This window comes from Adiantum capillus-veneris, chromosome 10 (genome assembly GCF_014529385.1).
Source record: "Adiantum capillus-veneris isolate H3 chromosome 10, ASM1452938v2, whole genome shotgun sequence".
NCBI lineage: Eukaryota > Viridiplantae > Streptophyta > Polypodiopsida > Polypodiales > Pteridaceae > Adiantum > Adiantum capillus-veneris.
The window spans coordinates 143271248-143415426 of record NC_140940.1 but is presented as its reverse complement, the minus strand read 5'-3'; the positions used below and the strand labels follow the sequence as shown (position 1 = coordinate 143415426).

Sequence of the window (144179 nt, the reverse complement as noted above, 5' to 3'; positions counted from 1 at the left end):
GATTTAGCACTATGGGCATTCAGGACATCATATAAAGTAAGTATGGGGATGAAACCATTCAAGATGGTGTATGGTTTGGAAGCAATTGTTCCAGTGGAATTTGTTGTTCCTAGTTTGAGAATTGCAATTCAATATAACTTGTTAAGATAAATCATCAGTTTGTAGGCAGGAGCAACTATTGGAACTGGAAGAAAGCAAGATTCAAGTTTCTTATGTAACTAAAGCTAACCAAAGGAGAAGACAAGCTTGGGTAGATAGGAATATCAAATACAAATCATTTTCAAAGGGTCTTGATGTACAATAGCAAACTTGGCAAGAGGCTAGGAAAACTCAAACTGAGGTATTTGGATCCTTTTCAAATTGCAAAAGAGATAGGGGACTCAACATTTTTACTAGCAGACTTTGAAGGCAGAATATTCCCTAAAGCAGTCAATGGCTTTAGACTGAAACCTTTCATGGGTGGGAACCCTCATTTCAAGAGTAAGATTAATGAGGATTTAAAGCATGTGGCAAATTTTGTGGGGATTTACATGATTAGTGGTGAAGATTCATGTCGGGTGATTTCAAAGTTTGAATTTAAGATTTACCCCGAGATCATTTTACCACATTACTTTACAATCACCCTGCGTGCGTTTTCCCGTATGCATTTTGCTTCTCTGTGTAGTCATGTCTAAAAAGCCTCTCACCATTGATGTCTCTTCTGCTTCACCTTTTGAAAAGACTGATGAGCATGGTACTATGGGGACAAGAAGGTCAGTAATAAGGAAAGCTTTTCATACTGCTCATGCCATTATTGTTGCGGATATAATTATTGATGAAGAGTTGTCTACACCTTGTGAAGAGTCACCACTCACCATGGAAGTTGAACCTGTCGATTACACATTCCTTTACATGCGTCAAGATTTGGATTTTAAGGTAGTATCACACGGAATGGCTCAAGAAGATTGGTCTCCTTCAGTATTCTATGTTGCCTTGGAAGCATTGGAGGAAAAATCATTCTCTAATGACCTTGTTAAGCCATGTTCAAGACACTAAGGGTAACATATTTGGAATTTTTTGGTTAAGCTTAGAGTAAGTGTTTCAGTTACATTTGGAGGAAGATAACTCTGTTGGGAGGTCTTCAAATGCTATGATGAAATCAGAGTTTCGACAGGCTCAAGGTGACAAAGGCTACTACCCAGTGAGCAAACTACAGAACCCTTTCAGATTTCAGCAAATCAAGTGGTATTTGGAGAAGGTATGTGTTTTGGTCAAACTTGAGTATATCTCTAAGGAAAATTATGCTCTTCTTCATGCTGCTGAAGGTGGAAGAAAGATAGGTTGGGCCAACCTACTCTTTCAAAGGATTAGTTCAAAAGTTTTTTAGAAAAAAAAGAGAAAGGACAAACCTACAAAGATTGAAGCTTTTATCATTGCTCTACAAATTCATGCAATAAGCATGACAACTTTGGGGGGAACAACCTTAAGTTCTATAGAATGTGGAGGTTTATCCAAAAAATATTCTTTTGGTTATGGGGATCAGGTTGAGAGCAGCAGGGATATAGAAGTGGGTAATAGTCAGGCAGAGAAAAAAAGGAAAAAGCTGCGGGATCCTCAAAGCCAAAACAAGGAGCCATCAAAAATTGAGCAGGAAGAAGAGGACATGTGGAAAATCTTGGGGGATCAGTTTAATACTGATCTAGACACTTTAATGGAGACCCCAAAACTGGCTACCAATGTTGAAGTAGGTAGCTTTTTCTCTCCTAAACCATCCTTGAAATTAAAGAGGAAGAAAATGGATAGTCCTACTGTCATGCCAAGGGTAGGACTATAGGAGGGCATGGCCCTAGCCAAGGGCAGACGGATACACATGCGGTACAAGGGCTATATATAGCTATGAGCTAGAGGTTCAAGGGCCGATATATAGGTATGGTTGGGTGGTTATTGGCATGTCTATCTCCCTATGCCCTTTCACTGGTATCAGAGCTCGGTGGGTGAGGGATCCATGGAGGAGGGGGGAAGGTTGCATGAAGCATGCATGGTCTCTCTCTCTCTCTCTCTCTCTCTCTCTCTCTCTCTCTCTCTCTCTCTCTCTCTCTGTGTGTGTGTGTGTGTGTGTGTGTGTGTGTGTGTGTGTGTGTGTGTGTGTGTGTGTGTGTGTGTGTGTGTGTGTGTGTGTGTGTGTGTGTGTGTGTGTGTGTGTGTGTGTGTGTGTGTGTGTGTGTGTGTGTGTGTGTGTGTGTGTGTGTGTGTGTGTCTTGGGCCGTGAAGGAAGCTAAGCAAGCGGAGCAGTGGAGGAACAGGCAACCACTTGCAAATGTAGCAAGGGGACATGATGTAGCAAGGGGAAGTTCCCAAAAACATTTGTGTGCTCCTATCCCCTTGCTACATCTTGTCCCCTTGATGCATCCCATGGTGGATGTGCTATGCAAGCACGCAAATGTAGCACTCCGTGGACAGGATGCAACAATGGTTACGAAGGCCATGGCATCCAGCCATGTCATCCACAGCTCTGCAAGGCAGGGGTAGTTGCTATGGCATGGTAAGACCAATGCGACACACAATCCATGCATGGGAATAAAGCCTAGGCATTGGCAAACCGCATTCATATTGCGACAGTAATATGGATGTTCGGCACACAAATACTGCCAAAATCCTATGAATTTGCAGATCAGAGTGAGTGGGTTGAGCAAGCTGAGCAAGGCTTGAGCTTTAGCGTATGAGAAGCTAGAGAAGGCGATAACCTTCTAACAGCCTAGCAGAGGATTCATAACGTACTATTTTAATGTCAGGGTTTTTGGCACTCGAGCACGGCTTGAGACTCAGCAAGGGTATCATCAAGGGTGAGCTGCAACCGCTTGATAGGTGCTGAAAGGCTTCTCCATAAGCTCGGTTGTGGTTTGAGGACCATGGACACATTGACTAATAGGTCAAATCACATGATTAACCAAGTATGCATTAGCTTTTGTTTTGGGTTTGATGACGTTTTCCAACATGCTATGTAGCTCTTGCATGCAGGCACAAGCACGGCTTGTGACAGTTCCGTACGCATTCACCTTTTGTTGACTTTTTTGTTTGCAAAGAACCACTGTTTGGTTGAGGGATCCACATCAAGCATGGCTTGAGTACACAATACTTCGACAACCCACGTTTGTCGGAGGTTGAAGGTTGATACAAAGGCAACTCAGGCAAGGCCTGTGCCATTTCCGATTACGGTATTCGGCAAGGCCGATTGGTAAGTATAATTTCAAGTAATTGTCTCCCATCAAAAACATTTCAGGAGCAAGGCTCCCTATAGCGACACTCCAATAAACCAATTTGTGTCTTACGTTGATTGTTAATTTTTTATCTCTCCTTGTTGTGCTATCTCAAGTCAGAGGAAAGCAAGATTTTTGGGAGCACGGCTCCATGCATTGGATGCATACTCATTTCCAAGCCATTGCAGCTTGCTAGGGAGCAGGCAATATAGGTACATGAAGCATCGTGGAAAAAATATTGACATCCAGAGCTAGGAGCTGAATGCAATGATGACCACCATATGAATTTTCACAATGCCAACTTGTGAAGCAAAGGTTGCTTTGAACAAGCAGTATTGGACAATCGCTGACATTTGATAGCTCAGTTGTAGATGATATCTTTCTCACTATCGGGCAATGTTATGATTCTCAATCAGTAGAAAAATTTGGCAAGGTCGTTTCCCCATGAAATTTTGACAAGGTCAATCTTTTTCTGCTTGAACATCTGTGTGTCACCAAGAGCATTTGTTAGCTATGAGCACTCAAGCTACATTTTTGTCTCATCCATTTGATGAACTTATGTGAAGCAAGGCTTCTATTATGCATCTTGCATTGCAACTCCCAACATTCAGCCTATGCTATGAGCATACAAACTTGGGACGGACTTGGCAATATGCTTGCAAGTTATTTCATTACATGACAGAAGGGCGTATCTGATACAAGGATCGTATATGTACATACGACAGCTCCCACTCATGCAACAGATATGGCCAACCGTTACATCAACGACCAGGTTAGCCAATTTTACGTTCTTCTTATTTTTCCATGTTTACATCTTTGCTTGGAAACTATTGCTTTTGTGCAAAGCAAAGTGTTTTGACAATTTTACATGAAGCAAGGCTTCTCCCTTGTGCCAAGGTACTGCCCAATGATTTGGCATCAAGGGCAACGGCACACATGTTTCACAAAACTGGAGAAATAGGGAATACCATCTCACATAATCCCTACCAGTTTAGACTGTGCAAGGCACTGATGGTTTTGGTTCTCACGTTTGAGGCCATCACTTTTGCCAAGGGCTTAAAATTTTGTATGCAAGGCATGCTGGCTAGGTGGATTCAATTCTACCACCTGAGGAAACACGCTTCTGCTATACCACTAGACACTTTGTTAAGGATAAGATAAATTCTCAATTGTTTAACATGTTTGTTGGTTGTTGTCAACACACAACAACACTAAAAGGAACCTAAATTTGGACTTCATTCACAGGCCAAGTCCCAATGTTAAGTCATTCTCATGCAATCACGACCCTTGGAAGGTAAGTAGGTCAAGATATGTTTGTGTTTTTCTCGTTCTCTCTTTTGCAGAATACTGCAAAACTTTCTTAGAAGCTTTTTCTACGTGTTTCACATTAGCACTATGAGTACCTATATGAGTCACCTTTCGGGTACGACCCAGTGCGTGATTACTAAATCACTTAGTATGGGTTGATGGTCAATTTTTGGAACATTAACACTTGAATTTTCAAGGAAAGAAGTCCCCAAACTACCAAGGGGTAGTGGAAATATTTCAACTTCAAAAGTAATGAAATGCCACGGGCAAACCCAAGGGGGTCACGAACAAGGCCAAGGGTTGTGGCTTCTTGTTGAGCCGTTTTCATGCAATGTTTAACCACGAGGTTTGAAAATGTTGCTTTAAACCAAGGGGTCTTGATTGCAAAGGCAACACCCAAGGTTATATGTGCAATACTTCTTGCATTTCACTAATTTTCAATTAGTGTTCCTAGGCCTTTGCAGGCGAGAAATTTGGGCAGATGCTATTCACTCCGCTACAGATACGCATCTGTTTTGTTTTGATTTTTGTACGTAGGATGCATAAACAATGTTTGCTCTTTAGCTAAATGACAAGGTCATGTAAGAGCCACGCAATTTGGGTTGTGGTGCCTGAAATAAGTTTCTGCATTATGTAGCTATAGACCCACTTGTAGGGTTTATTTGGCACATGTTGTCACATGGGATGCAACATGATCTAGGAACTCAAGGATTTAGGTTTAGCCAGTGTGAAACATGGATAATGAGGGTCTCTCTCATGCATGTCACATGCGTGTTTACAGTTACCTCCACACCCAAGTACATCTCGTACTTGAAGGACGTTTTTTTAGACATCCTTACCTGAGACATATTCCACATGTGGAGCATATGACTCTTTGGGAATGACACTGGCGCCGCTATTTCAATTATGCATCGTGACGATGCCCCTAGGTGCTCGTCCCATCTGTTTTCTAGACCATTTTTAGCACGATGTATCAGAAGCAATTTTTGAGAAGGAAGACATATCTAAGCTCAAGTTGGGATAATTTTCTAGCAACTATTCAATAGTATTCTCCCATGGCCCCCTTGCTTGACACTCTCTTTAGTTGATTGACACTCTTCTCTTATATTTTCTAGTCAGTCTGCAATTTACTAGTAAACAATATAATAGATAAAATGAAAAAAACTCAATTCGCACTTTGGAACTTGTGAATTTTATAATGAAAATTACTATCATTTTTGCAAGTTGAAAAAAAGGTCTTCAATGGGGAAGATGTATGTTGGTGGATTCACTAAACGGGCACCCATCTGGCCAAACACCTAGCCGAACACCACAATTACATCAACTACTTGAGTAGTAATTTAGTCATGATATCTGTAAAGGCCCATGTGAGCCAGCCACTAGCCATTTATACATCCCTAGTTATATTATTGCCCTAGTTATAAAATTCAATAACCTTAATGTGAAAGGAAGGTTTATCTTTGGTAAAACAAAGATTTCTATTGTATGTACGCTCAAGCACCTTCTCAACTCCAACTTGTAATCAACTTTTCTAATGATTGGATACTTTGATTTTGATTTCAAAACTAGAAATTTTTTTTCTTTGCCCTTTCAATTAAGTGTAAGCATTTGTGCAACTATGCACTAGTGAGCTTAATCTTCATATTTGAGTGCTTAAATCATTGTTTTTTGACATTTGACCATAGGAGAGTGTTCCTGGACCATAGGAGAGTGTTCCTAGACCATAGGGAGACCTTTTTGTTTCTATGACTTGGGTCATGATGGATCATGATCCGTGTACCTTGTTATAATGTGGCCATACTTTGTAAAGTTGTCACTTTAGGCTTAGTGAAGCTTCCCTTAAATTTTTGTGACAATCCAAGTCCGTTTGGTTGACAAAATGGCATGACAACCTAGAGCAGTGAGGAAGAACATAGGCAGATTTTTCTATCATTGAGTGGTGGTTTGCTTGCTGAGTTGATGTGTTTGCTTGTTAGGCTCACGTTTTGAGGACTAGCAACCTCAAATAATTTCCGTTCCCTATCCGATTCATTTTCCTAAGTATTGACATATTATGTTAGTGCCAGATAGCTATGCTATAGATGTCCATCGTGGTGGTGACCTGCTAACATTGGCAACATTTTTTGAGAAATAATCCTTATATGGTGAGTGACCCAGTGCGTATTTAAAGCGTTCTTTTCCATATATTTATCTTTCCATTCCATTTACACCTTAGCACTGAAGCAGCTAGACATGGGGTTTAGTGCTTGATAGAGTCTAGAAGTTGAGGACTTGCTAGATCTATTCTCAAGAGTAAAGAGAGTTGTGAGTGAGATAGCCAAAAGCATTTCATTCTTTGATTTTCTCATTACTTTCAGGTCTTGTAATGTTTTCCATTTTTATTTCATTCGCACCGTTTTTTTTTTCCAATTACTTTTCATCACATAAGAGTAGGGTAAGTAGAAACCAACACCATCAAATTGGGCTACAAAAATCAAGGGGAAAAGGGCTGAAAATTATATTCTGACCAAAATAGCCATAACTCTGAAATTATAAACATTTGATGGTAGAACCTAAAAATTGATCAAAACCCTCATATTTGTTGATCAAGGGCCTTAGCATACTCTTCAAAAGAAATCTAGATAGTTTCATCAAAATCTATTACAGAAAAGTGATCAATGACATTGTGTATCAATAGGACATTGCTCTGATAAAGTTCTTTTGAAAGAAAATTCAAAAATCTCATCAAACTTGGCTGAAAGAACAAAAACAATAGAAATAAGGGTTTCAAACAAAAAAAAAGGGCATATCTTGAGATTTTGTGATCCAAATTCAAAAAAAAAAAGTTAAACATTAGCCTTTGCAGGTCATAGGCAACCACATGACCAAATTTCATGCTGAAATATTGTTAAACATGGATCACGATCCATGTACTTTTTCATCATTTGGGACTCAAATTTGACCAGCAAGTAGCTGATACCATTTGAAAACAACTTTCTCAAAAGGCACAATAGCAAAAAACCACAAAAAGTTGGTCAAAATAGCCAAACATAAAAAATTAGTCAAAAATCGCAAAGTAGTCACCAAAATCCACATGATTTGCAAAAAGTAATCCAAATCCCAAAAAACGTAGAAAAATAGCTTAAAATAGCAAGGACTACAAGCTGACCAAGTTTCATGTCAAAAGAAGGTTAAACATGGATCGCGATCCATCTAACTCATCATGGATACATGTACCTCATCATGATTTAGGGTTGAGATTTGAGCAGTAGGTATATGAGACCTAGACAAACACTTTTTCCAAAAGACTCATTCGCAAAAAAGTTATAAAAAGTGATCAAAAGAGCCAAAAACAAAACATTGTCAAAAACCGCCCAACAGATTGAAGATTTCACTTTTGATTGAGCAAAACTTATCCAAATTCAAAAATATTTTGGGGGATAGGTTACAAACATCACAGTCTATCATCACACCAAAGCTCAAATCCAAAAGTGATGGAACATGGATCATGATCCATATATCTCATTTGAGTTTTGGGATAGAAACTATACCAACCTGTAGCAGAGACCATTGTGAGCAAAAATTCCCACTGGAGGTTTGTCAAAAAAGTCCAAAAAACTCATCAAAAGTGCCAAAAATAGTTCAAGGTGAAAAACAATTAAATCAAACCTGGGGATTGACTTTTGATTGACCTAATCGAGTCCAAACCACACGAAAACCATATAGCTAGCATCAAGGGACCAAGGGCAAGTTGTGTGTCAAGTTTCATCACATTCTGCCACAAAGGTATATGGATCATAATCCATTTTCCTTTGTCAAAGACTGAGACCATATTGCACCATAGCTAGAGCAGGTCACAAGGAGTCTAGTGGTCTTTTTAAAAAAATTGGACATTAAAACCCAAATCAAAATCCCAAAATTACCCAAGTATTTTGGCAAAGTACAAGAATTGACCTAATTTCCACACCAGAGGTCCAAACCCAAAAAGTTTGATACCATAGCATCTATCAGTCATGTTGATCATGATGGTAGCAAGATGTCAATTTGGCCTCCAAACATGGATCGCAATCCATGTACCGATAGTGATAGCTCGACATGAAATTTTCCCGATCAATAGTGGACACATAAGGAAACATATCCCTAAGTCTAGTTTTGGAAAAAATTAAGCAAATTGTGCCAAAAGACATCAAAAAAGGTGACATACTAAAAATCACATAGCAGAACTAGTGTTGGATATTTGACATATTAAAACAACTCCAAAGTTTAAAATTTTTGAGATTTATCTTTTGGGCATAGAGTGTAACAAGTTGCCTAGAGATCAAGTCCAGATATGGTTGAACATGGATCGTAATCCATGTACCTCCACCTCAGAATTTGATGAAAATTGGTACAGAGCCTGTGCATAACCTTGTCAAAATTTGTAGTGAAAATTTGACATAGGAACATGGATCGCGATCCATGTACCTCTTTATAGTGGAGATATTTGACGATGAGCTTGTAAATATACTTTAGTACATCTCAAAGATCAATTTTGAGCTAAAAATACCTTCTGAAGACCAAGATACAAGCCAAAGTCCTTGTGTCCTGGTCCTAAGACTGTTTTGAGTGATGTTTCAAGTATAATTGACCAAAATTGCTCTAACTTTTGCTAAACAACTCCAAATTGAGTCACGTTTAGTTAGGAAGAAATCTTGTGGCCAATTTTTTCTAGGTTTTCAAAATCCAAACTTTTAGGTACTCAAAACCAGTTTCCAGAGACCAAGGGGTGACAAAGACCTGATTTTTGAAAGACCTGACCAGGGGAAAAAAGGGATAAGTTGCACTAAGCCAAGGTGGCCTTGTCTAAGACTATCTTGAGAGTATGGAGTGAGCCTTAACTATGACAAATCATCCACCACTAGGAGTTTCTACTCAACTCAGAGACATGCAAACCGCAACAAATGTCGCAACTCCTTTGAGAGTGAAAATCAACAAAGACCTAGAGAAGAGGCATCCGCTGATCAACAAACAGAGTGTGAGATTCATCAAAACCAATGATGCCATGAGAGTTCTCACTAATTATGCTCATGAGGGCTTGTATAGGTTCACATGGGGATCAAAATACCTTCTACAAGTGTGTAGAACCCAACGTTGGAGAGTTGATAGACCTTAAGAGCCTCTATACATTCACATATACAAATGCCAAAGGAGTGCAAGTTTGATGGTAGATAAGTATGGACGACAGTAAAAACTTGTTGATCTAATTGAACTAGAAAGGTATACATATATGGGTACTCCAACCTCTACTTACTTTAAGCAAAAAACAATGTCAGACCATACATCAGAGAGGATTCCACCAGGATTTTCTCCAGGACGAGAAGAGAGAGCGAGATGTGTCTTTGTAAGAGACCCCAAAGTGGCTAGAGTGGTGACTGAATCAAGATAAATGAGACCATCACAAGTGGCCCAATGTGTCAAGACAAAGTACAGTGGGTTAGGGGATCCATATGCTCATGTTTCACTCTTCAAATAATTTTTGAGAGATGAACAGATTGCGGATTTCCACACCCAGTACAAAGGATTTGGGCTGACATTGGAAGGACCAGCTTTGACATGGTTCATGACGTTACACAAAGATGATTTTCCACACATAGAGCAACTTTTGAATTGTAGCCTAAACCTATTGAACTTCTGAATTGTAGCCTAAACCTATTCACAGCCAAATGGACAACCAATCAGGCATGTACGGGTGATAAAGTCAATCATAGCAGACAAACCACAGCAGATATGTTACCAAATCCAACAACCACACAGAAGTTTTCCATCTCAAAGAAACAACAAGCACCAACATCTATGGACCAACTTTGCACCCATCCAGCCCAAGTATAAATGAGTTTCCAGGTGCAAATCAGTAAATAAGCCCCAAAATCTAGAAACAAATTGGCAATGGAAACCAAAGAAACCAATGTGACAAACACATTTTTTGTCTCCCCAACCAAAGTACATGTGGTGGGTACCAAATCAAAAACAAAGCACCACAAACATTCAGTCAAGGGTACTCACTAGACCCAACGAAGGACCGCACACACCATCTTCAAAAGATTTTATTTGGAAATCATTCTCTAGATGGAGCCTTTCCAGTGAAAGCCACTGAAAAGTTGGTTCAACACCCACATCTTACACAACATATTGTTACCCCATGTGTAGGAGAATTGCCTTCTTCAAGCGGATTTGAGGTAGAACCCACGGTTCTTATAAATGTGATGACTCAAGCTCAAGCTCAAGAAGCTGCCAAAAACAAACCTATCTGGGAGCCCATATTGCCTATTCAAATAGAAATTGAGATCATATCAGTGTGGATTGGAAGAAAATTGTGGAAGGTCAAACAAGACAAAATGAAAGCAAAAAGGCTGAAGGAGAAAATCGCCCTAGAAATCAAGCTGCAACAAACTAGGAAGAAGTTAAAACAAGAAAAGGAATACATGAAACAAATGAAGAAAGAAAAATAATCCAAAATATCATCGCGAGGTTTGGTCTTGGTAGAAAAAGTTAAAGAGCATTTAGACGCTCTATTTCAAGCTTATGAGGCAAGACTAAAACCAAATCAGACACTGGAACAGAGATGGATGACATATCCACATCCTGAATTTGAAACAAAGAGATTGGGAAATGTGAAGACAACTCATAAAGATATCCCAAGCTTTATTGTAGCTAGAAATATTGAATATTCCCAAACAAGTAGTTCCAATATCGAAAAAGAAGGACAAAAGTGTGCACAAAGAAACTAAAACCAGTGAACGAATGAAACACCATTGGATACAAGGGTAGTATCTAACATGGATGAGGCCAAGCCTCAAGAGACACAACCTATTCAAGAAGTGGAAGAACCATGGCCACAATCCTTGTGGGAAACAGCAGAAACGGCAAAGATGGTAGTGCTACTGTACATTTTTAAAATTTATCATGGCTTTTATCTGTTGTCGACTCTCAATAGAGACAGAGAAGAGAGAGGTTAAGGCTAACAAGCCTTACAAAGTGCCATAATTCGGAAAATGGTAGAGGCTAATGAGAGCGCTACACAGAACGTAAAATCATCTAGGTTGTAGTCGTGGAGTGTGATAGTGTGGGTGTGTGAATGTGATTGGCGAGCACAGCATGTAGTTGGTTGAGTCGCTCAAGAGTGTGGGAGGCCCAAAATTTGCACCGAGCACCCAATGGGTGAGTACTGAGGGCGGAAACTTGCAAGAGAGACTCGTGCATGGCGGACAGGATTTCGAGAGCAGCTGGTGGGAACCATGGGTCACTCAAGGTCCTGGGAGGGTTTGTGCATTAAATGGCAAGGCAAGTAGCGATAGCAAGGATCGGGGCCCAAAGTTAATGGCAAAAACTTTGCAACCGAGGCTACCACATCCATTGGTGGTTGCCTAATGGGTTTGGTTGCATATTGGAGCAAGTAGTATGCCAAGCAGCCATAGGGTCAACTGCAAGTGTGTGTGTGGTTCCGTGGAGTATTACTAGCATGTCATAATAAGCGGCCACTAATCATTTTTACATAGGTGAGATTGGCATGGCAGTGAGGATCCGGGATGCGGGAAATCAAGACAGCTTTTCTTGAGCATGCATGCACGTGTGAGCGAGAGTGTGTTTCTTCGCCTTTTCAGCACATCCTAAGAAAATGAGGCATGGCATGAAATTGAGAGGGACTAAATATACATTGATGGCGGATAGCAGTCACTACAACAAAAAAAGGTGCCTTTGACGTAGATTTCGACGCCATACGTCAAAAAGTGCGTCAAAATATTCATCCTTGTAAAACCGTCGAAATACGTGTCGATATGCGTGTCGAAAGGTATTATTTTTGACGCGTATTTTGACGTCCCTATCATGAAAAAAAAATCTTGGGTAGAGGACAGGCAGCCTGGCCTGTGCCCAATGAAAAGATGGACACAGCCACAGCCAGACTGCCTGTCCTCTGCCCAAGAAAGCGAGCAGCACCAAAATCAACCGTGCTCCCGCATAAATTTCGGCAGAGTTCCCTTCGTTTTAACATAAACTTTTCAAAAAAAACCATATGTATACGCCTCCTACATGATATCCATGTAGGATCTCACATGAGATTTAAGGCAAATGAAAGAAATGAAACGAACTTTGTGCAAAACCATAACCATAACGAACTTCATATATTACGAACTTTGTGCAATACCATAACCATATTGATCAAAACCATAATGATAACCATAACCATAAACAAAACAAGAACCATAACCATAACCATAAAGTTAAACATAACCATAAACAAAAGAATAACCATAACCATAAACAAAAAAATAACCATGTCTATACAAGAACAATAACCATAACCATAAACAAAACAATAACCATAACCATGTCTAAACAATAACCATAACCATGTCTATACAAAAAAGAGACACAGAGATGTGTCTGTGTCTCACAAAACATATATAGAAATCCATTGATGACTCCGCGTCACAACCTGCACATAAAAGGACATGTCACAAAATTAGTATTGATATTACTTCACATATACTTATTTAATGAAATCAACTCACACATATTAACGTCTCACCTCAATCGATCAGCGAGACTCTAAGGCCTCCTAGTCTACAGGCTCTCCTACGGCAGCAAGATCATTCAATACTTCATAAATGCCTCTCCGATATCCATCTGTCTCCTCCTGCCGTGTCGGGGCTCGATGCATTGCAAGATTCTGCGTTTATACAAACACCAAAGAAATTAAGAATACGTGATTCATTGCGTTTTAAAAAAAACGCCATAGCTAGGATTGGATTGGAAACTCACAAACTCATAGCGGAAGGTGTCGAAGCCTCCGCTGCCAAGATGAGATGTGCCCCTTGTCATCTGTCGTACCTCCACGGCCTGACGTTGCTGTCTGAATTGCGTGTCCACTGTCTACTCATCCTCCCTGATCTGCTGCCACGTCTCGTGTGAGATGCTCGAAGGCTTCGGCGAGCCAGTCCTGAAAGCCCGACGAGCTGCATCTCGACGATGTTTCATGGTGTCTCGTGCAACACCCCTAATCCACCTCCTCGGAAGCTCCACTGAACTCGGAGCAGGCTGCTACTCTCTCATGATGGTCTCCACTATATAATTGATTTTGTTGCGATCTTGATCAGGCCAAGGCGTCATAATGCTGGTCGAAAACTGCAGCTCTACGAGCTGAAGAACCCGCTGTCTCATCTGAGTCCCGACTCTATCCATGTCAACGGAACCATCTGCCCGTACAGTATAGACCTTGGAGGCACTAGGATCGTGTGCCCCCCAAGGTGTCTGAGGTGTGCTAAGAGGTGTGTCGAGAGGTGTGCCTGGGTAGGATGGGGGTCGTGAGAGAGGAGGGATCGAAGCATCTGTGGACCCTCTTCCACAGCAACCACCACCTCCACCTGACAATCACCGAGATCGGCGAGTGCGCCTGTGTTGTGGAGACAAGGACGTACCCGCCTTTGCTATACCCCTAGGTGTGAAACCGGCCGTGATGGGAGACCTCGCAGGCATCGTATCCATAGGCATCCCCCCCCCCATAGACGTCCCCCCCATAGGTGTCCCCCCCATAGGTGTCCCCCCCATAAGCGTCGGACCCTCAGGTGTGAATCCCTGAGGCATGGTACCCGTGCCTCTGGCTACCCAATACTGAGACGCACCTGCCATCTGACTGGGTGTCATCCGTGTGACGAAGCCCATAAATGCATCCGCACTCATAGAAGCGGGATCTGGATACTGGTCTGCCATACTAAAGTCCTGCACAAAGAAAGTAAAAGAAAGCGTCAGAACACCTTTGTTTAAATTAAGAAAGAGCTTAATTTTAAATCAACATCTTCACACAGACACTTACAGGCCTCGACTAGTGAGGCATCATCGATAAGATCTTGCACCGTATCATCGTCTATCTCTAACTGCAGACATAACTCTGTCCCAACTCGTTTTGGCAGATTGTCTTCATCCATTGCATCTTCATCCACTGCCATACCTTCGTCCATCTCATCTAATGTCACAGTAGTATCTGCGTCGTCTGGCCGACTTTCCTCCAGGAGCTCTTGCCCTTCAAATACTTGTTTATTTCTTGGAGCAACCTGAACCACAAACCACCATTGTCGCTCTCGAGGGTCCGGTACAAAGACCACTTGCTTGCAATGTTCAGGGAGAGCAAACGTGTCGCTCGCATCTGTCAGTGGATCTATTCGTAGAATGCCATCGCATCAATTTTGCAATGGAACCACAACAAAACATGATTTTTATCCTCGGAATAATAGAGAAATGCCGCAACACTTTAGCTGGCATTGACTTGCCAACTGCATCTTGTTTGTAGGGCATTGCTCCGCACTTAGGACACGACAAACAATTTGCGAATTCATTGCAAAAAACAATGCAATCATTTGGACATGCATGAATCTTGTTGTAGTCCAAGCCAACTGAGGTCAATAGTTGCTTTGCGTCTGGCCTGGAGGGGGGCATTTCATTGCCAGCCGGGAGAAGTTGCTCCCGCAACAACCTGTTTAAGCCACATTAAATTAAAAGCTCCCCAAGCACGTCACCATTGCAATCGGAAAATCTCTTTTGTAAGTTACGTACCTAAACAAAGCAGTGACGCTTGCATCTGACCACCCGTACACTAACTACAGATTCAAAAACGCCAGACAAGTATGAAGCACAGATATTTTGGCGCCTTCATAGATTGGTTGACGTGCCAACTTTCTCAACATGTCTTCAGAAGATAGACGCACGGCTTCTGGTGCTACTTCGTTAGCGTTCTCCTCGCTTGTCTGGAAGAAGGCATCCAGCATCTCCTCCATGCCGTCGTCGTCTGTCTGTAAGCCCTTTTCTGCTTCCATCCTTGGCTCTAGATTGGTCGGACCTTTACGCATAATCCTTTTTCGCTCTCTCTGAGATGTAGGTGTTATGTCGCGAAAATCAATGCCCGTTCCGTAGGAGTCGTATCGTAGATTCTGTACGATTTCTCTAGCAAACTCTCCGTACTTGTGCACATGCTCATTACAAATCCTACGCTTGCACAGGATTTGATACTTGCAGAGCATGCACGAGCATGCAATCTTTTCCTCCATGTTAGTTGATGACGTGGCCAGATTCAAAAACGTCAGACAAGTACGAAGCACAGATATTTTGGTGCCTTCATAGATTGGTTGACGTGCCAACTTTCTCAACATGTCTTCAGGAGATAGGCACACGGCTTCTGGTGCTGCTTCGTTAGCGTTCTCCTCGCTTGTCTGGAAGAAGGCATCCAGCATCTCCTCCATGTCGTCGTCTTCTGTCTGTAAGCCCTTTTCTTCTTCCATCCTTGGCTCTAGATTGGTCGAACCTTCACGCATAATCCTTTTCCTCTCTCTCTCTCTCTCAGATGGAGGTGTTATGTCGCAAAAATCAATGCCCGTTCCGTAGGAGTCGTACCGTAGATTCTGTACGATTTCTCTAGCAAACTCTCCGTACTTGTGCACATGCTCATTACAAATCCTACGCTTGCATAGGATTTGATACTTGCATAGCGTGCACGAGCATGCAATCTTTTCCTCCATGTTAGTTGATGACGTTGCCATCTACAATGATTATGAATGTTTTTTTAATATATATACTCCTCACAATGTAAACTACCTCGCATTCTCTAGCCTTGCCCGATCTCGGCACACCTTGGTCCAGAGGTGTACGGAGATCAGGACCACCATGTCAAAATCTCGTCTTTATTGGTCAAATCCTATATGGGTAGACACATACGTGCTCTCCCAGGTGTGCATGACAATGCATGTAGCGGGCAAAACCCCTTTGCCTCTTTTAGTTCCATAGTTTCTTCTAGAGGGAGAGAGAGAAAGAGAGAGAGTTTCTGTCCTTTTCACACAATTGGTCAGCCAAGCTAACTCTTTCACGCCGACTTTCTCTATCTACTACTCTCTCTCTCTCTCTCTCTCTCTCTCTCTCTCTCTCTCTCTCTCTCTCTATATATATATATATATATATATATATATATATATATATATATATATATATATATATATATATATATATATATATATATATATATAATTATTTATTATTATTATTATTATTATTTTTCCCTCTCTCTCTCTCTTTTCCTCTCTTTCTCTCTCTATTTCTCTATTTCCCTCTCTCTCTCTCTCTCTCTCTCTCTCTCTCTCTCTCTCTCTCTCTCTCTATATATATATATATATATATATATATATATATATATATATATATATATATATATATATATCTTTAATTTCTACACACACATCTCTCTCTCTCTTTCTCTCTCTTTTTAATTTCCTACGCATACATTTCTCTCTCTCTCTCTCTTTAACTTCCTACACACACACACACATCTCTCTCTCTCTCTCTCTCTCTCTCTCTCTCTCTCTCTCTCTCTATAATTTCTTACACACACACACACACATTTCTCTCTCTCTCTCTTTCTCTCTTTAATTTCCTACACACACACACACACATTTTCCTCTCTCTCTCTCTCTCTCTCTCTCTCTCTCTCTCTCTCTCTCTCTCTCTCTCTCTCTCTCTCTCTCTCTCTCTCTATCTCTATCTCTATCTCTCTCTAGTTTCTTACACACACACACACGTTTCTCTCTCTCTCTCTTTGATTTCCTACACACACACACATTTTCTCTCTCTCTCTCTCTCTCTCTCTCTCTCTTTCCTACACACACATACACTTCTCTCTCTCTCTCTCTCTCTCTCTCTCTCTCTCTCTCTCTCTCTCTCTTCTATACGCACACACACACACACGATGTAGCTTGTGTGTGTGTGTGTGTGTGTGTGTGTGTGTGTGTGTGTGTGTGTGTGTGTGTGAGAGAGAGAGAGAGAGAGGAGGGGGGGGGAGGGGAGAGGGATCAATAATACCTGCGCTGCAGGTTTCCAAGGGCAGATCTGTGCGCGCTTCACAGGCAAAAATGGTCGCATGCGCACGCGAATTTGGTTTTTTTCCCCCAAAGTTTTACAGTCGAAATACGCGTGGAAGTACGTGTGTAAATACACGTGGAAACAGTTACCTTTCGACAGGCATTGCCACGGGCATTTCCATGAGTCTATCGACGTGTATATCGACGAGCAGCATGCCCGTCAAAAGGCGCATGGAAAGGTACGGTGCGTCGAATGTGGTGCGTCGAAAGCTGGGTATTATGTTGTAGTGAGTGAAGGGGATAATTTTGGATGAGTTATAACCAACAAAGATATTTTCATAGTGTGTTAGTTGACATTTCCCTTATGGAGCATGACTTCTAATTGCAAGCCACTTCAAATGTGTATATGTTATGCAATGCAACATACATATGCATGATTGGATTAGTAATTCATTAAGAGTTTTGTGAACAATTCCTTAATATCATGCATGGTAGCCTTTGGAACATTCATGATTAATTGATTTGGCATGCACATAAAAAGTTTGGTGAAATTTCTCTTTGATTAAGATGCCATTCTTGAACAATTTGGTGGATAATTTCAATGACAGAGTACAAATCACCCTCTCTTTGGTGTCAACGAACCATTCCCAAAAACAGAACAAAAAATGATTCATCGGGCGTGTATAAATACATTCTTTAATTAAGCCAAAAATGATGCTTGATGCTACTCACACACTACTGTCAACTTGAAAGATTTTGCTTTTCCATACAAAAATGACTTTGAATCAAGCATTATTTGTACACAATGTAGAAAAATCATGCCTCTTATTTAGAAAAGCACAGTTCAAACATCAATCATTGCAACTTTGATTACTCATATCCCATCACATTTGATTATGGCATTTGCAAATGCACAAATCATCAAAAGTCTTACCATATCCAATCAAATTGGCATACATGAAAATGGTAATACATAACATAATTTTCAATTTGGTATCACAATTGGCAACCAAGACCAATCATTCATCCCCAATTTGCATATCAAATGCCATTGAGTAGGTATACACACCCGAATGTAGACCAAATTTATATCCAAAAAATACATCAATTTTTCACTACATAGCTTAAATTGCATACTTGATCAAGCATAGATGAATGAATGCACACTTAATTTCTCAAAAATCAACCCTAATTTGACATAATCAAGCAATGTGCACACTCCAAAATCAAGCACACAAGTTCAAATTTGGCTTAGTTGGCAATGTGACTAGTCTATCCCTAATGCTTGCATGCACATTTAATGAATATTCAACAATCAAAAAGCCTTTAGGTGTCCTAATTGACTGTTAATCATTGACTCAATTGATCTCCAAATGGGCGCACACACTCAATTCCTGTCCATTTTTTTGACAATTAAGCATAGCCAAATAAAAAACTTAGAATCTATTTAAAGCATGGTATGCGTGATAGTTTCTATATTGAGAAACTTGCATTCCATCTCCCATTAGTGCCACACTATTTGGAGAAAATTCCTGGGTGAGAGCATTGAAGACACTCAAACAAGTGAACAAGAAACCCAAGTGGGGACGGGAATGAAACATGCCCTTGAAGGTAAAGAAAAGGAACTCGCTCTTGTCATCATTAACTCGAGTTCAAAAATAATAGTAGACAATCATAAGTAGGGATTATAGAGCCAGCACCAAAGAAACTGAAATCGTCCAACTTGATCGACCAAAAAACTCAAGGCACTTTTGCAGATAAAGCTATTGAATTGGCTAGTACTCCACCAGAGACCACTTTGGACAGAGAGACTACTACTGACAAAGGAAAAGATAAAGTATGAGCTAGTACTTCTCATACAGCTCTAGCAGTCCACACTCCTGTTCACTAACTTCTGGTTGATTGGCTGCAAAAACTTCAAAAGAAGCCTATGGTGGGAAATCTAGTGATCAAGACTCCATAGAAACTTCTACTGGCCTACTAGACTTCTCTTATGGTGTATAAACCTAATCAGAGTGACCGCGATACTACAATGGATGGATGTGTAACAACAATTCAAGCATGCTGGGACACCATAGTGAATGTCATCGGTCAGATGATGGAGGCCCAAAGTTCTCCTATCACTTATGAAATGGTTACTCTCAATAGGCTAAAGGATATAAAATTAAAATGATGCGCCTCAAGGATCTAATTTTGAAACATCGGATTGACCAAGAGAATGATGCACGAGACATTACATACTTTTTGGCATCAAACACTTATGCTTGCCCATATTTGAATCATGTGGCAAACCTTGAGTAGAGAAGGAGAACTCACTGGATGAAGACAGTGAATCGAAGCACGAGCACTTGGGGATTTCTGGTTGAGCAGGCCGTACAGCATAAGGAGATGGAGTAGGTGATGGCAAGGCATGCTCAATAGGTTGTATAGATGGTGAGGATGCAAGCGTTGGCATAGGGGGCTATGTACGTCAAGGAGCTAAATGCACTAGTATCTGAGTTGGGTCGCCCACTCTTCACACACTTATATGAGTACACCCCATGAATGCACCACACTCATGTTGCCTCGGGTTTATGTCCATCGATTATGACATGGCACGCATGCATTGGTTGGTCCTTCTAATGCTTACTAGCAAGATTCTCCCAGTGATTTTTCATGAATGTTATGTGAGTGACCGTTATGCACTTTAGACTCAGTTGATGGCTCTTTAGTTTTATTTTGGTTTACAGATCTATTGGTTTTTTAATATCCTCTGCTTTTCCCAGAATTGGTCTAATATTGAATAGATTCAAAGGGTCATCGATCTGCCAATTTGAAAGAACTGGTGGTGATGGGGTGTGATTGATATGGCATAGTACAACTTGATTTTGGCTCCATTGTAGACCCCTAGCTACATTAATCGTCATAAATTCTTAAGCCTAATTATGCCATTTGAGAAAACCTAATCAACTTCATAAGGTCCTGACCATGCAACTTTCACATTAGGTTTCTTTGCTCCTAACTTTGACTGATAAAGCAACACCAAATCCCCCTCTTTAAACTCTCTGACTTTTATTTTGTTATCATGCCAATGCTTCCTCCTCTATTGAACCACCTCTTGTTCTAACATAGCCTTCTGTCTGATTTCATCCACTTTCAGCAATTTGTCCAATCTTTGCTTTAAGTTCGTATTAAAACCCATACCATGTTCAACAGCCAATCTGAAACTGGGAATTGCAAATTCCATAGGCACCACTACTTCCGTTCCATAAACCATTTTGAAAGGTGTCGTTGCAATGGTAATCTTGAGAGAAATTATATATGTCCATAATGCAGTTTTAAGTTTCTCATCCCAACGTGGGGCACTTTCTAAACATTTTTGGCCAATATAGTCTTGATTGTCTTATTGCTGCTTTCAACTTGGCCATTGCATCTAGGATAATACAGTGTTGATTTTTTATGCTTGATTGAGAAGATTTCAGTTAGTACATGAATTGTCTTATTGATGAAATGGGTTCCTTGATGTGAAAGAATCCAATTGGACAGTTGAATTTGCAAATAACATGCTCATACAAGAACCATGCTATTGACTTGGCAGTGTTGTTAGGTAATGCTTTAGCCTCCACCCATTTGTTGACATAGCATGTTGCCATCACAATGTAGTTTGTTCTTCCTAGAGGTCACCTTCTTGAATGGACCCAAGAAGTCCATTCCCCATTTCATAAATACCCCTAGTGGCTAAATGGGTGTCATAGGTGTGATGTCTATTGTTGTTGGCCTTACCATTCTCTGACAAATATTACAACTTTTACAAAAATCCCTAACATCAGCCATCATAGTCTATCACCATGGCCCTCCTTGTAGAATCTTCTTGTGAGTGATATCAATGGAAAATTTTCTTCTAGAGCTCCCCGACTGTGAGCCTCTGGAATCACTTGCATGCTCCCTTGCATAGGCACACACCTTCAAAACACCTCATCAATTCCCAATCTGTACAAAGCTCCTCCTATGATGGTGAACTTTGAACTTTTCAATACCAATGCCTTCTTATTTGCTTAGGACCAGTCTTTTGGAAATCCCCCATACTGAAGGAAATCGTACACATCTTGCCATTCTGGATCTGTCCCATCCACTATTAATAGATGCTGAAATAATTCAGCATCTATTGGTTCATCTCTCATCGATATGTCCAAAATCCTTCTATACTCTTTGATAGGAAACCAACACCACAGTGAGTCTTGCCTAGCTTATAAAAACTTCTATAGACTCAAAATCCATCAATAACATCATCCATCTGATCAAACTACCTTAGATAGTTACTTTGTTGATCAAAAACAGAAGAGTCTGATGATCGGCATAAAAATGAAATAACTTTCCCAATAGATAATTTTTGAAATTCGTCGCACTAAAAACCATTCTCGGTGTTTTCCTCTCTGTTGTGGAATATTCTTGTTTAGCTATACTGAATAAGAGACTAGCAAAGTAGACTGGGTAATCCATCTTCCCATCAGGTTGGGTAATCCATCTCTCCCATCACCATTCTAGACACATCCACATGCACATGGAAAATAATATCTGAGTCAGGTTGATGAAGAATAGGATCAGCTGATTTCCTCTTTCAAATGTTGGAAACTTACTTCACATTTTGGGGTCCACATGAACTTCTTTCTTTATGGGTTAACTCATACAGAGGGAGTGCCTTTGCTTCAAACATGTGAATGAATCATCTATAGAAATTGACTTACCCCAAGAATGAACTCAATTCAGCGAATACATTCTTTGGTGCTTTGGCCTCCTAAATACATGTGATATTATCATCAATCATTTCAATACCATTTCTACAAACAATGTGTCCTAGAAGTTGGCCTTTCCATACCATGAATATTGACTTAAATGTGTTCAAACATATTCTCTTCTCTTTGCATCTTTCAAATACCATCTCTAGAAGGAACAAATGCATTTCTTTAGTTGAGAATATTGTGAAATCATTTATAAAAATAGCCAAGATCTTATGCAAGAACTCATTGAAGGTGTCCATCATACATCTCTTAAAAGTTGTTGGAGCATTACATAACCCAAATGGCATTACGAGATACATGAATGTTCCCCATTCAATAATAAAAATAATCTTTTCTCAATCTTTTGGTGCTTTTTCAGCTATTTCAGCCATTATAGCGATCCATGAAACGATATTTTTTTGTGGCTAGAAATATCATCTAGCAGCATTTCTATGAATGGAAGTGGGAATAAATATTTGATGGTATGAGCATTGAGCTTTTTGTAATCCACACATACCCTCAAATTCCCATTCTTATTTGGTACCACTATAATTCAAAGTGACCATTCATTGCTTGCTACTTCAATTATGAACCCAGTTTTCAAAAGATTATCGGTCTCCTCTTTTACCTTCTTAGCATCGTTGGGATTCATGCTATATTGTTGAAACGTTATTGGTCTAGCAATTTGTTTTAATGGTATCCGATGTTGACACACTTTGAGATCTACACCCTTCAGATCAGTGCGTTCCCATGAAAATATGTATTTGTACTTTTGAAACAATGCTTCGGCTTTCTCTTTAATCTCTAGGTTCAAGTGTTGATCTTGACCATTCTAGGGGTTTCCTTTAAGTCAAGATTCCATTCCTTGATCTCTTGGTCATCTAGAAATAGCCACTTCAAATCACCTTCTTTTCTTTTGGCCAATGACTTTGCTTCCTTTTTAGTTCAAATACCAGCTGCATACTTATTGAATGGATCTCCGAGCTCTACGAGCCCAAGTTCCATTTCTATTCTTTCAGTAGCCTAGTCTAGATTCTCCATGTTAGTTTGGCCATACCGTGCTTTTGATCTAAACTCCAGCTTCTCCTAGTCCAATTGATTTGGTGTTCGTCCATCAAGCTAAATTGTCCTCTCACTAGGATTTGATTCAATAAACTACTCAAGGTATTACCTTCTTCTTCTGTTAGCTTGTTCTTTTTCAAAATAGCATTCAGATCAATCTTTGCAATTGGAAAAATATTCATGGATATGAGCATACGCTCGATCTTCTTCATGCCATAGTTCTTATAGAGTTCTTCTGGCCTCATTGCCTTTTCCTAGCTTTTTGTATTATCAAATTTTATCTGAATTCTTCTATTGGGCCCCTGAATAGTCAATGTCTCACTTGCACACTCATGTATGGCTCCAGCAGTCCTTAGCCAAGGTCTACCTAACAGCATTCCATATGCTCCTTGTACATCCATTACTAAGAAGCTGTTCTAGAATTTCTCTTTCCCAACTTTGATTTGCATGTTCTCAATCATGCCAATAGCTTGAACCACTCTCTAATGAGCCATTCTGATTTTGAAAGGTACTGGCTTGAGATCTTGGATCCCTGTTTCTATCTCAAATGTTCTCCTAAGATGTTCACTCCTACCCTACCATCTAGTATAACTCTTGACAATAGTTCCCATTTCTTTATGATTTTGTAGTCGACTTGAATAACAATAACCTCGTCATCTCTTATGGCTGATAAGTCTACTTCCATGGCTTCTGTTGTTGTTTACCTCTTCTTTCTTATGAGTTTTGCAGCTTCTTGTAAGATTCTTTTTATATTATCCAGCTTCACTATAATTTTTTGGATCCTTTCACACACTTTAACATTCTTTCATCCTCCTTGTTACCAAAATTGTTGTCTGAAATTGGAAGACCTCTCTTCCAATGACTATCGAAGTTGGCCTTTTGCTCCGATGTCTTGTTGGCCATTTGATGGATATTTGGATTGGTCTCCAGCTGTTACGTCCCTAGGTTATTATTATGAGCTCCGACCAAGTTTGTTTAGACTTGCCTCATTTCTTCAGTCAGACTTTCAATTGCAGCAATTACATACTCATCCAATCCATTTCCTACATTTTTCCCAGCAGATTCCTTGATAGGTTTCTCCTTCTAAGCCACTAAAGATTGATGTGGAAACTTGTTAACTGAGTCAACATCAGTTAACAGAAGCTGCTAAAGACCGAAGACATACAAATGCACATCGAAGACCAACATAAAGAAGCAGTAAAGATTGGAGTTACACATTTTTAACATTTTTCCAAAATGGTCATGTATTGTAATTTCCCAATTTATTTAGCCATTGTGATAATTGTAACGTCTTACGGGTTCAATAAGAGTTCAAGATGTAAAGCATAGGTCACTTAGTGTACCTAGGTTGCAGATACAATAAGTGTGGAGCTTCAAAGGTCTTGGGTGCCGGACATTACACATTTTAGGTCTTGGCTAAGGTATAAAAGCCAACTTTGTAAAGTTTATGATTAAGTTTTGAATAATAGAAACACACTGTGACCTAACGACTCTCACTTCTCTCCTTCTTGCACTTCCTACTCCCTCCTAGTGGTCACATTATAGTCGCGTCTGTTGCGTTGCAACCGCAGGTAAGAGCTCTATGCATTGGTGTAAGCATTTCACGGTATTTCGTAGCTTTTGGCATCGCCAACCCGCGGCTTAATCTCATCATAAATAGGAATTTAAGCTTTAAAATAAAAAACTAAGTATATGCGGGATATTGAGGCATCATTGTTGCTAAGCATTTAGATGCATTCTGGGTCAAAAATGACTAGGTCAAAAACTCACTCTGCTGTTAATAATCGTGATTTTTGCACTTGACCTAAAGTGAGATTTGAGACCATAAACATGTGTGCTTAGGTCTTATAAACATGTCTTAGAAGTTTCGTGACGTTTGGATGTCGTTTGATGCTGTAACGGATGTGATTTGTTTGTCGATGAGTGATTAGCTTTTGGTGATTCCAGTCATTTGAGTTGAGCTTGAGTTAGATGCAAGTTGTTTGTTGTTTTCCAAGAGATAGACAACCTCTTGTAGCCTCTATGCACTAGTGGAGTCAGCTTCGTCCCATGGATTGACAATTATATTTGCGGTTCTCACTATGTCTGCAATAAGATAGGCGTGAGGTTAGACACCTGTCCCACATTTGGCACCGCTGTCGAGGACGAATAGACCTAAACTAGGAAAAACACGAGCGTCTTGTGTTTTTGTCCATTAATTTCCTCTAGGTTCACCTAGAGTTAAACTTTCTCTTTAAAACCGCATAGCTTAAGAGTGTCGTCTTTTGCTGTGTAGAGGTAGCTTGGAAGTAGATTGTACTTGCTAAGTACCTTGTAGGATTGTAGAATTAGATTAGGATTTTGAGAATGATTGGTGGACAAAACAAGTCTTAAGATCAAGGCTCAGAAAACCATAAAAAACAAGAAAATGAGTGTTTGTGGACACTTTCTACAATCCCATTGCAGTAGAACCTAGGAGTAGGGTAAGTAGAATCCGAGGTGAGATCTCAAATCATTGCTCACTTCAAAAGAATCGTCTATGAGTTGTTTATGTGAAGTTGCAGAATTTCAGGTCTACGGCTTGAAACAGCACCAAAAGACTATCAACCACTGAATCCCGCTAGAGATTATGCTCATAAAAGTTGTATGAACCACTAGGTAAGCTTAAGGATGCATTTGAGGTAAATTTTCAAGAGTTTGCAAAAACTCAGATTATTTCCTTTTTCTTGAGATTTTTTACCAAATTAAGTTTTGACTTGACTCAAAGGCTTAAAACAGTCATAAAAAGACTAACCATTGAAAAATTTACAAAAAGTGTTCATTTTAGGTCAAAAGTAGATAATCGCATTTTTGCATTTGGCTCAAAATTGATCAAGGTTGATAACACATACTCTATGCATGATTACAAACATCTTTTGTGAAGGCTCATAGAGTTTGGATCACAAAACAGACCAAAAACTTGGCAAAAACTGAAATCCGTACTAATTGTCGAGAAATTGTGTCTAACTTGATGAATCTTGTTCAAATTCTGTGAGACTTGACTCAGGCTTAAAACAGGTCATAAAAAGATTGTCCAATAAAAAATTTTCAAAAAGAGTTCATTTTAGATCAAAAGTAAATAATCGCATTTTTTGCATTTGGCTCAGAATGGATCAAGGTTGATACTAAAGACTCTATGCATGATTACAAACATCTTTTGTGAAGGCTCATAGGTTTGGATCACAAAACAGGCCACAAACTTGGTAAAAATTGAAATCTGCACTGATTGCCTAGAACTTGAGTGTGACTTGGTAAATCTTGCTCAGATTTAGTGAAACTTGACTCAGAGGCTTAGATTGAAGTGTTAAACGTGTGTATATGCTCAGCTGAGTCAAAAACATGCAAAAATTTGCCAAAAGAAAATAATCGTGATTATTTACTTTTGTCATATTTTTCAACTTTTTTGATCAACTATAGTACCACTAGTTTTATCATGTTATATTGAGCACTCATATTAAATTTGGTAAGATTTGGATCTCTTAAGTGAAAATTGTGGCCAGATTTATAAAGTCAATCTACGGACAAAAAACTGTTGACAAATTGAGCAGTAATTATCCAAACTTGGTGAAACTTGGCTAGAGAGCTTAAGTTTAGTTGCTTAACCATTTGGTATCAACATTTTGGCCAAAAAAATAAAATAAAATCCCAATAGTTAATAATCACGATTGTTTACATTTACACCAAAATTAAGAAATTTTGCACAATTTAGTATACCACAGGGTCAAGTATATCAAGTAGAGTCCACAAGTCAAATTTGGTGAAATTTGGATCACAAATTTGAGACTTAAGCCAGATTCTTAGAATGAGAGTCTGTGAACACTAAACAATTGATAACTTGGACAAATCTTGTTCAAACTCAACCAAACTTGTCCAGAGACCACAACAAGGTGATTACTTGGCAAAACAAGCCTAAAAAGTGTAAAAACTAAGAAAAGTAAATAATCACGATTATTTACTTTTGAGCCCCAGAAACAAGATTTTGGAGTTTTGAGCTTGTACATTGTTAGAGCAACATAATACAAAGTCACTGGTCAAGTTTGGATTCTATCGGATCAAAATTAATACATAATAACTCAGTTTCCAGGTTGCAGATTATTCCTTTAGCTCTTTGTAAGAATAGAATTTGAAATTCTCATTTACTGACTCACTTAGCTCAGATTAAAGAACCGGGATGCAGGCAAAGAATTGGGATCTTGATAGGAGCTCAATTCAAGGCAAGTGGAAAAATGGATAACTATCCAATCCGTCAGTAAGTACTCTATCCAGGGCTTCATAAGTCTATATGAACCTTACATCTGGTCGTATACTAGTAGAGCAAGGCATATTTGGAGAGATCGTTGGTAGCAGGGTATCCACTAAAGAGAGTGTGAATCAAGGTGATCAATTGGGCACTATCTTTGAAGAAGTCCTTGACACTTATTCCGACTCAACATATCTAATGTCTTCCTATTCGACTCAGCCAGATGAACCGGGGAAAAAATTACATTGGATTACAGATTAGGCTAATCAGAGCCCAGATTTTCATCGAATCAATTCTAACACTTTCGAGCTAGAGTTAATCAACTCTTGTGAGTCTAAGAGCAATCAACTACCAAAAGTACTTTGGCAAAAGGACTCTTATTAAACCCTAGCAAGAAAAAATTTTGCTAATCAATACCAAAATATGCTAGGAGATAATTTTTCCAGAACCAGTTAACATGGACTCAAATTGAGCCGAGAGTTCAAGTACAACCGAGCAAGCCAGTAGCAGTGGCAACACATGCACAACTGCACAACAGAGCAAATTTTATAGCTATATGGCTACAATGGGGATAAATTTTTGTACACAGATTCAGAAGGTCATAGGTATTTTATGAGCAGCAAAAGCAGCACAGGAGCCAAGATTCTATTGATCAGAGTAAAGCTAAATCTAGAGAACTCCCAAATGTTCATAGACTTCAGTGGAGCCAGGTATTGCAAGCTCAAAGATGAAGTGCAGATAGAAGTGCAAAAATTTGACCCAAGTCTTTATCCAAAAATCTGCACAAGCCAGCAAAACATACAGTTGGTGCATATGCAATCAGGGTCATTGTACATGGATTACAGTGGTCAAATCTATAGTCGAGAACCAGAATTGCAAGATCCAACAGATCAACCAATAGAATCTAGTCTAATTGGGAAACCAAACCAAAGACAGTACAAAGGTCAAGATGGAGAAATCTACATGCTTAGTGTTCTGAAAGAAGATGCGACAATTTGGTCAACATAGAAGCAGCAACTTCTCAGTAAGAGGTTGACGTGACAGAACCAAATGAAATACCACCTGTCATGGTGTATTGCTCAAATTGTGGATGAAAAGGTGGACATTTTTTTTAAGATTGTCCAAGAAACCCAGACAACAGGGACACATCAACTGCCAAGCAAGGTACAAAGAAAATTAAAAATGTGATCTCAATGTAAGTGCATCTAACTTGTCACTTTTAATGCAATCGCATGATTTTGCATTACCATTAGAAGCACCAATAAAAGAACTGCAAGTTCAAAATCAGCATATAGATGTGCCTTCACCTAAAAAGCTTAAAATTGATTCTTTGAACAACAAATTCTTGCATGAATTTGGTCAAGGTGTCCAGATATCACCAAATGTTGAAAAGACTGTTAGATTTGCAAATGATTTTATATCCAATGTCACAAGTGTGCAATCATTCACAAGTCTAAGGGACACATCAAACAGAATGTTGTTAGCATTGTATGGCACACATAATTCATATGCACACTATGTAGACAAAAAAGGGAAACTATACAAAAAGGATCACCAGTGTTTGAACATCCCACATACCAGCTCATAGAAGTGCGTCCAGTGATAAATCAAAAAGAATGATTCATTTAAGAGGAAAGAATCTATTATAGCCCATCCTCTCTAGAGCAGAAGGATATTACCCGAGTGAACCCAGAAATCTGTTCAAAGCCAAACTCTCCTCCATCAAAAATCAAGCTTCGATGTTGTAACCCAACGAGCATATACTTTGACCAAAATAGTTGTAGATATAGATGAGAGTCTAGCATCTATGATGCCTTGGGTCCTGAAATCACAGAAGCTCATATCATAGGAGACCCATGGGATAGACAATATCAGGCAAAGATAATGCTATCTACAGCTTGACTTGGGGAATAATTTGCCATGTTTCAAGGAGATACATAGGAAACTATACAGAAGGTTTACAGATACCAAACATCAATAGTGCTACCCAAAGTGTACCTTCACAATCCCAAAGGTGAGACTAAACCAGAGCCAAACAATTTTGAACTCTTATAATGAAGCAAGCTATAGTGATCACCCTAGGAAGGGGGGAGCTTCAAATCCATCAAGCTCAGCTCTTGTACTAGGAATCCCAATGTCAGTTAGAAGCCCTAGAGCTTCTAACCAACATACCTCTTCAAAGCAAAAACCATTGAAAGATCATATGGTTGTTGGAAGTTTCCAATTGACCCAGGTTCCCTCAGAATGTGCAGACAAATGCTTATATGAAGATCATCAGGGACAAAAGTTTTAGCTGATCTCCACAAGTCAGAGTCAAAAACCATCAAATCCCATAGTGTTCAAACAGTTGCATGAGACCAAGCTCGCATATGCATATCAAGATGCACATGGTAACCAATATCAGCAAGATCATGACCTTGTACAAACCCCTATGGATGGTACGACTAAAGTCAAAGACTATCTAAAGTTGATGCAAAGCCTCAAGCTTCCAGAACAAGTGGTAGAAAATTCAAAGTCAATAGAAGCAAAAGCCCAGAAAGCTACACAAAGGTACCACCAAAATCTCCTCCAAAGAGAGAAATTCTACCAGAAAGTACAGTGGATCTATTAAGATCAAGGGTTACCCAAATGCAGAGAGATAATTCTCAAAAATTGCAAAAAAGTGCAATATTACAGCCAATGGAGTCAACATCAATTGAAGCAAGTGATCAAAGAAAAGAAGTTGAAGAAAAAGTTCACTTCAAGGACACTACCACAACAGAACCAATCAATACAGAAAGAGATCCTAAGACGATCAAGTGCAACATTGTTGGTGAAAACGAAGAAAAACTGTCAAGAGAAGTAAAGTTAGATTTTCAGCTAGATAAGAACCTCATGTCTTTTCACACTTGGAAAAGATGTGGCCAACCACAGCTGGAAGATGCTCCTGCATTTGTGAGCATATCAGGAGACAAACGAACAGAATTCTGGGGAATCATCTCCACCACCATTGAAGTAAGTTCAAAGATCATCATAGTTCAATTCCACGTGATTATAGCAAAGGATATGCCATACAACATCATAATGGGAATGCCAATGGCTCAGAAGATGTCAGAGATACAGAATTCAAACATGATGGAGTCATTAGAGACAGCAAAGAATGAAGACCAACAATGGTCACTTGCGGACAACAACACAAGGTCCTCAAGCACAGTTAAACTGGAGACTAATATCAAAGTAGTTCTCATTGAAGATGATTCATCTCCATCAAATAAAACTTTAGAAGAGCTTAAATCAAATCAAGCAATAGCAAGTGCATATCAAACAGAACAAAGAACAACCACAAAAGCTATTGAGCCAAGAATGCCACCAAAGCCAGAAGTTAAGAAGAACAAGGTTGCAGGCAACCAAGAAGCAGTAGGAAGTTCAAAGATCCAGACATTGCCAACCAAATCAGCTGATGAAAGCCAGATTGGAAAACAGAGTCTCAAGCCACCCTCCATAGAGACACAGCTAGATCAAGATGAGAGCATGACAAAAGCACGACAAAGGTTTTTAATAGAACCAACAACAAGAATAGCTATAGTTCTCATCAGTACAACAAGTGCAAGTGTCAGATGCAATGCTCTACTCAATGAAGAAGAAAATTGCAATACGGTTGCAGACAACATCAAGAGCATTCTAAAGATTACTAAGGTCAAGCCAGATAATAGAGAAATCATGGGTAAGGCTACATGTCAAGAAGAGATGGTTGCTACCCTTAGCATCCAAAATCATGAAGAGCAAATACAGTTTCAAGTGAAGCCGTCAAAAGAAATGCTTGCAGATGTCATCCTTCAACATCAGTGGCTAGATCAACACAAGGCCTACAAAGAAGATACAATGGTAATACTCTCTTCTACAAGAGGTAGCCAGCAACATTTACAGGTACCGTTAATGCTAAATTCAGAGTTGCAAAATTCACAAGAATCAAAGACAAACCTTGGAGACAAAGGTAAAGCTAAAGTGGAACTTCTACCGATTAGCACAAAAGGAGTGACACCATATGCCTCTACATCAAATAACCCTCATGGATCAGCTTCTCCAAGCAAGTTAGGATTTTAAAACTTCAAGTCAATTGTTGACACAACTAAAACCTCTAAGGAGCCACCCAACAAATCAAAGATATTTCAGTCAAAGTTCTCAAGAAAGCAAAAGATAGTCAAGCAAGTGTTTGTTCCGAGCAGTTTAGTCAAAGTCAATTATCCGGTTTGGATTAAAGACAGGAAATCAACACAGAAAGACAAACACATGGTATGGATAGCATCACAATGGAGCTTAAAAGAACAAGAGTACTATGGAGATAATAGACACATATGGGTACCAAAACCGTAAGTTAGAGCATATGAAGTAATCTCAAGTCTCTCCCAAGAAGGATGGCCCACTAGGTATCAACCTCGACAATATTACAGGATACCTAAGAAGCAAGTATAAAATAGAACAACATCAAAAGATGCTAAAGTCAACCACAATTGTCAAGAGGATACAGAACAAAGACGGATCTCAAAGAATGTTCCTCTTCGACAAGGATTTTACACAGAGTATACAAAGATTTGGCTACCAGTCAAACACAAGCCAAGTGCAACTACACCAAACCTACATGAAGATCTCAAGAGCTCAACAAGACCTAGAGTTCAACAAAGTCAACAAAGGAATTACAAAGGTCATCAAGAAATTTGGATTCCTAAGTCGTCAAAAGCTAGTGCTCTTAGTCAAATGCTCTTAGTCAAAAGCCAAATGTCGACAGTCAACAAAGGCCTACAAACATCAAAGACTCCTATCAACAGACCCAATTGGAGAGTCAAATAGATAATGGAGACTTCACAGTCAAAGAAGGACAACCCAACCAACAAGAATGCTGATTCAAAGATGATAAAACATGTATGGCAAAAGAAACCTTCAATGCCAACTTGGTCCTTCACTAATCCTCTTTTTGAGGGTTGAAGCTTACTTTTACCTGAAGAAATGTTTGTAGTAAGCACAAGAATGTAAAAAGTCAAGTCGCCAGGGTGCAAAAAAAACTCTTTGGTATAGTCAGAGTCAAGCTGTTGAGCCATAAAATAAGCAAAGCATTAGTCTTAAAGTCATAATAAACTCTGTGCCAAGAGTCATAGTTATTAGGCTTACGCTCAAGCTGGAAGAGGTGGACATATCAAAGTCATGTCGCTCATGCTAGATGAGATGAGCATTAAGAGTCAAATCTATTAACTTAATCATGGTGGAGTGTCGTAGAGTCCAACACTCACGCACAGTGCACAGTAAGATGAGAGCACATATCCTCGACAACGAAAACCATTCCTAAAGGGGTGCCAACTTGCAAAGCCATGTCATATGCTTTTATAGCTACACCATCTTTCTGAAGAACCCCTCAAAATCCTTCTGGCGCAGCACATTGTTTTCCATGCATTTCTATCTATGCATCTATAGGATGTCCACCATTGGACATATGCATTAGACACTCTTTTTTGCTTCCACCTATGCACCTTGAGTGGACTACAACAAGCAAACCAATGTTCCATCATGATACCCTCTCATATTTGCTACCTTTTTAATTCCATATCTATCAGCATATAATCCCTTTATTAATATTTCTCATGCTAATAAGTACTCCAATAATGCGCGTATCCCAAAGGTACTTTTTTACCACTGGGTTTTTCCCTTTGGTCATCCAGGTATTAGACCCTAATTTAGAACCTCATCATTCTACTTCTCTTGTACATACTTTTCATAAATAAACATAAGCCCCATCATTATGCTATTACAACGGACAAATGCAACATCATCTCTCACATCAGACTATTCAGACCAATGAAGATGCTGCTACAAATTGAACCTCCTCAACAAATTCAATGACAAATGAAAACAATCAACCCATCAACAACCAATCAAAACCTTCCACAGCCTCCACGGACACTTTTCAACAAAGTTCGAGGACGGGCACTAAAATCGAAAGGGGGGAATGTTATCTGAGTCAACGTCAGTTAACAGAAGCTTCTAAAGATCCGAAGACCAACATAAAGAAGCAGTAAAGATTGGAGTTACACATTTTTAACATTTTCCCAAAATGGTCATGTACTGTAATTTCCCGATTTATTTAGCCATTGTGATAATTGTAACGTGTTACGGGCTCAATAAGAGTTCCAAGATGTAAAGCATAGGTCACTTAGTGTACCTGGGTTGCAGATACAATAAGTGTGGAGCCTCAAAGGTCTTGGGCACCGGACATTACACATTTTAGACCTTGGCTAAGGTATAAAAGCCAACTTTGTAAAGTTTATGATTAAGTTTTGGATAATAGAAACACAGCGTGAGCTAACGATGATCACTTCTCTCCTTCTCACGCTTCCTACTCCCTCCTCGGTTGTCACATTGCAGTCGCGTCGATTGCGTTGCAACCGCAGGTAAGAGCTCTACGCATTGACGTAAGCATTTCACGGTACTTTCTAGCTTTTGGCATCGTCGACCCGCGGCTTAATCTCATCATAAGTAGAAATTTAAGCTTTAAAATCAAAAACTAAGTGTCAGTATTGGGGCATCATTGCTAATCATTTAGATGCATTCTGGGTCGAAAACAACTAGGTCAAAAACTCACTCTGCTGTTAATAATTGTGATTTTTGCACTTGACCTAAAGTGAGATTTAAGACCATAAGCATGTGTGCTTAGGTCTTATAAACATGTCCTAGAGTTTTGATGCTCTTTTAACTAGATCATTGAGCTTCTTGATTGGGGTTGGAATCTCATGTCCCCTCAGTTTCTTGATTTTGAATCCACTCAAGAACCAAGCCCTCATTCTCTTTTCTCACGGGAGTCCATGCATCGTCACCCCTATTATGAGAATACTCAAGGGAAAAACGGTTTGATCGATTTGCTGTAATTTTTGATCTAGCATGTTCGGTAATGATAACACCACGTGGCTGTGGAAATTATTCCCCCCACTCATCTTTATCTATATCTTTTAGCTTCTCATACTACTCAAATGTTTGAATATGCTGGTAACACCACGTGTCTGTGGAAATTATTCCCCCCACTCATCTTTATCAATATCTTTTAGCTTGGCATACTACTCAAATGTTTGAATATGCACATCTAGATCATACTTTTTATTCATTTTGAAAATTGAAAATGCAACTTCAAGTCGATGGAATGTTTGTGATGTTTGGATCCGTCTTTTGAAACCAATTTCCTCTCTTTGGTTTGTCCTTTACTATATTCTTGTTGCCATCATTGTCCTAAGTGTGCTTTTGACTCTTTTCCTTATCCTTTTTCTGGAGAACCAATAGAGCAAGCACACATCTCTACTCTCTTTGAATGCCCTGGCCTGGACTAGTGAGAATGTTGGGAATACTACATCTCCTCAATTTTTCATTGGTCCAAGTTCACATCTGTCTCATTTATAGGTTCAGTGTCAGTTTCAAAGTCTTACGCTAACTCTTCTAGCATGGTACTAACATAATCTGGTTCCTCCATGAATGTAGTTGTCGACCTTCGACCACGTCACTCTTCTGGGCGACATGACTAAATTTTAGCTAACTCCAAAACCCATTTGGGAGATAGATTCTCTGTCAAGAGCTATCCATCTCACCACCATGATTGCCAAAATGGAATGTGATGGTCATTGTTGATAGATATTCCATGTTGGATTATTAGAGTTAGCCAGATCAGATCAGGCAAGTAGACTTCCAAATACAAGATCAAACAAATATTGAACTGAAATGGAATCAAGAGATTGAGATTGGAATTGGAATATATATTCAAATAAGAGTACAAATGGTATTAAGTACAACATTGAGATCCAATTAATGCTTAAAGCCAATGCCAAAAGAGTACAAGAGTAGACTAAACTCTAGAGTAATCATAGCAATGATAGCCGTAACAACACTAGCCCACAAAATGAGTGATGGGCCCTTTTTATAGGTGTCAGAGTGGGCCTCCACTTGAATGTTCCATGTAAACTTATAGTGGTCATTGGGCTTGGCATTTACCAGTTCCTATTGCTAATCTAATTCTTGACTAGAGTCTTTTCCCACTGTCTACATCTGTACACCCTATGCAGAAATCTACTCATCTGTGAGACTACATCATAAAAATTTGGGCTCATCATGCGTACATAAATCACACAACCAAGAGTCTACTAATAGATAGTGACATCAAAGGAGTCTCTAGCGCATCATTAAGGCTAAGCTTGAAATCCATTTCCACAGGGGCATGAATAGGCTTGCAGTATTCAAGGGTGAATCTATGCAACAATGTCTCAATCTACTTTGTCTAAGACAAATCAATATCTCTATCAGCCTACTTAAATTGTATACCCAAATAATGTTGCAAAAGCCCTAAAGCTGACGTCTCAAGAGAGGTACACAAATCATCTGAAAATTTACTTACAATTTCAGGTGTAGTGTAAGTGTGATCATAGTTCATATCTCTAGCTATACCTATCCAAAATTGGTTGACCATCCCATCATAGTGGACTTGCAACATGTCAATCAAGGCTTCATCAACATTGATAATAAAGATAGACTTTACCATAGGTAATTTGATGACCCAAACCCTAACCAAGACCTAATTCGGCAATGGCATAGAAAGCACTAAAGCATGAGAGAACAGAGGGAGCCCTATATTTGCTCACATGGACCATGATGTGAAAATCTTTGCTTCCCTTAGCAATGTGTCCCTCATTTGGTCTAATGAGAAACATGTCATCAACATACAAAACAATGATTAAAATACATCATCCGCACACTTAACATAGCAAGTGCTTTTAGTTGAGATAATCTAAAATTGTATGCAGCCAAGTATGCACCTTTTCATACCGAGTATATAATGCTTCAATTAATACAATGAAAGCCTTCTTAAATTGGCATATTTTGTTTTATTACCCATTTACAAAACTGTGTTACATACACATCCTCGTGAAATTCCTCAGTAAAAAATGTAGCATTCGTACATGTCCAACTAGCATACATTCTGAGCTACCAATTCACAAATTCTATGAATGGTAGTCATATTAAAGTGGAAGAAAAATTATCATCAAAAGCCCTTCTCTTGAGAATGCCCTTTTGTCACAAGTCTAGCCTTATAGAAATCAACACCAACATCAAGCATTTTAACTTTAAAACTCACTTAGTACCAATGATATTTCTTCCAAGAGGCAAGTCAAGCAAAGACCATGTGTAATACTCATTTGTTGCATTGCAGTCAACAATTTTTTTCAATGTTGTGATTCGTGAAATAAAAAAGGCTCTTCCTCATTGTATGCTTGATAGAGATTGCAGTCAATGCATTATCCTACACATCCTTAGCTTCTCAACATGTATGCTTAGTAGTAGGTAAAACAACTCTAGCAACATCACTACTGGAACTGGCACCATCATCCACACAACTTGGTCTTACATCATAACCCCTTGCAATATTCCAAACACCCTTTGTAGCAATATTGTATTGTGTATGCCTAAAGTGAGTATTTTTTTGCATCTAGTTTTTCCTCAAAAAACAGGAGCGTAAAACATTATTATTGTTAGCCATGGCCAACAATTTCACTTGAGACATGTATAAAGGAAAAAATATACAAAACCAACATGTGCTATATAGCATGAACCCATAGTATACTAAAAAGTGTTTGCTTTTTAAGAATATGCACTATTGGAAAACTTACTTCTGCGGTTGCTATGTTGATGGCTTTGAAACAAAATGCAATGGTTGAGGGTGGATTATATGTGAATCCCATGATAACTATGGGCACATGAGCTCACCCAAGGTTGAAAGAATCTTGGCTACTGAGAGGGGCCCATTAACACTAGATTTGTATTCGGGGACTCAAGTGTCTTGAGACACTAAAGTGTCATGTTTCTCCACCAACTTGTCATAATTATTTGGTGAAGCTAGAAAAAATGATTAAAGGTCACATTCATACCTTAGGTCAGTTATGAGGTGAAGAACATAGCCAGATTTTAATTTGTCAAAATGAATACCCGATTAAGATTATGGTGATAAGTTTTAAGATGAAAAAGTCATAAACATTTAGTGCAGTTTTAATAAAATTTCCATAAATTGAATACAACTTCTCATAAAGATAGGAATTTGCACCGATTTCAAGGTGTATGGATAGGAAAAAACTTATTATGGCAAGAAATCAAGCTTCATATCGTAGTTATGAAATTAGATTTTGTTATTATTAAAAATCCAAATCTTGAAAACACTCACAAAGAGGAAAATGTTGGTCTTTCAAGGCCTCTTTCATCAACATGATGATGTTACGGGGCAAAAGTTAAGGTCTATACTATTTCTATAGTCCACTACCCATCAACTAAGCATTTTCTAAGGTTTCAATCTCAGAGGTATGTTGTACTTTAAGGTCATTTTAAAAAAAAATAGTGTATAATTTCTTGCAAAAAGAACATTGCTATGAAAAATTAATGGAAGTGTGTATATAAATTTCCCAATTGTATCCATATGATGTATTTGTATAAAAGAAGTGATATGAATGGAAAAATCCAAAAGTGGACTTATTTTTAAGGCTAATCTTTGATAAATAAAATTAAGAATTACAATATGGGCAATTTTTGGGAATGACATAAATCACCAAATGTGGCTTGCATAACCATCAAATGGTATCACCTTAAGTAATGGAGTCATCAATCTAGTATATGTATCATAAGACATTGCAAATTTAGATGAACTAAATGTTTTATGTGGTCGTTACTTGAATTTGTAAATGTTGTGTACTTGATCCACACAACTTTCTATATCTAATTCTAGTCACAAAGAGCTTTTGTTTCACATGACAATTACAAAAATGTCAAACACATATATAAGTAGTTACCATGGATTATTGCATACACCGTCATCATTTTTTTCTTAGACTAGAGTACGAGTTTTAGTGAAACATCAATTATTGTTTTGCATAGGTGAGTGTAGCTACTATTCAGGTTGTGTACAAAAGTGGTGGATTACAATTTTTATGGGTACTTTGGATAACATTTTATAACTTAGAAAAAGTATTTCTTGAAATATTTTCTAGATTTCATGTCCCATTTTATTTAAATTTGTGAGAAAAGGACACTAAAGTGTCCTTTTTGGTACCAAACTAGTGCTAATGGTGCAATGGTCTCCCTCGAATGCAAGATGGATGGTTCCCACTCCCAACCACAAAAATCAAAAGTGAGGTCTCTATAGGGCACCCCTTTATGGCTCTACGTCTTCCTTTCTACTTAGAGAGTAAGGTGATCCCTACATTCCCTTATGTACTAATTGTAGTGTGAGTTTGACAATGTCCAACAACTTCATGTCCAGCTAAAAATAATGAATACAAATCACTCAATTGTTTGAAGTGTCTTCATTTTGGATCATGTTGTCTACCTCTAAAACCACACTCGCTAAGAATGCCCGTGCTTGCACATATCATGCATGCTTCACAATCCCAAGTGGTAGATGACAATAAGCATGCATACTAATAGTGTAGACAATTATTGTAAACAACCAACTATCCATCTTGTATCTACTTTTATAATCATTTGTCCAAAGAGGCTATGTAGAAGTTCAAATTAATCTAATAAAACCTATCCACATTTCCAACTCTTGAGCTGATAAGCAAAAGAAAATTTTCTTTTTAGTCCCTAACTTACCAAAAAAAACTCACCAAAATAGGCTAGTTATGTGAAAATATTTATGACCGACTATCATCTTTGGGCAAGGCTACAAACTAAAACCACTAGGGCTGATCTTTGATACTCCATAATCCTTGAAAATCTTAGTAAGAAAATATGTCACCATGTTATTGCCTTAATTGTCTTCTTGACTTGCAAAAAAATGGGCATAATGGACTAGATAGCTTCATTTTCACTCGATCCTAGTGAAATCCATAATGAAAGTTATCATTATACTCTCCAAAAGTGGTTATGGAGTGCGTAGAGGTTGATAGTATATGAGATTTCTTAGGATGGTATTAAATGCCTAACAACATATTTCTCAATGTCTTCTCTTAGAGTGTGCTAGAAGAAAGAAAATTATAAGACTTTAGTCATACCTAATATACATATATTACCCATTCCCACATCGAAATATTGTGCCTTTTGTAGTCCACATTGCCTGATGTAAAATAATCCATAGAAGAGTGGTTTTCTTATTTGAATAAGCAAAGGCATATACATTTGAGAATGCATACTTCCACTAGTGTTGGTACATTGAGTGCCCCATCTTCTATTCAAACATATCTAGAGACTGGAAACAAGAATTTCTTAATTACTTTTCAGTGAACTCTAGACAATTGTTTCCACAACCATTGTGGCTACCCTAAGGGACTATCCAAATCTAGTTTGGGTATCCTCCATGGTCCTCCTTGCACCTTGAGAAAAAAGATCTTGCCATCAGCAAATTCTTGGTTTGAAAGCTTCATGAGCAAGGATATACTAGGTGGGTTGTATATGGGGATCAGCATTCCAAACCAAGCAGAGTCTTGCATGAGGGACTCAAAGGAAAATTTAAGTGGTGGAATGAGCATTAAAATTATTTTTGATATCCATCCATGAATTGCAGAACATACAAACCAATTTAGAACCTTCAAGGGTGAAGCTATCAAGAGACAACATCAAGTCTCTGACACTAAAATTCCTCCAAGCTCTACATAGAGGGTGGTGAAAGAGAGAGACAGTTTTCTTTATCAACAATGCCTAGTAATCATCAGTAGAGTCAAAGGATCTAAGAGTCCACTTGGCAACCATTTTAAGTGCTAATCTCTCAATATCCAAGATTCACAACCCAACTTTGTCCTTGGGGAGGGTGCATGTTGAGTAGGCTACTTTGAGAATTTTTTCACATGTTCGTTTCCTCCCCAAAGAAATCTTCTGGCAATCGAAATATCTTGTTGCAACTAAGTTTGAGAAGGTTTCCATCAAGCCAAATGATACACTAGAGAGAACATACATAATGATTTAACACAAAATCTCTCGATGCAAGGAATGGATGCATTCCTTCCCATCTATCCATTTTTTTGGAGAAGTTGTTGAGAACCCAATCCAATATTGTTTATAGTGTTAAAGTGATAGTATCTCAAGTGAATGGCCCAGTGTGATCCCCATATTTATTTTGGCTTTATGTATTTATTTTACTTATTTGCCAAGTCTTTTGTAGGGCCATTTACTAAGGGGATACTCCAGGGACCCACTCTAGTAAGTAAGCATCCCCTTGCCCCCATTGTATAATCACTAATTCATTGCGCAAGTCGGTTGGCTCAGCAGTCTCTCTCATGACCAATGCCTAGCCAACCCATTGGGGTCTCTCTCTCTCTCACTCCCCCCATTGCTCTATGCTTCCACATTGTCTACTCTGACATGGTATCAAAGCCTCAGGATCTTCGACCGTGGAAGAGATGGAGAAGGGGAATAGCATAGGACAAGCGGTTCTTGGCGGTTCGGTAGCGTTTCTTCATATAGCATTAGCGTTTTGATATGCCTCAGATATTAAGGCAGCGTTAACTCTCCCCTGTGACAACGTTTGAAAAACATGTCAAGTTTGGTACTATTGGGACAAGGGCGTTTACTGCACGCGGGGGGTGGATCTCTTGGTGTGGAAGTTTGAAACGCCATTACTGGCATCCCCTCCATTGCTCCAAGTTCCCATTGCATTTTGAAATGCTGCACAAGTTGAGCTACCCATCTGTGGAGATTAAAGGCTTTGAAGGCCACAACTAGCCTTGCATTTTGAAAGGCGTCGTAAAGGGGATTTCTCTAGCTTTAAAAATTGCTTTCTGTTTTGAAATGATTTTAAACGGCCAAGATGACAAGGGGCTTAAGGTGATCAGATAAGGACAAGGACAAGGTTTTGTTGGACAAGGACCTCCTTTGTCAATCCCAAGAAACATTGGCCTTAATGATTGCATAGGTGAACCGGCAACAGCTAATGGCTAGGGAAAAAGGATTGAGTAGTACTAAGTTGGCCGCTTCGGCATGTACTAAGTTGTCAAGGAAGCCATCATTTTTTTTTTGGCTCAGGATTGTGAAGTTAAAGGCAAATGCAAGAGCTCACTAGAGGATAGAGGCAAAGGCAAGCTTGATGAGGACAATAAAACTAGCGCTCAGTTAGATGCCTCGGTAACCACGAGATCGGAGACCCATTGTTATAAATGATGCGAGAAGACGTTTTGTTTGGCTTGTGAATGCAAAGCCAAAGGCGAAAGCAAGAACTCACAAGAGGACAAAGGCAAAGGCAAGCTAAACAAAGATTTCGGTGATAAAAATTTTACAGAAAGATCAACATGACACACGTGTTGGCGGCCTCAATGGCCACGACGCAAGATTTCTAGTCAATTGGCGGTTGTTGCAATTGGCTTCAGCCAAGGAGAGGCTTGTGGTAGCAAAGAGGAGCTTCATTTTCCCTTTAAATGATTTGGACACATGTGTTGAAGTTCAACTTATCAGTGTTTGAACCCATGGGTAGGAGTTCAAGGAAAATGCAACCTAACAAGAAACAGGTGCGGCGCATAAAAACATGATGTTCAATGTCTTAATATGTTTCGGCGTGATGTGTTCACAATTCACGACAAGGGATTGTTCGGCGTAGTGTGTTCTACGTTTCAATTTTCTATGAAGCAAATGGTGCTCAAGATGGCATTCTTCTCAAGTAAAAAGATTGGTGGTCGCATAACCAAGGTGTGCCTAGTAGTAGACATACTACTTGGGGTGTCCATGGTAGCTTCTTCGTCTACATATGTCCAGTACCAACTACAAATAAAGTGTTAAAGTTATAGCATCTCAAGTGAATGGCCCAATGTGATCCCAATGTTTATTTTGGCTTTAGGTATTTATTTTACTCATTTGTGAAGTCTTAGGTAGGGCAATTTACTAAAGGGGTGCTTAAGGACCCCAAGCTAGTATTTAAACACTAAATTAGTGATTATGCAACAGGGCCAAGCATTGCCCAACTTGGTTCGTTTAGATCTCTCTCTCTCTCTCTCTCTCTCTCTCTCTCTCTCTCTCTCATGTATTCTCCCCATTGCTCTACGCTTCTACATCATCGACTTTGACATATAGCTAGCTGCTTTTGAACCCATGGGAATACCCAATCATATAAAAATTTTGCCCTGATGACGCATTGCTACCTACACAGATATGGGAGAGAACCCAGAAGATGCTCTGAAACCTCTTTTGTGATGAGTAAAGCTACTTTAACTAGCTCTATGAAAACAAGATGAGCATTCCCAAAAAGAGTATGCATACACCATTAATTAACGTAATTGCATTTGTACCATCATCAAATTGTTCCTTGAACTACTCTTTATCTGATCGTGGAATATTAATTCCTTTCATGTTACCTTTAGTGAGGGCATCTTTGACTAGCCAACCCAGACCATATGAAGCTATAGCAAACAGCAAAGGGGCCAAAGGACATCCTGTCGAGCATACTTTCTGAGAGGTATGGTATTTGTAAGAAGTCGATTAACAACTCTGCCTAAGGCATTAGTAAGCAAGATGTGAACATATTTTATAAATTGCCAAACCAATATCATACATAGACTGAAACAAAAAATCCGATTCCAATCTATCTTAAGCCTTGCCAAGTCACTTTGAAGAAGATGTAGTCCCAGTTGGTAGCCCTGATCAATTCCCTCCCACATTGCTATGATAGCATCCAAAATAAGCCTACCTTTATAAATCCCTTGTGTTCCCTTAAAATAAATGTGTCCATGAATGGGGAGACTCTTCTCACCAAAGATAGAGCAAAAATTTTATACACGAGTCAAACAAGAAATGGGCCACCAATTATCCATCACCTCCCTTATTATCATTCTTCCAGGTGCTCTAAACTCTTTCTTAAGCTTTTGATTTAAACTCATGCAGAGCATCCTGAGAGTCTTTAAAGGTAGTATTACAGCTTTGAAGGGACTATGATGCTTATTGAAAGAGCTTTCAAAGATGCCTTTTATGCATACTCTCAAGGCGAAATAACAGATTTGTTGCCCTGCTTGATGATGTTACCCTACTGATTTAGCCAACATAAATAACATAATTGCAGAAGGGGCTCCTTACCCTCTCCACCTACCACTTGAAGCCTCCCCTTAGGATGAAGCAGATGATGCCTCTGTTTCTGATACTTTAGAACAAGGGGATGATGTGGTTGTTAGCATTTAGCAACTGGAAGATCAGTTTAGAAGGAGCTTGAGAAGGAGCACAAGGTTATAAATGAGAAACTTGCTTTTCTAGAACCTTAAGTGGACAGTCTTGACCTAGGCATAGGAAGAGGCAATGCCTTTACAACATATGACTAAATCTAAGAGGAAGAAGGAAACAACAGATTTGTTTTCTTGCATTTGCCATCTCTCCTCTCCAACGTTTCTGGTTGCAATCTCTACCTCTCTCTAGCGCTTCACTATTTGCTCCCCCTCCCCCTCTGCATTGCACTGTTGGCAGGTGTTGTTGCACCTGAGGCCCGTTCGGTGGGCGGTCGACACATGGAGGATGTTACAGATTTGTCGTCGTAGATTCGAGATCCAATGGCTGCCCGGTCCCAAGAGGAGGTTTGCTCGCAGTATCAAACTTGATCATTCTGATTCACCTTCTCCGTCACAGCTGACATCTAGCAAGCCACCAATTGCTAGTTATCTCTCCGGTTAGAATTCCTAAGAAGTAGATGGCAAAACCGGCTCCCAAGTGCCCTGTGAAACAGACAGCCTTTAAGACATCTCTTCTTCCACTGTCATTGTCATAACATGACAACCACCCGCAAGATACAACTGTAACGATCAAACTGGCGTATTGAGCTAAATGAGGCATTCCAATCTTGTCAAAATAAGCTGACCAACCAATCTGTTGCCCGTTATCAAAGCTGTTTGACCAAAAAATGACAGTTCAAAAAGGATAACCCCACATAACCTAATTTTATGCTCATCTCTTGTAGAGTCTAGTCACTCCATTCCCAATTCTACATTTTTGGCACTATCCTTGAAATTGTTGCTATTCACAAATTGCTTCAGACTGGAGACAAAATGCTTGTTAAAAAACTATATACTGAAGCTCATCTCATTATTTACATTTGGCACAAACATATACAAGAAAACCGAGACTCCAAGCCCTGTGAGACGAAAACTATGACCGGAAACTTGTGACATCAGCTACTATTCCAAACCTCTCTGAGCAGCATAAACCTGCGGTTCTCACCGCCATCCTTGGGGGAGTTAATGGCGCCCCCTTTGCCATTATCCCTGCGATTATACCGACTAGATCCCATTGTATTGTCCCAGAGCCAAGAGATGGGTGATTCCAGTTCATCAATCTCATCATCACTTGTGTGACCTTTCCTTAGAATTGAAGAGGTGGTTCTGTTCAAACGATTGTTGGTGCTAACATCCCCTATCCAGTGTCTGACCATGTTTGACTGAGGAGGATTGTAGACAATCGAGGGTGAAAAGGCCATCCGGAATGTAGTAACACTATCATCCATGTCCTCCTGTTCTGCAGCCACCTGATTCAAAGAACAAGGTATTGCAATGAGCAACAAGATAAACTTTTACTTATATAGCTCATTCCATGATGCCATTAATCAAGAAAAAACTGCAACAGTGGTTCAGCAGAATTTTGTTCATTGATCATAAGAAAAGGTTAGTTTGATGGTATTCAATCTGCTCAAAAAAGTGACCGCACAACTCCACTATCATCCAAGGCTATCTTTTGAAGGTTTGATGATGAAAAGGATCTGAAGGAGTTATAGGGAGAAGTCCCAGATGTAACTTGCTTTCCACTAGGAATAGAAGCTTGACGGCACTAATTGTTAGCATATGGAAATTTGCGATGGAGGTGAGCTCATCAAGATGGTTCGGGAAGATAAGGTAATAGTCAGCAATACAGCCTCCATGGATAATGAAAGACCGAGTACGTACAGAAAACATGGGCCTGGCGTTGTTAGAATGCGAGGATAAAATCATTCATCTTCTTGAACTACGCACAAGTTGAGGGGTGTTTTGGGAAATTTTAAAATTTCAGGGGTCCTTACCTCATCTATACGATGGCAAGAGGAGACTTGCTTGCTTAACATGTCATCATGTAGGAAGCAAGGGGGCACCTTACAAGCACCTGAATCAAGTTTTGGCTGATTCAAGGGCTGGTTTTTGCAGGTTTATACAGCTACAAAGCTCTCCCAAGTCATGCTACAGGTGTTGGTACTGCCTCCACACCCCTGTTTTATGCTTTTCAGCTCGCGTTACCCATCCGTCTATATGGGTTCTTGCATTTGTGATGTACAGTGATGTGAGTGATGTTTATGTATTTGAATTACTGTGGAAACCAGCAAACACAGGGTTGATGCATTGTTTTGCACACATCTCAGTTTTCATTGTGCAGAGAATGGCACGGAAGGGAATTCCGCACCTCCCTATATAATTTTCTCCGTGATTGCACACTGTCAAGTCGTCAAATTGGGAGCTGATTTTTTGCTACATTTGTAGGGTTTGGTGATATGAACCGAGACAAGATAGAGAGAGACATCATTGTGGTATACCGGCCGCTAGATCTCCTACAGGAGTGATATGGAATTTTCAGGTGAGAGCCTACCGTCAATTTTCGAAGAGGGAATTGCCAGGGAATCTTTGGTGCATTTTCAAATCATCCTATAATTTAGCGGCTCTCTGTTATCATAGTTTGCTACTAGTAAAACAACAAAGAAATATGGAAAGGGACACCAATCTTTAGGAACAATCTGTTGTCATTTTCTCTCTTTCACTCTATTGGTGACGTGTTGGATTCCATTCATAGGTGAAGGTCACTCAAACTTTGCACCAAAAAGCTGCATGAAAATCTAGACAAAAAGAATTGATTCCAATTTGTATTTTACCGTCCTTCGATGATCCCATAGGCCAATTTCATTGTTCCTTCACTGGGATATACATCACTTTTTCCTTCAAGAGTGAGCCTTGATCAGTTGTGTGTGAAGAGTCAAGACACAAAGTATAGGTGCTTATTTTTTATCACTCTGGTGTCTTGGAATCCAAATACAGGGCAACGAAGAAAAGGCTCCTTCAATTTTAGCAAGATTGAAACGTTACAATGTGCAAATAACGCATGTAAAAGACAAGGTAGCTGACATTATGAGACTACCTACTAGGTACAATGCTATAAAGCCAGGGCAACAAAACAGCTTAAAATCTGCTATTAGTGTTTGCAACTACGGGAAGGAGTTTCTTTTAGCCCCCAAAGCAACCCACATGACCTTGTAATGAGGATGCCAACTTGCCACAAGATAGAGAAGCCAAGTAAACATGTAGATAGGAATGCGGGTAAAAAAAGCATGTCTTTGGGGAAACTTTGCTAGCTTTTCGGTGTTATGGGCCATGGCTGAGAAAAGAGAACCATTGTGAGGACGAAGAACAGACACACATGGCAAGCACTACGTGCATAGAGTTGATGTGCTCAAGTATCTTCCTCAAGAACATAAATGCATCACAAGCTACTCATATGCGTAATCAACAAGAGGAGGACATTGTTTAGGGCAAGACTGTGTTGTAACAAGCTTGGACACTCCAAGCGAGAAATCAATAGCAACACACGAACAGAAACTTCAAAATCATTGGACTTCACGAGAGAGAGAGAGAGAGAGAGAGAGAGAGAGAGAGAGAGAGAGAGAGAGAGAGAGAGAGAAATGAAATGAAATGAAATGATATATTAACGTCTTCAAAAGGCCAAAATGACCTATGAGACCATCAGATACAAAGTGGTGAATCTAATACAATGTCTGAAGTACAAGTACAAAAAGTACTGGTGTAAAATGTGAAAAATGAAAAATGAAGTGTGAAATGTGAAATGTGAAATGTAGAATAGGCCCTCAATGACACTCTGGGTGTCGTGCTAGAATGCCTCTGATCCTCTGTTGGAGTCTCCGTCGATGAAGTGTGCTCCTGTGTCTCGGTCGTGGTCGTCTCGATCTCCCGAGCTCAGTCGCCTTGTCAATGAGGGTGCCTCTGGTATGAATGTGGGTACAACTCTGTGCTGGTGTTGGTCTCCTAGCTCCCTCGATCCAAAGAAATTTGTGATCTGTCTTTGTGACTGTCGTACTCCATGTCTCCTCAGCAGACTATCTCTATGTCGATGTAGCTCAAGTAGATATAAGCCAAGGCATCTCTGATCCTGATACCTCATGACTCTATCTAGGGGTCCAAAACCCTCCCTAAATAAGCAATGGAAGCGCCCTCGTATCTCAAAATACACAGTGCAATGGCATATGTGAGGATGTGCGAATCTGACCAATAGCACATCGCAGACCATGAGACAAATGAGTGTCCATGTAGCTCGGACAAATCACAAACCCATCTCCCGAAAGTTGGAGAAGATGCTCTTTGTAGAAAGCCATCTTCGTGCCCAACTCCTACATCGGCTCTACCTGCGACACGGCACTACTAGAGAGAGAGAGAGAGAGAGAGAGAGAGAGAGAGAGAGAGAGAGAGACGGCACGGCGGAGTTCCGCGCCAGAAGCACTCGCCCCAAAGACCGGCGCCCCTTTCGGTATTTCTTTATTATTGCTCACATCAAGGTACAACTCCTGAGGGCCCTCTACTCTCAGACACTACGTCCAGATGCTCTGCAAAGTAAGGCCCCAGGGGCTCTTATAAACAATACAAGGGATGCCCAAAAGCACAACGCCCAAAAAGCATCAAATTCAAAATCACTTTAACCCAAAAGCATCTGCTCTCACAAGCCAGCCCTGGACTCTCCAAAAACAGCCAACACAAATCCGTACAGCCTGCCATGTGGCACCAACAACGCAAAACACAGAAATCCATATGGCCGGTGCTTCATAAGTTCTTTCAGTTGGTCGGTTCAGTCTCTCTTGTCCACTCGGCCATTTCTCTTCCGGTAGGGCATGCCATGTCATCAGTTTGTGACATTCCCCCTCTTGAAAGAATTGTAATCGTGCTCGATTATGCCTGTAAAAACAGCCAAAGGACAGAGACTTTCTTCAATTGACATTGACTATGTACTCCTGCACCAAACTCCACCAATCCAGCACTTCTACAAAGACATCAACAACTGATCAATCACATTTTTGTCGAGGGTCTCGGATTCAAATCCTGATCATTGTAACCATTTAGCAATCACATCCATACCATATTGATCTTTTCACGGATGTCTTGATCTACTAAGTCTTGTTACTATCTTAGATGCATATCTTTTCATTTCACATTTCAATCAAGCAAACCATGCCCATGACCATCCCCACAAGACAGTACATACACATAGCATACAGGTCACAAATCACACACTTCGTTCACACTGAACGCCGTGTTTCAATCATTCAATCTAGCCATCTCATTCCGTCTAGAACTCCTGAGGCACCTAGATCACTATGCAGCCATCTCATCATTCCTAAACTCGTGATGAACTCACACCAGTATCCAATCTCATCCAGATAGACATCTTGATGCATTAGAATCTCATTCTGTTCACATTCAGTCCTCATTCACTTAGCCATCACATCCAGATCTGTAACAGACTTGGGACACCCCAAGTCGGGAATCGTGCCACGACACACAAGAAAATACTTAAAAATCCACTCAATAGAGTTTATCACAATTCAAAGAAATGACACGTCCCGGTGTAGTTCCGTGCCCAGAGGTATTGGCCCCAAAGTCTGGCGCCTCTTTCGGTATTTATTTTTATATTAATAATTGAGCAAAGTACAAATTCCGCGGGTCCTCTTTGTTCAGTGCTCCCAGGCAAATCTCACGGAAAAGAGAGGCCTTAGTTACAATTTATAGGCCCATGGCCTTCTGAACGCAATATATGAAAAGCTTCAGGTCTCAAAAGCATCTGGTCCAAAAGCTAGCGTTGCCCAACAGCTTCTGTAAATCGCGGAAATCCATACACATTGCCACGTTAACAACCAACGCGTTTTGTGGACGTCCATACACTCTACCACGTCAGCAATTTTTACGCATTCTGTTTCTTTTGGCATTATTTTTTAATGCCTTGTGTCCCGTGGGCCCCATCGGAAGGGACCCCACAAGTTGGAACACCTTATAATCTTTTAACTCTGTCAATTTCTGGGGGGGGGACATGCCACGTCATCACTTTGTGGCATACCGGCCCCCCCCCCCTCCCCCCCTTCCTAAAAGAATTGTAATTTCCCTCGATTACGCCTGCAAAATCAAACATAAGCCAAAAACCAGTTCAGTAGACACTGACTCTAAGTACCGACGCACTAAACGACACAAATCCAGCACTTGCACAAAGACGACAGTCACTAAACATTCAATCCAATCACATAAAGTCCATCGAGATCTCGGACCATGATCTATTGGCAACGAGTTTAGCAATCGCATCTAGATCTATCCTAGATCTCACTGATGTCCAGATTGACTAATTCTTATTGCTATCATGTCCATCTCATCTGGAATCACAAGACCAAAATGGTGCAGTCATTTCGTCTTCCATGTATCATGCAATTTCAGTCTGAAGGATACATCATTTATCTTCTCTTGAAACTGGAAAAGGCCACAATATCACATACTTAGCTCTGGAAAAAGCCGCTTCTTTCCCTTTCGTTTCCTCAGGCGTGCCTTCTCAAACCGTAAGAGCACCCAATCATCTTCCTTCAACTGCAATTCGCGTTGATGTTTATCGACAGCCTTCTTATGCCAAGCTTGAGATTTTTCAAAGAGCCTCGTGCGCCTTGGCAAAAGGAGTGTCTATATCTCTCGTATATTGATCCGCTTCAAAAATCTTGTCTTTGGGGCTTAGAAATGGAGGAACCTTCTTAGCACCCTCGATTACTTCAAATGGCACCTTCCCCGTCGATGAATGAAATGTGTTGTTGTAGGCAAACTCCACCAACGGCAAGTACTTTTCCCATTGAGTCTTCTGATCGAAATGTAAGACTTCAATAAATCCAAAACCACTGAATTGGCTATTTCAAACTGCCCGTTTGTCTATGGGTGCAAAGAGGACAAAAACTACAACCGTTGGCCAATGTTCTCCCAGATTGCCTCCAAAACAAACTAGTGAATCGGGGGTCTCTATCCGAGACTTTCGACTCACGCATGTCATATTGATATAACCGAAAAATATGTGAAACAAACGGTCTCAACAAACGGTCTCGCCAAATGATCAGGCTTAACCATCTTCTTTATCAGAATGAAGTGGGCCTGTTTACTGAATCTGTCGATGACTCTCCAAATGCCATCATGCCCACTGTGAGTCTTGGGAAGATCAACAAAAAAATCCATGGCAATGCTTTCCCAAGGACAGGAGGGTATGGGTAAAGGCTGTAGAAGTCCTGGTGCCTTATGCCTGTCAAACTTGACCTTTTGGCATACCAAACAACTGCAAACAAACTCGTCCATGTGCTTTTTGAGTCTCGGCCACTCAGACTAATGCTCAACACCCTTCAAGGTGGTATCAATACCGCGGTGGCCCAAAAAAGGTGGACAATGGCACTCTATCAAAAGCTTTTCCCTAGAAGGTTGTGTAACACGCAACATCGTTTTCCGCAATTTTTATATTAATAATTGAGAAATGTACAAATTCCACGGGTCCTCTCAGCTCAGTGCTCCAAGGCAAATATGAGGGAAAAGAGAGACCCTAGTTACAATTTATAGGCCCATGGCCTTCTAAAAGCAATAAATGTCACAACCTGGTGACCTGGCATGCCCGGATACACCCACAATGGCTAGACAAGCCCGGAGAAACACGAGAGCAGGCTGACGTGGCAGATTTTCGAAATTCACGCTAAAAGTGCTTACGTGGCAGCACCGTACGGAAGTTCCGTGATTTGCGGCGCAAAAAGCGGCCAACTGTACGGAATTTTTGCTTTAGCGCTAGCTGAATTGCGTGGGCTGAAATTGGCAGCTTTTGGGGCTCAATTGCTTTACTTTTCAAGGCTTTTCACTGATTGCTTTTGGGGCTCTACTTCTGGGGCATCCCTTGTAACCTATAAGTTAGTGGGCAGGGCCTCACTTCTCAGAGCATCTGGACGCAGAGTCTGAGAATGAGAACCCTCCCACTCTCTTGTACTTTGAACACAGTTTAATACAAAAAGAAATACCCAAAGGGGCGCCAGTCTTTGGGGCCAATATCTCTAGGCACGGAACTCCACCGGCCGTGTCGAATCAAGTGTGAATTGTGAACTGTTTTGAAGTGAATCTCTGTTGTGTCGTGGTAGAATCTTGACTTGGAGTGTCCAAATTTGTTACACTAGAATCAGAGCGCGGCCGATTTCTCTTCTATCGAGAAATCCGATCCTTTTTCTCGCGACACTTATGGATTCCAACAACGAACAATCGACTTCCTCTGCATCTGGGGATGCGAAAAGAGATCATGAAGAAGATTCTCACGAAGAGTACGGCCCACCTCGGCCTACTCAAGCGGAGATTGAAGAGATGGAACGTCGACAATTGGTTGACGACGTGACAAAGATGATGATCAACCTTGCGAAGGATCCGAAATTTGCAAAATTTTTGACTCAGACATCCTTCGACGAGGTGCACACCCAGTGGCAGAAGGCCACAGAGCCACCCCTCAAACCGGCACTCAAGAGACCTCCTACTCCGAGGATGTTTACAGAGCAAGAATTGGAAGAGGTGGTTGATACACGGATTACTCAGCTTTTTGACGCAAACAACAAATCCAAAAAGCACGACAAAAAGCAGAAGAAAGGAACTGACTTCCCGGGTTATTTGGGTCGTCAATCTACTTTTGCCTGGGCAAGAAAGCAAAAGAAGCGTGTCCGATTTGAAAAAGTATCCAGTTCCTCTTCTTCTGCTTCTTCTTCTTCTGACTCTTCTTCTAGCTCTTCTGAGTCGAGCGAAGAAGACAGGAAAGGGGAAAAGCGAAGCAAAAAGCAAAGCTTCGAAAAGGGCAAGAAAAAGGCAAAGAAGCCTAAGTTTCCCTCCGTTTCTGACAGTTCTACAAAGGACTCGTCTTCAGATAGTTCGGACTCCGACGATCACAGATTTTACGCAAAGAAGAAGCATTTCTATAAAGCATTGCAATCAATATGACTTCCTCAAAGATAAAAGCAAGAAAGTTCGAGAATTTAAAGAAGGTGGACAGTAGATTTAAGTTTGACGCTTTGTTTGGATTCTGAGATGCTTCGAGGGCTTTGGCATTCATACAGCAGTTTGATATAGCTTTCTCTAGAGGGCATTACTCGGAGCACTCCAAGATTCGGAGGGCTACCTCTTTCTTCAAGGGAAATGCTCGAACATGGTGGTCCACTCTTCTATTGAACAAGAAAGCGCCAGTTAAATGGCTGAAATTTAAAAGGGTTTTTATTTCTTTTTGACTGACTCGGGAGTACGAACAAGATATACGAACTACTTGGAATCATCTTCGGATGGCCAAGTGTAACAAACTTGGACACTCCAAGTCAAGAATCAACCGCGACAGCACCAAATAACCACTTCAAAACAATTCACAGATCACAATAGATTTGCACTGGCCCGGCGGAGTTCCGTGCCTAGAGATATTGGCCCCAAAGACTGGCGCCCCTTTCGGTATTTCTTTTTGTATTAATCAATCATCAAAGTACAAGAGAGCGGTTAGGGTTTCACTCTCAGACTCTGCGTCCAGATGCTCTGAGAAGTGAGGCCCTCACCACTAATTTAAAGGTTACAAGGGATGCCCAAAAGCAGAGCCCCAAAAGCTTTTAAAATCAAAAGCATCAGTTCTCTCTCTCTCTTAGAGAGTCTTTTCTCTTTTTTTTTTATAAAAAAAAGCAAAAGCAAAATTCGCGTCGCTCATCATTTTCCAAAAAAAAAAAAAAAAAAAAATTAATAATCCGCCTCCGCGATTTCTGGAATTTAGGGTTTTTGGCAAAAATTAGGGTTTGCAGGAATTTTAGGGTTTCTGGCAGAAATTAGGGTTTCTGCTGTCCGCCACGTCATCACTTTGTGACACCAAGCCAGATTCTTTGGATGCATATTGCGAGAGATTTTGGAGCTCTTTTCTACCAGCTTCTTCATTCAAGAAGATCTCGTTTAAAGAACAAGTTGAGCGGTTTTGCTGTAGACTTTTTATGGAGATCCGAGATCACTGCTTAGAACAAAAGTCAGATTCTATTCAAGAACTCATTGGTCATGCGAAACAAGGTTTTGCCATACATTCAGGCAATCTGACTTACCCCACATATGAGATCAAGGCTCAGAGAACCAAACAGACTTCTAATAATGAAAGTAGAAAGAAGAAGAGCCCCCAACAAAAGAAAGATAAGGATGCACGACCCCAGCTCACTCTTCGGCAGAGAGCCAACTACATCAAAGAGGGGAAGTGTTTTGGATGCGGGGAACATGGGCACATCTCCGCGAAGTGCCCTAAAAAGGCACAGAAAGAACAAGATGAAGAAAGGCCAAAGAGTTCGAAAGTAGCTGAGGAACGTGGACGAAAGGCAAGATGAAAGCAGGACTGGTTCCAGATTGCATGGGTGCTGACCCAAGCACGATTGATGAAAGTACAGAACTTTGCCGAGCTTGGGGCAAAGTGAAAGATCAAGAAGCCCTGATTTCTTTGATGGAGGAGCCAAAGCCAACTTCATTTCACCTGAAATGGCGGCATGGCTCGAGATTACACCCGATCGGATGGGACCACAAGCAGAGGCAGTTCTAGCAGCACCCGGCAGGGACGTGGCCATTACACCTGTCATTGGCAAACTTCGGTTGCATTGTCGGGGGTATTTGGGGCACGAGGACTTCTACATAATGCCCTTGAAGGTTGTGATGTCCTCCTAGGAGTCCCTTGGTACCATAAGAACAATCCCGTGGTCAATTATCAGGCGAAGAAAGCGACATTGACTACTGAAAAGGGCCGAAACATTGTACTTGATGTGAAACTTAAGGGCGAGTCTGTCCCTATTGTATCGGCTTCGGCCGTTTCGAAATTAAAGGAGAATGATTGGGTGCTCTTACTTTTTGAGAAGGTACGGCTGAGAAAGAAAAAGGGAAAGGAGCAGCTTTTTCCAAAGTTTAGCATGAGATACTATGGACCTTTCCAGATAATAAAAAAAGATAAATGATGTCTCCTATAGACTGAAGCTGCCCGATACTTGGAGAATTCACAATGCTTTTCATGTGAGTCTCTTGAAGCCTTTTAAAGGCTATGTGCCCGATGATGGGGAGCCAGATGAGCAACCTGAAGTGGAGGAAAGCGAGGAGATACTCGTTCCAGAACAGATATTGGCACATAAAGATAGAAAGATAAAAGGGAAAGCGATAAGGCGATTCTTGGTTAAATTCAAGAACTATCCCGCATTGGATGTGAAGTGGATGGAGGACCTGGCAGCTACTCCTCAGATTGTGAACCTTTACCTTGAAACATTCGGTTTAGCATAGTCTACTCCGATAGAACCCCGATTTCAACATCGGTGGAATTTCGTGTAGCGGGCTTGCACAAGAGGAGAGTCACTCCGCTCCTTTGTCAACAGATTGCCTCGATTTTTGTTAATAGAGTCACTGATGTCCCTATTGGGTATCAGGGATATTGTGGGTTGACAGTATTCTGTTGTAATGACTTTAAGATTTGAAATTCCCGATAATATGATACTGATTTGTACTTGACTTGTTTAAGTGCAGAAATTGATAAACGAAATGCTGCAGCATTTCGGTCTGATAAATCTCTATAGACATGATTGCAATAAGGATTAATTAATCGGGCATCTGTGAGGTCCCGACTGGATCTAGATGCGATTGCTAAATACGTTGCCGATTAATCATGGTCTGAGATTGGAATGATTTTTTGATGTGATTTGTCATGTGATGTCCTATGATGTCAAGTGATGTCTTGTGATGTGACTGTCGATTGGTACACATGCTAGATGTGTTGTTCCTGGTGCGTCGGTACAAGGCATCGTTGAAGCTCCTGATGTAGTCGGCCCCTCTGGTGCTGAAACTGGGGCCCACCAAATCCCTACACGTTCCATGAGACGATCCTCATGGAGAGCGACAGAGAACTGATGTTGCATCAGCAGCTAACCGTGCTATCTTCGAGGCTCGCTTGGATGGGGAATAATAGACATCCGAACGTCCCCGAGATAGGCGTGACTGCAAAGAGTGTCTAGCCCAAGCCCAAGAAGAACGAGCCGTGCATAAGGCAACCTCCTTTGTCCAGGAGTCCTCATGTATGTGTACATAGCATGGTGGGCTTTGCGTGTCAGCAAAGAAGTGAACCACAATGTGTCTACATCCTGTCAAGTCTGGAGGTGCCACTGAGAACGTGGCCAACGGCCACAGAGTCTGAACCAAGTCTGTAACCCTTGGGTCTCTCATGTGATGAGAGAACTCGAGGACATGTGCCTGCATCCACTCCAACACTGAGTCCAAAGTCCACTCAGGCTGGTCCCTGCCACATAGGGGAAAAGAGAAGCCAACCGCTGAGTCCAAGGCCTCATCCCTCTAGCTGCAAGGGACAGTAGATGAACTCTAAAGCAAGCTGCCTCAAAGTCTGGTGAAGGGTTTCCGAGAAACCTGTAAGCTGCCTCAAAGTCTGGTGAAGGGTTGCCGAGAAACGTGTAAAGTCGTAGGCAAAGAAATCCCAACAATGACAAATGTCGAAGCTCATCAGTCCACGAGGAACTGTTGCAAAGGGAGACGTCAGCACCAGAAGGGGGGTTCGCAAGAAAGGATGTTCCTCTCTCGCCAAGCAACTAGTGGCAAAAACGCTGCCAAGAGATCTCCTAGTAGCCGAGGATGGACACGTCCCCTAGGTTGCCTACGGGGAAGGAACGGGAGGAGATGTGGAAGCAGAGGGGCTAGCAGGAGGAGGAGGAGAGGGGGGGCGGGGAGCGGCAAAGGGAGGAGAGCGAGGTGGGGAAGCGGAGAAAGGAGGGAGGGGGGGGGGGGGGGGGGGGGGGGAGGTGAGGCTGAGGTGGAGCAGGGGACCTCGTCTTGCTGAAGAGGGTCGAAACACTTCCCTGTGGGAACCCAATGCTGCTGGATTGGAGCCTTGGGACCACTCTGAGTGTCAGGCTTGCGTGGTGGCCCCTGTCGACACCGACCACGAACCTGCTACCAACCCTCCTCCGCTTGAGCCTCGAGCTCGGAGGGTGGCTCTACCTGCGTACCCTGTAACTCTGTCTGCTGTTGTTGGCCAGCCCTTGAAGGCTGGGGTTGAGCCTGAGGTGTAGGTCAGGTCTCCTCCGTGGACAGGACTTCGCAAGATGGCCCATATGACGACAAATAAAACACTGATTCGGGAGGCCCGAATACTCCACGCTTGGACGGAACCAACCTCCACTCACCCAAGGTAGTAGGATGACCTTCAGGAGAGTGTGGGTGTCCCAAACCAGAACCCGTATTATGGGTATGCCGGCCGCCTTGACAGCTACAGAGCTATGAGCCTTACCTGGAAAGGAGCAGAAGGTACTCCCTCCGCAAGCCGGGGAATTAGAATGAGATGGGCAGGTCTGCCTCCTCAACAAGAACGTCGGTAGCTCGGTCGAAACCATGGCACCATTGTCGAAAGTGTGCCCGAACTGCTCGGACGGCCAGGGACTCATCACAATGACCTTGGACACCATCTCGAGAGTCTCAAACTCTATCAAGTAGTAGCCACGCCCGAGAAACTGAACATCGAGAACCTTGCCCACCACTGCTAAAAGGCGGGCCTGAAGGAGATCATGCCCCTCTCCTCTGCTAGGTCGGGTGCCAATGATCTTACAGATGACGGAAGTCGCTTGGAGGCACTCCACCTCTGCGGCTAGGCTCGCTTGCTCTGTCTGCGAGAGAGCAAGTCGGATGGTGGGCTCTGCAGGGTCGGGCGAGGGGACTTCTGGAGAGTCCCTCTAGGGCGGAGCATGAGCCTCCATCTGTGTCTACTACTGTGAGGGGGGCGAAAAACCAGAACCAGATGACTTCCACGAGCTTCGACTGCGAAGGACAAGCCTTCAAGGTCGAGGCGTAAGGAAAAAACCCGACGGCCCGACGGGGGGGATGCGCGAGGGAGAAGCTCGATGGGGGAGCTGAGACAATGAGCGGGGGGGGAAGAGGTTGGCGAGTGGAGGCAGAGGAGCGAGCGGAGGGGCTCCCAAGTGAGGGCGGCAGAGCAAGTGGGGGAGGCGAGCTGCACGCAGGAGCATGCAACAGCAGCGCGAGGGCGAGGAGAGGAAGTTCAGCGATGGCGGGGGGGAAGGGGGGGTCAGCAGTAGCATTAAGTTTCTTCTGGCATTATTTTTAAATGCCTTGTGTCTCCTGGGCCCCAATCGGAAGAGACCCCATAAGTTGGAACAACTTATAATCTTCTAACTCTGTCAGTTTTCGGGTGGACATGCCACATCATCACTTTGTGACGGATCTCACCGATCTCTAGCAGATGTCTAAATGCACTGAGTTCAAATCATCTCTAACAGAATTATTCATCACACAAATGCTGCAGAAATTTCGTCTTTTTCTACATGTCTCTAACAATATACACATGAAAGAGCACATGTTTTCAGTTCAATCAAGGAAAATTCCAATTCAATGCGCACAGTTTATGAAGTCATTCCGCAAAATATTGTCTGCCCGTTAGAACCCTAAAATTTCAAAGAGAAATTAGTGACTTTATTCAATCTAGGCATCTGTGAACAAAGGAGTGGAGCTGCCCTCTTGTTCAATCCACACCGCACCAAATTCAACTTGCTAATTCATCAGTAACATTTGGCATAGACAGTAACATTTGGCATAGACACTACTAATGGCCCAAAAGCTTCAAGGTACAACTTTCTTTGAAGAGAATTTGTGAGGTTCTCATCCTCCATAAACTTTGTATCGAGGGCCAAAAAGTACCCTTGACCAAATTATCTGGTAGACCTAGCTTATCTGTCTGTTCTTTTCTCGTGCCCTTTGACCTGTTGGTAGCCATGCTGGCCTCCCGTCCTTGGCACCTCAATCTGGATCTGAGGAATTCTCTGATCTACGAGTTGATTCCATTTCCTTTCTTTCCTTGTGCCCTGGGACCTGTGGGTAGCCTCCCTAGCGGCCCCTGTCCGTTGGCACACCAGTCTCTTGAGACGCACTATCATCTGATTCCTTTTAATTTCATTTCCTTGTGAGCCAGGACTTGTTATGGAACGGCGTCTTCCCCGTAGACGTAGTGCATTGTGTTGTTGTAGGCAAACTCCACCAAGGGCAAATACTTCTCCCACTAAGCTTTCTGATCAGAGATATAAGACTTCAACAAGTCCATAACCACTGAATTCACAATCTCCAACTGCCTATTCTGTCTGCCGGTGGAAAGAGGATGAGAATTTTAACCGAATACCAATATTCTCCCCGATTGCCCTCCAAAATATACGTCATATAAGTGTGCAAAACAAGGGCATATTCGAAGGAATCGCTTGAAGAAGTCAGATTCGGAATCGAAGTCCGATGACGCAGCTACTATTGCACCTATGCTGGCTTTTACATACTTGGCTCACCTACCTTCATCCTCATCAAGGACTAATAAAGACTTGTGGATGGATAGCACGCTTCTTAGATTTCTTTCTCCGCATCAGGCTCAGCGGTTGCTCCTACTTCCTTGGCAGAGCCTACAAGACTAATCCAATCTTTGGAGGGTGGTGAAGCATACAAGGGTTGGTGGTGTCGCATACAAGTCAAAGGATGTTCATCTTTCTAATATCGGATACATTGTGAGCCAGACTTGAAAGTAGGATGGTTGGACTAGTTCTTGGTGCAGGCCCGACCGATCTTCGAATTTTTCTATAATATATAGCTATTGATAACTAGCCCACATGGCATGGTGTATAGACGATGGAGCTCTAGCTTGAAGACACAGGCTTCCGAAGCCTAGTGGACAAGGATGGTGTTTGCTAGAACTTCTTTCTATTGGTGGATACAATTGTCTACCATGGGCCCTGCAATGCTTTGTGGAGAGATATGCTTGATGTAATGATGGACTGGACTTCCAAATTTCTTCTTCACTCTTTAAGGCCCCTGATCCCTAGTCTTATTGTGTACCCAAAATCTGACAAGGGGTGCTAGATTTCTAGAGGTCAACTCTTAGATCTCTCCGTCTAGATTTTGTGAGAGAGGACTTCTTTTTGTGTCCGGCTGTCACAAACTGTTGACATGTCAAGCTACTGAAGACCTAGAGGGTTAGGGCTCCCCGAGCCTAGCCCTAGCCAACGTGCAAATCCCGACCGAGGAGTTTAAACCCTAGCATCCTAGCACAAAGCAGAAGAAAAAGGCTAGGATTAAAACCCTAACCCCCAGCCAACGTATGAAGCCCCGTCTGATGGAGCCTATTACACACGACTTCTAGTTATCTGCACATAGACAACAAGATATCAATATCCCTTTCAGTTTCCTTTCCAAAACCTATTCAAGAGCGAGATCTCCTCACCCTGTAATATCTTCTATGAGAGGTGTTATCCCTGTCAGATTCTCCACAAGAATCCATGTGTAATCTGGGATTCTTTATGGCTTATGACCTGTAAAAGAGAGCGATGCCGACGGGAGCGCACCCGATGCGCGATGAAGTAAGGGTAGAGTGGCTAATAAGTCCGGGGTCGGGACACGAAGATACTTCAAATAGCAATTTCAAAACGTGCCCGGGTGATCTGTCTGCTCTTCGGTAGGACCGGTTTGCTTTGAAAAAAGCACACGCCACAAGCTCTGATATCAATGTCACAAACTTGGGCACCCCAAGTCGAGAATCCGGCACGACACACGAGAGAATCACTTAAAATAATTCACACTTTAAAACTTGAGTCGACACGGCCCGGCGTAGTTCCGTGCCCAAAGGTATTGGCCCCAAAACCTGGCTCCCCTTTCGGTATTTCTTTATTATATTAATGCTTAACCAAAGTACAACTCCCAAAAGGGTCCTCTGCTCTCACACTCTGCGTCCAAATGCTCTGAAGATTGAGGCCCTTGAGGCTTATTTATTCCTACAAGGGATGTCCCAAAAGCAAAGCCCAAAAGCTTCTAGCTTAAAAGAAAATAATCCCAAAAGCAACTAGTCAAAAATCTGCCAGCAAAAGCAGCTAGCACAATACGCCAAAAATCTGTACATTCTGCCACGTCAGCATGTTGTCAGCGCGAATTGCGAAAGGCCATACAAGCTGCCACGTCAGCATGCTCAGCATGATGTCAGCCTCTGTTTGTACTCTCTACCCGAGTCGTCATGCCACATCATCTGTTTGTGAAATTGTCTCGTGTGTTGTGCATCTCTTTCAATTCAGTTATTTTGACGTGTCAAAAGCCTATCTCATATGTTCTTTTCCATTGGCACGTGGTGCCCCTCTTGTTATAGTGGTATCAGAGCTCCAGTAGTGTGCTTTTCTAAAAGCATACCGCTCCTTTCAAAGAGGAGACAGAGCAAGATGGTGCTTCCAGGATGGGAAGTTAGCTCATTGCTGCCCACGCCCCCCTCCCATGCGCACGCACTTGTATCCCCCCTCTCGCCATCGCTCTCTCCTCTCCCATCCTCCCTCGCGCTACCCGCTACCAGCTCAGCGCGCAGTGCTCCCAACGCGCAGCCCGCCCGCCTCAGCCTCGCGCTCACCCCCCCCCCCTAACATTCCCCCCCCCCCCCCCCCCCCCCCCCCCCCCCCTCCCGCCTCCCATCCCACTTCTCAGCTCGCAGGAAGTTTTTTTTTTTCAGCCGACTGGGAGTTTCGCGTCACCATCGCCCTTCTCGATTCAGCAGCAGTCACAGAATGGCGGCTTCTGCTCCACCTCAGAGGGACTCTACAGAAGTCCCCTCGCCCGACACCGCGGAGCCGACCCTTCGACTTGCTCTCTCACCAGAAGAGCAAGCGAGCTTGATAGCCGAAGTGGAACGCTTGCAAGCCACTTCGGTTATCTCCAAGATCATAGGCACTCGACCAAGTCGGGGCGAGGTTTGAGATCTACTTCAGGCCCGCCTTCTCTCCGATGTGGGCAAGATCACCGATGTCCAGATCCTCGAGCGAGGGTACTACCAGATAGAGTTTGAGTCTCCAGAGATGACGGCCAAGATGATTTTGTGTCACGTGCACATCTAACCCTATGTGTACGTGGACAAGCTACTTCATGACATGGGTTCAGTTCAGTTAGCTTAGGAAGTGTTCTGGCACTTCTATGAGTCTGTTCGCAGACCGTGCATGTCCAGGCACTTAGAGTAAATGCATATCCTCTGGTTGCACACAGCACGATCATCAGATTTCCATCAGAACCCATCAGGAGCATTTTACAGTGCATAGACCTATAATCTATTTTCCCTATTTCAGCCATTTTTCACTTATTATTTTTAAGTGACTTTCGTTGGGAAACTAGGTAGGGCAATTTGACAAGCAGATATATAAAGAAACCTAGCGCTAGCACTTTCTGGCAGAAGAGGCAACATGAACCAAGGGTTCAACAGGCACCTTCTCAGCAAGACCCCCACCCCGGGCAGTCAACCTGCGTTTTCAGCCATAGACCAAAGATCAGCCAGCGTTTTTCAACAGTTGCAGATCAGCCAGCGTTTCGCAACTTGCAGATCTACCTGGCATTAGCAGACCACAGCAGGACACCTAGCGTTTTTACATCTGGACAGCATTCAGCCCTAGCGTTTTTGGATCAGCAGATACCCAGCGTTTTGCAGATCCTTCGCGACAGATTCAGCCATAGCCTCAGCGTTTTCATTTTTCAGCATCAACACACCGCAGAACAAGTCCCAAACCTTCCAGATCTCACCTTCCCGCAGCAGATCCTCGCCGCACGGTCAGATCAACGAGCGTTTACAGTTTCAACCGAGAAAACGCAGATTTCAGCATCTGCGTTTTCAGCATGTCGTCATCACATCGTCGTCATTGCCATCGTCACCGACATAGAGTCAAAATTCAGCAGATAAAGATTCGCAGATTTCAGCCCTTAGCGTTTTCAGATTTCAGCCCATCTCGTCGTCGTTGACATCGTCGGCAAGTCCAAAGCATTGTAGAGATTTGTGCAATCAATAGTAGACCACTCTCGCCATAGAGAGTGGGGCCTTCAGAGGAGGGTTTGCCAACATTCTAGTGTCGTATTCTTCTCTCTCTATCTCTCAATCTCATGCACCTTCATTCACAGTGTTCTCCACTTTGTTTGTGATCATTTGCACTCTCTCACTAAAGGAACGGAAGGCTCTCCCTTCCGTAAGTAAAGGAAACCTTGAGCTCAGTTCGGAGCACTCATCTTGAGCAAAGTTCAACGTTCACTTCTGCTGCACCTTACATTTCAATGAGCCCGCTCGGCATCCGAGCAGCTTGAGCTTACTTCATACTATGGCATCGTGGTTTTGACCCTACTACAGGTGTGCTCGAGGAGGAGGCTGACTTGCCGATCTCGGTCTATTTCCCAGGTCTAAGGCGAGAGTACCTCCCTCTTCTCCCATGGATTGGTTCCATGTTCGGGATAGTTTTGGAGTCTCCGCGCACTGCAGCTTCAGTTGTGGCCAAGACCACAGGTTTACCTATTGTGTGGGTCCTTGTTCGAGACACACACTCCCTCCCAAAGGTGGTATTGTTGCCTCGGGTGAGTGGGGGATGGATCAGACAGAGTGTGGAGTATTTGGGTCTCCCGAATCACTGTTTCATTTGCAGACAGATGGGTCATTTGGCAAAGGCCTGTCCTTGCAGAAGACCTCGACCCACAGCGCATGCGCAACCTCCCAAGGCTGAGCATGCCCAGTAGCTAGATACACAGGACACACAGGCTGGTACCTCCACTGAGACCAGAGTTCAGACAGCTGACGGATGGCAACAGGTGCCTGGCTGCCGCCGACAAGGGCGGCCTCGCTCCACTAACCCCCTGGTGGCCGACCTTCTGCAGCTCAGCAACACTCGGTTCCTACAGGGAACCGTTTTGACCCTCTTCAACAGGACCCGCCTAAGGAGGCCCCGTCCACTTCAGTTCCTCCGCCTCCACCTCCTCCTTCCTCATACGCTGCCGCTCTCCCTCCCCCGCCTCCTCCCCCTCCCCCGCCACCCGTCCCTCCTCTCTCCCTAGTGGGGCCCACAGCCTCATCTCCCGACCCCTCCTCTACTCCTCCTTAGAGCAAGTGACTGGACACGCGTCTACCGCAAGGCAATCTCTTGGTAGTGCTTTCGCTACAAGCCATGTGCCTCGAGAGGGGCAGCCCCAACTGAGGCCGCCTTTTTTGGTGTAGCTTTGCAGGAGTCCCTAGAGGTTCGCCTAGCTTTGACATTCGCAGACACTGGGACTTCTTCGACTACTACTTCACACGATTCCTGGGTGACTCTTCTCTTGACCTCGAGGAGGCTTGCTTTCGAGTCCACGTCCTCTTTCTTGCAGCTAGAGGCATTGAGGCTTTGGACACAGCGGTGGGTTTCTCCTTCCCGATGTGCGGTAGGGATCCCACAAAAGAGCGGACCTTGCACATAGTTCTTGACTGGCTCCAGATTCAGGCTACTGAGTTCTCACACCACACAGTGGACTTAGGGGTGAGAGATTTGGTACAGACACTTTGGCCTCTTGCCAAGTTCAGCGTGACGCCTCCGGGTTGCAGGCACATTGTCAGGCGTCTGTTTGCTGACACTCAAAGCCCTCCTTACTATGTATTTTTACAGGAGGATTCTTGGACAGAGGATGTAGCCCTACGGGCTGCACACTCCGCTTGGGCTTGGGCGGGACAATCACTCCATTTGCGCTTGTCTAGAGGTCGTTCGGATGCGGATTACTCCCCCTCCAAACCGGCCTCAAAGATAGCAAGGTTGGCTGATGTAGCAACATCTGTTTTCTCTCAATGACTCCATGAGGATCATCTCACGGAATGTGTAGGGATTAGGAGGGCCCCAGTTTCAACGTCAGAGTGGTCGGCTGCGTCAAGAGCTTCAGAGATGCCTTGTGGGTGGTGAGATTGACATTCTTATGCTATAGGTGTCACAAACTGCTGACATGTCAAGTCACTGAAGAACAGAGCCAACCTTCAGATCACAGCCGAGGGGCATGAACCCTAAGAAGCAGAAGGAGATAACATGGCAGCAGTACGGATTCGCGGAATTCACGCTGACATGCTGTATGGAAAACCCGGATTTCGTGATGAATTGCTCCGTGGCAGATTATACGGACCTCCGCAATTTGTATTGACATGATGACGTGGCAGACTATACCGATTTCTGCGTTTTGCGTTGGCTGATGTGGCAGCTGTACGGATTTCTATGAGCTGGCAGCTTTTGGGCATCGCTTTTGGACCAGATGCTTTTGAGTTTGAAGGCTTTTCATGTAAATTGCTTTTGAGCCTAGGCCTTTAAATATGAGGCCATGGGCTCATTCTTTGGCATGCTTCCTCGAGAAGGTGCAAAGTCTGGAGTACCGGCTTGTACTGTGTTGATGCAATATAAAGAAATACCGAAAGGGGCGCCAAGGTTTGGGGCCATTACATCTGGGGTGGAATTTTGCCACTGCGTGTCGCGTGTCGTCTCTCTCTTTCAAATCAGTTGTTATTTGAAATGCTTAAAGTTGTTCAATCTGTTCTTTTCTATTGGCACGTGGTGCTCGTCTTGTGACAACAAGAGCAACATCTTTGTGAGAGCCGCATTAGACGGTGTGGTCAGATTTTGTGTGGTCTCTATGAGACGTTTTGGTCAGCTACATTTGGACCTGGAGGCATCTAGGGAGAGGTATGTATGACTATTGCGGATTCTTTGCAGCAGGCCATTGTGGGAAGAGGTATTATTGCACCAGGCAGAGCTCAGTGGATTACTATGCAGGTTCAGGGTTGCCTTATGGGTTTCCTGAACATTTATGCGCCTAATATGGCAAGTGCACAGGTAGAGTTCTGGTCTCAGGTTGTGGAGTCTTTGCCGCATGCAGAGCAGTGGTGCACGGTGGATTACTATGCAAGTTCAGGGTTGCCTTATGGGTTTCCTGAACATTTATGCGCCTAACATGGCAACTGCACAGGTAGAGTTCTGGTCTCAGGTTGTGGAGTCTTTGCCGCATGCAGAGCAGTGGTGCACGGTGGATTACTATGCAGGTTCAGGGTTGCCTTATGGGTTTCCTGAACATTTATGCGCCTAATATGGCAAGTGCATGGGTAGAGTTCTGGTCTCGGGAGGTGGAGTCTTTGCCACATGCAGAGCAATGGAGTGTTGGGGGGGACTTCAACATGTTGGAGGACCCCTCTAATCGGATTCGAGGTGGCCATGTCACGCTACACGGGGCTGAGCTGGCAGCTTGGGAACGGTTTTGTATGATTGTGAGGGTTTCTGATGTTTGGTAGCACTCAGGTTTTGTGCGACCTTCTGACAGCCTGGTTTTCTCATCGCTTCTATGCTAGTGACCGCATTTGTAACTGGAGTGGGTTAGTTTGCATCTTGGCTGGGACATCCTTTTCGGCCCATGCACCAATGATCCTCACAGTGACAGATAGACAGAGAAGGGTAGCACGATGCTACGCAAGGAAAGGATCAATAGATCTTCAACTTTACCACCATCAAATAAGAAAGACTTAAATGTAGGGCATGGCTCGCGAGGGGAAACTTGTCCAGCATCATAGCATTCACGACCGAGTACTCGACTAGGGTCGGATATATGTGCCACTAAATAAGCCCATCTTGATATCGCTAATGATCCTTTGGAAGCTTCATATTGCTGCTTTTGTTGCTGATGATTCCAATAAGAAGTTGGTTGCTTAGAACTGTAGCATTTCCAAGAATATTCATGCTGAGACTTTTGCTGCTCGCACGAAGGTACTTTGTGTCTAGTTGTCTCTGAGAAACCATGCTTTGGGTGAAAAAAATTCGGTTCCGAAGGCTTATGTTTGAGCGGTTCTTTCTCGTCGACCACTGAAGCGTCGAACGACGATGCATGTATTGTTCGAGAAGTTGTTGAGAAGGGGTTTGCATTTGCATATGATCCAAGCGAGTGTGAATCGATGCGAGGCTAGATGAAATTGCTACCATCTCCTTTTTGAAAATTGATATCGGGTTCTAATATTGTCGTCGCCATCTTGTGATTCGGCCATGCCGACTGTTCAGCGAAAGTAACTATTTCTCTGAATAAGCTGGGAGCGGAAACTGCGTCTCGAACAGGTTTCGGCTTTGGAGTCGGGGAATCGAGAATAATGATAACCTCCGGCTTGGGTAGGGTGAATCTGGAATGACAAGAATCTCGTGAAGGGAACAAATTTGCCACAGTTTGCTTGCGGGAACTTTATCTATGTAAAGAGATAGGGTACCGGAATGTCGAAGTCCTTGTCCATGGTAGAGGGGAGCCCCAACGTGCAAGGAGCCAGTGGCGAGGGCTATGCGGGAAGAGAACACACGAGGAATACGGTTGCCCACAAGGAAAAAACCACATTGTTGTCCCATTTTCTTTTAATATAACACTTAGTGAGTTCACATTGGGTAAGTTTAGAGGTGGTCACTTAAAAGGTGTGTCCACATGGGCTTTAAAAAATTGGGGCTGGCTGGCCAATTTAAATGAAAACCTTTGGGCTGAGTTTTTTTAAAGTATTACACTGCTGGAGTTTACGCAACAGGCTTGCGCTGCTTAAAAGGCTGGCGCTGCTGGTTTTAGACATTGCACGTTGCTGAGGTTTTATGTATAATAAAGGGCAACGAAGAGGTATGCCAACGAAAGGTCACAAGTGGTAGCCAACGAAAGGGCAAGGGCAGCCAGCGAAGAGGTGTAAAGGCAGCCAGCGAAGGGGTTTTTTTCAGCCCAGCGATTCAGAAATTGCAGCCAGTGCTTGCAGAAGTCAGCCCAGCGTTTGCAAAATTTAGGCCAGCATTTTCATAATTCAGCCCTTCGGGTTGTGTGGGGAAGGGTGCCGCGAAGGGGCACATCACCTTGGGAAAAGGTGCGAGCAAGGGAGAGGTGGGTGGCCTTCTGCCGGGTCAATGTCCTTTCGCATGAAAGGGTGCAAGAAGTTCTCCGGGTACACGCACAAACATCTTTGTTTTGTCTCTACTTGTAGAAATTGAATAGAAACAATTCAAGTTACCTCATGCTCGTATGCACACGTGTACCACCTTTCTTCTGCTTCCATGCAACTCCGGGAAGGGCGGGAGAGGGTAGCGGCGAGGGTGAGAGGCTCACAACCTTCGGGTCCTGGGCAAAAAATTTGCTCCGATACAGCTGTGAGGATTCTAGTTACTAATCCTTTATTAAGTACTTAAATTCATGATTAAGACTTAAGAAACTTGAAATGAACTCAAAAACAAGACTCTGTGTTGATTGATTGAATGATTGCTTTAAAACTGAGTACAATGTGCTCCTTATATAGGAGACGAAGAGACATAAATGAAACGAAACGTCTCTTGGTGAAGAGACATGACTTTAGACGTAAAGACACATCCTTTCGGCGAGGAACTGCAAGCATTGGGCGAAGAGTCGCACCTGTAGAGCGAAAGGGTGTGACGAGTCGTCAAAGGAGTGTGGCTTTTGGCGAAGAGGTACGTCTCTTGGGCGAAGGGTCATGACCATCCAAGCGTAGGGGTCGTCCTTTGCATGGCACTTCGCATATCTGCAACTAGGAGTAGATGTATTGCTGTTAACATAGTCACAATCGTGAATTCCCTCCCTCTTTAAATAAAACCGAGGGTAGTTGTAGAAACTCCAGGAGAAGGAAATGTATTGTTGTTGTGCTTCTGTATCAAAAGATCTTTCTGTTAAGTCCCATGTCATGGCACTGTTATTGACCCTGACTATTTTTCTAAACTGAAAACTGATCATATCTGTAACTTGTCTCATCTTTGTCAAAAATATGAGTATCACATCTGCAACTTGGTAAGTATCTTTGTCAAAGTCATTTGTAACTCCGAGCTTTGTCCAATAAAAGATTGAATCTGTATCTACTTAGAGTGAAATTATTGGTAAACTGACTTGAGTTTTCTGTTGAGTGATGACCACTCGTTGGAAACTGTAAGGTATTTCATTGGTTTGTCTGTAACAGCAAAATCCTCCTGAAGGGATGTCGTAGATTGAGACAGAGTAGCGTTTGGAGGTATATCCATCTGTAAAGGTTTATCTGTGAAACAAGTGTCCAAATTGCAGCGACTAAAGTCGTGTTGCAAGAGTCTGCATCTGATTTATCCTTTGCACCACTGAAGGTAAGGATTGGTATCTTCAAGTTTGAAGAATTATCATTCACCATAGCAATTGGTATTTGTTCAGAAACAAAGACTGTATTCTTCAAGGGCGATGACGAGGCAAATTTTCCTGCCTGGATCACGGCCATAGAACAGTCTTGTGCTTGTCCATTGTCACACAAGAGCCAGGATCTTCAGAATCTTCGGTTGTTTCAGCAGGTATTAAGGCTTTCAATTGAGAAGGGGGAGGTCGAGGGAGCTGATGCCTCTTAGACCTCTAAAGGATCCTCTTGCACAAGGAAAGGATCAATAGATCTTCAACTTTACCACCATCAAATAAGAAAAACTTAAATGTAGGGCATGGCTCGCGAGGGGGAACTTGTCCAGCGTTGTAGCATTCACGACCGAGTACTCGACTAGGGTCGGATATATGTGCCACTAAACAAGGCCATCTTGATATCGCTGATGATCCTTTGAAAGCTTCATATTGCTGCTTTTGTTGCTGATGATTCCAATAAGAAGTTGGTTGCTTAGAACTATAACATTTCCAAGAATATTCATGCTGAGACTTTTGCTGCTCGCACGAAGGTACTTTGTGTCTAGTTGTCTCTGAGAAACCATGCTTTGGGTGAAAAAATTTCGGTTCCGAAGGCTTATGTTTGAGTGGTTCTTTCTGGTTGACCACTGAAGCGTCGAACGACGATGCATGTATTGTTCGAGAAGTTGTTGAGAAGGGGTTTGCATTTGCATATGATCCAAGCGAGTGTGAATCGATGCGAGGCTAGATGAAATTGCTACCATCTCCTTTTTGAAAATTGATATCGGGTTCTAATATTGTCGTCGCCATCTTGTGATTCGGCCATGCCGACTGTTCAGCGAAAGTAACTATTTCTCTGAATAAGCTGGGAGCGGAAACTGCGTCTCGAACAGGTTTCGGCTTTGGAGTCGGGGAATCGAGAATAATGATAACCTCCGGCTTGGGTAGGGTGAATCTGGAATGACAAGAATCTCGTGAAGGGAACAAATTTGCCACAGTTTGCTTGCGGGAACTTTATCTATGTAAAGAGATAGGGTACCGGAATGTCGAAGTCCTTGTCCATGGTAGAGGGGAGCCCCAACGTGCAAGGAGCCAGTGGCGAGGGCTATGCGGGAAGAGAACACACGAGGAATACGGTTGCCCACAAGGAAAAAACCACATTGTTGTCCCATTTTCTTTTAATATAACACTTAGTGAGTTCACATTGGGTAAGTTTAGAGGTGGTCACTTAAAAGGTGTGTTCACATGGGCTTTAAAAAATTGGGGCTGGCTGGCCAATTTAAATGAAAACCTTTGGGCTGAGTTTTTTTAAAGTATTACACTGCTGGAGTTTACGCAACAGGCTTGCGCCGCTTAAAAGGCTGGCGCTGCTGGTTTTAGACATTGCACGTTGCTGAGGTTTTATGTAAAATAAAGGGCAGCGAAGAGGCCTGCCATCGAAAGATCACAAGGGGTAGCCAACGAAAGGGCTAGGGCAGCCAGCGAAGAGGTGTAAAGGCAGCCAGCAAAGGTTTTTTTTCAGCCCAGCGATTCAGAAATTGCAGCCAGTGCTTGCAGAAGTCAGCCCAGTGTCTGCAAAATTTAGGCCAGCATTTTCATAATTCAGCCCTTCGGGTTGTGTGGGGAAGGGTGCCGCGAAGGGGCACATCACGTTGGGAAAAGGTGCGAGCAAGGGAGAGGTAGGTGGCCTTCTGCCGGGTCAATGTCCTTTCGCATGAAAGGGTGCACGAAGTTCTCCGGGTACACCACGCACACACATCTTTGTTTTGTCTCTACTTGTAGAATTGAAATAGAAAATATTCAAGTTACCTCATGCTCGTATGCACACGTGTACCACCTTTCTTCTGCTTCCACGCAACTCCAAGAAGGGCGGGAGAGGGTAGCGGCGAGGGTGAGAGGCTCACGACCTTCGGGTCTCGGGAAAAAAATTTGCTCTGACACCACTGTGAGGATTCTAGGTACTGAGGATTCTAGGTACTAATCCTTTATTAAGTACTTAAATTCATGATTAAGACTTGAGAAACTTGAAATGAACTCAGAAACAAGACTCTGTGATTGATTGAATGATTGCTTTAAAACTGAGTACAATAGGCTCCTTATATAGGAGACGAAGAGGCATAAATGAAAAGACACATCTCCTGGTGAAGAGACATGACTTTAGACGTTAAGACACATCCTTTCGGCGAAGAGCTGCAACCATTGGGCGAAGAGTCGCACCTATAGAGCGAAGGGGTGTGACCGGTCGTCGAAGGAGTGTGGCTTTTGGCGAAGAGGTACGTCTCTTGGGCGAAGGGTCGTGACCATCCAAGCGTAGGGTCCTCCTTTGCATGGCACTTCGCGTATCTGCAACTAGGAGTAGATGTATTGCTGTTAACATAGTCACAATCGTGACACCATAAGTTACCGATGAATCAGCAAATCGAATCTGGTGAGGTGCAGACTACATAAGAGGGAAGTCATTTCACTCCTACGTCACAAATTGCTTGGATTGAACAAAGTCACTAATTTCTCTTTCAAATTTTAGGGATATTGACAGGCTAACGGTATTTTGCGGAACGACTTTATGAAAATGTATACACTGAATTGGAAATTTCCTAGAATTGAACATGCTCTTTCATGTATGTATTGTTAGAGTATGTGTTGGAAAGATGAAATGTCTACTTAAGCCACTTTGAATATCAAAATCATTACTCATCAAAGTCTAATGATTGTGGAATTTTCATCAAACTTTATGGTTCCAAATCGCTTGGAATTGCACACACATCATCAAGGACATAAGTATACCTAGATGAATCCAGGATAAGTATATTCATGCCATGTGGTCAAATGTATCTCCTACATAAATCGTTTAGTATTGAAATCTTCAAGTTGGTTGCGAAATTCCACTTTTATTGGTCGTGTGCATTCTCCCTGTGCCTAGACATGCTGTCACCAAATTTAATTGTCCTTTGACCGCCTATTTTCATCCTCAATGAAACTAGAACTGGAAGAAGACAAAGAAAAATTGAGAATCTCCTCAAAGCAAAGACGCATCTTTGATCCCCTTGCCTCCTTGAAAGTAGATTTCCAACCCAAATAGCCAGCATAATCCTTTGACTTGCTGCCCTTCCGAAATTGCTTTTTAGATTTCATCAGCTTACTGACTTTCATCTCAAGAGCATCATCAAACCCAAATAGCCAGCATAATCCTTTGACTTGCTGCCCTTCCGAGATTGCTTTTTAGATTTCATCAGCTTACTGACTTTCATCTCAAGAGCATCATCAAACTCTTCCTGAGAATAAAGCTTCTGCTTTTGGCATCAGAATCTTCCTAGGAATAAAGATTCTGCTTTTGGCTGCTGTAACAAACTTGGGCGTCCCAAGTCTACAATCTGTCGCGACACGAGAGAGAATCTCTTAAAATACTTCACAACTTTAAAATCACAGTTCAATTTGGTCGACACGGCCCGAAGTAGTTCCGTGCCCAGAGAGATTGGCCCCAAAGATTGGCGCCCCTTTCGGTATTTCTTTTATATTAATCTTTGAGCAAAGTACAACTCCCCGTGGGACCTCTGCTCTCAGACTCTACGTCCAGATGCTCTGAAGATCGAGGCCCTTAGGGCTTATTTATTCTAAAAAGCAATCCATCACTAAGTTCATACTGAACAAAGTGGTCCAATCATTCAGTTCCAGTTGCGTGGCCATCTCATCCCATAGGAACTCTTGATGCGCGCACTACAATTCCATTGAATCGATCGTGATTCAATTATCAGGTTCATTCCGGAGCGGAGCTGTCACTGCTCCCAAATCATCGTCTCATTCTTAATTCTGCTCTTTGTCCAGAATTAACAGATTCTTTCATAAAACATTAGTTTTATTTAAAATTTAAAATCATCTTCCAAAAAGTCTTATAAATTCATAAAGCAAAATAATGCTAGTTCATCCATAATCTTCTATCTAAAATCTGTTCTGGAAAAGTATCGCCTCATCCTGATGTCCTTTCAATCTACCAGTCATCCTGATTCTTGTGCCTTTTTGGGGCACCGTGTAGCGATATGTCCACATTCAAACCACTTTCTTGCTTTGAAATATTCATCTCTCTAGTCTTCTGTCATAAAATCTAATATCTAACCAACCCAAATGATTTTCTCATATTAAATTGATCACTTAATGTGGGAGAATAAATGGGAACAAGTGTTAAGATATAGATATGTGCTTATAGATCTATCTCAACACAGAGCCAATCGTAAAGGGGCCCAAATGGGAGATGGTCTATCAAGAGCAAGGCTAACCAATGGAGCATAAGACCTTAGGGTTAGCTTCATTGAAGACCTCCAATAATGTGTGTAAAAGTCCTTTGACCTTAGGTAAGCTAGGGCTGAGCTTGAGGTGGGAACCCGGCCCAAGCTCAAGGTGCTTGTCGTGCTTGAGGTGCTTGTCATGCTTGAGGTGCTTGATTAAGATGCTTGAGGTGCTTGACTAGCTCCATGCTTGAGGTGCTTGACTTGGTGCATGATTAAGGTGCTTGAGGTGCCTTAAGAAGCTTGCCTGAGATGCTTGTGGGAACACCCCCTACTTCAAGTGCTTAGTCATGCTTGATGACTGAGGGGCTTGCTCATCCAAAGTCAAAAATATCCCTACAAGGAGGGGGGCGAGCCTACAAGGGGGGGGGGGGGATGAGAGAGAACACACACACACACACACACACACACACACACACACGCACACACACAAGGGAAGCCCCAGCTTGAAGAGGCAGCAAGGACACTTGTCAAGTTCCTCCCCATGTTGCCCTCATGGTGTGCCTGAAGCCTATTGGTTGGCCACCCAAGGGGTCCAATGATAATTTAGGATATTTAATTAATTGATTTTGCAATTATCAAGTCCTCTCTCTCAAAGGGGAAAGGGGGACACTTGTCCCAAGGCTACCCATGTTGCTTGTAATGGCTCCTGCTTGTGATTGGCTAGGCCTGGAGGGGTCCAATGAGCTTCAAGCATGAGCTACAAGGGGGGGTTGACCCAAGCAAGCTAGGGGGGTGCTTAGGGGGTATACTCACCCACACACACTCACAAACACTCTGATTGTGTACTATGCAAAGTGCAAGAACTCCCTCTCCTTCTCCAAGCAAGTAGAGATTGAGAGCCTACACCAACACTCTTGGCTATGGAGTGCAAATCCATCCAAGAGCCATGCTTCAATGCTTGAGCTTGCCATCTATTTCTTCTTCATTACTATGCTATTATGTATGCTAGCACAAGAGTTATGATAAGTGAGGAACTAGCTCTTTCTCGTATGAAATGTTTCTTCTTCCTCTTCTCTATCCTCATTCCCTGCTAGCTCTCTCCACCTTCGAAGGTGTTTGAGGTCTTGGGACTGAGGCTTGGTATAGTTAAAGCTTTCTTCAAGTTTAGGTTATGCTATGATGATGATGCATGAAGCTTTCCATCTTCATTGCGTCACCTAGGTCACAAGGAACACAAAGAATGTATTGTAACAAGTCTCCCTGTATGGGAGAAATCATAATACAAATGCCTATTGGAGGGGGGACCGGCTCCACATAAATCCGGTCCTCAACTGTTGTCATGTTCTCTAAATTCTCTCTCTTGCAAAAGTATTGTCTATGCCAAGTTAACTAATTGCTATGATTATGTTGCTATCTTCAATTATGTCAACCAGCTATGCTCACAAAATCATTTCTTGAAAGTACTCTCATTAAATTCCGCTACTCTCAAATTGAATAGGCAAATTCCATTACACTTCTGTCAATGAAGGTCGTCTATCTCTTCGTCGATTGTTTTTGCTATGACTTGTTGAAGGTTCATCTAATGAATAAGTCAAGTTACTCGAATGTATAGTCCCCGCTTTGCATGTCCCATCAATTGTTGTATAGACTCGGACTTCCTTTCAAGAAAGTAGTCTCAAATTTCTTTGGGAAGTCCACAACAAAACCGCTCAATCTGCTCCTTAAAACTGATCTTCTTAAAGGATGAAACAAGTACAAAAGTTTTGCCAAAATCTTTCACAATAAGAATCCAAAGATTCTGTCTTGATCATCTAAATATGATTCCAGTCAATAATCACATCTCGTTCGTGTTCTTGTGTGAGCCATGAAGAAATAAAGAGTGTCTTAAATTTCAACCACTTTGTCGGTGCTTGTTTCCTTAACAACAGAGTGGACCACCATGTCCATGCATTGCCTTTCAGAAAGGATGTGGCCCATCTGATCTTGGAGTGCTCTGTATAGCGGCCTCCAGAAAATGCTATGTCAAACTGTTGGACAAAGGCTAAAGCCTTGGGAGCATCTCGAAACCCTCAAAAGTGCTCAAACTTTACTGCATGTCCTCCCTCTTTGAACTCTTTGGGCTTTTTGCCCTTGTCGTTGAGGAAATCATATTGATTGGCTGTGTAAAAGTGCTTTCTTTTTGCATAAAAATATGATCTTTCCGTCGTTCTTTCCCTTTCTGTCCTCATCACTTGAGTCAAAAGAAGATGAGATGTCCGAGCTGTAAAGAAGAAGATGAGGACGAACTAGGAAATCCTTCGAAGCGTACACGCTTCTTCTTCTTTCTGGCATTTTCAAAAGTGGATTTTTGACCCAAGTAATCGGGGAAATTAGTTCCCTTGTTACGTTTCTTCAGTTGCTTTTCCGACGGCTTCTTCGTGTCCAAAAGCTGATTGATTTGGGCCTAGACCGCATCATGGAGTTCTTCTTCAGTAAACATTCTTGGAGTAGGAGGCTTCTTGATTGCCGGTTTGATTGGTGGCTCAGTGGCTTTCTGCCACTGAGTATGTATGCACTTAGCCATCGACTACTGGGTCAAACATTTTGCAAATTGGGGATCCTTGGCAAATTGAAGCATCTGCTTTGTGCACTCGTCAACCTGTTGTCGACGTTGCATCTCCAAGAGTTCATATTGTGTGGGCCGAGTTGGCCCGTACTCGTTCTCTGCTAAGTCGCTTAAATTTTCTGTATTGCCTTCTCCCACCTCAACGGTGGCAGAAGAGGTCCACTGACTCTTTTCAAGATCCCTTGTAATGTGGGATTCTTTATGGCTTTATGCCCTGTAAGACAGAGCGATTAAGACGGGAGCGCACACGATGCGCGATGTACGAAGGGTGGGAGTGGCTAATAAGTCCGGGGTCGGGGCTCAAGGATTCTTCAATAACAGTTTCCAAAAGTGATAGGACCTGTATGCTTTGAGAAAATCACCCGCCTGATGCTCTGATACCACTGTAACAAACTTGGGCACCCCAAGTCTAGGATCTGTCGTCGCGACACAAGAGAGAATCAATTAAAATGCTTCACAACTTTAAAATCACAGTTCAATTTGGTCGACATGGCCCGGCGTAGTTCCGTGCCCAGAGAGATTGGCCCCAAAGACTGGCGCCCCTTTCGGTATTTCTTTTAAATTAACCTGAGTAAAGTACAACTCCCGGCGGGACCTCTACTCTCAGACTCTGCATCCAGATGCTTTGAAGAGTGAGGCCCTTAGGGCTTATTTATTCTTACAAGGGATGCCCAAAAGCAAAGCCCCAAAAGCAGTTAAACTCAAAAGCAAAGTGTTCCAAAAGCAACTGTTCCAAAAATCTACCAGCAAAAAGCACCAGTGTGATTTACGAAAATCCGTACAACTGCCACGTCAGCAGTCAGCGCAAAACACGAAATCTGTACAGTCTGCCACGTCATCATGCCAACGTGAAATCAGGGTGTCCGTACAGTTTTGCCACGTGATCACGCCATACAGCCTGTCACATCACCATGTTGCCACACCATCTGTCCATATTGTTGTTCGGGCAGTCCTGCCACATCATCATTTTGTGACAGCTGCCTTCCGAGAGTGCTTTCCAGATTTCATCACCTTACTGACTTTCATCTCAAGAGCATCATCAAACTCTTCCTGGGAATAAAGCTTCTGCTTTTGCCTTGGCCTTGGTCTTCATTGTTGACTTGATTGGAGAGTTGACAGCCTTCTACCATCTCTCGTAAACCTCAAGAATCGGACGACCCTTCAGATACTTCACATTTCGGATCCTTGGAGTATTTGACAAGGCGGCGAGACGCCTTGCACAAATGTCTACTTGAAGCTGTCGCTTTTATTCCAATCTGTCAAGACCCTCTGCTAAAGGCCTCCATGGTCCTCCCGACTCCTCGGAAGAAGTCTTGGCCTAATTAGGATCTCCGTTGGTTCTCCACTGGGATTTGAGTTATCTTCATACTTCCGCAAAACAGTAGTATGATTGAAGTGTTCCTCTCTATCAGAGTCACTCTTGGAACCCACGCGTGCTACAAAAAAAATTGGATCGGATCCTCCATAGGAGAAGAATCCTCTAAGCTCTAATACACTTACCACTGTAACCGGCTTGGACACACGAATAGAGATTGCAACAAACTGTCACTCAATAGAGAGAGAGAGAGAGAGAGAGAGAGAGAGAGAGAACACGAAGCAGTGGAATTCTGCTTCCAGATGCACTAGCCCCAAAGTCCGGCCCCCCTTTCGGTACTTCTTTCTTTATTGATAATCACAGAGTACGATCGCTTGAGAGGTAGCAACCATGCACGATCTGCCAAGCTCACCCTCTTGGCACCTTTTTACATGTACAATGGGCCCATAAACTGGGCGCCCCCAAAAGCAAGGAATCTGCTAAAAACATTGGCACAAAAACAAAAACACTTGCGACTATCCGTACAGCCTGCCACGTCAGCTGCCGCAAATTCCGGAGCCAATTTGCAGAGAAATTGCCACGTCAATCTCACAAGAAACTTGAAAAAGGGGGAGGGGGGTCACCGGATTAACTTGAAACGGACCAGTAACTCTTGATGAAAGTGCTTTTAGAATATGAACTTGTGATGCTGCTGAACTTTCAGAGAAGTTTGGGAAAATCAACAGAATACGAGAACTGCTAAAACAAGCAGAAAAGAGCATGTCTAGAGCAGTTCTTACTTCTGCATTGATTGTTTCAAGTAATTCGGGCGTTAGTGGCTCAGGAGAAAACTCATCCGGTTGAAACTTTGAAAGAATTCTCCCAATAAAGGAAAGTTGCAATGTGGGGCAAACCTATACCAAGCAAAAACAGGAATTACAATATAATACAACTATTCGCTCCATATCCAAACAGACTTTACCAAAATAAAAGATTCATTTGAAAAAAATACCTCCTTTCTCAAAGACTTGTCTATAAGCATGTCTTTTGGAAGCATCAGTAAGCCTCCCATAGCCTTTAACAAAGGAAAAGTTATCAGACTCTTTTCCTCATCATCAGACATCCCATCGCTCATGACATTGTTGTCATCTTTTCTTGTTAGCTGTAAAATGAAGGAAGATAAAGTAGCCACCTGAAAGTTCGAACAAAGTTTCTTTATAAAAAAACCAGCAAGAATTTGATTACACCAAAACAGAGTTTTATGGTCTAATCGATCATGAGACATGCACTATCAGTAAGGTGGTTATCGTGATACCGCATTTTTCAATTGTGCTCCAAGACCAAAACTCAAACTGCTATTTGGAATTGGTAAAACTCGAACATCGCTGATGGGATCAGAGACAGGATCAGTAGGAGTTTCATCATCACGAAGGATCCCATTGAACATAGCCACATCCAGCCTTATTACACATGCCTCTAGAACCTGTAAAATGGCCCATAACAATCCGCAGCTTAATAATAACCTTCTTTCATGTGTATTGTGGGTGGCCACCACCATAGCTTTTTCACCATCAATCAAACAAATGAAAGGCAAATATGTACAGTGGGTGATCATCACCATAGTTTTTTAATATTTCACCATCAATCAAACATATGAAGTCAAATCTGCGCAGTGGGTGGTCACCACCATAGTTTTTTCATACTTCAATCAGGCATGAAAGTATGAATAAAGTATGGTTTGGACCCTTCAGCTGAATCATACGCAACCCTACTTTAGCAACAAATTTCTGACAATACCTTCATCAATATGCATGACAAGTTGAAGAACCAATAGAAAGTAGACACAAGCTAGAATTCTAAATAGCATGCCATGTTTTGAATGAGCTCCTACTTAGGAATATCAAGCTAAAAAGAGACACTAGATAGTAGATACTAGAGACAGAGCCTCGTGGGAACCACAAAACCATCAAATGAAACATGATTGTAGCCTGCATGAGTCATGAATACTCTACTCATATCATCCTTACAAAGAGAGCCCCCTTGCTCCACCATCTTATCATTGTCAGCCATGTCATGCTCGCCATGGGAATTAGCACCAGCAGCATCACTTGTGCTTGGCTCTATGTGTGATGGCAAGCGCACAACAACTTTTTAAGCAGAAAAATTTTCTGTATACTCTGTACAATAGGTCCCTGAGGATGCTCAATGGCCTATCTCCCAGAGGAGATACACGGCGGGGACTACAAACTGTGCAATGTGGAGACATCAATATGGCATGTAGGAGTGCAGAATAAACCACTAAGAAGGTCCGTAATGCCATGTAAAGTGGCCATTATCCAAATTGAAAAGGATTGAAGATCTCACCCATCTCCTGAGAAAAGAGTATCTACCATAGTTACACAGAATGGCCATTTTCAGGTCTTCGAAGTTTGTTCCCCATTACCAAACAAGCTTCCCGTTCTGAATCCCCGTTCCGTGTTTCAGACGTGAGTATCCGAAATAGGGAATGGCATTTCATATCAGTTGCCGTTCCCCATTCCGATTTCCAGTTCCGGGTAACTATGGTATCTACACCACTATGCTGCCTTGGAGGAGCCCGCCGAAGTATCCCACTGGCTGCCAAGAGTATGCAACAACTTGGTCCAAGTAGCACAACGAGCCTTCCACGTGGTCCATAATGTGATGGCAAGGGCACAACTTCCTCTTCCCTTTCCTCCTTTCAGATTTCTTGCAGTTCAAGCAACCTAACATCATCTTTCTCCTTGTTTAGCATCTCCAATGTTATCTCCATCTTCTCATACCCTTGTTCTTTGATATTGTTGATAAGGCCCAACGAACATACACAAGTTGCTCATTACGGAAAGTAACTATTTCTCCTCTTTGTTGGGGAAGAGAAAAGAGGATCTTGATAGCCAATCCTTGCAAATGAGATGTACCTGCTCCAAGCATTTCCCACAATTCAACACCACGATGCATTCACTTCTCCTCTTTTGCTATTTGTCGACCAGATGAACTTGATTCAAAGTAGAATATATCAAGTTCGTTACATAGAATGCCTCGCATATCAAGATCATATTTCGTATACCTCTCTATGGAAGTCATAGACCTCGTTATCATTACCTGATTTCTTGGCTCTCCATATGGGATGCAATAGAAAGGCTGCAACTCACAATGATACCCTTAAGCTCTCTCACCAATTTAGGAAGCACTCCTAAAACATCCAATTCCTCAACCATATGATTAGTCAACTCAATATAAGTCCCATTGTTGCACATACTCTATCCACAATACGAAGGATCTTAGTTCCTAGATCCATAAAAAGTCCTCTCCAAAAATTACTAGTCATTTGCAGATCACAATCACTCATAATCGTTTTGGACATATCATGCTATTTAAAACTTTGTGCCACAAAGATCTTGGCCATGTGATCAACTTTGATGGTTTCTCGTAATGGAATAAAATGAGCTTGCTTACTGAATTTGTCTACAATAGTCCAGATTGCATCATTTCCCTTCGGAGTTCGTCACAAATTCATTATAAAATTCAAGGCAATACTTTCCAGGGTATTTGAGGTACCAGTAGGGGCTGAAGTAAACCAGGAGTTTTATGACAATCATACTTAGCCTTTTGCATGGTACACAGTCTTTGACGTATTTATCTATGTCAACTCATAGTGTTGGCTAGTAAAAACATGTTTCTAAGGCCTCTGTTGTGGACATTATATCTCTATGTCCAGCGTAAGAAGAAGCATGTGCTTCATCCATCACATTTGTCCTAAGTGGACGTGCCACACAAAGAGCTTGATGAAAATAAAGATATCCCTCGTTAATAGAGTAGGGAGAAATTTCATTACCAGTTTGTAGCTGTTGCCAGATTTCGCCAAAGTCGAAGTCGTCAAGTGATATCTCGGGTAGAGATTCTACTTCTTGATGGTGTATGCTCGTTATAGCATTCACTTGAGGCCATCAAGAAAGAGCATCTACAAAGTTTTTACTTGCAGAAGTGTATAAAATTTGGAAGTAAAACATACAGAAAAAATTGGCCCATTGCATCTGTTTCTCAGAAAACTTGTGTTGAAAGAGAAAGTATAGAAGACTTTGATGATCTGTCTTGATTATAAAATCTCCTCCAAGAAGGTAATGCTTCCAAACTAAGAGAGTGTATCACTGCCATGAGTTCCTTCTCATAAATGGAACCGTGAAGCTCCACATCACAAAGTCTACTTTTATATGCTATTGTGTGGCCTCCTTGACTAAGAACTAAACCGATGCAATCGCCTCAAGCATCACACTATACTTCAAATGGTTTTCTAAGATCAAGTACAATGAGGATTGGTCCATGAGTAAGAAGGTACTTAAGATTTTCAAAATCTTCCTTCTACTTAATTTCAAATACAAAGGATATCTTTTTCTTTGTGAGATCATGGAGAGGTACAACTACATGAGTGATAAAGCGTATGTAGTAGGAACAAAGTCCAAGAAAACTTCGGACATCATGAACGGAAGCAGGCTGCGACCATTCTGAAATAGCCTGAATCTTTGCGGAGTCCATGCGTACTTCATTATGAGAGATTATATGTCCCAAATAGTAAATCTCAATCGAAAAATTCATTCTTCATAACATTATGTTGAAGGTTATGCTTCTGCACTTCTTCGAACACAATCTACAAATGTCATTTATGTGCTTCTTGTGTCTGAGAAAAGACCAAGATATCGTCAAAAATGAATTCCATGAATTGTTGATGAGGGAAAAATATTCGATCCATCATTCAACTGAAAATTGTTGGCGCATTAGTAAGGCCAAAAGACATTACTAAAAACTCGTACAATCCGAAGGTTATACGGAACGCAATCGTATGTATATCTTTAGGAGCAACTCGAATCTGATGATAACTGCTCTTGAGGTCTATGTGGCAAAAAATTTGTGCCCCTTGTAACTTATCTTAGATATCATGAACTATAGGAATTGGTAATCTGTTCTTGATCCTAATCTTGTTTAGAGAACGATAATCAATGCACATTTGAAAAGTGTCACCTTTCTTTTGAATAAGAAAAACGGGTGAGCAATATGGGGAAGTACTAGGTCGAACAAGAGCCTTTTACAAACGTTCATTTACTTGTTTAAAAAAATCTTCTTGTTGTAATAAACTAACTCTGTAAGGTGGTTGATTTGGAGATGAGATGCTCGTAAGTGGATCCATATGATTATCTTCTAGTCTTTCATGAGGTAATTCCTCGAGGAGAGTATCAGTAAAGCAATCCTGGTACTAATTAAGAAAAGTTAGGCGATCTTCATCTAAATTTGACAAGACATTTTCACCACTCGTCTCTCTCTCTTTGGCAAAAATCCACTAGGCAAAAAGACGCTTCTCTTTTGACAGTAATGTGACTGACCATGGGTATGTGTCACAAGGCGGGCACCACGTGCCAATAGAAAAGAACAGATTGAACAGACTTTTAGCACTTCAATAACAATTGAACTGAAAGAGAGAGAGACGACGCGCAACACGGAGTGGCGGAATTCCACAGAGAGTATTGGCCTTGGCCTAAAAAGCAATTACAGTGAAAAGCCTTCAAACTTAAAAGCATCTAGTCCAAAAGCAAAGCCAAAAAGCTGTCAGCGTAAATCACGGAAATCCGTACAGCCTGCCACGTCATCAACCAACGCAATTTTCGAAAATCTCCCTGTTGCCCTTAGGGTTAGGGTTAGGGTTTCTGAAGTTATAGGGTTAGGGTTTCCAAAATTACGGTTTGCAGGTTTTAGGGTTAGGGTTTCCAAAATTAGGGTTTGCAAGTTTTAGGGTTAGGGTTTCCAAAATTAGGGTTTCAACAGTTAGGGTTTTTGACAAAAATTAGGGTTAGGGTTTCTGCTCTCGGACAGCCACGTCATCACTTTGTGACAGTTTAGGCCCCTCGGCCACATCTGTAAGTTGGCTGCATTCTTTAGGCTTTGACACGTCAACAATTTGTTACATCTCCCCTTCTTGAAAGAGAGTAATCGTCCGCGATTACAGCATATTTGCAAAACAACTCAAGTTAGCTCAAAAATTTCCTCTCCTTTCTGCTCTTTTGATCAAGGAGTTAGCTTCTCCTTTCGGTTGTTTGATCAAGGAGTTAGCTTCTCCTTTCTGCTCTTTTGATTAAGGAGTTAGCTTCTCCTTTCGTCCAGATCGGAACTCTTGATATTCCGGCGTAGTAAAATTAGCCATCACACCCAGACCGTATTGATCTTCCACGGGTGTCTTGATGCACTAAAATTACATACCCAGGCAATCTCATCCAATTAGGAATATTCAGTAATTGGCACATCACAATGCAACACAAATGCTTACATATGCATGTTACAAGACACAACAAACAACGCCGTTGAGCACTCCCCCGACACAAATGGTTTGCGGTATGAAGCTACTCAATGACTACCTCGTCACTCTTCCCGCAAATAACCTAAAAAGGTCCGGGCCATGAGCTCAGTGGACTGTACAACCAAACGCTCCCCAGTCCGCAGTCTGCGTCGCGTGGAGGTTCAAGCATACAACCAAACGCTCCCAAGGCATCAGCCTGCATCGTTCGAAGGTTTTCTAGCATACAACGAAACGCTCCCCAAGCATCGGCCTGCGTCGTTCCGAGGTTTTCAAACATACAACGAAACACTCCCCAAGCATCGGCCTGCGTCGTTCCGAGGTTCAAACAATACCAAAACAGTATTTCTCACTTCTCCACCCGGGAGTAAAATCACCAATCATTGAAACCAGTATTGAACCAGAGTCAAACAATTCAAATCGGCACCAAAACAGGTTCAAAACAGATACCATCCATTTCAAACAAATTCCAAACAAGATCAAACAGAACTCAAACTTAAAAAGAAATCTCGACATCAATCGAGCTCGAAAAGTCGAGTGACTTTCCATCTTGAAACCTGCACCAAAAATTAGGGTTAGGTTCCTTCCATGAGGTCGTAGCCGAGCACAGGATGGTCCATCAGCTCTTGGACAGACAGTGTTTCTTTGGCGGCGATGGTAGTCCCAAGCAAGGTTGTTTCCGTACATACGTACGGTATGGTTCCGTACCGTACGGTACGTCCGTACGGTATCCGTACGCACCGTACGTACCCACACACAAAAAAAAAAACTCTGAAAAAAAAAACCTCTGGAAAAAAAAAAATCGCCAACAGTGCCTATTTCCCGTGGTCGGATTAGGTGGGCGAGGCCTTTAATAAGTCCACCTATCCTATACTGGTTATTATCACAACAGAGAATCAGAGAGTAGAACAGAGTCTCTGCACAGAGACCAAGGAAGGATTTGCCGCCACCGATAAGGTTCTTTCTCCCTCCCTCCCTCCCTCTCTTTGTGTTTGGAGTCTGCAAGGAGGCACTCTAGAGTCCTGACCTCGCGAAAGATTGTAAGTTTTGTATTCAACTTGGAAGTGTGCGTTAATTGTGTTGCAGAGTTATCTAGCGGTTACTTAACTTGTGGGGTGATTTTAAGTGTTTTTTGAAAGTTGTGGCTATGTTTAAGTATTGTGCAGTGTTTTTAAACTAGATAGGTTGTATATAAATTTGAAATTCTTTGTATTTTTAGCTTTTAAAAAATATACTACGAATTTTACGTACCTTATGGCCCAATCCATACGGTACAACGTACAGTACGTACCGAACATGTACCAAATACCACGTACCTTACAACCTTGGTCCCAAGAGATAGCAATCACACCAAACCTCCAAGGTCATCTGCTCATGAAGAGACATCTACTGAGAGATGTCGAGAAATTTCAAGTTATAATCTGCGAGGGTTTCCATGGCAAGCATTTCAGGATACCCCACTCTGCCAGAAGTTGCACTCCGAAGGAAGATGTCAGAACCGTACAACTTCGGGCAAAAAAAAAAAAAAAAAATTCTTGAAAGCTTGCCAAGTACTTGGAGTATGTTGCTTGGTAGCTGTAGACATCAACAGTAGACTTGAAACAAATCTGGATCCTTCTCTTGCAAGTGATCTTAATTGGCTTATGCCCTGTAAGACATGAGCGGTGAAGACGGGAGCGCGCCCGATGAGCGATGAAGTAAGGGTGGGAGTGGCTAATAAGTCCGGGTTGGAGGGCGAAGATCCCTCAAATAAAATTCCAATAGCTCTGTCTGCTCTTTTGTAGGACCAGTATGCTTTCAGAAAAGCACACGCCTGATGCTCTGATACCACTGTCACAAGGCGGGCACCACGTGCCAATAGAAAAGAACAGACTGAACAGACTTTTAGCACTTCAATAATAATTGAACTGAAAGAGAGAGAGACAACGCGCGACACGGAGTGGCGGAATTCCACCCCAGAGAGTATTGGCCCCAAACCTTGGCGCCCCTTTTGGTACTTCTTTATATTGCATCATCAAAGTACAAGCCGGTACTCCAGACTCTGCACCTTCTCTAGGAAGCATGCCAGAGAATGAGCCCTAACCTCATATTTAAAGGCCCTTGGCCTAAAAAGCAATTACAGTGAAAAGCCTTCAAACTTAAAAGCATTTGGTCCAAAAGCAAAGCAAAAAAGTTGCCAGCGTAAATCACGAAAATCCGTACAGCTTGCCACGTCATCAGCAAACACAATTTTTGAAAATCTCCCTGCTGCCCTTAGGGTTAGGGTTAGGGTTTCTGTAGTTTTAGGGTTAGGGTTTTCAGAATTAGGGTTTGCAGGTTTTAGGGTTAGGGTTTCCAAAATTAGGGTTTGCAAGATTTAAGGTTAGGGTTTCCAAAATTAGGGTTTCAGCAGTTAGGTTTTCTGGCAGAAATTAGGGTTAGGGTTTCTGCTCTCGGGCAACCACGTCATCACTTTGTGACAGTTTAGGCCCCTCAGCCACATCTGTAAGTTGGCTGCATTCTTTAGGCTTTGACACGTCAACAGTTTGTTACAGTATGCGCCAATCACTTGCACTAGAATGTACATCATATTGCTGCCCTTTGAGAGAGAAGGACGGTTTCTTGCTTACATAGTCTAGGATAGGATGAATTTTGTAATGCCAGGGCTTTCTCAAAATAACATCACATCCTTGTAATGGAGCAACTAGGAAAGACTCTCGATCATAGTACTTGCCAATCTTCAACTTCAAATGTCCTTGTATAGTGGTAGAGTTCGTGGTCAACCCCTGAAAGGTTGAGCCAGAGCTAATCGGAGTTCCCAACCTCTCTGGAGTGAGACCAAGAAATTCTAAGGTGTCCAGCGAAATGAAGTTGTCTGTCAAGCCTGGATCAAACAAAATCAGGACTCTATGAACATTCAAGCTGCCCCACCCCTTTACGAGATGCCATTTACCTTTCTCCTTCCTGGGTTTAGCTTGTACGCCAAGGATTGAATTTGAGGCAAGAGCACTAGCAAAATCCATGTAGCACTGGCAAAATCCCATCAGCCACTTGGTGACGCCTTGCAAAAAACTGCCGGAGAGAAGGGTGCCAAGGTCGCTTTTATAGCCGCAAGGGACCGGTAGGAATAGGGGGCTAAAGTGGGACTGAGAATAAGAAGGGAGAAGATCGACACAGTGTTGGGAACCAAAAGATGGGCTAGTCCCCCCCTTAAAACGAATCTTTATTAATGAGGAGAATATTTTTACAAGCACAAGAACTGGAGTGAACCCCTCCGTTCTAGATCTCAGACTGGTGGATGATCGTTTCCTTCCCGTTCAGGAGCTCGAGAGACGAGCTCTCTACTCGGATACCTTCCGGTTTGCTCTCAGAGCATGGGAGCTCTAGAAACCGTCTCGAATTCTGTTTCCGTAATCTCCGAGCGTAGGCCGAAGCCCTCTTGCTCCATTCTCACCAATGGAGTACCTGTAAAACACGTTCACAGTAGCAAACACTCACAAATCTCAAATAGAATCATCACCTGTTGATCCCTCCTTTTCAAAAAGCATCTGCATTTCTTCAAAGCTTTTCAGAACCCATCTTTATTCATGTGCTTGCACCTTTAGGCATAACTCTTACTCAAATCGGATTTCCTTCTCAAACCAATTAAGCATTCCCTATCTGGTGCTCCCATCACCCATCTTATGACGTATCAAGAATACCCATTTCCCGGTCTCTCCTATCGAACTTACGAAACAACTCCTTCGCAATGCTTAATGTCACCCGTCATATGACACATTAGAGATGTCCGTTCCTGATGGCTTTTATCAATTCTTGTAGATCTATAGTTTCCTAGCTTAACAATTCTCAAGTGCACAAATTTAAATATCCTAATTTCATCAAATAGAAATTACTCAAAAAATTAGAAAATAGTCGATTTAGCAACACATGCCTTCCGATAACAAAAGTCCATTGAGTGTAAGTTGAGCGGACGCAAACCAAATCAATAGTCTCTCGAATGTCTCTCCTTGTGGAAGGAAATATATGAACTATAGGAACCATCAGTAAGTCGGGAAGACCCTGAAACAACTCTACCAAAGCGAGAGGCCATGGTCTATGTCACTGGCTGCTCCATATATTGTAAGGGGATGTGAGGAAAGGAGATAGTGAGAAGGTATCTCAAAACCAAATATCTAACTATCAAGGTTGACAGTGCGGAAGCGTAGAGACCAAGGTGAGTGAGCATGAGAGAGAGAGAGAGAGAGAGAGAGAGAGAGAGAGAGAGAGAGTCTCCTGAACCAATCAACCTTGGCAATGAATAACTGAATGTGTATACAATGGAGGCAAGGCGTTGCTTATATAGCAAGCCCAGTAATTTACTGAGGTTGTTATATAAATTGCCCTAACCAGACTTTGACAAATCAGTAAAATAAATAACTAAAAGCCAAAAGAAATAATGGGATCACATTGGGCACTTCACTTGAGATGCCAAAACTCTAACACCCTCTCTGCAGCTCATAGTGGACATCAACAGTGAGACCAAGTCGATGAAGAAGCTACAATGGACACCCCAGAAGTGGACACCAACTGGATACACCTGGTTTTGCTACTCTCAACTTTCTACCTGAGAATAATGTCATCTTGAGCATCGGTTGCCTTTGTATAAAATTTGAATTGTAAACCACACTACATCCAAGAATCCCCATTCCTGAACTGTGAACATATCACGTCCAAAATATAATACTCCAAGATAATGAACTGCGGAACACATCCTGTCCATGATCCAACCAACAACAATGGATTGGTGCACTCATCCATAGTGTTTTAGATACGTCTGATTGGTTCCAAATTGTCCCTCTCTTAAACTCCAAGTTTCACCTCTTCGTCTCCCACTCCGATCCACCAAACTTCGCTCAAAAGCTTGAGCTTCAAAGTGCTCCCTAGCCGCTCCACAAAATCCGGAAAATTGGGCACAAAGCCCCAGCTTCCCACTCTTCTTCCAAGAGGTGCCCTCTCAGCCCTTTGCGTTTTAAAACGCTGGGCTCACAAGGTGGAAAAGGAAAAAGGGAAACGCTGGCTCTCTGTCAGACGCGTTTCAAAACGTTGGGGTCGCAGTGGATCCTTGCTGCCGTCGCCAAGGAAGGGCCACCTAGGCGCTGGAAAACAGCGTTTTCAAAATGCTCGCAGGGCATAGAAAGCGACACCAAAAGGCTACCATGGCATGAGGTAGATCACACGTCCAAGTGCTAGAATCGTTGAACGGGCTAACAAAGCCACTCTTGTTAAAGGATCAGTAAAACGAACCATAGAGATTCCTCTATCCAAGAGTAACAACTTGGTAATGTGTTTCTAAAGTGCCCCCAATGTCAATTGGTACCAATCGCGAAGAGACGAGTGGGTCAAAGATTGCCCGATCACTCTGCCAGCTAAAACTATCCCTGCAAGTAGCTTCTTTTTGCCTAATGGAGCGGTGTGAGGAACTCCCATGATTGGCTTGGCCGCCACTTCGGTTGAGGACTAGGGATTGAGGTATTCGAAGGTAGAAGATGATGTTGCTCAAAGGAGGCAGCCTCTCTCTCTCTCTCTCTCTCTCTCTCTCTCTCTCTCTCTCTCTCTCTCTCTCTCTTTTTTTTTTTTTTTTTTTTGAAAAATCAGGGTTGTATATTATTGAGTACAATATAATCCCCAGTGGATGCCAAAATAGCCTATCACGTGGGGTGTACAAGCTGAATGTAAGGTTGAGAGCCACTATAGTGACAACTCGACTAGAACAATGTCATGGTGGTCTGTATGATGAGTGGAGGAGAAACCACTGAGGAGGTGCATAATGCCATGTAATCTGTCCACCTGTAAGTGTGAAGAAGAGTGGAGATCGGGCCCAACGCCGAAGAAAGGCAAATCGACGAGCCTCGGCTGCTCTAGATGTACCTGAGGAAGAATCCCACTGCCAAATGAGGGTGTGAATGATGTCCAGCCAAATGGCAATGAGGGTGCTGTCTCATCAATGCAAATCGTCCAATTCTGACTGTGTACTCAAAGAATGATACATGTGCACCGGTGGGGTTAGAGTGAGGCCAATGCCACTCTCCTGAGTCCCAATAAAGCTGAGATAGGGCACGACCCTCCCACACCCAAAGCCTCCAAAGTGCAGCATCAACGGAAGCGGAACGGGGGTCAACACAACGACACTTCCCGCGGGAGCTAACTACTCGTATGGCCTCCCATCGAGCGCCGGGGTAGACAAGGTGCGGAGAGGTGGTAGCATATATCAATCTAGCATGCATCCCCGGAGAGTAGTCAGGATCAACTGTGAACAGCATGGTGTCTAAACGAACTAATAAGAGAGTGCTCTGAGCAAAGAGTCCTTCCCAGCCACAATGTGGAGGCATCTGAACCGTGCCTCGCATGACTGCGTCCCAGTGTGAAGGAATGGCAGAGTCAATCTCAAACAGTCTGTCTGTTACCCTACGACCAATGTCATAATGTTCTCTCTCTCTCTCTCTCTCTCTCTCTCTCTCTCTCTCTCTCTCTCTCTCTCTCTCTCTCTCTCTCTCTAACGTTTTTGACTATATTTAGAGAGAGGGTGATAGAGGTGCACAGCTAGCAGGGACATGGATTCCACTATTGTTAACAATATGCTGATGATATTGTTAACAATAGTGGAATCCATGTCCCTGCTAGCAAAGAGTCCTTCCCAGCCACAATGTGGAGGCATCTGAACGGTGCCTCGCATGACTACGTCCCAGTGTGAAGGAATGGCAGAGTCAATCTCAAGCAGTCTGTCTGTTACCCCGCAACCAATGTCATAATGTTCTCTCTCTCTCTCTCTCTCTCTCTCTCTCTCTCTCTCTCTCTCTCTCTCTCTCTCTCTCTCTCTCTCTCTCTCTCTCTCTCTCTCTCTAACGTTTCTGACTATATTTAGAGAGAGGGTGATAGAGGTGCACAGCTAGCAGGGGACATGGATTCCACTATTGTTAACAATATGCTGATGATATTGTGTTGATCTCCGACTCTCCGGAGGGGATGCAACGTCACTTGGATGCTTTGCATAGGTTTGCCCATGACAGTGGTTTGTCTGTCAACCTTGGTAAAACCAAGGTTATGGTGTTTACCACCCCCCCATGGTGGACCAAGAGATCAGCACCGGCATTCACATACGGCAATGAGACAGTGGAGTATACAGATGCTTACACCTACCTTGGGGTGGTCTTTAGTGGACCAGCATTTTCATCAAGGAGAACAGGAGAGACTAGACTGACTAGAGTATGTGCAACATTGGGTGGATTGAAGAGGATGTGTTCACAGATCCAAATTCAGAAGCCTCGGACGAAGCTTTGGCTTTTTAACACTCTGGTGGCTTCCGCATTGCTCTATGGAGTTCAAATATGGGGGCCTTCATTGGACCATCACAGAAGGTCGGGTCGCACTGATGGACGGGGAGACGTGGAGAAGCCTCTGGGTCTCTATGATCTCGCAGCTTATTAGAGCCAAGGCTTCAGTACCACATTTTATTATTTGAGCAGAGCTAGCTGCCCCCCCACTAGTGGTTGAGGCGGTTACCGGATCAGTCTCCTTTATACACCACTTGTGGGACCTCCCCAGAGACAGATCTGCCCGCCTAGCACTAGAGTAATTAGCTATGCAAGGAGATACAGCATGCTGGTATGGGGAGATGAAATCATGGTTTCAGGTACATGGGTTCAGCATGGACACATTGCCCCCCTTCCAGTACTCATTGGATGCACCCTCTCTTACACAATCCGAGATCACCATGCTCATCCGCCAGGACCTGACTCGGCTAGATATCGAGAGGACTTGGATACTGTCGGCACAGGAGCTGAGCACAAAGATGGCTTTCTATAGAGAGCATCTTCTCCAGCTTACTGAGGATGGTTTTGTGACGAGGCCCAAATACATGGACACCCACTTATCTCATGGGTTACGATGTGCTATTGGCCAAATGCGCACATCTCCACACCAGCTTCGGATCGAGACTGGTAGATATAGCAGAGTACCAACAGAGGCCAAAAATGTCCCCTATGTCACATGGAGCCTCAAACAGAGTTGCACTTCACATGCCACTACCGAGTTTACTATGAGATACGAAGCCACTTTTTTTGCTCGAGCTGCGCAGACGCAAAGAGAGCCTCATGAGAGGAGAGGTTAGTCAGCCTCAGAGACGGATCACACACTTCTTTAGAGCGGACACTCTGCAGCCGGAGGAGAAACTACCACAGCAGAGCTCACATTCTCCTCACACCAGAGGCACACTGATAGATCGAGCGACCCAGCTAGGGAGATCCAGATGCCCACAACTACGGAGGACTACACAGCATCGACGGAGGCTGCATCAGACGACTCGAATCACTTTGGCCCGACATGCACGATGCTCGGTCAGACTACTGACCATGGAGGAGATTGATGAGATCTGCCAGCGACCGACGATGGATTTCCTGTGATTTAGCTCTTTGGAGAATTGTACACCCTGCTCATCTTGTACCAGCCTTTGTATCAGCTCTTACCCATTATATCCCCACACACGCACTCAGTCACTACTTTCACCCCCTACTCATATCCTACACAATTCCAGCTAGCTGCTTAGTTCGCATCTAGCAATTTAGGATTCTATAGTACCCTTCTATTTTTGGTACTTAGACATTGTATCAGATTCAAAGCGTTGTGACTTTTTGGTCTCATCGGTCATTTTGGCCTTTTAAAGACGTTAATATAACATTGCATCTCATCTCTCTCTCTCTCTCTCTCTCTCTCTCTCTCTCTCTCTCTCTCTCTCTCTCTCTCTCTCTCTCTCTCTCTCTCTCTCTCTCTCTCTCTCTCTCTCTCTCTCTCTGCGCACCCACCAGCCTGCTGCCACGAGCTCCCTCTCAGCCCCCGCCACAGCTCTGCCCATCGCCATCTACAGCCCATGGCCCAGCGCTGCTATACCCCCATTCAGCTCCTGCATTACACATGCTGCAAATCGCTGAATAGTGGTAAAACAGCCCATTGTGTAGCAAACTAGCCACTCCCTGTTATTCCAGCCCCCCTGCCTCTGCTCAGCCCCCTGCCACTGTATGGCCACATAGCTCTCTCTTTCTCCCCCATCGACCATGGCGACCCCCCCTCCATCCGCAACAAAAGTTGGCAGGGGGCTCATGACGACCCCCCTCGCCCGGTACCGCCGCCGTAACAAAGTCTCAGAGGAGCTACTTGCCTCAATCCGCCGGGAAATGGAAGGGATGGTCCAAGCGGAGATCCTGTAGGCCACCAAAGTGATGCACCAATACATCACCGATTTGCGAAAGGAGAATGAAGCTCTTAGGATTGAGCTTGGGAAGACCAAGAAGGAGATAGAGCTTCTACGAGCCTCGATCATTGTGGCCCGGGAAGATGGAGAGATCTCACACGTGGAGACTATTAAAGAAGACTTGAAGAAGGAGCTTCACACCGAGATGGAGGCTACCCAAGGGAAATGGGTGGAGGTGGTCCGCAAGACCATCAAGCAAGAGGTCAAGGAGGATGCCGTACGTGAGGAGCACATCAGAGTCCAGGACACCCTGGACGAGGAGAGGTTTAGGCAGGCTCAACGCCTCAACATCCGTGTGACCGGCCTGGCAGAGGGACCTTCACCAGAGAGAGATGCCGAGGAGCTGTGCAAACGGCTCGGCTTTGGAGAGACCATGCCCTTCACCCGTGCATGGAGAGCGGTACGGGACTCCTCGAGAGCACGGGCTTTGGTGCTGCAGATGCGGTCCCCGCAGGAGAGAGTCGCTTTCTTTCGAAAGCGAGTCCTGATCCGCACGCTTCCAGGCAGCCCCGTCTACATCGACGAGGATCTGACGAGGATGCAGGTCGAGCACCGCCGCGCCTGCATGCCTCAGATATTACAGGCGAGGAGAGAGGGCCGAAAGGCCTTCTACAGAGATGGTCGTATTTTTGTGGATGGGCGCCCCATGAAATAGGGGCACGCGGCCTATGGGACGCCGCTGTGAACGGAGATACTTCTCAGAGGAGCAGTGTGGAACTGCAATGGGTCATTGTGGGCTCGCCCCGACAGACTGGAGGAGCTTATAGAGGACCACGACTTCATTTGCATCATTGAGACCCATGAGAGGCCTGAAAGGGGGCTACCACCCATTGCAGGCTTCAGATGGGAGTCAGTCTTTCGAGCTACCACCCGCCGCGGCACTTCACGAGGATCCGGTGGGGTGGCCATATTATTTCGCCGTTCCATCAACAGTCATATACAGATTGTGAGCCGAGATGAGGAGGCGCGTTTTCTATGGGTACGCATGGAGATAGACTGCAAGCATTGGGTCTATATCGCCATTTGCTACTTTCCACCACGAGGCTCCTCATATGCGAGCACTGATGGGCATGCACGGGAGGGGGATTCCCCTTATACACCACTCTCAGATGACATACTCCGCTACTCAGCACTCGGAGAGGTCTTCCTTATGGGAGACTTCAACGGGCGCACCCAGACGGGTGCGCCCGTTATTTATAACGGGTTGGGAGACGTCCTATCGGCGCAGACCACACTTTCCTCACTTTCCTCACCTCCCATTTGTCACACACACCCACCCCACTCACACAGCCACATACCACTATTCATTTTACACACGAGCTCTCTCATGTCTATGCACACCATCTCCTATCTCTCGACCCACATGCCCCCCTAGAATCACTCACATCAGATCTTACCTCCATGATTCACACATCTGCCATTCAGAGCTTCCCTCACCACACACGCACACATGCACCCCGCACAGGTTCCATGCCACGGAACAGCTGGTATGACGATGATTGCAGAGCATTACGACGTCAGCTCAAAGAGGATGAGGCCCGCGGGGTACTCACACACCGCCAGGCTCAGTGCTAGATGCAGTCTCTCACCCGCCGTAAAAAGCGAGAATGGGAGGAGCAGCAGTACTGGGACTTATATCACTTGCTCATGAGCCGAGATAGTGCAAATGCATGGCACCGCATCCGCGAGCGCAGGCCACCGACATCGATCGTGGACCCGGACACATGGTACCGCTAGGCAGAGGGCTTTTACCAGATACCAGGACAGCCACCGATACCCCTGCCACAGGGACCATGCCCCACCACTTCGTCCTTCTTCACATCAAAGATGGTAGCTCGAGCCATCCGGCATCTACAGCATGGTAGAGCTCGAGACCAGACCGAGCTACAAGCCGAGCATCTGATTTATGAGAGAGAGACCTTGGCACCTTTCATAGCTCATCTCTTTAACCACGCACTAGTGGAGAGATTTCCAGATTCGTGGACACAGCACATCATTGTACCTATCCACAAGTCTGGAGATACCATGGATCCCAACACATACAGGACTATTATGATTGGCCACATGTTGGCCAAGCTCTATGGCGCGGTTTTAGAGGAGGAGCTTAGCACCAGAGCAGAGGCAGCAGGCATCCGAGCTGCAAGACAGGCTGGGTTTCGTCGCACATACTCTACCATCAATCATATCTTCACTCTACGCTGCTTGATCGACCAGGCACGAGTGAGGAAGAGGAGGCTTTACTGTTGCTTTGTGGACTTTCGCAAAGCATTTGATACGGTGCCACGTGAGCGACTCTTCAGGCGACTACTCTCACTTGGGCTTGAGGAGGACATGATATGGGGCATATATACACTTTATGAGCAGGTATGTGGGCGAGTACGATGTCCAGGAGGCACTACAGAGACCTTGTTTAGCACCATTGGTGTGAAACAAGGATGTCCACTCTCCCCTACACTCTTTGGGCTCTACATTGATGAGATAGTGGATTTTATTCAACATAGAGGAGGTGATGGGGTGGAGATGGGTGGCACCACAATCCATATACTATTATATGCCGATGAAATTGTACTCATATCAGAGTCAGCAAAGGGGCTGCGTCAGCATCTACTTGGGCTGGATGACTTGTGCGCAACGAGGCCTCTCAGTGAACCTTGGGAAAACCAAGGTTCTCATCTTCCATACATCAGCACAGATCAGACGAGAGAGTTCTTTCACAGCAGCAGGGGGCAGTATCGAGGTTGTAGGCTCATATGTCTACTTGGGGGTGACTTTTACCGCGGCATCAGGGGCCTTTTCCATGACACAGGCAGCCAGAGACAGACTGACGAGGGGGTACTCCGCACTCGCACGGATGGAGAGACAGTGCCACCAGGCACACTTTCAAGAGCCCCGTACGAAGGGGTGATTTTTTGACACTTTGGTTACATCGGCTCTTATGTATGGGGCAGCCATATGGGGACCTGGCTTGGTAGACTCGATCTGGCCTTTGATAGAGCGCCCACAGGTGCTGATGATCTCCAAGATGATCCGCAGCAAGCCGTCCGTTCCACATGATATAGTCAGAGCAGAGCTAGCAATCCCACCTATGCTAGTAGAGGCACTGTTTCAGGCGGTTTGCTTGTTACATAGATTACAGAGTATGGATAGGGACCGCATTGCCTATCGAGCACTACAGGCATCACAGTCTATGGCACTGGCGGGAGATGCCTCTTCTTGGTATGCACAGACCAGCGAGTGGTTCACTAGACATGGGCTTGATATAGATCAACTACCACCCCTCCAGTATGACATCCATGCACCTACTTATACTCTCACTTATTAGGAGAGGAATAGGATCATCAGGCAGGAGATTTCGCATATTTACATTGAGAGGACATGGATCAGCCCCAGGCAGCCACTACCGACAAAAATGCTCCACTACCATGAGCATTTTCTCCAGATATCAGATCAGGGCTTCATAGACAACCCTCAGTATATGCAGCAGTACATGCCACATCACCTACGGGTAGCCATCGGCCAGCTCCGAGTCTCATCACACCAGCTTGAGATTGAGCGGGACAGAGCCAGAGGCATACCACGAGAGAACCGGACTTGCCCAGTGTGTCAGACAAAGGTGGAGACGGAGGAGCACTTCATGCTACGATGCCCAGCTTACTCAGAGCTTAGACAGAGATTTGGGATTGAGGGCACTCTCCAGACATGCATGAGGAGGAGAGACCAGACTCATGTGGGCCATTTCATCACAGGAGCACTCCACATACGGGAGGAGTCTACACGACCACGACCACGACCACGACCACGACCACATGACACTGGAGGTGTTCAGCAGACGATCACTCAGTTTTTCCAGAGAATGACTTCAAGGGATCCCACACCGCCGACGACGACTGGGCTAACACTCGAGCAGGCAGAGGCACAGCGAGCACGACACAGACCCCGGGAGTCAGGATACAGACGGCCCCGTCTATACCAACAGGATATACTGAGGATCCGTACACTTCATGAGCAGCAGCTGGAGAGGGCCCGCTCCACCACACATTGGAGCACCCACTTACATCGGGTTTTTCAGCCCCTCCCCCCCATGTACCACTTTTTATACCCATCACCCATTACACACTACTAGCCAGCTCTGATACGGGTATGCCCTCACACTTTTACTTTCACTCAGCACGAGGTAGTCATTTTCTGCTGTGACAGAGCTACATCCACAGCCATATATTCATATGGTCAATATCTGCGGTGCCAGAGCCATATATACCCATACCACCACACATTACCATCATACCACCACACTGCACATCCCGGTTCTAGATTAGCTTTCATTTCAACATTTTATTTTCAGTATTTTCTTTTCCGTGTTGGGTTAAAGGCCTAAATAACCCCTTTTTGTACATTTTTATACTTTGTCCAAGTTCATATTGAACCTGGACACATTTTTTTAAGGTCACTTATAATAAAAGTGGGAAAACGCAAAACTCACTTATTGAGTTTTCCCCAAAAACGTGAGCTCTCTCTCTCTCCCTCTTCATTCTACTAGCGCTTCCTCTCCTGCTGGCTTTCACCACCCCTCTCTGCACACACACTGCACATATTCGCGTGCTCTATCACTTGAACACACCGCCGCGCGCTCATCAACTGGTATCAGAGCTAGATTAGGGTTTCAGAAGCTTTGTGCAGGTGGCTGGACAACAGGCGAAAGGCTTCTCTCGCGTCAAATTTACGCTTTCATCGCGAAGCCCCTTGCTTCCGGTTTCCAAAACAGCCTAAAACAGACTGAAATTAGGTCAAAACAGGTAAAAACCAAAAAATTACAGGTCAAAACAGCAAAACGCAGGTGTTCTAAATCGATTCCCGTGAATGTCCCTTGCTTTTCCCACTCAAAATAGGTCCATTTGATGCAAATTGATGCGCCAAAACAGTAAATTTGCAGAAAATTCAGAATTGGACTGTTTTTATGTACACAAATTGAGGTTTATGTACGCCTTTTGTGGGTTTATGCAAGTACGCATTGGGGATACTTGTTAATTGCTGAAATTTTCAGCACATTGTATGCAACGTGCTGTACATTGTGATCACTGGAAATTTTCAGATTTTGTGTAGACACTTTCTGCTGCATTTTTATCCGTGCAAATGGCCTCTACTTCCTCGTCGTCTGATGCCAAGAGCTTGATGGAAATCAAGCAATTTGATGGTACAGGTTTTGACCTATGGCAGGACAGGATGCAGGGGATTTTGTTCCTCAAGGATTGTGAGGACGCTCTTTTGGCTGTAAAGCCTGTGGATATGCCACATGAGGATTGGGCCAAGCTCAACAAGAGGGCAAAGGCCTATATCAAAATGGATGTGACCGATGACATTCTGGTGGACATAAAGGGCTTGGACAGTGCACATGCAATTTGGCATAAGTTGAAGGCCACTTATGAGAATGCCACCCTTGTGAATCAGGTGCATTTGATGCGCAAACTGGTGAACATGATGCTTGACGAAGCCAAGTCGGCTTCTGAAGTGCTTTCACCAGTGTTATGAGTCAGCTACAGGATAGCTACAGGATATTGGGCTTCAACCTTTTGATGACAAGTTGAAAGCCATATTTTTGTTGATGACTTTGCCAAACTCTTGGGAAACGTTTGTGGTTTCTTTGAGTAATAGCATCAACCTCACATATGATGGAGTGCGAGGCTCCATCTTAAATGAGGAAATTAGACGCAAGTCTAGTGGTGGGGAAGGTGGCAATTCTGCTTACAATGCGAGAGGCAGAAGTCAGAAGCAAAATACAAGTACCAAGACTCAAAACAGGAGCAAAAGCAAGTCTAGGGATAAGGATGTGACTTGTTATCAGTGTGGCAGAAAAGGCCATAAGAAGCCAGATTGCAGGTATTTCAAGAAAGAGCAGAAAAGAAAGAAGGAATCACAGGAGAAGAACAAGACAGAGGATAAGAAAGTGGAAAAATCAGCAGGTACCTCCTCCAAGGATTCGGAGACTGTCAATGTATCCTCTAGTGTGGTTATCATAGAGTTATCCGACAGTGAGGAGATCTTGGTTGTAGCTTCATGCCCCTCAGATTTTGTTGTAGCAAATGCAGAAGACATGCTTATCTCACGTAGAGATGTCATTGATGCATTGCTAAGTGCAAATGATGGCCTTACACAGTCTTGGATAGTAGACTCGGGTGCCTCATTTCATGTGACTCCATCTATGGAGTGTTTTGCTTCTTATCATGCAGGCAAGTATGGCAAGGTTTACCTTGGGGATAACCATGCTTGTGACATTGAAGGAATGGGCATTGTGCGCTTGGCATTAAACAATGGCCAAGAGTTTATGCTTAAAGATGTAAGGTATGTACCAAGCATCAAGAAGAGTCTATTGTCTGTTGGCCAGATGGATGCACAGGGTTAAACAACCATTTTTGCTGGGGGTTCATGGAAGTTGCTTAAGGGATCAATGCTCATTGTCAAGGGATGAAGAGTGGTACATTGTACTATTTACATGGCAAAGCTTTGCCTGGCAAGTTTCTTGCAGTGGCCGAAGTTGCTTCTCATTTGGAGTTGTGGCACAAAAGACTTGGCCATATGAGCCAGAAGGGACTTGATGTGCTCTCCTCTTTGAAGAGGGTTGATGTAAAGGGCACCTGTAACAGACTTGGACACTCCAAGTCAAGAATCAACTGCGACAGCACCAAATATCCACTTCAAAACAATTCACAGATCACAATAGATTTGCACTGGCCCGGCGGAGTTCCGTGCCTAGAGATATTGGCCCCAAAGACTGGCGCCCCTTTCGGTATTTCTTTTTGTATTAATCAATCATCAAAGTACAAGAGAGCGGTTAGGGTTTCACTCTCAGACTCTGCGTCCAGATGCTCTGAGAAGTGAGGCCCTCACCACTAATTTAAAGGTTACAAGGGATGCCCAAAAGCAGAGCCCCAAAAGCTTTTAAAATCAAAAGCATCAGTTCTCTCTCTCTCTTAGAGAGTCTTTTCTCTTTTTTTTATAAAAAAAAAGCAAAAGCAAAATTCGCGTCGCTCATCATTTTCCACAAAAAAATAATAATAATAATAATAATAATAATCCGCCTCCGCGATTTCCGGAATTTAGGGTTTTTGGCAAAAATTAGGGTTTGCAGGAATTTTAGGGTTTCTGGCAAAAATTAGGACTTCTACTGTCCGCCACGTCATCACTTTGTGACATACCCCCCTCTTGAAAGCATTGTAATCGACCGCGATTACGCCTGCAAAACCGACAAAAGCCATAAACCGTCTTAGCAGACACTGACTGTTAGTACCTACGTACTAGGAACACACATCTAGCACATGTACAAAATCGACAGTCACATCACACGACATCACAGGACATCACATGACATTCAACATTCATTCGGATCTTAGACCATGATTTATCGGCAATGTAGCTAGCAATCACATCTAGGTCCAATCGGGACCTCAACGATGTCCGATTGACTAACCCCTATTGCAACCATGTCTATTCGAGATCAATCAGACCAAAATGCTGCAGTCATTTCGGCTATCAGTTCCTGCACTCACAAGAAGTCAAGAACAAATCAGTATCATAATCAAGAATTCCATTTCATAAAGTCATCCAGCAGAATACTGTCAACTCTCAATATCCCTGAAGCTCAAAGAGACATCAGTGACTTTAGTATCAAAATCGAGGCATCTGTTGACAAAGGAGCGGAGTAACTCCCTCTTGTGCATCCCACTGCACCAGATCTTCGGCCAAGCTGAGTTCCTGGGTTCCGTTTGGAGTAGACTATGCTAAACCAAAACATCGAGGTAAAGTTTCACAATCCGAGGAGTATCTGCTAGGTCCTCCTCCTCCATCCACTTCGCATCAAATGCAGGAAAGTTCTTGAACTTAACCAAGAACCCGCCTTCGGACTTTACCTTTCTTCGTATCATTATGTGCCAAAATCTGTTCAGGAACAAGGATCTCCTCGTTTTCTTCCACTCTGGGTTGCTCATCAGGCTCCCCATCATCAGGCACATCACCCTTAACAGGGTTCAAGAGACTCACATGCAATGCATTGTGAATCCTCCAAGTATCTGGCAGTTTCAATCAGAAGGAGACATCATTTATCTTGTCAGTAATCTGGAAAGCTCCGTAGTATCACATACTAAGCTTTGGAAAAAGCCTCTCCTTTCCCTGTTTCTTTCTTAGGCGTGCCTTCTCAAAAGTAAGAGCACCCAATCATCCTCCTTCAGTTTCCAGACGCGACGATGGCGATCCGCTGTCTTTTTCTGTCGTTCTTGAGACTTCTGTAAAGTCTCGCGAACCTTGGCAAAAGCCGTATCCAAATCTCGCGAATATTCATCCGCTTCAAATTTCTAATCTTTCGTGCTCAGGAAGGATGGAACCTTCGCAGCAGTTTCAACAATCTCACATGGCATCTTCCCCGTCGAAGAGTGTATCGTGTTATTGTAGGCAAATTCCACCAAAGGTAAGTTCTTTTCCCATTGAGTCTTCTGATGCGAGATACAAGACTTCAATAAATCTAAAATCACTGAATTGGCAATCTCAGATTGCCCGTCAGTCTGCAAGTGGAACGATGACGAGAACTGCAACCACGTGCCAATGTTCTCCTAAATTGCCTTCCAAAACAAACTCATAAATCTGGGGTCTCTATTGGAGACAATCGTCTCAGGCGTGCCATGTAATCGGAAAATCATTGTGATCATTCTGTATTCTTGGGAGATCAAAAAAAATGAAATCCATTTCAATATTTTCCCAGGGGCGGGTGGGTATGGGTAAAGGCTGTAACAATCCCTGTGCCTTATGCCTGTCAAACTTGACCTTCTGGCATACCAAGCAACTGCGCACAAACTCTTCCATATCCTTCTTCAGTCTCCGCCAAAAGAAATCTCTCTCTACCCCTTTCATGGTGGTAGCAATGCCACGGTGACCCATAAAAGGTGGACAGTGGCAATCAGTCATAACCTTTTCCCTCAACGGCTGTGTAACACACAACATAGTCTTTTTCATCAAGTAGCCTTCCCGAAGGGAGTATCCAGCTACTGTCTCCCCATCCCGTATCCGTGTGAAAATATCTGCAAAATCTGTATCTGTGGCACACTGATCAACCATATCCTCGAAGCTCCTATGATGTATCGCGGAAATAGCCAGAACCAACGGTTTCCGAGACAAAGCATCTGCCACCACATTCTTCTGTCCCTGCACATGGACAATTTGGAAGTGGAACTGTGACAAGATGTTCACCCACCGCATCTGCTTTTCCCAAAACTGCTTCTGTGACAAGAAGTAGCGCAAACTTTGATGGTTTGTAAAGACAATAAAATCCGCTCCGAGTAGGTAATGCCGCCACTGAGTAAGAGCGTGGATAACCGCCAAAAGCTCTTTCTCATAGATCTGTGCTGTCATCTCCGGCCTAGAGAACAAACGGCTCTCGTAAGCTATGACATGGCCTTCTTGCATCAAGACCGTACCCAGACTACGACCACAAGCATCACAAAATACTTCAAATGACTTTTGCAAGTCCGGCAAAGTCAAAATAGGTCCCGTAGTCAATTTCTCTTTCAACGTCTGAAAGGCAGTCACCTCTCGGGGTCCCCACGAAAAAGGTACTCCTTTCTGTGTCAAGATATGCAAAGGGGAAGCAACCTCTGCAAACTTTCGTATGAACCGCCTGTAGTACGAACACAGTCCCAAGAAGCTTCTAACTTCATGGACATTCCTCAAATCGGGCCAATCACGGATAGTCTCTATCTTGGCCGGGTTCATTTGCACTCTTGCTGTTGAAACAATGTGTCCCAAAAAGTGTATCTCTGGTAGGAAAAATTCACTTTTCTTAGCATTAATCACTAATGTGTGATCTCGTAATGCCTGAAAGACTTGAAGCAGATGATCTCTGTGTTCTACCTCATTCTTCGAGAAAACAATGATGTCGTCAAAGAAAGTGCCAACAAATAGCCTGTACTCTCGAAAAATCCTGTTCATCATCCGGTTAAATGTCGCAGGAGCATTGGTTAAGCCAAAAGGCATCACCAAAAACTCAAATAACCCAAAAGTCGTCCGAAAAGCTGTCTTGTAGACATCTCCTGGTGCTATCCTGATCTGATGATATCCACTCTTCAAGTCAATCCTGCTAAAGCACGAGGATCCCTGTAACCTGTCGAGTATATCATCGATCCTAGGAATCGGAAATCTGTTCTTGATGGTGATTTCGTTGAGAGTGCTATAATCGATGCACATTCTCCAAGATCCGTCTTTCTTCAAAACCAACAACACTGGAGAGGAATACGGTGAAGTACTAGGCTGGACAAGACCCTTTTCCAAGAGGTCTTTCACTGAGTTCATAATCTTTTCATTCTGTACTCGGCTCACACGATAAGGTGGCCGATTCGGTGGCGTGCTTCCAGATATCAGATCAATGGTATGATCTTCAGGCCCTCTCAAAAGCAATCGGCATGAGCGTGGAGAAAAAAAAATCTTGGCGTTCTTTTCTTCAGGTCAAAACATATTCAGCCTTTATCCATCGTTCAGTTCTCCCAAAAGAATGAGTAAGAAAACTGAAGTTCATCAAGTATAATCTCTAAGCCCTTCATTTATCAAAGTCGCTTTCTCGGCCCGGTAGTCAACCACGGCGTAGTTCTTGTGGTACCAAGGGATCCTGAGTAGAACGTCACTCGCGTGCCCTGAACACCCCTGTCATTGCAAACGAAGTTTGCCAATGCTCGGTGTAATGGCAACATCCCATCCGGGTGCCAGTCGAACTACCTCCGCCTGTGGCGTCAGTCTGTCGGGCGTAGTTCCAAATCGAGCCGCCAATTCCAAGTGAAAAGAAGTTGGCCTTGGCTCCTTCAAAAGAGCTTCCTGATCCTTCGCTTTGCCCCGAAAGCGGCAAAGTTTGTACTTTCATTCATTAGATTCGGTGCAGGTCCCACGCCATGTGGTACCAGTTCTGCTTTTCTATCTGCCTTTTCTGCCACATTCCTCAGCTGCTCTCGAACTCTCAGACGTGTCGTCGTTTTTATCATGCTGTTCTTTCTGTGCCGTATCAGGGCACTTCGCGGAAATATGTCCATGTTCCCCGCATCCAAAGCACTTCCCCTCTCTGATGAAGCGAGCTCTCTCCTCAGGAGTAAGCTTGGGTCGTGCATCCTTTTTTTTTTTTTTCTCTGGGTTGCTCTTTTTCATTCTACTTTCATTCCCAGAAGTCTGTTCGACTCGTTGTGTCATGGCCTCATCTGTGGGGTAGGTCAGACTGCCAGAGTGAATGGCAAAGCCCCGCTTCGCATGACTCATCAACTCCTGAATAGAAGCTGACTTCTGTTCCAAGCAGTGATCTCGGATCTCTGTAGGTAGACTCAAGGTAAACCGCTCAATCTGTTCTCTGAACGAGATCTTCTTGAATGAAGAGGCGGGTAGAAAAGAGCTCCAGAATCTTTCACAATAAGAATTCACTGTATCGCTCTTGGTCATCCGGAGATGGTTCCAAGCAGCTCGTATATCTCGCTCAAACTCTTGAGTCAACCAAGAAGAAATAAAAAGCCTCTTGAATTTCAGCCATGTAACTGGCACAGTCTTGCTTAATAGAAGCGTGGACCACCAAGTACAAGCATTCCCCTTAAAGTAAGAGGCAGCTCTCCGAATCTTGGAGTGCTCTGAATAGCGTCCTCCCGCGAAAGCGATGTCAAACTGTTGTATAAAAGACAAAGCCTTCGAAGCATCTGAGTATCCTGAAAAGTATCAAACTTGATCGAGTGGCCACCTTTCTTAAACTCTCGGACTTTCTTGCTTTTATCTTCGAGAAAGTCATACTGGTTGGCTTTGTAAAAATTCTTCTTGTTCGCATAAAACTTTCCGTCATCGGAATCTGAGCTGTCTGTAGACGAGACCTCAGTAGAACTGTGAGTCTCTGGGCGAGATTTAGCCTTCTTTGCCTTTCTCTTGCCCTTTCCAAAGCGTTGCTTCCTTGCTTCGCTTTTTGCTTTTTCTGTCTTCTTCGCTCAAGTCTGAAGAGCTAGAATAATTGTCAGAAGAAGAAGAAGAACTGGGTAGGCCTTCAAACTTGACGCGCTTCTTCAGTTTCTTTGCTTTGTCGAATGTCGACTGACGACCCAAATATCCCGGGAAGTCGGTGCTTTTCTTCTGCTTTTTGCCGTGCTTTTTGGCTTTCTTTTGCGTGTCAAAAAGCTGAGCAATCCGTGCATCAACCACGTTCTCCAGTTCCTTCTCCGTATATTTCTTGGAGGCAGAAGGTTTCTTGAGAGCGGGTTTCGGGAGTGGGGTTGTGGTTCTCTGCCACTCCATCTGTACCTCTTCCAAAGAGGTCTGGTTCATATATTTTGCCATCTTCGGGTCTTTGGCAAAATTGAGCATCATCTTTGTTGCATCGCCAATCAATCGACGACGCTCCATCTCTCTTTGCTCCGCCTGAGTAGGCCGAGGCGGGCCATACTCTCTGTCTGAATCTTCGTTGTGATCCCAGCCCACATCTCCAGATGCAGAGGGAGTCGACTGATCATTGCCTGAAGCCATAGGTGCCGCGGAAAAAAAGAATTTGAGGATCGGATTTCCCGTAGAAGAGAAATCGGCCGTGCTCTAATACCACTGTAACAGACTTGGACACTCCAAGTCAAGAATCAACTGCGACAGCACCAAATAACCACTTCAAAACAATTCACAGATCACAATAGATTTGCACTGGCCCGGCGGAGTTCCGTGCCTAGAGATATTGGCCCCAAAGACTGGCGCCCCTTTCGGTATTTCTTTTTGTATTAATCAATCATCAAAGTACAAGAGAGCGGTTAGGGTTTCACTCTCAGACTCTGCGTCCAGATGCTCTGAGAAGTGAGGCCCTCACCACTAATTTAAAGGTTACAAGGGATGCCCAAAAGCAGAGCCCCAAAAGCTTTTAAAATCAAAAGCATCAGTTCTCTCTCTCTCTTAGAGAGTCTTTTCTCTTTTTTTTATAAAAAAAAAGCAAAAGCAAAATTCGCGTCGCTCATCATTTTCCACAAAAAAATAATAATAATAATAATAATAATAATCCGCCTCCGCGATTTCCGGAATTTAGGGTTTTTGGCAAAAATTAGGGTTTGCAGGAATTTTAGGGTTTCTGGCAGAAATTAGGACTTCTACTGTCCGCCACGTCATCACTTTGTGACAGCACCAAGTTAGATTTTTGTAATGATTGTTTGTATGGTAAACAAAGAAGTCTTCTTATTATTCTGGTGTCTCGCGCAAAGCTAATGCTCTTGATTTAATTCACTCCGATGTATGTTCAATGCCTGTTAAGTCTTTGGTGGTACATTATACTTTGTTACATTCATTGATGATTGCACTAGGAAAGGCTCGGGATATTTGTTAAAGAATAAGAGTGAGACATTTAATGCATTTAAGAGGTTTCATGCTTTTGTGAGCACGCAAAAGAGTAGTAAGCTTAAATGTCTGAGATCTGACAATGGGAGGGAGTACACGTTTGCTGAATTTCAACGTTATTGCGAAGAATATGGGATTAAAAGGGAGTTGACAGCCCCTTATAATCCATCTTCTAATGGTGTGGCTGAGAGGTATGACCGTACTTTATGTGAGAGAGTGCGTTGCATGTTGTCCACGGCTAATCTCCCTCATGGGTTTTGGGGAGACGCTTTGAAACTGCAGTTCATGTATGCAATCGCTCTCCTAACAGTACGCTGAAAAATGACATTCCAGAGGAGGTTTTGTGTGGCAAACCTGCCTCTTATGATCATTTGAGAGTGTTTGGCTGTGAGGCTTTTGTCCATGTTCGTAATGACTTGAGGACAAAGCTAGATGCCAAGTCCATCCAAGGACTCTTCCTAGGTTATGGGGAAGAGGGTGAAATGGGCTACAGGATATGGTTGCCTCAGTTTAAGAGGGTTGTACGCAGCCGAGATGTAGTGTTCAATGAGGCTAAATTGTTGAAAAATGCTACATCTTATGAAATTGACAAGAAATCGGTCAAATTTCAGTCTCTCTTGCCACCTATTGATGTTGAAAAAGAGCCTCAGGATGCATTACCGCAAGCTGAAATTGATAATCAGCCGGTTAACCTTGAGCCAGAAGAGGTAGGACATGATTTAGATGCTCCAAATGAGGATGGACAGCCACCTGTCATGGCTGAAAATGATTTTCAACAGCATGAGCATGCTGAAAATGAGTTGCCTCCTGATGTAGAACCTGTGCCTGAGAATGTAGATCATTGGGTACGCAGGTCTACTCGTGTCAGAAGGTTGATATAGCGCTTTGACCCCTCTTTGCATCATGTTATGTTGACAGATGAGGGTGAGCCTCTTACATATAAAGAGGCAAAATCATGTGAGTTACGCAGTAAGTGGGAGCTTGCGATGCAAGAGGAAATCAAATCTTTGCATGCAAACAATACTTGGGATCTTGTGCCATTGCCTAAAGGAAGAAAGGCTCTTCCTAACAAATGGGTTTACAAGGTCAAATGTGTTGATGGAAAGCCCAAGTATAAAGCAAGGTTAGTTGCCAAAGGGTATGCACAGAAAGAGGGGATTGACTTTCAAGAGATCTTTTCTCCTGTTGTAAAGCTTACGACATTGCGTGTCCTTTTTGCTCTCGCTGCAGTCCTTGACTTAGAATTGAATCAAATGGATGTAAAAACAGCTTTTCTTCATGGTGACATTGATGAAGATATCTACATGAAGCAACCTGAGGGTTTTGTAGTTCCTGATAGAAAGGAACTTGTATGCAAACTAAGAAGGGCACTGTATGGTTTGAGGCAGTCATTACGTCAGTGGTACAAAAAGTTTGATACTTTTATGCTGTCTCAAGGCTTTAAACGCAGCCATTCAGACCATTGTTTGTATACAAAGAAGAATAATGATGGAAGTCCTATAATCCTTGTGCTATATGTAGATGATATGTTGATTGCTGGGAAGCATAAGTCTACCATTGATGCTCTTAAACGTCAGCTGAATTCAGCTTTTGCAATGAAGGATTTAGGTGATGCTGAGCACATCTTGGTCATGAGAATCAAGAGAGATAGAAAGCTGAAATTGCTCTTCTTATCTCAAGAAAAGTACATTGCTAAAGTACTTGACAGGTTTAACATGGCTGAAGCTAAGTCACTTGGAGTACCTTTACCTCCACACACAAAACTTAGCAAAGCCGATTGCCCAAAGGATGACGTGGCAGTGAATGCTATGAAGGGAATCCCTTATGCATCAGCTTGTGGTTCTCTTATGTATGCTATGGTTGCCACTCGTCCTCACATTGCCCATGCGGTGGGAGTTGTTAGTAGATACATGTCCAATCCCGGCAAAGCACATTGGGAAGCTGTGAAATGCATTCTGAGATACTTGTCAAGTACACAATCTAGGTGTATATGCTATGGCAAAAGTGACCTGAAGTTGCAGGGCTATTGTGATGCAGATATGGCAAGTGACTTGGATACCAGGAAGTCCACTAGTGGCTATGTGTTTGCTATTGCTGGTGGTGATGTCTCTTGGTGTTCACGACTGCAGAAAATTGTGGCATTGAGTACTACTGAGGCTGAATATATTTCAGCCACTGAGGCTTCTAAAGAGGCCATATGGTTGGGCCGACTTGTCAAAGAGCTTGGTATGCCTGCTCATACTCCTGTCTTGGGATGTGATAGCCAAAGTGCTGTCTATTTGGCCAAGAATGCCATGTTTCATGCACGGACAAAGCACATTGATGTGCGATACCACTTCATACGACAGGTATTGGAGGATGGTCTAGTCACCTTGACTAAGATTCACACACACGATAACCCTGCAGATGTTCTCACCAAGAGTCTTGCTAAGGCTCAACAAGAGCATTGCATACAGCTGGTGGGAGTTGGTTAACTTAAAGGCGTCATTTATGCCTTTAAGTGGGAGGTTGTTGGGTTAAAGGCCTAAATAACCCCTTTTTGTACATTTTTATACTTTGTCCAAGTTCATATTGAACCTGGACACATTTTTTAAAGGTCACTTATAATAAAAGTGGGAAAACCCAAAACTCACTTATTGAGTTTTCCCCAAAAACATGAGCTCTCTCTCTCTCCCTCTTCATTCTGCTAGCGCTTCCTCTCCTGCTGGCTTTCGCCACCCCTCTCTGCACACACACTGCACATCTTCGCGTGCTCTATCACTTGCACACACCGCCGCGGGTTAAAGGCCTAAATAACCCCTTTTTGTACATTTTTATACTTTGTCCAAGTTCATATTGAACTTGGACACATTTTTTAAAGGTCACTTATAATAAAAGTGGGAAAACCCAAAACTCACTTATTGAGTTTTCCCCAAAAACGTGAGCTCTCTCTCTCTCCCTCTTCATTCTACTAGCGCTTCCTCTCCTGCTGGCTTTCGCCACCCCTCTCTGCACACACACTGCACATCTTCGCGTGCTCTATCACTTGCACACACCGCCGCGCGCTCATCATTCCGGACACCCGGACTACCACTAGATGTACATTGATTTGTCTCATAGGCCGACTTCGGCCTTTAGAAGACGTAAATAAAGCGCTCTCTCTCTCTCTCTCTCTCTCTCTCTCTCTCTCTCTCTCTCTCTCTCTCTCTCTCTCTCTCTGTGTGTGTGTGTGTGTGTGTGTGCGCGCGCGCGCGCGCACACGAAAGAAAAAATGGCTGTTTTTTATTATTTGAAAGGCCCCTCAGAATGCCCAAATGGTACTGGTTATTGGGATAAGAACAAGACTATTTACAAAACATGCTCGAAGGCGACAACTAAAAACTATATATAACTAGCCACATGGACTAACTGAAAACTGAAAAGCCAAGGGGAAAAACCTCTCTTAAAGAGAGGAAAAAGTGCCCTAACAAGCTAAGGAAGAGACAGCATGACAGCTGCCTCTGAGAGAGAGGCACTCCCACCAAAAGCTCGCACTGAAACTGCATACCAAAGACCAAGACCACCAGAAAGCACTAGAGGTGATATGGAGTGAGGAACAGGCTGCCAAGACAGCTGCTCAATTTCAGGCCAAGCCCGCCAACTGGTACCATCAAAAACCATAGACTTAGGACAAACAAAAGGGAGGGAACTGTCGATGACGATGACGGTAGAAAAGAAACGATTGGCATCACCAAGAGCTCTACTGAATGAAATCATAATAGAAAGCCAACAAGAGTGCCAAAACTGGAGCTGGTAAGAAGGGCTCAACCACTCGAGAAGACATCCCACTTGCTGTAGGTGGCTCCTGTAATCCATAGCTGGGGAAGAAAACTCCATGGAGACACTAAAGGAACCTTTGGGCCCACTACAAGAAATCCGAAATGTGCTCCTGCTCCCATACCCCTATTCAATGTAGCATGCTGTTTTAAGAGCTACAATTATCTCTAAAACTTGATTTTCAGATTGTATTACCCAACCATCTATATGGGTCTTTGCCTCTTTGCATAAATGATGTACAATGATGTGTGTTATGCTTACGCACTTGGAATTGGCACAAAAATCTCTAAAACGAAGGGTTGATGCACTATTTTACACATATCTCCATTTTCGCTGTACGAAACCTCATGAAACTCGAGGGGATGATGATATAGGAAATTCTGCACACCACTGTAAAATTTTCTCCACAATTGCAACTTTTTGGCAATCGCTTGCCAAAAAAGTGGCAGTATCACAGCCCAATTGGGCCAATTTTCACTGGATTTTAAGGATCTCCGGGAGGATTGCCAGGACTCTTTGTTTCATTTCAATCTTCCTCTAATTTGGCGACTCTCTAGCGTAGTAATTCACTACAAGTGAAACAATGAAGAAATATCAAGAAGGGTGTCAATCTTTGGGGTAAATCTGGTGTTGTTTTCTCTTTCCCTCTCTATGTTGCTCTACTTGATGAGTGATAAATTCCATTCATAGCTTACAGCTCGTAAGAACTTTGTGTCATTAAGCTGCAGGAAATCTAGACACCAATATATGGTTCCACTTTGCCCTTTGGTATCCCGGTAAGCCAGTTTCACCGACCCTCGATTAGCTTCACTATAGGAGTTGCAGGCAACCTGCCTTCTTTACCTCAAACACAAAGATGAAGAGCCACTTTGTAGTAATACATAAACCTCCCTACAATTAATCTTTTATTCAAGTCTAAATGTCTACGAACAAGTAGAGATGCATGACGCACATGCCGTGCATGCAGAAAGCATATGATATTTGGAATGCATACAAAGATCAAAAAATAAGAAAAAAATACCGAATACCCCTGAAATTTGTGGAAATTCCCAAAATACTCCACTAATTTTGGAAATTCCCAAAACACCCCAGGACTTTCTTTATCTAGATTGCTTCCATTTGCACATAATTGATTCTTTGCAATACTGAAAATACATCCATAAACCCGTTCTAGAAAAATTTTAACTGGGGCATAATTGTTTTTACCAAAAATTCTAAAATGTAATGTACTGAGAGATCTTTTTCAAAAATGTGAAGGGTATTGTAAGAATTTTGGCAAAGCATAGGGGCATATTAGGAATTTTGATAATAGTCAAGAGCATATATTGGGAAGGTTTGTCTGAATTTAAGGGGCATTTTGGGAATTTTAAAACTACAGCGATATTTTGACAATTTCCATAGATTTGAGGGGTATTTTGGTAATTTTCCCAAAAATAAAACATACAAAGAACCCAATTCTTTGATGCGCGAGTTCTCCTAAAGCCTTTTGATCTGAACAAAACCATAACATTGGAAGTCACAAGAATCCACTTTGTGCAACACAACCATCAAAGGCCATAGCTATTTATGACCCTCATAGCATGGCATAGAGAATTTAGCACATAAAAGTTTTTCCCCTTCAAGACTAATTAAAAAGAAAATGAATGAGCATGCAAAATACCCTTTGTAAACGTTTCTCTGTATTGAATTAAAAACACAACCATTCCATTAGCTTCATATATTACAAATGTTGAGCTATAGAATAAACGCCACGCATCGAAAATAAATAGTCCGAGAAAGAAATCATTCTGAGCAACAAATCACCAAGACGTTCTCAATTCATGATGGTTAATGTTAGGCACACACAGGTGTAGGATGACCTCTTGAGAAAATAGATTTTCGTCGCATGGCCGTTAAAAAAAAACACAGTTAAGAGCAATTACCAGTTTGTTCAGCATTGGTAAGCAGCCACATTCCACCCCCAAAACTCGAACAGGACAAAGTCTTTCATAGGCATCAAGAAAAGCTTTTTTCCAAATGTCTACCGAGGCATTCCCTTGCCGGGCATCCTCAAGTTCTGGAGTAGCAGCTCTTTTCTCATGGTTTCCATGATCCAGCCTTGTAACCGCAGCATTGTCCTCAATCTCAACCGAAGCTTGCTTTATGGGTTGCTGCATTTGAGGTGTCAAAACCTGCTTAAAAACAGATTGCATGCATTATTAGAAGAAGATACATCAGGTGTGTGACAACCTTTCAAAACATTGCAAAAGAAAACTGCCCTGTATCTAGTATTTATTTTAATCTAAAAGCACTTGATGCATTGAGTTTGTGCTCAACATTTTAACGTGTTGCATTTGACCATAAGCAGCATCTACATAAAAGACAAAAGCCCCTGTTTTCAAACCCAAACATGAGCCAACCGCATGGCATGCAAGTCTAAACTAGCAGGCTATATTGCATGCCTGCCACCTGCAATCAAATACTTAGTATAACACTTAACTTGAGCAAGTTTTTGCTGTAAAAGTACTAAGATAAAGAGCATCTATGCCACTAATTCAACTACAAACATTAAGTTCCATCTAGTACATAGAGCTCAAGTATGAATTGGCATGGCTTCCTTGAAAGTGAGCTCAAACAATATAGAATTTTCCTCACGTAACACCTGGCCCCGTGATTCCACTCTCTCAAGGTTATGGAATGTCCATCTTGCATGGTATTCATCCAAATAGGTCCGATGCATCATTATTGATAGACTAGATTGAATTGAGCAATTCCATAATCATAATCCTTTTTGTTAACCTTGCGTTCGTAAACCAAAGGCTTTTTTTGTGGAAAAAGGAGCTATATACTGTGTACAAGAGACCTCTAGGGATGCTCAATGGCCTATCTCGCAAAAGAAGTACACACTGAAGGAGTACAATATGAGTGCTATTTATACATCAAGGAGTACAATACGAGTGCTATCTATCCATCAAGGTGGCATATAGAACGAATGCAATAAGAACCACCAAGGAGGTGCATAATGCCATGTGATGTCACCCTGATCCAGACTGAAAAATGCATAAGACCACGCCCATAGCCCACGAAAAGAGTATATACGCTGCTCCGCTGCCTCGAAAGGAGCCTCCTTAGATATCCCACAGGCCGTAATGTGTATGCACCAACTTTGACCAAATAGCTATCAAGGTGGTCAATGTCCATGAAGACTGTGACCCCAAGATGTGAGCACAACAAGCCTTACACATACTCCATGATGTAATGCAACATGTCACAAGCTGCTAACGTGCCAAAGCCACTGAAGACCCTACAAGTTGGGGTTTCCCAGACCCAACCCTAGCCGACCTACAGATCCCGGCCGAGGGGCCTAAACCCTAAGAGAAGCAGCAGCAAAAGAAGTAGAAGTAGAAGAAGAAGTTCTACCAACCAGCTTACAAAATCTTGCCAAGTGGCCTAATCTTTAAAGAAGAGTTACCACCAACTTATGGGACCCCCGTCCGAGTAACTAGGGATAAAATAAAGCAAGCGCACACACACACACTGATGACTTGCGTAATTTCCTGATGACGTCGCTGCAGCTGTACCGATCTTCCGCGTTTTGCACTGGCATGCCACGTGGCAACTTGTACGGATTTCTGCGAGCAATGCTGGCTGATTTTGGCAAAATTAGCACTGAGCTTTTGGAGACCATGTGCCTTTAGAATTGATGCTTTTCATTGCACTGCTTTTGGATGGCAAAGGGGACCTTTAAATACAAGTTGTGGGTGTCACGTGACACATCCAACCCTATGTGTCCATGGACAAGTTATAGCATGACCAGGGTTCAGTTCAGTCAAGTCAATCTAGGATAGGAGGTGATCTGGCACTTTTGTGAGTCTGTTCGTAGACCGTGCATGACCAGTCACGTAGATTAGATGCATATCCTTCGGTTGCACACTGCATGATCATCAGTATGCCCATCAGAATCCATCAGGGGAATTTTCCAGTGCATTAAACCTATTTTCCCTATTTTTGACATTTTTCACTTATTTATTAAGTGACTTTTGTTGGGAACTAGGTAGGGCAATTTTGCTAAGATAATATAACCAAAGCTAGCATTATCCGGCAGGAGGAGGAGAGCATCAGGCACTCAAGTGCAGCAGGCCCTCTGGAGACCCTTCTTAGCAAGACGACCCTCACCATAGCCTGGCGTTTTCAGTCCTAAAAAGCCAGCGTTTTCAGCCCTAACAAGCCAGCGATTTTGGATCCTTGAACCAGCACTTCAACCCCAGAAGATAGCGTTTTGAACCAGCACCATGGCGATTTCAACACCAACATACTAGCGTTTTTCAGCCAGCCATAACCAGTGTTTTTATGCATGCTGTCCAGTGTTTTCAGGCCACAGAAACAGCGTTTTTGCACAGCCCAGATCAGCGTTTTTTTTTTTATTGCAGCAAACAGCCAGCTACTTCAGCGTTTTGTAATGTCAAATCAGCGTTTTCCAACAAGGCAAATTCAGCAGACAGAAGAGCAGTAGATTCAGCGAGTCCCAAGCACGATAGACAGCATTGTTGCACATCAAGTCAAAGTAGCACATAGCCTCATCCTCGTCGTCCACACCGTCGACATCGACCTAGCCATTAGATTTGCATCAGCCATTGTACCAAATTGTGCAATCAATAGTAGACCATTCTCACCATCGAGAGTGGGGCCCTTGGAGGAGGGCTTTACAACGTCTCTGGTGTCGTATTCTCTTCTCTCTCTATCTCTCAATCTCATGCACTTCCATTTACAATGTCCATTCACTTTGTTTGTGTCCATTGCACTCTCTGATTAAAGAACAGAAGGCTCTCCCTTCCATAAGTAAAAGGAACCTTGAGCACAGTTCGGAGCACTTATCTTGAGCAAAGTTCAACATTCATTCCGTTGCACCTTACATTGGTATCAAAGCTTTGGCAGTATTCTGTATCACTCAAGGAAAGAACCACAGAATTTTTTTTTGCTTGTTGTGGTCACACGTAACCCAAGACCACTTGGCCGTGTCGATTCCTAATAGTGTTTTTGAAGAGTGACAAGAAACCCAAGAAAGAAGGGCTTGTCCAGCCTCCCCTTGTGCCTCTTTTCACTCATTGAGAGCAGATTGTGCACTTAGCGGCCGGCCAATCGACGTGAGTGGGAAAAAGCAACCTTGGTGTGAGCGCAAGGCCGCCAATGGGTGCGCCCGCGGAAAAGAGCCGAACTCGGGTGAAGAGAAGATCCTTCTCTAACACAGATTGCAAGCGAAAGAAGAACCTCAAGAACTCAAGACCCCCAAGAACCCAAGAACTGAAGACCCACAAGAACCCAAATTCCTCGAGAACTTAAGAACCAAAGATCACAGTGTATGGTCATCACCCGAAGCGGAATGGATACTTCGCATCGAGGTGGTGAGCATGGGAGTGGCGAAGAAGAGTTTTCCCCACCAGGAAGTTTTCCCGACCCTCCCTCTTCCCCATCTACGCCACGGATTGTACCAAATCCTATGGAGGCTTTGGTCAAGACAATGCTGGACATGATCGCACAACAAGAAGCGAATCGTTTGGCGGCCGAATAAAGACAGGCAGAGCATGCGGCACAGAGTGAACGACGCATGCAAGAGTTGGTACGACATATTCTCGCCTCAAAGTCCGAGCCAGTCAAAGAAGTTGGTAGTTGATTAAGTGTTCATCAAGTGTCGCAAGCCGAGATTCGGACTCCAACAACCCAGTCACAGAGAAGATCCAGTTCAGTAAGTATGATGGTAAGATGGATGCTACGGTTATTCACTCTTGGTTGCATCAATTTAATGCTTATTTTGCGACAACTAAGAAGACAGGAAATAGCAAGGTTTTGACGGCAGCTATGTATCTTGCCGGTCATGCCATCAATTGGTACCACGCATGGCAAGAGGCACTGTTAGCCGCGCACCTAGAGGAAGCAGACGAATTCACGCCCCTTTCCTTCACTTGGGCCGATTTCCAAGACAAGCTCAAGGCGCGGTTTATGCCACCTCAGTATCTTGCACGATTGAAGGACGATTGGCACGGTCTCAAGCAAAATGGTATGCTAGTATGTCTTTCTCTATTCGTGTTTTGCAACTCGGCACTCAATTACGCAAATCGGATGCGGAGCGCAAGGAGGCATTCCTTTATGGATTGGATGAGTATATCACGTATGATATCGAGGTGCTCGATCCAATCGGTCTCAACAAGGCGGTAGCGATTGCTCTCGCGCAGGAGATGAAGCACAACAAGGGAAAGCCTAAGGAAACCAAGACTTCGACAAGTACATCTCAGACCTCTCAGACCCCTTAGAACGGTAAGAATGGTAACTCTTCTAACTAATCTTCCAATATACTCTCAGAAAAGAACTCTCAAAGTGAACCTAAGGGTAAAGCTAACACAATTGCTAAACCTAAGCTCACCCTAGATAAAAAGGTAGCACAAGGAATTTTAGGAGGATACATCATGTCGGAAGAGCAAAGCACTTATTCTAAGGAAGGTCGTTGTTTTCATTGTCACATTCAGGGTCACATAAAAAGAACATGTCCTAAGCTTGACTCTAATGTATCTAAAGAATCCATAGAACCCACTTCCTCTGTCAATGCAATAAATGACAACACGTGTGCCCCAAGTTTCTCATGACCCTCCCATTGATGAGTCTCCCATCGATGAGTCTCTCATTAAATGTTATGGTCATATGACGGGGCAGTGTTTTGTCATATTATTTGACCCAGACAGTATGCATGATGTGATTAGTCCCTCTTGTTGAGAGAGCCCGCCTAGAGGTTAGTCAGAAATCTCCTCTTGAGGTCTCTCGCTTCGTTCCCGGTGTGGACTCTCTCATCACGAAGGAGCGCCTTGATGTGTTGTTTATAGTTCAACAAGCTGCTTCTCGTAGAAAATTTTTAGTCTCTCCTCTCTCAGGATGTGATATGATTTTGGGCATTCGATGTTTCGTGAGCATAACCCTCTCATTGATTGGGCGGAAAATACGTTCACTTTCAATGCCAAAAGTGACTCTCCCATTGTCATTCGTGGAGAGCAAGTTGTTCATTCTCCATCTCTCATTTCTAATGTGCAGGCAAAGATTGAACGGATTCGGGAGAAAGAAACTCTCTCGGTCTCGTCTTCTCCAAAGCATTATACACAGGATTTGCATGATGGATTGAATGATAATGATACGCATGATGATTTGGATGACAATGACGAGCATGATGATTTGCATGATCAAGATGTAATTTCTCACGAGCATAATGATTTGTATGATCAAGACGTGATTGTTCACAAGGATGATAATTTAGTTGATGTTTTTTCTAGCGAAGCTAACCTCGTTGCCGAGTCGATCAATACGAAGAATCGATTTTGGCTCTCGAGCCTAGGTCCAAAGAACCCCCACAGGAAGTAATATGTGTACGCATGATTATTTAGCACGCATTATACGAGTGTTTCATTCGTGATCGTTTCCTGTATTTTAGTCAACGTCTTTATGTGATCCCTTTTCCTAGGCATGACATCTTGTACGTTGAGCCATGAATGAGCACGGATGTATGCGGATTATTCATGAAAAATCCATTCAAGGAAGTCACATTTCATGTCTCTTCCTTGGCACGACATAGTTGTAGAAAGAGCACAAGAAAGTATGAGCACCAAGCATGGGCATTTCCGTTGTGAATTGCCACAGTTGATTGATTTAGATCAGCACGACAAGATTCGATCTCATTGTTTGCGTGTTAGTGGTGAGCGGTTTGGCACTCCGTCTCTTTGTTCATCTACATTGCATGCACAGTCTTTAGCAAAGACAATATTTTTTCCAGTCACTTTACATGGAATAGGTATGTTCATGTTTTTGTGTTGCAAGTGGTTTCTGTAATTTTCAGCCTCAGAGATTCTTGAAGGTGGACCTACGTCCATAGAAGAAGTGGAAGCATTGAAGGAGACTCAGAAGAATTTGTGTCGCTTTCGGCGAGGCCCAAAGAAGCAAGCATTGCAGATCTTTATGAAATTCAAGTACCGCACGACCCCCACATGAGAGTGGGCCACCGAAGAGTCCTTTCCAAGATTCTGGATGCTATTGGCGATCTCCCTCGACGCCATACAGTTCGGTACCAGTACCTCACTTTGAAAAGCAGGGGATGTCACGTGACACATCCAACCCTACGTGTCCGTGGACAAGCTACAGCATAACCAGCGTTCAGTTCAGTCAAGTCAATCTAGGATAGGAAGTGATCTGGCACTTTTGTGAGTCTGTTCGCAGACCGTGCATGACCAGTCACGTAGATTAGATACATATTCTACGGTTGCACACAGCATGATCATCAGTATTCCCATCAGAATCCATCAGGGGAATTTTCCAGTGCATTAAACCTATTTTCCCTATTTTTGACATTTTTCACTTATTTATTAAGTGACTTCTGTTGGGAACTAGGTAGGGCAATTTTTGTTGCTAAATTGGCTTTATCTTACAGAAAAATAATTCTAAATGAATTATTGGATTTATAAGTGAGAGGGTAATTTCTCGCTTGGAACACCTAGGAAAAATAATCTAAATGAATTATTGGATTTTTAAGTGAGAGGGCTTTTCTCACTGGAGACATCCGAGTACAGAGTATTCCTAGTGCGTCATTCAGAGTAATGACGGGAGCACTGTGAAAGGGAATATCTATAAGGCCACCAGGAACGGGTACTTCTGATGAGTCACATCGGATGGGTGACAAGGAGCATCGGAAAGAAGTATCCGACCATCCGGGAACGGACATCTCTGATGCATCATAGGATGGGTGACATAGAGCATCGTGAAGGAGATTGTACCGTAAGTTCGGTAGGAAAGGACTAGGTGATGGGTATTCCTGATGTGTCACAAGGTGGGTGACGGGTGCATCGGAAAGGGGATATCCATAGTCAAGAGGAAATTCCGAACTGTGTTAGAATTGTGCACAAGGAAAAGCAAGCACTTGAATGAAGATGGGTTCAGAGGAAACTTTGAGGAAAAACAGATGTTTTTTGAGAAAGTGGGATTGCTTTTCGGGAAAGCAAATGCTTTCCCGCGAGGAAGTCTAAGTCTGCATTGCAACTGTGCATGTGATTGCATCCAGGGACGCCTGGGAAGTGTTGTGAAAGCATTGTTTTTATCTTATAAGGTTTTATTGAGTTTTTGGGCAAGTTCAGACTACTTTTGGCCGCCCACTTAATAAGTGGGCAGCCATCTGATAAATAAGGCAACAGATCAGCCAGTGTTTTATCTTTCTCTTTTTCTGGCAGAACAGCAGAAGAAAAAACCCCAAAAAAAAAAAAAATGGCCGCGATATCTACGCGAGCAGCTATCTTTGCCATGGCCAAGGAGCTATAAAGGCATCACACGCCCTCTCCCAAAGGGAAGACCAATCTTTGCAAGGAGGAGATGCTGCTGCAAAGTTCACCCGCAAAGAAGACGTTTGCCGGTGATGCCCATGGCTGCCCCAAGTGTACCCGATGTCGCCAAGACCAATGCGCGAGTTCCCTCGCGAAGAAGTGCCTACGGAGCGTGTTTCCATCGCGACAAGCTGCTGTTTTTCTCTGTTTTTCAGCCCATAAACGTCGTAAACGGGGCTGATTTACGAGAAGGAACCCGAGAACACACCTCTTTTGTGTGTAGGATTGGAAGAGAGGATTTTCTATGTAGAGATCTCTTCCGGGGAATTGCTTTTCGAGAACCGAGTTGCGTTTCAAGCGTCGAGACTTTGAAGGTAACGATTTTTATGTTATGCTCTCTGAGTATTTGATTGCAGGTGTACTTCCTCTTCGTGAGGGAGTAGGAGCAAAGGAAGGCATGAGCCTTTGCAGGAGAAAGCGCTCTGAGGAACTAGAGCCAGATCAGCCCAAGGGTTTCGTACCCCAAGTTTGGGAAGCAGATCCACGGATCGAAGAGAGGTAGACTCACGAGATGTGATCCGGAAGTTGAAATTCCCAAGGGAAGGACTTCGTGTCCAAGAAAGCAGAGTTAATCTGCAGGAAGAAGACTCTGGAAACAGAGTTAGAAAAGAGTTGCAGGGATGTCATGCCCCGAGTCTGGAAGGTGAGATCCAGAGGTGAGAACCTTGGTTCTCAAGGATTTGGAATAAGAAACGGAAGTTCTTTGGAATAGGGTTTTGCCCTAGAAATCGGAAGCCGAGGCTTCCGGGAACCATCAAGTCTTATTCTAGAACGAACGTGGTAATACGTTCGGTTCAAGTGCTTGTATAGACTTCTCCTCAGTAATAAGATACTATTACGGGGGGGGACCAGCCCATCATCTGGTCCCCAGTACTATGTCGATCTTCTCACTCTCTATCTCTCTCTATCTATTTCTCTCTATATCCTTTGGCTTCAATAATAAGTGATAAAGTCTATTTATCCGAATGTATTTTATATTGTTATGCGCTCCCGTTTGTGACAATGGTATCAGAGCATGGTCTCCTCTCTTTCTCTGTAAAGGAGGACGACACTAGGAAGATATGGGAAGAAGCCAAGAGAGAAGTAAGCAGGCGGAACCCTAAGTCCTCCAAGAAAAGCTCGCAGAGTTGGGAAAATTTTTCTCTCTGCAAGAAGTCGACACAACACCTGGAATTCTCTGTGAAAGCGTGACAAGAGCAAGATGCTCAAGAACCTAGAGAATCCAAGGAGCGGAATGCTCGAGATCCTTCAGAATCCAGAAAATATCCATGAACGTCAATCTAGAACCATAGCCAAGAAATCCCGTCCTTCTGGGAAGAATATGAAGAAGGTCTCTAAACCTCAAAACACTACGATCAAGTTTGATACTTTTGACGGAAGGGAAGATGTCCTGAAAGCTACTGCTTTCATTCGACAGTTTGAAGTTGCCTTTGCAAACGGCAATTTCTGAGAAGCGTCGAAGGTGAGGTATTGTGACCAAACACCTCAAGGGGATTGCAAGTACTTGGTGATATACCAAAGCTCTGCAAGGAACTTACAACAAGACTTGGATTCAATTTAAGGCTGAATTTTCCGACAAATGGTATGCTAGTATGTCTTTCTCTATTCGCGTTTCGCAGCTCGGCACTCAATTACGCAAATCGGATGCGGAGCGCAAGGAGGCGTTCCTTTATGGATTGGACAAGTATATCACGTATGATGTCGAGGTGCTCGATCCAATCGATCTCAACAAGGCGGTAGCGATTGCTCTCGCACAGGAGATGAAGCACAACAAGGGAAAGCCTAAGGAAACCAAGACTTCGACAAGTACATCTCAGATTTCTCAGACCCCTCAGAACGGTAAGAACGGTAAGAATGGTAAGAATGGTAACTCTTCTAACCATTCACGTAGATTAGATGCATATCCTACGGTTGCACACAGCATGATCATCAGTATTCCCATCAGAATCCATCAGGGAAATTTTCCAGTGCATTAAACATATATGTGTCACGTGACAAGACCGAAAGCCTCAAAGTAAAGTTCCAATATCTGAGGAGTATCTACTAGGTCTCCTTTCCTTTCCTTGTGAGCCAATATCTAACCCAAAACGAGAATCTCCTCGCTCTCTTCTACTTCAGGCTGCTCCTCAAGCTCCCTGTCGACTTGGCACCTCACCCTTGAAAGGTTTCAAGAGACTCACATGAAAAGCATTGTGAATCTTCCAAGTATCTGGCAACTTCAGTTTGAAGGATACATCATTTATCTTCTCTTGAATCTGGAAAGGGCCATGGTACTGCATTCTTAGCTTTAGAAAAAGCCGCTCCTTTCTCTTTCGTTTCCTTAAGCGTGCCTTCTCAAGCCGTAAGAGCACCCAATCATCTTCCTTCAACTCCAAGTCGCGTCAATTTCTATCAGCTGCCTTCTTATGCCATACTTGAGACTTCTCAAGAGCCTCATGAACCTTGGCAAAAGCAATGTTCAAATCTCTCGTATACTGATCCGCTTCAAAAATCTTCCTGGGTCTGGGGAATTCTCTAATCTACCAGCTGATTCCCTTTTCCTTTCTTTCCTTATGCCCTGGGACCTGTGGGTAGCTTCGCTAGCTTCCCCGGTCCATTGGCGCGTCAGTTTCAATCATCAAAACCCTGCGACGCACTATCATCCAATCCCCTTTCTCCGGAATCCTCTGATGAACTTGCATCTGGTTCCCTTAGTTCGTCCAAACCTTCGGATGTGCTACTATCTTATTTTTTCCAAAATCTTGTGATGAATTGTCATCCGGTTCCCTTGATTCATTCTTTTCATTGGCAGACTCTTGCCTTGTTGAGGTGGATATTGTGATGTCCATAGGATAAGTCAATGAGCCGGCATGCATTCCAAATCGTTGCTTATCATGTCCCATGAGTCTGGAAAGGGCCATGGTACCATTCTTAGCTTTAGAAAAAGCCGCTCCTTTCCCTTACGTTTCCTTAGGCGTGCCTTCTCAAGCCGTAAGAGCACCCAATCATCTTCCTTCAACTGCAAGTCGCGTCAATGTCTATCAGTTGCCTTCTTATGCCATGCTTGAGACTTCTCAAGAGCCTCACGAACCTTGGCAAAAGCAATGTTCAAATCTCTCGTATACTATCCGCTTCAAAAATCTTCCTGGGTCTGGGGAATTCTCTGATCTACCAGCTGATTCCCTTTTCCTTTCTTTCCTTGCGCCCTAGGACCTGTGAATAGCTTCGCTAGCTTCCACTATCCATTGGCACGTCAGTTTCAATCATTAAAACACTGCGACGCACTTGTTAGACTTACACCACTCTGCTGCTTCACAGGTCTAGGGCATACTTGTACGGCTAGTATGTCTCCGGGTTGGCTACCCAGTCTAGGTTGCTCAATTACCGAGAAACGCATTCTTGGAGGCATGGAACGCCGGAACGACGTTCCAGACATGCAAGGTGACGTGGAACGGCCCAGAACGGATGGGCGTTCCGGATGCAATGCTGGTACCGGAACGGCTGGGGAACGGGCTAGAACGGCTAAAACGGCCAGAACGGCTAAAACGGCCAGAACGGGCAAAAACGGCAATTTTTTTGAAGTTCAAAGTTTGAAACATGGGAGCCTTGGAGGGGAGCAAAGCTTATAAAATGCACCCCTCCTCACCCCTTTCCTTCACTCAAGTCTCATGCTCTCAAGCTGAACCAAAGCTCTAGCCTCTCAACCTCTCTCTCTCCATTGCTCTACGGTCTACCCTCAAGGCTCAAGCTCTCAGTCTCTCTCTCCCTTGCTGTCAAGCTGTAACAAACTTGGACACTCCAAGTCAAGAATTCTACCACAACACAGCAGAGATTCACTTCAAAACAGCTCACAGTTCACAATTGATTCGACACAGCCCGACGGAGTTCCGTGCCTAGAGATATTGGCCCCATAGACTCTGCATCCACATGCTCTGCAGAGTGGGAGCCCTGCCCACACTTATAAAGGTTTACAAGGGATGCCAAAAGCAGAGCCCCAAAAGCTGCCCATAAAAAGCCTTACAAAAATAAACCAATTAATCTCACAAGCTCTCTTGGGAATTAAAAATAAAGCAAGTAATCCCCAAAAGCTCTCTCTCTCTCTCTCTCTCTCTCTCTCTCTCTCTCTCTCTCTCTCTCTCTCTCTCTCTCTCTCTCTCTCTCTCTCTCTCTCTCTCTCTCTCTCTCTCTCTCTCTCTCTCTCTCTCATGCTTTGCGTAGCCAAAACTGCCAAAAATCAGAGTAGGAATTTTTCGTACGCTTTTTGCCCATAGTTACAAGGGACGGAGGGGACGGAGCCTAGAGACAGGGGACGCCCGGTTCCGGGTCGAGGACGGGTGGGGATGGGTAGGGATGGACGACAAACTGCCTGCCAAGTGGGAACGCAATCAAAATATCCTGAGGACAGTAGGGGACAACAGTCAACTTTTTTAAAAAATTTGAAAAACTGATCGTTTCTAGTGGCTAGTTCCTCTCCAACAACCGTATGTTTGAACTTTGAAGCACCCCAATGGCTATAAAAGCCACCCTTTGGGTCCTCGTTTCTCGATGTTTTATTAGCACATTTGCTCTATGTGTGTGGCATGTGTGTAGGTCAAAAAATGCCAAAAAAACTTCTTTTTTTTTTGCCGTTCCGACCCGTGTCCCCGTTTTCTGACTTTTGCCGTCCCGTCCCGTCCCGTCCCGTCCCCATTCCTGACGCCGACCCGCCGTCCCATGTAACTATGTTTTTGCCACGTCAGCTGTCTGTATTGTTTTCCCGCTTTTTGCGCCGCAATCTGCGGGGGTCTGTACGACAGTGCCACGTCAGCATTTCAAAATTCAGCCAGAATTTCCGAGACTGCCTGTCCGCCAGAGAGTGTGTGTCCAGTCTGCAACCCATTTGGGCGTCTGGAGTTATGCCACATCACTAATTTGTGACATACCCCCCTCTTGAAAGCATTGTGATCGCCCTCGATTACGCCTTCAAAACAAACAGAGGCCATAAACTGTCTTAGCAGACACTGACTATTAGTACCGACGCACTAGGAACACACATCTAGCACATGTACCAATCGACAGTCACATCACAGGACATCACTTGACAAATCACATTTTAAAAAAATTCATTTGGATCTCAGACCATGATTAATCGGCAACGTATTTAGCAATCGCATCTAGATCCACTCGGGACCTCATAGATGCCCTATCGACTAATCCTTATTGCAATCACGTCTATCGAGCTTTCAGACCGAAATGCTGCAATCATTTCGTCTATCAGTTCCTGCACTTAGACAAGTCAAGAACAAATCAGTATCCCATATTATCGGGAATTCCAGTCATAAAGTCATACAGCAGAATATTGTCAGCTCACGGTATCCCTAAAACTCAAAAGAGACATCAATGACTTTAGTATCAAAATCGGGGCAATTTGTTGACAAAGGAGTGGAGCGACTCCCCTCTTGTGCATACCCACTGCACCAAATTCCGCCCAGCTGAGTTCGGGGTTCAATTTTGGAATAGACTATGCTAAACCAAATGCTTCAAGGTAAAGGTTCACAATCTGAGGAGTATCTGCCATGTCCTCCTGCTCCATCCACTTCGCATCCAATGCAGGATAGTTCTTGAATTTAACCAAGAACTGCCTTATCATTTTACCTTTTACCTTTCTTTCTTTATGTGCCAAAATTTGTTTTGGAACAAGTATCTCCTCGTTTTCCTCCACTTCGGGTTGCTCATCAGGCTCCCCATCATCGGGCACATCGCCTTTACAAGGCTTCGGGAGACTCACATGAAACGCATTGTGAATCCTCCAAGTATCGAGCAGCTTCAGTCGAAAGAAGACATCATTTATCTTTTCGGAAATCTAGAAAGGTCCATAGTATCTCATGCTAAGCTTTGGAAAAAGCCGCTCCTTTCCCTTTTTCTTTCTCAGGCGTGCCCTCTCAAAACGTAAGAGCACCCAATCGTTCTCCTTTAATTTCAAATCGCAACGAATGTCGATCCGCTGCCTTTTTGTGTCTTTCTTGAGAATTCTGCAAAGCCTCCCGGACCTTGGCAAAAGCCGTGTCCAAGTCCCGTGTGTACGTCGGCTTCAGAAATATTATCTTTCGAGCTTAGGAAAGGTGGAACCTTCGTAGCACCTTCAATAATCTCAAATGGCGCCTTCCCCATTGAAGAGTGTATCGTGTTATTGTAGGCAAATTCCACCAAAAGTAAATACTTTTCCCATTGAGTCTTCTGATCCAAAATGTAAGACTTCAATCAATCTAGTACCAGTGAATTAGCAATCTCTGATTGCTTGTCAGTCTGTGAGTGGAACGATGACAAGAACTGCAACCGCATGCCAATGTTCTCCCAAATAGCCTTCCAAAACAAACTCGTGAATCTGGGGTCTCTGTCGGAGACAATCGTCTCAAACATGCCATGTAATCTGAAGATCTGGGCCACAAACAATCTCGCTAAGTGATCCGGCTTGACTGTTTTCTTCACTAAAATGAAATGAGCTTGCTTGCTAAATCTGTCAATAACAGTCCAAATACCATCGTGACCACTCTGTGTTCTCGAGAGATCAAAAATGAAATCCATTGCAATACTTTCCAAGGGGCGGGTGGGTATGGTAAAGGCTGTAACAATCCATGTGCTTTATTATGCCTGCCAAACTTGACCTTCTGGCATACCAAGCAACTGCATACAAAATCGTCCACGTCCTTCTTGAGTCTCGGCCAAAAGAAGTATTTGTCCACACCTTTCAAGGTGGTAGCAATGCCGCGGTGACCCGTAAAAAGTGGACACTGGCATTCGGTTAGAACCTTTTCCGTTAACAGTTGTGTAACACACAACATCGTTTTCCTCATCAAGTAGTCATCCCGAATGAAATATCCTGCTACTACCTCCCCATTCCGTATCTGAGTGAATATCTGCAAAATCTGTATCTGTGGCATTCTGATCGACCATATCCTCGAAGCTCATATGATGTATCGCAGAAATAGCCAGAACCAACGGCTTCCGAGACAAAGCATCTGCCACCAAGTTCTTCTATCCCTGCACATGGACAATCTGGAAGTGAAACTGTGACAAGATGTTCGCCCACCGCATCTGCTTTTCTGATAGCTGCTTCTATGACAAGAAGTAGCGTAAACTCTGATGGTCTGTGAAGACAGTAAAATCCGCTCCGAGTACGTAATGTCGCCACTGAGTAAGAGCATGGATAACCGCCAAAAGCTCTTTCTCATAAATTTGTGTTGTCAATTTTGGCCTTGAGAACAATCGGCTCTCGTAAGCAATGACATGGCCTTCTTGAATTAAGACCGCACCCAGACTACGACCACAAGCATCACAATATACTTCAAATGACTTCTGCAAATCCGGCAAAGTCAAAACGGGTCCTATAGTCAGTTTCTCTTTCAATATCTGGAAGGCAGTCACCTCTGTGGATCCCCTCGAGAAAGGGACTTCTTTCTATGTCAAGATATGCAAAGGGGAAGCAACCTCTGCAAACTTTCTAATGAACCGCCTGTAGTACGAACACAAGCCCAAGAAGCTTCTAACTTCATGGACATTCTTCAAATCGGGCCAATCATGGATAGTCTCTATCTTGGCCGGGTCCATCTGCACTCCTACTGCTGAGACAATGTGTCCCAAAAAGTGTATCTCGGGTAGGAAAAATTCACTTTTCTTTGCATTAATCACCACTTGTGATCTCGTAATGCCTGAAAGATCTGTAGCAGATGTTCTATATGTTCTGCCTTATCCTTGGAGAAAACAATGATGTCGTCAAAGAAAGTGCCAACAAATAGTCTGTACTCTCGAAAAATCTTGTCCATCATTCGGTTAAATGTCGTTGGAGCATTGGTTAGGCCAAAAGGCATCACCAAAAACTCAAATAAACTGAAAGTAATCCGAAAATTTGTCTTGTAGACATCTCCTGGCGCGATTCAGATCTGAATATATCCACTCTTCAAATCGATCCTGCTGAAACAAGAGGATCCCTGTAGTCGGTCTAGAATATCATCGATTCTGGATATCGGAAATCTGTTCTTGATGGTGATTTTGTTGAGAGCTCTATAGTCAATGCACATTCTCCAAGATCCTTCTTTCTTCAAAACCAACAACACCGGAGAGCAGTAAGTTGAAATACATAGATGGATAAGACCCTTTTCCAAGAGGTCTTTCACTTGGTTCATAATTTCTTCATTCTGAGCTCGGCTCACACAATAAGGTGGCTGGTTCGGTGGTGTGCTTCCAGGTATCAGATCAATGGTATGATCCTCAGGACGAGCTAGTGGCAACTCGCCTAACAGGCCCTCAAAAAAGCAATCGACATGAGTGTGGAGAAAATCTTGGCATTCTTTTTCTAGATCAGACATATTTGTCCTATGATCATCATTCAACTCTTTCAAAAAGATGAGTAAACAAACAGACTGGATTTCATTAATTTTGAAACGGCCGAAGTCGATACAATAGGGACAGACTCGCCCTTAAGTTTTACATCAAGTACAATGGTTCGGCCCTTTTCTGTAGTCAAAGTCGCTTTCTTTGCCCGATAATCGACCACAGCGTTGTTCTTATGGTACCAAGGAACTCCCAAGAGGACATCACAACCTTCCAAGGGCATTATGTAGAAGTCCTCGTGCCCCAAATACCCATGACAATGCAACCGAAGTTTGCCAATGACAAGTGTAATGGCTACGTCCTTGTCGAGTGCCGCTAGAACTGCCTCTGCTTGTGGCCCCATCCGATAGGGTGTAATCTCGAGCCGCATTGCCAATTAAGGTGAAATGAAGTTGGCCTTGGCTCCTCCATCAAAGAAAATCAGGGCTTCTTGATCTTTCACTTTGCCCCAAGCTCGGCAAAGTTCTGCACTCTCATCAATCGTGCTTGGGTCAATACCCATGCAATCGGGAACCAATCCTGCTTTCATCTTACCTTTCCGTCCACGTTCCCCAGCTGCTTTTGAACTCTCTGGTCTGTCTTCATCTTAATCTTTCTGTGCCTTTTTAGGGCATTTCGCGGAGATGTGTCCTTGTTCCCCGCATCCAAAACACTTCCCCTCTTTGATGTAGTTCGCTCTCTCCCGCGAAGTGAGTTGGGGTCATGCATCCTTATCTTTCTGATCTTGGAGGCTCTTCTTCTTTCTACTTTCATTTTTAGAAGTCTGTTCTGTTTTCTGCGTCATGATCTCATTCGTGGGGTAGGTCAACTACCTGAGTGAATCGCAAAGCCCCGTTTCGCATGACTCATCAGTTTTTGAATAGAATCTGACTTTTGCTCTAAGAAGTGATCTCGGATCTCTGTAGAAAGTCCCAAGGTAAACCGCTCAATTTGTTTTGTAAACAAGATCTTCTTAAATGAAGAAGCGGGTAGAAAAGAGCTCCAAAATCTCTCGCAATATGCATCCAAAGTATCTTTCTTGGTCATCCAAAGATGGTTCCAAGCAGTTCGTATGTCGCATTCGTACTCCCGAGTCAACCAAGAAGAAATAAAAAACCTTTTAAATTTCAGCCATTTAACTGGCACTTTCTTGTTCAAGAGAAGGGTGGACCACCATGTTTGAGCATTTCCCTTGAAGTAAGAGGTAGCCCTCCGAATCTTGGAGTGCTCTGAGTAATGCCCTCTAGAGAAAGCATGTTAAACTGTTGTATGAAGGCCAAAGCCCTCGAAGCATCTCGAAATCCAGAAAACGTGTCAAATATAATCGATTGTCCACCTTCTTTAAATTCTCGAACTTTCTTGCTTTTATCCTCCAGAAAGTCATACTGGTTGGCTTTATACAAATTCTTCTTCTTTGCATAAAATCTATAATCATCGGAGTCCGAACTATCCGAAGACGAGTCCTCTGTAGAACTGTCAAAAACAAGACAAAACTTAGGCTTCTTTGCCTTTTTCTTTCTTGCCCTTGCCGAAGCTTTTCTTTTGCTTCGCTTTTCTCTTTTCTGTCTTCTTCGCTCGAGTCAAAAGAGCTAGAAGAACTAGAAGAAGAAGAAGAAGAAGAAGAAGAACTGGATACTCCTTCAAATCTGACATGCTTTTTCTGCTTTCTTGCCGAGGCAAAAGCAGAATGACGACCCAAATAACCCAGGAAGTCAGTTCCTTTCTTCTGCTTTTTGTCGTGCTTTTTGGCTTTGTTGGATGCGTCAAAAAGCTGTGTAATCCGTGTATCAACCACCTCTTCTAATTCTTGCTCTGTAAACATCCTCGAAGTAGGAGGTTTCTTGAGTGCCGATTTGAGAGGTGGTTCTGTGGCCTTTTGCCACTGAGAGCGCACTTCGTCGAAGGATGTCTGCGTCAAAAATTTTGCCAGTTGGAATCCTTCGCAATGTTGATCATCATCTTTGTCGCATCGTCAACCCATTGTTGACGCTTCATCTCTTCAATCTCCGCCTGATTAGGCCGAGGCGGGCCATACTCCTCGTGAGAATCTTCTTCGTGATCTCCTCCCGCATCCCCAGATGTAGAGGAAGTCGACTGATTTCTGTTTGAATCCATAAGTGTCGCGAGAAAAAGGATCGGATTTACCGGTTGAAGAAAAAGCGGTCGCGCTCTGATACCACTATAACAAACTTGGACACTCCAAGTCAAGATTCTACCACAACACAGTAGAGATTCACTTCAAAACAGTTCACAGTTCACAATTGATTCGGCACGGCCCGACGGAGTTCCATGCGTAGAGATATTGGCCCCATAGACTGGCGCCCCTTTCGGTATTTCTTTTTCTATTTAATCTGTGCTCAAAGTACAAGGGAGTGGGAGGGTCTCACTCTCAGACTCTACCTCCAAATGCTCTGCAGAGTGGGAGCCCTGCCCACACTTATAAAGGTTTACAAGGGATGCCAAAAGAAGAGCCCCAAAAGTTGCCCATAAAAAGTCTTGCAAAAATAAAGCAGTTAATCCCACAAGCTCTCTTGGGAATTAAAAATAAAGCAAGTAATCCCCAAAAGCTCTCTCTCTCTCTCTCTCTCTCTCTCTCTCTCTCTCTCTCTCTCTCTCTCTCTCTCTCTCTCTCTCTCTCTCTCTCTCTCTCTCTCTCTCTCTCTCTCTCTCTCTCTCTCTCTCTCTCATGCTTTGCGTAGCCAAAACTGAAAATCAGTGTAGGAATTTTCCGTACGCTTTTTGCCACGTCAGTTGTCCGTACTGTTTTTCCGTTTTTTGCGCCACAATCTATGATGGTCAGTACGGCAGTGCCACGTCAACATTTCAGCTAGAATTTTCGGGACTGCCTGCCCGCCAGAGAGAGGGTGTGTCTGGTTTGCAACCCACTTGAGTGTCTGGGGTTATGCCACGTCATTGATTTGTGACACAAGCTCTCTCCATGAGTCCATGACTCCATTGCCCTCAAGCTCTCTCTCCCTTGCTCTCAAGGAGTGAAGCCTCTCTCTCAAGCTCTCAAGGAGTCAAGACTCTATTGTGTATGTAGTATGACCGCGGCGCCACGCATCACCACACGACGTTGAATGCTCTTCAAATCGTGTTTTTTGTGAGTATTAGAGTCAAAGGACTCTAGCACTACTTGTATTCAAACACATAACGCTAAAAATTGCATTATTTGGGTGTTTTTATGCCTCCCGTTCCGCGTCGTTCCCGTTCCCCCGTTCCGCGGGGAGGCCCGTCGCCGTTCCGCGTTTCGCGTAACTATGACATAAAGTCATTAAGCAGAATACTGTCTGTCCATCAGTATCCTTGAAATCTCAGAAGAAATCACTAACTTTATTCTGTCGACGTAACCTATGACAAAGGAACAAAGTAACTCCCCTCTTGTGCAATCCACATCGCACCAGATTCAACCTGTTGATTCATCGGTAACTCTTGGAATAGTCGATGCTAAACCAAAAGCTTCAAGGTAAAGCTCTAATATCTCAGGAGTATCTACAAAGACCTCCTCCATCCACTTCGCATCAAGAGCTGGATAATTCTTGCACTTGAGCAAATATCGTCGTGTCAGCTTACCTTTCACTTTCCTTTCCTTGTGAGCCAGCCTCCAAGACCTGTTCAGAAATGAGGATCTCCTCTATCTCTTTCACTTTGGGCTGCTCATCAGGCTCCCTGTCCTCTCGCACGTCACCTTTGAAAGGTCTCAATAGACTCAATGCACAGTGAATCTTTCAAGTATCTGGTAACTTCAATCTGAAGGATACATCATTTATCTTTTCTTGGATTTGGAAAGGTCCATAGTATCGCATATTTAGCTTTCGAAAAAGCTTCTCTACCCTTACGTCCTTGCCCTTCTCTCTATCATCTTCGTCACTAACTGCTCCTTCCTTCTCTTTAGCTATCAAATGATACCGATTGGTGGGCAACTACCCAATATCGATCTCTTGCCATTGCAAATGCTCCGTTTTCTATTTCACAGTCGGTGGCTTCTAGGTGGTTCAGGTCTTTTAAATACAATTGTTAAGTGTGCTTTTGGTGGGAGTGCCTTTCTTTCAAAGGCTGTTGTCATCCTCTCTCCACTTAGCTTGCCAAGGCACCTCTTTACTCTCTTTACAAGAGGTTTTTCTCCTGGTTTTTAGTCTTCTAGATTGCCTTTGTAACCAGTTATGTACTTGCCCTCAGAATCGGCACCATTTGGGTGTTTTGAGGGACCTTTTCAAGTAATAGAAATCAGCCTCTTTCTTTGCCAAGAAAAAAAAAAAAAAATCCTTAAGATTTAAACAAAGCCAATGGCACAACAATTAAAGGAGTCTCTAGATTGGGGGGGCGTTCGTTCAAGGTGTAAGTCCCTTGGTTCTCCTAATCTTTTGTTCAGAAGTAAACTTATCACAGTTGTGTGTGGATTACGAGTTGTGTGTGGATTACGAGGCTCTCAACAAGATGATGATTAAGAGCAAGCTTCTGACTTGTCCACACACTCCACTCTTTCTTCTCTCTCTGTCGGTCACCTCTCTATCTCCTTGTGCTTGTGTCCACACACTCTCCGCCCGACTTTCCACTAAACTTTGACAATAAAGCAGTCCCTATACCTAAGATCCGCTAATAAACAATTGCAGGCTGGTATGCTCTTTAATGGCAACAAGCCATAAAATTTTAGAGCCCAGGAATGTTCCTCCAATCCTCTAAAAAAGGTTGGAGAGACAAATAAACAAGTACCAAAATGTAGCCTCCAAACATTAAATCTTGAGGATGTGCAAATAGATGGTAGAGACATACAGCGAAACATTGAAAAGCCCCTTTATAAAGCAATTAATTTCTTCTCCACACACTTCAGCACTCACATACCTGCCACCATATTGACTCCACCACTTTCGTATAAATCCAGCTCTCCAGCCGTTCTAAAGCACAAGTGAAGGTGATTGGCTCCCTCCAATCCTCACAATCGTGAGAAGGAGATACAGTTTGCTGTTTCTGGTACAACTTTTTGCTATTAGGAGAACTTGTGCTTGTCTTTCCTTCAGATGGGCGCACAAGTGTGCTCACTTGTGGCGATGCTGGCAAGATAGAGGACGCAGTCGATATGATTTCCCTCAATACAGTAGTATTAGACCACCAGAAAGTCAACCTGCAAGCATGCAATCAGATTTTTTTATAGGCATAAAATGTCTAACCACCAATAGTGAAGCTGGCAGGGTTGCACTACAGACCTTGCAACATCATTACCACAAGCTCTAGCAGTTAGAATAAGCCCTGACGTGGTATTTCTGGCATAGCTTGCCCTTCTCTCTTGACTCCAGTGCTTACAAGCATGAATATACACTCTTGCAAGCCTGCGTGCAGGTGCATGAAGCTTCAATGATGAACTTCCATGCTCGGCTGTGGTTGAATACAGCGCAGCCTCCACAGCAGCAACATCTCTAAGTTCCCCTTTCAGTTTCTCAACTTCAGCTTCCAACTGCTGGATCCTTGATTGCCCAGTAACACCCTTCCCTTCGATGTGCAAAACTTTTTGTTTATTATCTTCGGCTACTTTCTTGTCTCCCTTCTCATTTTCCCGATCTGGGCTCTTGAATGTCTTCAATTTTGCCTCTTGCATTGCAGTCTTAGATGTCCTAGAATCCTGCACTGGGCTCTGGTTTGTCCTACCTTTCGATTTATCTGGACTTTTGGATATCATGGTCTTTTGTGTGCCCTTCTCTCTCAAAGGAGACTTCACAGCAGCTTTTGGTTTAGGCTCAGCAGTTGTCTTTGTCGGCATATCTGAAGTTACAAGAGATTTTGCCTGTATTGTCTCTACCCTTCGACTGAAAGTGTTCTCATTGTTGAAACTTCTCTGAAAGCCAACCTCCATATCGAGTGAAGCTTCTAACTCTGATCTAGAATCCATGGAAGGTGTATTGCTCTCTTTTGTTGAGCTGAGAAAAATATTCTCCGTAGTGATAGTGTTAGCAGGACCTTTTGATTCATCTCTCTCCGTTGCTCCCACTCTTCCTTGATCAACAGTTTTAACTTGGTGCATTATGGTACTTATAGCGGAGTTAGCAGAGACCAAGCATTGACCATTAAACTTAGACTTTACATCATTAACAGTGGACTCTTTCAATGCCGCCTTTGTAGCAGCTGCCTCGATGACCTTTTCTTGAACAGCCTCTTGTGATCTTTTATCCACCAACACATTGGAAAGCGTCTCTGAGCCTCTTCCAGAGAAAGAATTTACCTGCAAATGAGCTGCTATTTTTGGCGGTCCCTTTGGAGGCAAGCTTGGTGACTGCTCCATTCTGGAGAAACGAGAGGGAAACTCGTCTTCTCCAGCGCTATCGAGATCTGAGATTGAGTCATCTGAGTCATTCATGTATGATTTTGTGCGCCTTGGTAGAAAGGAATGTTTTTTGGTGTATGCGGCTGCAGCTGCAATCGCAGCAGCCTTGACAGGAGAAGCTTGAGGAGAAGCTACAGGTTGTCTAGATGCTTTCTCCTCAACTTTTTCAGGTTGTTTCTACATCCAGCACATTCGCAATTACTATCAAATACAGAAAGATTATACAGAAAAGTTTATATCTGCATATGTTTGTGTCAGTGGGTACATGTGCATGCATTCCCTGATTGAGGGAGACAGAAATCCACAATAAGTCATGACCCACCTATGCACGGAGTGGATGCTTAAACACCAGTAACATCAATTAATGAATATTAAAGTACATTTGATCCTAATAATTTGAGCCTTCCAATAGAACCTTGTCGTTTCCATTTTTTTGGGAATTGATATGAAGAAACCTAAAAAGTGGTTCGTGTGAACTTTAAAAACCGCACCTCAGCTGCTTGATATGTTGCAGAGATATTAACTCTCTGATAGACGTTTCCAGCAGGCACACCTACAGCATTAGTGCTAGCATTTTGCTGAGGCAGCCTGGAATCCACATTTGTGTGAGCTGGGCTAGAACCCGAGGCTACATTGGGAGTGCAAACCTCCTTTTTGCCGTCATCATCGTCATCTGTAAATGAGTCAATGTCCTCTTCTTTATTGTTGTGATCATCTTCATCACCGCTCATAAGAGCAGCCACCAGCATTTGTTGGGTGTCCTCATCCAAGGGGGGAAGAGAAGATGCATCAGATGTCCGACCAGAAGTGCCTAGAGATGCAGAACCAGCATAGGTAGCGGCTTTATCATCTTGGTATCTCTGAACTGTGAGATGAAGGTAAGAGGTGCCCCCTTTAGCAACCTTCTTCGAGGCAGTGAATGGAACTGCAACAAGCTTCGATTCTGTAATTGATGCTAAGCTTGAGAGATCTAATGCAGCTTGAGCTAGTGGTTTTCCTTTGGGATCATTCATGTCAAGGAGAGTGAATACAAGAGGTTCATCCAAGTCAGGGTATGATTTCTTCGCACGTTTCAAAATTTCACGATTGGGAGCTACTGCAATGCGAAGGGATTCCCCCAATATGATTTTTCCCATCTCTGGACCATTTGCAGCTGTTGGGTTCACATTCCTGGTGCTGCCAATGAGTCTCTCCCCTCTGCCCCAACGCATAGCAACTAGCATGGGTACTTTGGAAAGTTTTGCAAGCCCTAGCCACGGCTTAATCTCGTGTATATGAATATCAAGCTCTACAAGCTGAGTAATTGCAGAGGCCCGATCCTTCTTGGATCGGGACCCCAGTCCCAGCACCATCGGTGCGTGACCAGAATTTAAGTCGAATAGAGGAGCTGCATTACCTCAAAATGGAAGCTGCAGATGGCGCGAAGAAATCTACAGCCAAGTGATCTTCGCTCTCAGCAATATGATAAACTGGCGAACTTGGAGGGAGATCTGCAGATCGCTACTTTCGCCTAGGAATGGCGAGTTGCTAGCTGCCCAAGGAGTCTGTGGGTCCGAGGAGTCGTGGAGGCGCAGGAAGTTGGAAGCAGAGAGGGAGCAATGGCGGAGGAGTATTTCAATACGGATGGTAGCCTGTCAAGAAGACAACGAAGTTTCATATGCGAGAAAGGACAAAACCCATGATCCTTCTTTCCGGTTGTAAACAGGGGTTTTGATCATCAATCACTCTAAAAGCTTTAGCGGAAGCTTGCACTAGGCTTGAAAATTGCAACCTTTCCTTGATGTTTTGCCCTATACAAGACCAGGTTGGGGGGCGGGGTGGATCCACACGTTAAGGCGAGGGTTAAATTTCTGTCAGTTGTTTTGTCGCTATTATTCCAACGCTGCCTTCGCTAGTCCAACTTTGTCGAAAACAGTAGAGTTAACCATGGCAAGCTTTGTTTTGCAACTACAGGACATAGGCGCAAGTGCAACAAGCTTTTTCGCTGCAAAAACTTCCAAAAAGTGTGATGGCATCTTTACCCCCTCGAGCCATGTGTGCGAATGCGTCCTTGGCTAGATGTCCCTTCCTCACAGAATGGAAAATCTAATTGAAGCCTTCCTCGGCGCCTTTTAAGGGTTACTTCACATCAAGGTCACCTTTAGGTGACATGTCTCTAGAATAATTGAATGTCCTAGAACAATTAAATGTCCATTGAAGGTTGATATGGTCGACATGGGAATTTCAATATAAGATTTTTTATGTCAAGCGGCAAGGACCATAGAAATTACAAACAATTTGACACGTTTGCATGTCTCTAGAGACTCGAGTCCCTCCCAACTGGTGCCTCGAGGGGTACACTATGTAATCATGTTAATATACTATGTGAGTTCCGCAAGAGGGGTTTCTTAATGCAAACATTTTAGGAAAATTAACAAAGATACATTAACAAGAGGAGTTTTTATATTCCATTTTGAAAAAAAAAACTAAAATAAGGGGGTCATTTTATTCATTCAAACATACTAAAGGGTTTTTCAAATACCCCCCAACACACGTTATACAGAGGGGTTCTCAATAGTGCACCCCCCGAGGGTGACGCAAAGTTGAAGTAACCACGTCAAGTCCCCATTGCCTAGCAACAAAGCTCCGCACTTTAGAACTAACCACCACATAAAGATTAGGGGCAAGTGCATGAAGGTTGATCACATCAGAGGAGAAGCATAGCCTGGAGAGACCCCATAGATAGAACTACATGCATGAACAATGAGGAATCAGGGTAGAGCGCATCAAAGTCATGAATCAAGGTCCAAGGGAGAGATGCCTTGGCTCCAACGTATCGAAGCATTGCAACATAAAACTCACTAATTTTGAAGGGCACCTTCATCTCATTTTTCTTAAATTCATTTTGCATGAAAAAGAGAGAGCTATGTGTTTTTCTTTCTTTTGTTACAATAGCCTCGTGAGCAATCTTACTGCTTCTCAAGGTGAAAGGCTTGAGAAAATTTTCCTCTACGTCAAGAAGGTCAAAGAGCTTGATAGCCTCTTCTATGGAACAAACAGGCATGAACGTTTCTCTTCCCTAGGAAGAACAGTGGTGCCTTGCAAGTTTCAAGCTTGAGCACAACTCAAGTGCATGGCCATCCACTAGAGCTAATGTAAGGAGGGCATCCACAAAAGAGCAAACAAGGAGGCAACCTGGCATTCAAACAATGGTCTTGGGTTTACTATAATGATTTTTTTACATTGCATGCATCAATGATCCTGAAATAGCAGAGAGCGTCAACATGCTATGATGTTTACTATAGATTGCTTTTTAGCAGTGAAATAGCGATCGTTTGTAACTAAGAGTGTAAGCGCAACTGAACAAAGAAATAGCTATCATGTCTAAGCCTAAGGGCGTAAATGCAGCCCGAACAAAGGAATGCATAGAATGTAAACAGAGAGAAGAAGTGAGCACACGCTGAACAGAGGAGCCAAGCAGACGACACTCTCTCATAATGGAAGACTTGGTCATCAAAGAAGACAAGCAATCTTACTTCCTAGTTGGTTTCAACTTCTCTTAACTTGGAATCTTCCTTTGCACTCTATGTTTGTCTCTTCCTCTCTCTATCTATCTAGATGTTAGAATTTCTACATTCTACAAAGTAACCATTCACTATCCATACTAAGGTAGCCACATTAGTGGCAACCTTAAGATGTTATCACTTGAAAACAATAAGTGCCACCATGTGAATAGCACATGCAAAACGATGAGGAGGCATCATGCATTGTTCTTATGCATGTGTGCCTCTAAATTTGCTTCTTAAATGCTCGCTAATAGTATCTCGAATGAAATATGGATCTAAAGAGAATTCCCAATAGTACGCAAGGGAGTTCGATTTGCTTGCTTTTAAAGTTTTAAAATCGTCTCCTAGGTATTTTGTGTAGATCTAGGGAGCGAAGCTTCTTTGTGGTTGTGCCCAGTCTTATGAGGCTAGTCATTTCGATGATTGGTCCCAATTTGAAGGCGCCCTATTTTTAGGTAGTAAATCTTCAATATTCTCACATTTATTTGGTCATGGATGGTGCATGGGGAGTTGGGAAAGCTTGGAGTGCCCTTATATATAGGGAATGGGGGAGCACCCTTTTTGTGGCATCTTCTGTAGATCTTGTAAACCTCTTGCATGTTGAGCGCTTGTGGGGATAAGTCCATTCCCCCTCTCTCTTTAGTATCTTGCCTTTTTCTCTTTCCTTATAGCATCTCTCCTTTACCCATGCTCTTATGTCTTCATCCTTTTCGTTGCACTTTGACATGGTATCGTAGTCTAGGCTTATTGTCATAGGTGGGGTGAATAATGCCATATTCCATGATATCATCTAAATAACTTTGAATCTATTATTGTGGCATCAGATTCGGATTCTCAGGAGGTGGAAACTTTGACTTGTGAAATGGCATTTACACACACACTCCATTGACATGCTACTTCATCACATGGATTTGGAACTCAAGAGGGGGTTCTTCTCAATGAATTGCGAGAGGATAAGATTCATGCCTCCTTCCTCTCTCATCACCATGCTCAAGTGATTGTGCAAGCTTGTTTGTAGGATCTCTCGGCTTTTTGAGGATGGTATGGTAGACAAAGCAAATATTATTTGTCTTTGTCAATGTATCATGTTTGTTGAAAGTAGGGTTGCCAGAATGCATACATAAATCTTAGAGAGGAAGAAGATGCTCAAGTGCACACAATAAATTGAGTGACGTGTGTATATACAATGAAAAGAATTGTGATCAAACCATAAAGGGTCCTAATCCCAAAGCTTTGTTAAAGTTCAAACTTGTTGCAAGGCGAGGCTTTTGTGAATAGATCAACAAAGTCTCAATCAAGATGGATGTCTTGTGTTGTCACAAAAGAAAAGTCGATCTCTCTTGTGAGTATCTCTTGACATAAGGACAATGTGCCTCAATGTGCTTTGTGCAAGCATGAACTACTACACTCCTTGCAACTTCTAACGGTCTTTTATTCTCAATATAGATAGTGCCAACAATTTTTTTCTAGATTCCAAATCAACCATAAGGCATTAGAGCCATGCACATGCAAGTGTAGCTATGGAAGTTGCAATATCCTCACAATTAGTGTCCATGATAGGCTGCTTCTTGCTCAACCAAGATATGCATGAGTTGTCATGCATGAGAGAAAAATCCACATGGACTAGTAGGTGTCATGGCAACCAACCCAATCAAAGTTCAAAAAAGCATGAAAATATGGTGGCAAGGTACTGAGTACCACTCAAGTAGCAAAAGATCTTGTTAACTAATTGTCAATGCTCAAATGTGCTCAGTGTGAGAATGTAAATTGTACACACTTCCTTGTAAGATATACTTAAATGATGCAACCCACAACCTGCTAAAAGAGAGTGAAATCAAAAGGCTCCTATACATGCTCAACATGAGCTCCAATTAATGATGTAAGAGACCCAAAGCCTAGCACTTCTAGAACATGGTCCAAATCAGGCTTAAATTTAGTATTATGTGTCCTATTGGAATCATGAGCAACATATCATCCACCGAAAGAATAATGATCAATACACCTTATCCATTTTTACTTACAAAGATGCTTAGGGTTGGATTGTTGCAAAACCGATGAGAACTCACGTTGTGAGACATTCTTGACATGATAAAAGTAGAAAAGTTTTCTTTTGGGAGCTGTCTAACACCCATCCATTTTTCTGACAATAAAATGGCAAAAAAAAAATGGCATTTATGAGTCAAAAGGAAGCAGGAATGCCACATCATTTAGGGTGGTGTGTGTGTGTTAAACAATTAGATACACATGTGTATGCATACACGTGTTTGTATCTAATTGCACACAAAAAATGCATCACACGCTGAGGCTTTTGATCCCGTTTCTAAAAAAACATATGGGCATCAATCGATGACGTGGCTATATGATGTTCGTATGCAAGCCATCATTTCTCCTTAGATTCGGGCGGCACTCGGTCGGTAACGTTGCTAATTGAGTGTCGTTTGTTAGAAGCATCTGTTTTTTCATAATGTGGCATTCAGGTCACTAACCTGGCCTTACGAACACCATATAATTTGTATGTGCATGTGCATGTGCAGTTCGTTTTTCTAAGTATTAAGTATATGAAATACTTGGTCAGTAACGCGTCTATGAAGAGTATTTTATATACAAATGTTTGAATTGTTCGGTATTGTTGTTTTTAAGTGTTCTTATCGAACATGCATACAACAACACACGTATGCATCAATCATAATCTCATCCAAAAATCCATCTCTTGCTTGCTCCAAGTCGCCATAGGAAAAACTCAGCTTACCATAACTTTGGGCAAAAATCATGATTGTGAAATGGAAAAAGTATGAATAGAGTGCCAATTGGTGAAATTCTTGTATGGAAAGCTTGGGGAAGTGAGTTCATAAGGCATTAGAAAACAAGGCTGGAAAGTTTTGGTTGCATCTATGGGATCCAATGGATTATGATCCATCATCCCCATCAATTTATTATCGTACCACATAAGTGCAGGGGAGGAGGGGGCTTTTTCAAAAAGCTAGATAAACGTAAAAGTAAGGGGTAGGTCCCCAATAATTTTTCTTCTAAACTTAGAAGTAAAGGGGTAGGATATAAACCTCAATGAAGAGAAGAGGGGGAAGGATAAGAGATAGAGAATTATTGAAAGGAGAAGAACATACAATCTTTTATAAAGTCTATCAATAACATATATCTCCATTGATATAACATACAATTTTTCATAAAGTCTATCAATAACATATATCTCCATTGATATATGTAGATAGAGAATTTGACGAATTCATCAAATGCAAACATTGTTGCCATAATATTTGTAATTTTTAGTGATTCTTTGATATTTCAAGGCATAGACCCTTATCACTTTAACCTGAAGTTTATATGTCGTCACATGCTTCCATCGAGGATTACCTCTTGAGTACTTCTTGAATTTTGTTCTTTGTTATGATGTTAGGGTTGTTTGAAGCTTATAAATAAGGAGAATTCCATCAAGGGATATTGACATAAACTAAGGTTAAATAGACATGAAAGGAGTTTTGCTACACAAAATATTTAATCATGGTGTGTTTTTAAACAACTATCAACAAGGGAGAACCCCAATATGGGATATTGACATAAACTAAGGCTAATAAACAAGGAAAGGAGTTTTGCTACACAAAAGATTTAATCATAGTGTGTTTTCAAACAACTATACAAAACCTTATATGTAAGGCAAGAGTATAACCATTTTGTTGCATTATAGTGGGTCATAATCACAATATACTAGTCATAAATAGGGGGTCTTCTAGGACTCCCCGCTCACAGGTGGCATGTCCTTATCTATAGGGAGTGGATCCCCATGCAATTTTCTTGCTCTTTATACAATATCTAGCATATGCCTTGTAGGTCACATCCCCCAATCTCCTACAATTTGGACCTCATTTGAGCATTGAAACCATCAAAACTTTGCAAGAGCAAAGAAACATAACAAAATTTGTGGCATTGTTTTGCAAAAAAATCATTATTCCATAGGGTTTTCTTTGTGACCCATCCATTCAATGCATTACATTGAGAAAGAGCGAGACTTCTAGGTCAAGGGACAACAAAACCAGAGTTTTAAAGATCAAACCTAAAATTGGAGAATACTACCACTAGGCTTGTAATAGCAAGGAAAATAGGTGGTATAAATCTCAATGCCATTTGAGGAACCCAGTCAATCATAATCTCTAACCCCCCTCTCATTGATATTGAAATTTATACTAGACCTAGCCCATAGCACCAACATTGCAATTCTAAAAGCATTTTCAATTTTGACCTCATTTGAGGCAAAATCAAGCTAGAAATAAGCCTGCAACCATAACAAATGCAAAAATCCAAATCAAACATTGGCATACACATTTGAGAGGGTTAAAATACTCAAATCATTTGGGATTTTGGGACATTATTATAGAGAAGTAGTGCAAGAGTGTAGTAAGATTAGAGGGGGTGGATGGATCACGATCCATCACCTCCCACCAAACACTTAGAAACTTTACCATCTCCTATATCTAACCTAGAATAATTGCGTGGTGAAACACCATAGAAAAACAACCTCGAAAAGTTTGTGGCCAAAAAGTGGAAAATTCATATAAAATAGGTAAAAAAACTGATTTTGGGAGAAATCTTAGTCCAAATGCATCAAGAACCATACCAAAAGGTAGCAAGTAACTAGTATAAAAGAGGCATCAAGTCACAACATAAACATTGGGGACCCCATGGATCACAATCCTTGGACCCCTTCATAGTGAAATCTTTTGACTTTATAGGTGTGAGAACCCCCTCCTAAGAGGAGGATTTCAATTTTAAAAAATTATACAAATCAAATAAAAATCACCCAAGTGTGGTAGATTGGTTATCCTCCCTCCTAAGAAGAAAGTTTTGTCTTCAAAGCTCATCGATCAAAGCTTATCGAAAAACTTTTGGGATTGTTTCACGGCATTAAAATGTAAAAATTGGAGGCACACTCATACATTTACATCTTTTTGCAAGGAAAATGGAAATTTCTTTTTTATTTTGATTTTGAAAACTTTTTGTGAAAGGAACATCCATGCGCAAGCATGCATCGGCATGTGTGTTGTGTGGTGAAGGAGATGGCACATAGAGATGGATGGAGCAAACCTCACAATGGGAGGAGCCCCTTATTCATATATATATATGCGAATAAGGTATGAAATAAGTGGATGGCCGGACATTCTGTATGGCCCCGAGGTGAGACAAATGGCCTTTATCCCAACAACCTCCCACTTAAAGGTGAATGTGCTGATTAATGAATCTACTATAGGACCAAATAAAATATACAATGACAAGTGAGAAATTCTCTCAATCTACACCCATTGGCTCTTTTGAAATACATGCATGCCCTGGTACAAACTCTAGCGATGGGCAAAAGCGTATATCTTCGCTAGAGTGTGCATGCATATCCCACACATATCCCATACTCACCTACATAGCTCCATGTTGCATCACGCTAGTGTCAGTCTTTGCACCACTAACAATGCCAATTGCAAACGCTCTCATGTCTATCTTGGGCCTTGACACTAGAAGGTCGTACATGAAACTCTTGAAGGTGGATGATAAACACGTAATATTTGCCAGCATGCCCCTAGGATTTGTATCCTCCGTCAATCTATCATTGGCAGGCACCTCAATGCTAATTGCATCAACTCCATCATGATGAGTCACATATAAATGCATAAATCCTACCTTTGGAGTTGTCCTTGCTCCCACATCTCCATAGGGACCAGCTGGATCCACATATCTTGGCATAACCTTATCGGTATCTAGCATGATCATATCAAACATCTAGCTCTGTATTGAGAGGAATCTCTATCCTAAGAGGATAAACCTGTTGTGTCTCACAAGAGCATGACCACTCCAAGTTTGCAGCTATAGACACTTCATGCAAGACAATATGGAGATCCGTGAAAGAGAAGCATCTCTTCTCTTGCTGACATGTCTCCAACCACATCAAGATTGAGCTGGTTCAAACCTTAGATACATGCAATGGATAGACCATAGTGGGCTCCCCTTGCAATCACTAATGATCCACAATGCATTTGGAAAGACTACTCTCAAAACAGTACCTAACATCCAATGTTTATTAATTGTGTTACTAAAACCAAACTACTCTATCTCAAATGAAGAACATAATGCACATGTTGTGGCGTATATGATGCACCACTAGGCAATGATTAATATATATCTCACGCACCTACAATGCCATATGTTGAACCATCAACTATATGCACACTAACAAGACTCCCACTAGAGAACATGTTAAACCACTCACGACATGGTGTAATGTGGATTTCATCCTCATCCAGCAATCAATGGGAAGAAGTGTCACCTATATCAGACATGTAAGCAAGAGGAATGCTAGAGGTGAACATGGCATCACAATCATTAGCATACTTAGCCACCTCTCTAGCATGTGTCAAAATCGTCTCTGCATCTCACATACATCGTTGCCATTACCTTATATGTCAAAAGCAATGATGCCTAATATGCCCTCTATAAAAGAATGCCAACATTGCATAAGTTGGCGTGATCAAGACCGTTCTCTCATGATTTGTCATTGTTGACTCCTCACACATGATGCCAAAAGATGTCAAATTAGTGAAAATGCATATGCATTGAAGTGGGAGATCACTCAACCACTACACAATCCTAATCATGATAAATGTATCAATTTGATGCTTGCATATGCAACTTGTAGCTCAACGTAGATCTACCAAAAGATATATAGAAACAACATCCAAAGCTCTATGCTAAACCAAGCAGAGGGATAATTCAAACACAAGTGGCATTGTTGTAAGCAACACCAAAACCTAGGATAGATGGTTCTCACAAGAGCATATATTACAATCCCAAAAGAAGAGAGTATAAGAGAACTTGAAGGTATTCTATCAATTGTAAATCCCCATCGTGGTGTAGTGGAGCTAACAAAAGACAAGAAGGCATCAAGAAGCACATAGAATAGACCGAATAAAATTTGTATGGGTGGTAGTAAAGTGAGGCATCCACTTTCAAACTATGATCTCCCAAAGTCCTAATAGTTTTAGGATTAGAAAAAGGTTTGTGGCATAACCATCTACAAAGTTAACAAAGCACCCCTTGGACTTAAGCATGCTCATGTGTGGCAATCTCTTGACAACTTGTTTAGGCTACTTGAAAATGCAAAGCTAACCTCTAGCGAGCTCACCAGCTTAAAGTTTTGCATCAACACTTTCACAATCCAAATGGTTGATGCTCGACGGGAACACACGT

General features: G+C 43.0%; 2 protein-coding genes across 2 annotated transcripts; one reads left to right on the top strand and one right to left on the bottom strand.

The window, feature by feature from the left end:
• Nucleotides 1-44273: 44273 nt before the first annotated feature.
• LOC147449773 (uncharacterized) lies at nt 44274-135075 on the bottom strand. The gene is made up of 8 exons (XM_086522131.1): nt 133884-135075; nt 132281-133569; nt 131919-132198; nt 111288-111536; nt 77910-78077; nt 77607-77786; nt 77395-77508; nt 44274-44945 (listed from the first exon to the last, which is right to left on the bottom strand). The coding sequence occupies exons 1-8, from the start codon at nt 134742-134744 to the stop codon at nt 44592-44594; spliced, it is 3495 nt and encodes a 1164-aa protein (XP_086378257.1). The 5' UTR covers nt 134745-135075; the 3' UTR covers nt 44274-44591.
• On the top strand, nt 95571-96404 carry LOC147449774 (uncharacterized). Its single transcript, XM_086522133.1, has one exon. It carries the CDS (start codon nt 95624-95626, stop codon nt 96335-96337), a length of 714 nt encoding a protein of 237 aa, XP_086378259.1. The 5' UTR covers nt 95571-95623; the 3' UTR covers nt 96338-96404.
• Nucleotides 135076-144179: the final 9104 nt, after the last annotated feature.

Excerpts from the sequence above, each read along its gene's own strand:
- LOC147449774 (XM_086522133.1), top strand. The coding sequence starts at position 95,624 with ATGCTCCACTACCATGAGCATTTTCTCCAGATATCAGATCAGGGCTTC.
- LOC147449773 (XM_086522131.1), bottom strand. The coding sequence starts at position 134,744 with ATGGTGCTGGGACTGGGGTCCCGATCCAAGAAGGATCGGGCCTCTGCA. Across the intron at positions 78,078-111,287 it reads TACCAATGCTGAACAAACTG|GTTCTAGAGGCATGTGTAAT; the intron begins GTAATTGCTCTT and ends GCCATTTTACAG. Across the intron at positions 77,787-77,909 it reads GAGCACAATTGAAAAATGCG|GTGGCTACTTTATCTTCCTT; the intron begins GTATCACGATAA and ends TCGAACTTTCAG.